This window comes from Macrotis lagotis, chromosome X (genome assembly GCF_037893015.1).
Source record: "Macrotis lagotis isolate mMagLag1 chromosome X, bilby.v1.9.chrom.fasta, whole genome shotgun sequence".
In the NCBI taxonomy this organism is placed as follows: domain Eukaryota; kingdom Metazoa; phylum Chordata; class Mammalia; order Peramelemorphia; family Peramelidae; genus Macrotis; species Macrotis lagotis.
Genome location: NC_133666.1, coordinates 440,292,904 through 440,437,082, shown reverse-complemented (window position 1 = coordinate 440,437,082; position 144,179 = coordinate 440,292,904). Strand labels below are relative to the sequence as shown.

Here is a 144,179-nt window from a genome sequence, read left to right as displayed (position 1 = left end):
GAAAAGGGAATTTGTTTTAGTATAATTTTTGAATTTGGCTAATGACATATAGATTTTTTTCCTACAAATTATTTGAGTAAAAGTCTGTGTGTCTTGACTAAAAAGTCTTGAATTAAAAAAAAGTTGAATAAAATGAATCAATGTGAGCACACAGTCTGTGGACTATGAAAGGTTCAGGAGAATAAGAATTCTTTTCTGATCCCTCATTAGCTTTAGCCCAACCATGTGCAGGTATAGAGGTACTCTGTCTGAGTTGAATATAGATAAAGCCAAAACCCAAAATTATATTTTAAAGTCTTAGAGAGATGCATTAAACCATAAATTTTAAATAGAATGCAGATGCTAAAGAAGTGATATTTTCTTTTTAAAAATAGTTACTATCTCTAAAAGTAATGATTGTCCTAAAACAATGATTAAAATGTGTTGTATATTTGCATTTGTGCAAATTTATTTATTTAGGGCAATGAGGTTAAGAGTGACTTGCCCAAGGACACACAGCTGGGCAATTATTAAGTGTTTAAAGCTGGATTTGAACTCAGGTCCTCCTGACTCCAGGGCTGGCGCTCTAGCCACTGTGCCACCTAGGTTTCATGTAGAAATATTCTTAATGGATGAGATAACATTATTGTTTTAAGTATGATAGTGTATTGCTTGTTAATGGCAATTTAATATATTGAGGCATTAGCAATTTGCTAATTTGGGATATTTTAACAACTTACTGGGTTTAATATATGATTAAACTGATTGTTGCCTGATTGATAATAATCTAAAAAATACTAAACGCACAAAGATTTGATGGATTTGATTTTGAATTGTAGCTATGGCCAGTGTTAGGGCAAACTGCTAAGGCATTTTTTTAGGTATATGGGTGTTCCATCCTGACTGACAGCTGAAATAGATATGAGATAGCAGCAGTCACATTTGGTTCCAGTCACATCCTCTTTGTGTTCTTACTCTTTCTCATAACTCAGCATGGAATCATCACTAATATTTATAATAGCAGCAATCTGTCTTCTCTCAAGGCTGGTTCAACTGCTGCTTTGTTCACTACATCCAGGATTCCTGCCCTTTTATTCAACCCAGAAGTCAGATGAAGGCTCTGGTCTCTTTGCTGTGATGAACCACCTAAATGATGAACCTCATGGCATCAAGAAGAAAGTTTCCTTTGAGAAAGGAGAGAAAGAAAGGAATTTAAAAACTAGGAGAAAGTGGAAGAAGAAAAATGGATGTGGGGAAATAATGCAAGGAAGGAGTGGAAATAGATGAATGAGTAGGACAGACTGGGTGGAGATAAAACAACCATCATTACTGTCCTGCTCCTGAAAAATTCTATGCCAATGAAGTCAATCTTATTCAAGAAATATTTATTGGTTTCCCACTATGTTTCCCACTGCACTAGGTGGTGGGAACACAAAGACAAAAACTGAACACTTTCTTCCCTTAGGGAGCTTATGATCTACTGGATGGATACATGTTCTCAAGTAGAAAAATGAGAAACATATACAAGATAGTATAAAGTCATTTTCCTTCCTCTCCACTTTTAGCCCTCTTTCCCTTTACCTGGTATCAAGAACATTTCTCTGCTTTGTTTGAAGAAGGTGGTTCAATCCCTGACATGGTTCTCATATTTAAAAACTGAATTGATGCTTGAAATAGACATCTGAAAAAGTCTTCCCAGTTCATGTGATTTTTGTCTGAAACCAACTTGGTCTTCATTTGGCATTTTGAACTTGCTTTTATTTTGTACTTGAAGCATGCTAATTGATGCCTTCAAAACAATCCCTTTATTTTTTTTGTCAAAAGAAACAAAATCCCTGAGGAAAATGTCACTGCAAACATGTTGAGCAATGGATTTTGAGACATGACTTGCTTTTATTCATAACATCTTTTTTTTTAAAAGAGATGGAAGAAGGTGGAGTCAGGTTGGCAGAGTAAAGGCAGGGATTTGCCTGAGGTCTCCCCCAAACCACTCCAAATACCTTTAAATAATGACTCTCATCAAAATCTAGAGTGACAGACCTCTCAAAAAGTTTGAGTGAAACAATTTTCCAGTCCAAGACTACTTGGAAGATCAGGCAGGAAAGGTTTGCTACACCAGTATGAAAGAGCAATGCTGGAGTGAAGTGGCCCCAGCAATACAGGTATGGAAGCTGGCTGACAGTCAGTGGCAGTGGTGGCAGCTTCCATACCTCTCAGTCCAGAGACTGCTAAGGACAACTTGGAAGGTCAGCAGGAAAAGTCTGCTCTACTGGGGTGAGAGTGGAGCACAATCCAATGAGGACTGGATGCCAGCATACCAGGAGCAGACCTTGGGAGCCTCTGAATCAACAGGAGCAGAGCTTTCAGTCCACAGTTGGTAAGAGAGTCAGAAGATTACAGGGATCTCTTTGATATTGAAGCAACCCTGCTGCTTTGCCCATATTCAGATTTGTGTCATAGTCTGGTGCCCCATTTCCAGGAAGAAGAACTGAAGCATCACAAAGCTTACTGCCTTAGCAGAGCAGGGACTTTCCTCAGTTCCAGGGTAGAAAGGAGGGTTTTTGGTCACCTACAGACGAAGTGGAGGCAAGGAAAATAGTCACAACTTCTCATAAGACTATAGAAGAACTGAAAACTTTCCCTAGAAGTATCTCTGAAAATATCTGCAGAAGTCCTCAAATGCTTAGGACAGTATGGCCTCTATCTTGGAAACAGAGCTTTACCTTAAGAAGGGGTTAAAATCAAGTCATAGACTAAGGAAATGGGCAAGCAACAGAAGTTAAAAATATCTGACTATAGACAGTTACTATGGGTATATGGAAGATCAAAATACACACTTAGAAGAAGATAACAAAGTCAAAGCTTCCAAGAAAAATATGAATTGGGCTAAAGTTATGGAAGAGCTCAAACAGAATTTTGAAACTCAAGAAGGGAGGTAGAATAAAAATTGGTAAGAGAAATGACAAAAATATGGGAAAATTGTGAAAACCAATTGAATATCTTGGTTAAGGAGATACAAAAACATACTGAAGAAAATAACTGAAAAATTATAAAAATCAGACTGGGTCAAATGGCAAAACAGATCCAAAAAGCCAATATGGAAGTTAAAAAAAAACAGAACTGGACAAATAGAAAGGTAAGTACAAAAGTTCACTGAAGGAAATGATTCCTTAAAATAGATAATGGAGCAAAGGGAAGCTGACGACTTTGCAAGAAATAAAATAAAACTAAATCAGAAGAATGAAAAGCTAGAAGAAAATGTGAAATATTTCAATGGAAAAACAAATGACTGGGAAAATAGATCCAGGAGAGAGAATTTTAAAATTATTGCATTTCCTGAAAATCATGACCAAGAAAAGAGCATAGGTTTTTTCAAGAGGTTACCAAGTAGGGCGTAGTAGATGGCATAGTGGACAAAGCACTGGCCCTGGAGTCAGGAGTACCTGGGTTCAAATCCGGTCTCAGACACTTAATAATTACCTAGCTGTGTGGCCTTTTTAACCTCATTTGCCTTGCAAAAAAAACCTTAAAAAAAGAAGTTATCAAGAAAAACTGCCTTGATAATCTAGAAGCAGAGGTTAAAATAGAAATTGAAAGAATTCATTGATTACCTTCCCAAAAAAGATCCCAAAATGAAAACTTCTGAGAATATTATAGTCAAATTTCAGAGCTCTCAAGTCAAGGAGAAGATATTTCAAGTAGCCAGAAAGGCCACAGCCAGGATAACACAAGATTTAGCTGTTTCTACAGGGATTTGCCTGTAGAAGACTCGAAGGCCTTGAAATATGATATTCCAGAAAGCAAAAGAACTTGGATTACAACCCAGCAAAACCTGAGCATACACTTTCAGGGGAAAAGATGGATATTCAGTGAAATAGGAAACTTTCAAACTTTCATGATGAAATGACCAGAGCTGAATGGAAAATTTGATCCTCAAATGCAAGACTCAAATGAAACATAAACCATAAAGGACTTAATGCTGTTGAACTGCTTATATTCCTGCATGGGAAGTTGATACTGATAACTCATATGAACTTTCTCATTTATTAGAGTAGTTAAAAGAAACCTATATAGAAAAAAGCGCAAGTGGGAGTTGAATTTTAAGGGATAGTAAAAAAATGGAGTTAATGATGAGAAAAGAATGTACTAGGAGAAAGGGAAAGAGGAAGGTAGAATAGTTAAGTTATTTCATTTAAAAGGGGTAAGAAAGAGATTTTATCCTCACGTGGGAGGAGAGGAGATGAGGGCAAATGAGAATTGGATCAGAGAAAGAATACCATACAACTCAGCTGGGTATAGAAATCTATCTCACTCTAAAGGAAAGTAGGAGAGGAAAAGGATGGAAGAAAGGGGGCAGCAGTAGGGGATAGAATGGAGGGAAGATTGTGGGAGGGGGTAGTCAGATGCAAAACACTTTTGAGGAGGGAATGGGTGAGAGGAGAGAGAATAGAATAGAATAAATGAAGTTGGGGCAATGGAATGGTGGGAAATATAGTAGTTAGCAATGGCAACTGTGGGAAAAATATAGAACCAAGTTTCTTTGGTAAAAACCTCATTTCTCAAACATAGAGAATTGAGTCAAATTTATAAAAAAAATAACCATTTCTCAATTGATAAATGAACAAAAGATATGAACAGTTTCAGATGAGGATATAAATGCTATCTATTTAAATCATTTAAAAATATGTACTAATTTATTATTGACTGAGAAATGAGGGCTGGAACAATTCTGAGGTACTATCTTATTATACCTATTGGATTGTATAATAGGACAGAAAGAGAAAATGACAAATATTGGAGGATACATAGGAAAAATTGAGACATTAATTCACTGATGAAGGAGCTGTGAAGGGATTTAACAATTCTGTATAGAAATTTGGAATTATGCCTAAAGGGCTATAAAACCATCCCTATCCTTTGACTTAGCAATGCTAATTACCAGGTGTGTGTTCCAGAAGAGATGAAAAACAGGGAGGAAAAGGATCTATATGTATAAGAATATTTATAGAAGCTATTTTTGGGTGACAAGGAACTAGAAACTGAGGGGATGCTCATCATTTGGGAAATGACTGAAGAAATAAATTGTGGTATGTGATTTAGATATGATGAAGTGAATGTTGAAACTTGTTTTTGCATGTAACTGGGGGAAAAATAAAATTAAATAAACCTCTACCCCCCCCCCCAAGAAGAAAGAAGTCATAAAACAGTCAAGAGAATAAAAAGAGATGAATTTTTTTCCTTGAGTGTAGTGTGTTATGATTACAAATCTCTTTCATGTACCTTATTTTTTGTCTTTTAAGAATCTTGTGAAATAAGTAGATTTTGTATTATTCCATTTTCTTAAATTAGGAAACCAAGGTTAAAAAATGTGAGTAACACGTTCTTGAGGTCTCACAGGAAGGAAGTAGCATAGTCTTCTTCCTTTTTTTTTTTTTTTTGGCTAGGCAATGGGGTTGTGACTTTCCCAAAGTCACACAGCTAAGCAATTATTATGTGTCTGAATTCAAATTTGAATTCAGATCCTCCTGACTCCAGGGTCAGTGCTCTATGCAACTGAACCACCTAGCTGCTCCAGTGACAAGTCTTCTGACCTTCCATTATTGTTCTTTCAACACTATATTCAGTTTGAGAATGAACTTGTTTTTATTAGTTATTGTATGAATCTTTTAAAAACCACTTTAAATGCTTTAGCTTTTACAACTTTTCCCCAACCTCACCTGAGCCTTCCCTTGGAACAGAATAGTCAAGCACAGAAAACCACACTGGCTGTTCACCTCTATCTCTTCCCTCCTTTTGAAAATGTGGAAACTAAGGTACGGTGTTTAAGTAACTTGCCCAGGATCACTAATGATCTAGTTACTAAGTGTCTAAGCACGGATAGGTCTTCTTGATTCCCAAGTCTCCCACATTTCCATTTCACTATCTGTCTTTCAGAATCATTCTTGAATACAGCATTGTTCAGACTTCTGAAGTCTAGAAAGGCAAGTTTCATAGAATCTCAAAATTGGAACTTTAAGATCAAATCTATATCTCAACTGAACTGGCTTTTGCAAGTGTACACAAAATAGTCATGAAGTCTGCACTTGAAGACCTCCAGTTATTAATTTACCACTTCCTGAGTTAATTTTGCTTTTCCCTGGCTCTAATTTTTTGAAGTCTCTTCTATTGAAATGAAAGATACCTCTCTGCAGTTTCTTCTAGTTGCTCAAATTTCTGCTTCTAGGGCTGAGCAGAACAAGACTAATTCTCATTCACTATGGTAACACTTCAAATACTTTAAAGCAATTTTTTTCTCATATCCACTCAAATTTTCTCAGAGCAATCAATTCCATTTCTTTCAGTCACTCTTTGTATAAAATCATCTGCAGGTCTTTCATTCTTGTCACTCTCCTCTGAAAGTCCTCCAGTCTGTCAGTTTTTTCCCTAAATGATCTCCAAATTAGTATTCTCTATAAAATTGGAGTTAATAGCACCTACCTCACAGGTTTGTAGTGAGACTCAAATGATATGAAATAAATAAAGCACATTGAAATACTTAATAAACTACACAGATGCATGTTATTATCATTCCTTTGAAACAACATGTTTAAAGAGCAAATGAAAATGCAATGATTATCTTTTATGTTGCCTACTTATTCTTACCTACTGGTAAATAGATTTATTTAATTTTCAAAACTGATTTTTATCTCTTCACCTCCCAAATAAAATAATTGAATATACATTTATTATTATTTCTTTTTCTACATCTTGTATTTCTCAGTGTATCATCCTCATAAGATATATCTATAAGAAAATATAAAGATGAATGGAACAGTTTAGCAGCATGAAAGAAATCATTGGAAAGTCTAATATTTTTGAGAAGCATTCCAAGCCAATAATGCCCCACCTCTATATAAAAAAAAGAGGCATGCTTTCTCATATCACTTCTTTCAGGCCAAGGTTGGTTATTACAATTTCAAAACACTCAGTTTCAAGTTCTTTTTTTTATTGATGTTTATATTTACATTGTTATGGTCATTGTGAGGATTATTTTTCTGCTTACTTTGCTTTGTCTCAATTCATGGAAATCTAATGCATCTCGTGGTTGACATTTATATTTATTGAAGCACAATGATATTCTATTATATTTCTATATTTGTTGTTGATGTTCAATCTTTTTTCCATCAAGTTTCACTCTTTGGAATTCCATTTGGATTTTCTTTTGGTAAGAAATACTGGAATGGTTTGCTATTTCCTTCTTCAGATCATTTTACAAATAAGGAACTGAGACAAATGGAGTTAAGTGACTTTCCCAGAGTGACACAGTTAGTATGTCTGAGGCCAAATTTGAATCAGGATGAAGAGGTTACCAGGCTTCAGCACTGGTCCTCTATCCATTTTGTCATTTAGCTAGTATTGTGTATTGGTGTGATGGTGTATATGTATATTGCTGTTGTTCCTGCTTCTTTGACACTACAAAAAGTGCTACTATAAATATTTTAATATATGTATGTGGGGTCTTTATTTTTACATTCATGCCATAGAGTTACATAAAGTAATAGTCTCTGGGTCCAAGGGTATGAACATTTTCATGATTGTCCTCATATCATTTTTTAAATTACTTTCCTGATTGATTGGAGCAAATCAGAGTTCTATAAATGATGCATAAATGTGACGGGTGGGTTTTTTTAAATGACAGATAATCATTCAAATAAAGTTTCTGTTCAAATTCTCAAATTTTGTGAAGGTTAGTACTCTGAGGGCAAAGAATCAATCTTAGTGAAGTTGTAAATAAATGATTTTATTCCTATATATGACAATAAGATCAAGAGAAGCATTGATAAATCTTGTATATCATTATAATATATTCTTTTTTTATTTTATTCTTCAGCCTGCCCCAGAAAACTTTGGTGAGTCATGTATTGACTTTTACTCTTTTAAGTATTTCTAATGTCCCATGATTTCATTTATGGAGGAGGGGGGTTTATTTGGATTAATGATGTGATTATAATATGATATAATATAATATAATGTATATTAATAAAATATATTATATATATATATAGTAATATAATTTCAAGTTAATACAGTTGGATTTGGAGTTAAGAAGAGCTGAACTTAAATCCTATTTCAGATATTTCCTATATGTGTGACTTGGGGCAAGGTCTTTTCCAAAATAGTATTCCATATAAAATGGGTTCAATACACCTACCTCATAGGGTTGTAGTGAGACTCAAATGATAGAAAATATATAAAGCACTTTTAAGTACTTAATGTGCTCCATAGATGTTAGTTATTATTATCATTCCTTTTAAACACATGTATAAAATACCACTCTTAGTGGGTGGCTTCATTTATGTATGTGATTCTGATGGTCCATCACATGGTGGCCAAGCTCCTGATGAGATAGCCTCTTCAAGATAAGCTAGGCTGTGCTTACAGACGTCTGTTCTTGAAAATAGAGCCTTTGAGAATCCAAGGTCACTTCCAGACTATGATGAGACTAGGAGTATGAGCTAAATTGAGGGTGTTCTGATCCCATTTTTATTAGGTGAAAATGAAAATAATTCTTTATTATAATCATCTTCCTCCTCCTGAATGTTTAAGCACTAAACCTTAAAACTGAAAGATGTCATTCTATATAACCAGTTTTTGACTTTGACAGTAATTTTAGACTGGAAACACATGATCATAATTAAATGGGACTGTGATCAAAACACTTACAATGATGATGATGATGATGATGATGATGATGATGATAATAAACAAAGTAACAACAGCACATTGAATTTATATAGGATTATAAGGTTTGCCAAGCATTTCACATGTGTAATCTCATTTAATTCTCCCAACAACCTTGTGAAGTAAGGGGAAGAGGGAGGGTATAAGTATTTATATAATACCTCATGTGTCAATGTGTTAAAAACTTTATAGATATTAACTCATTTAATAGTAGCAATAATAACAATGATATCTGCCTATTGGTAACTCTTAAGCAGACTCTATTATTAGGTCTATCTATTTGGTAGATGCTATTATCCCAATTTTACAAATGGGGAAAATAAAGCTAAGGGAAGGTAAGAAACTTGTCCAGAGACACACAATTTTTCTTAATAATCTCCTTGGATTATATACCTAGCTGTGGAATCTCTTTAACCAAGTATGCAGAGATTTTTATGACTTCCTTCACATAATTAGAAATTATTTTCCTGATAGACTATATCCAGTCATGATGCCACCAAAGGTACATTAATGGCCTCATGACTGTTTTTAAAATTATGAATGCTCCTTGAACTAAAAACTCAATTTTGAATGTTCAGTTTCATGAAGGTTAGCAGTTTAAGGCACTCAGAGTAAGTAATTATCTCAGGTTGGATTTGATGCCAAGTCTGACTCTAATCCCAGTCCTCAACTCATTATGAAATCTCCCCAATGGAAACATTCATCAGTCTTATATAGCATGATAATAGATTTTCCTGTATCATCTAAATAGTATGTGAGTTGAATAGGCTTTTATTTAAGTAAAACATCACTGTTGGAAAAAAAACCGGTGCTAGAAAGGGTCTTTGCCAAATATGATGTATCAAATATTATATTCTACCTATATTCAATTGTATTTAAATAAAGTCATAAGAACAACTAAAGGTTTTTTTTTTGTACAGGAATTTAGAATGGAATGCAGATTTAATCTGGAAAGTTTGGTCTATATGATTTACTAAAAGCTTCAGTTGAATTTAATTGATCACATATGGAAAAGTCAAGGCTGACTGCATCAGCCTGCAGTATTTGTTTCCAACTGGTTCCAATTCAGGGCACCCTGTCTATATCAATGAAACTTCTTCCAAGTTCAACTTCCATCTTGTCCAGAAGGACCCATTTGTTCTCTTCTGTATTGATTTATTCCTAAAGTCAATTAGTATCAAAGGAAATAAGTAAACAGAGTACATCATGTGACCAGAATGGGATAAACTACATTTTCATGATGAAGTAAACTTACACTGAGATAAATCACCCATGGTTAATCTTTGCTCCCCTGTATCTTTTTATTTGTCTTTTTTTTTTAGTAACAGATGTATATGGAGGCAAAGATATGGACATAATTGAGATCAATAAAGGTTTGTGAATTCCTTTCTTCTGAAAATTCTGCATGTAGGTAATGGATTTTTACTCATTTTCTCATGTTAGATTTTATCTTGCTACTTAGCTTTGGGACTGAATCTTTTTGAGGGAGATGTCAACCTTGAAACGGTAAGTTGACATGCTTCAGTGATATCAATGCTTCTGTTGATCAATACTACCTTTCTGATGTTTATCTACTGTAATGAAGGTATGTTACTCTAATCAATGGAGGTGGCACAGAATCAATGGGAATCATTTAGCAATTCATTTGCACAAGACTTCATAAATAAATACTGCCAGAAAAAAATGACTTGATTCATATTAATATCATTGTCTTCTCCTACACTGATTTATTGTTAATTGTTTCCAAAGCTTTCATCATTAATCATATATTGTCAAGCTATATTGATCTAAACTTGATAGTTTTCAACTTTTAATTGACAGTTTGTATTTTTTACTTTGATTTCATTTCTACATATATTACTTTTCCCTTTTCTTCTACAACTATCTGAAAATGTAGATTTCACCACTACCCTGAACCTTTTTATCACCTGCAGTACATTATGTTTTCAGATGAAGTGTGGTTCATGGCTAGATCTTCCATCAGCCTCAAAGCTACCACTTCCATTGGTATCAGCACAAGTCATCTTCCACCTTCTGCTGACAGCCCAATTTTCCAACTGGCTTTTGAAGAATCTCTATTGCCAAAAAGAGCAACCCTTCTTCCAACTAGAGGCCCCTTTTCCCACTCAAACCTGTTCTTTGAATCTGTAGAAACTAGAGCACCCTTTATTCAATGATGAACGCTCTCACACTTGGTAACGCCTTCACATTTCAGTGATTCTGAATCCTAAAATTATCACCTAAATCTTATTCTAAATCCCCTACCACTGGAGTCTTCATTTCTATCATCTCTGAACTCTTTCATCCCAAAGTTTCACCCAGGTTTCCATCATTCCACTGTGCTCTTTGGAATGCCTGTGCAGAAGCATGAAACTTTCTTCATCTGAATTCTATTCTTCTCCCACTCTTTCTATTTACTAGATCTCATGATTGGTTTTGCTTTGATGTCACAGTCTTTCTGGTCATTCTTTCTTGTACTTAGCTGCATCTTCTCTCATTTTTCTTGGCTTACAGACAGAGGCAAGAAGGCGGAATACCTTTCTTCACCATTACTAGTTTGATAGTTTTCCCCTTCCTCCATCACTCAATCATTTCTCTTCTTTTGAGGTTCATAATATTTTTATCTACTACCCAATAAATATCCTAGTAGCTGTTGTCTAAAGATGGTCACTTTCTTTACTCAATGAGTTTGATATCTGGCTTACAATTTTTCTCTAGTCTTCAATTCCTTTGCTCATACTAGCAGAATTTAACATGCATATTGATTCCCCCTAAAATACCCTAACTATTCATTTATTTTAACTATACACACCTCCCATGAACTACCTCTCCAGGTCAATTAAGTTACACACAAAAATGTTCAGTCCCTTGATCTTGGCATCAACCCTAAATGTATGGCATTCAAGAATTCTAAAATTTCTTTATCTAATCATAATTAATTGACTTTTCAGCTCTCTCTGTCTTCTATTTCCCTACTCTTCACTTACACCATGACCTCGTTTCTTGACCCCTCAATTCTCTCCCAGACCAGCTAGTCATCCCCTTCTATATTCCTCATCTTTATTCCTTGGAGAACCAATTTAATTCCAAATAACCTCTTCTTTGTATCTGTGGGTCCATTATTATATTGCTAGTTATGCCTAACCTTGCCTCAACCTTGGGTCCCTCATTCCATTCATTGTCTTCCTACCTATACATATGTAGCTGAGGAAAGGTGGAGAAAATCACAGAAATTTTCTGAATGGGTCCATTACAAACTTATGTTATATGACTCAACTGGGCCCTTATAACTGCTAGGTAATCCCACTGTACCTCTCATATTAATTCACTATTTGACTCTCCACACCTGTTTTAAATCTCTCTTCAAGCTTCCCATGACTTTTTCTCTCTCTACTCTCTCAGCTGAGAAATTTGTCTCATATTTTATAGAAACAATTAAGGCCATTTGCCTTTAACCCTTTCTTCTCCCCACTTCCCCATCTCCCATCACTCATGTTCCTTTGTTCAACTTTTTCTTCCTTCATCTGTTTCACATTGATGAAATGCTTTTCCCTTAGTAATCCAACTCACTACCACCTCTGTCATTTGTGCTCTTTCTTGTTTTTTAAATCTCTCTATCTCTACAGGTTGATTTCCTATTGCCTACAATCATTCCCATTCCTTGTTCATTCTGGGGGAAAAACCCTTATTTGAACCTTCCATACACATTAATTAATATACAATATCATTTCTCCTTCTTGTAGCTAAACTCCTCAAAAAGGTTGCATATAAATATTTCATTTTTTCCTCTCCTCTCACTTTCTTCTTAAACTCTTATAATCTAATTTTCCCACATTGTCATTGCATGGAAACTGCTCACTTTCCCCAATGTTACTAATTATCTCTTACTTGCTAAAACTAGTGTCCTTTTCTTAGTTCTCATTTTCTGGATCAGATCCTGAAGCCTTTGATATCATTGATCACTCTCTCCTCTTTGATACTCCCCTCTCTAGGTTTTTGAGACACAATTCTCTCCAGTTTATCATTCTAATTATCTGATTGCTCCTTCTCTGTGTCCTTTACTGTATCCTTTTCCAATTCATTCCTTTAATCATAGGTGTCTCTCAGAGTCTGACCTGAATCTTTATCTTTACTCCCTCTAAACTATATTGCATGGTGATTTCATTAGATTTAATGGATTTAATTGCTATTCCTATGCAGATGATTCTCAAACCTGCTGTAATTTTTCTGCCCACCTCCAATCTCCCATTCCCAGATATGATATCTTGAACTTGTTCAACAGACATCTGAAATGGTATCTGTCCAAAACAGAGCTTTGTTATTTGTCCCCTAAGCCCTCTTCCTTCCTACTTTCATCTTTTCCATAGAAGATAACATCTTCTTTCCAGTAGCTTAGATTTGCAACCTGGGATTCGTTCATCTTAGATTCCTGCACCATCTCTCACCCCTACCTGAGTCACCCCATGTCCAGGCTGTGGCCAAGATCTGTCAGTTTCACCTTTGCAGCATCTCTCAAATACACCCCATGTCTTTCCTTGACACTGCTGCTATGCTACCACAGGCCCATATCACCTCTTGATTTTATTATTGCCATAGCCCATGCATACTTCTGCCTTCCTTAATCTGCTCCCCATTCCAATCCATCCTCCATTTCATCATTAAATTAATTTTTCAAAAGCAGTCATGTCACCCTCTGCAGTCACTCAATAAACTCCAACAGTTTCATATTGACTCTAAGATCAAATACAAAATGTTCCTGTTGGCATTAAAAGCCCTCCATAACCTTACCCCTTCCTCCTTTTCCAGACATAGAGCTCACTTCTTGCCATGTACACTTAGATCCATTGATGCTGGTCTCCTGGGTATTCTGTGAATGAAACACCCCTTGGCTTCAGGATTTTCTTTGATTATCCTGTATGATTGAACATACCTCATCTTCTACTCCAACTACTGACCTGAGTACTTTTAAGTTCCAACTTAAAGTCTAACTTCTAAGGAAAGCATTTTTCTAATCTATTTTAAATCTAGAAATTTCCCTTATAAAAAATCATTCCCTATTCATCTTGTATATAACTTGCTTTATTCATATAAACATGTCTAGCTACCTATTTATCTATTAATCACCTCTCTCTCTCTCAATCTAGTCTATCTACTTTTATTTGCATGTTGTCTCCCCCCAGTAGGTTGTATGCTCCTTTAGAGCAGAGACAGTTTTTTGCATGTTTGAAGTTTAGTATAATAAATATTTATTTATTAATTAATTACTCTTGGTAATAAAGAATGAAAAAGAGAAGAAAAATATTCAGCTCACCCAACTAACATATCAACTGAATCTGAGAGTGTAAACCACATTCCACATCCATAGTGTCCCACTTTTGCAAGTACAGGAGATAGAGGAACATTTCTTCAAGCTTTTTCTAGGACCAAGCTTCTTGGTGATTATAATACATATAAGCTTTTTTTTTAAATGTCAGCTTGTTAACCTGGAAGGCTTGAGTTATATGATAAAACCTTACCAATTCAGATGAATTGAAGAAAGTTAAGTTCAGGTTAGTTAATTTTTAAAGTCTATCTATGAAAAATACTTTGAAACATCATATTTTATTAATTTCAGTTAATCAGCCTATCAATCAACATTTGTTAATTAAGTCCTAGTATTTCCAGGAACCAAATTAGATGGGAAAATCAATAAGAAAAAGAAAAAAATATATCCTCATGGATTTTATGATCTACAATAATATTTTCTAAGCTAATAAAATGTTACTGCCTAAAGATGCTACCAGACCCAACTGTTGAACAGATTTGAGTAAGTTATCAGTAATTGGTACACTGTTTAGCCAAAACAGGTATAACTAAACCAGAGTTTAGGAATGCTTGAAAACTGTTTATTTAATTGCTAAAAATACTTTGTGGTTGTTTCTTTTCTGTTCTGTATGTCTCTTTTTGTTGTCATATGGAGTTTTCTTTGCAAAAATACTAGAATGGTTTGCCATTTCTCTCTCCAACTAATTTTATAGATGAGGAAACTGAGACAAACAAGGTTACCTATCCAATCATACAACTATTAAGTGTCTGATACCAAATTTAAACTCAGACGAGTGTACCTGAGTCTAGGCCCAACATTCTAACCAGTATGCCACCTAGCTGTATTATTATAAATATAACTTTACCTTCTAACCACATTTTGAAACTAAACTTCATCTGCATGGTGCATTGGTAGACTTTAATCGATAACATTTTAGAATTATTATGAATTATGAAATAGAACAGCTCAAACTGATGAGCTTTTGCCAAAACTTTCTTCTTGTAGATAATGTTTTAGCTAAAGTCAGTGCAAGAACCTTCATTAAAGCTTTTCTGCCAATGTTGATTGGATTTCTCCCATAATCAATGCTTGATATATCCCCTTTGCATGCCTCTTTTCCCAAATGATCCTATCCAAAATCAGTGCTACAGATGCACTATTTGCCTCCTAATCTCTTACAGAATTTCTGAAAAAAAATACATTCATACATTCATAAATTCATAAATTATTTGTTTCTTTTACTGGTTGAGAGATTTTTAAACTGCCTTCCTTCTTGGGATAATTATGTTTCCCTAAATTGCTGCCTAATCTCAGCATAAACACATTCTTTTTATATTCTTTTTCAGGGAGACAGAAGTACCCTTATTGATGATAAATATAAATGGCCTCTTATCATCCCTTATGTCCTTGAAGATAATCTGGGTAGGTACAATCATTTAGACTACGGTTTTTGTCCCTTCACCCACTGCCCCAGAATCTGACTTTCTTCTGAACTCCAGGTGATAACAGCAATTGAGTTCAGACCACTTCTAATTGAATACAGAAAGATTTTTAATTTTTCTATTACCCCAGAATGGAGGTAGACTGGGGAAAGAAATGGAATCAGGCACAAAAAGCTGCCTGTATTATTCAATTTCATGAAAGGAAGCTATGATGGCTAAAGTCCCTCCTAGTCCTAAGAGCTCTAAATTCTATGACCTTTAGATGAGTGACCCTTGGTATTATCCTTGGCTACCAAATATTTCAGCTCAACAAAGAGATCAGTTGCCAACTGGCTTCTGTTCTTTTTAAAAAGAATCGGTGAGTAGTCCTTCCTTTTAGCTGTGACTTCTTTGCATTTCTAGTTTGATTCACAGTGATATTCATTCCTTCCAGTAGTCTTTAAACTCAATAGTCATTGAACAAAGTCTCCCATTTAGATAATTAACAGCTAAACTATATGCTAATTATCTAAAAACTGTGATTACTTTTGCTTTCTACCATCTTTGTGGGTTTTCTTTTGCCCTTTATCACTGAAAAACTAGAAGGGGTGGGACTAATAGTCATTATCTATTTTTTAAATGAAGTTCCCTGTCCAATTATCAGCTTGTGAATATGTCCCTATGGACATTAGCTAGACAGTTTCATAGACAAGACATTGTTTCCTGGAATGTATTAAAAACTCTTCCAGATTGTTAAAACAAGCCATGACTTTATTTCATTTTTCATAGTTTTCCATTGTTCCATCTTTCAAAAACTCAGGGCCACTTCCAAGTTATAGAAAGTTATTTCATTAGGCCTTTCCTGTAGGCTAGAGATGACAGTTTAACTTTGGAAGGTAGAATATTCATCAATTCTCTTTCTCAGCATTTTTGTAGTCATTCAGATCACTCATAGTGATTAGTCTTAATTTTAATAATAATGATAAGATGACTAGAATTGATAGAGTGCTTTATGGTTTGTCAAGCATTTTTCAAATAGTATTTCATTTTATTCTCATAATAAATCCTTAGAGATTGGTTCTATTGGTATTTCTATTTTTATAGATGGGAAAACTGAGGTAGATAGCTTAATAGGATTCTATGAAATAAATATAATACTCATACAGAGCAACATTCATAGCATCTTTAACACTATCTAATTCTAATGAATTGAATTATATTCTTGAGTAATTCAGATGTGAAAAAATTTTAAATAAGTGATTTATACTTTTATTATTCAAGACATTACATTGGAACAATTCAATTAAAAAAAACCTTTATTGATGCCTTTTGTTTTTATATCATTTATGCTTGTAAAATTTGACCCACAATGAAATTTACTACCTAGCGAAAACTGATAAATGAAACTAATCAATACATAAATCTTGTCTAACAATATATAAAATAGTCTGTGACTGCTATGTCCCACTCCTTTTCCAAAGAGAGGAAAAATGCATCTTGTCATCTATTTTCTAGAGCAATAATGAATAGGCCATTTCAGTCAATCAGAATTCAACACTGTTAACGTATGTTTTTATAAGAATAAGCATTGATTAAACAGTACTTATATGCCAGTCAATGAACATACATTTATTAAGCACCCACTATGTGTGTGTAGGCACTGTGATAAACATTAGTGAGACAAAGAAAGGTAAGTGGCAGTATATATGCTTAATATCTAGAATGGAAGACAACATGTAAATAAAACTGTACAATCAAACTCTATATACAATGAATTTGAAATTATCAGTAGAAGTCAGACACTGAAATTAAACACTGTTCCAGGTTCAGCATATACAAAGAAAAATATGGTGCCTGTTTCCAAGGAACTCACATTATAATGAGAGGAGGCCACAATATGAAAAATAAATTTACATACAAGATAACTACAGTATAAATGGAAGATAATCTCAGCCATGGGTGGGTCAGGGGTTTGGGGAATTGAGAAAATATCTTACAAAGGTGGGGTATGACAGCTGAATTGTTTTTTATTAATATTTTATTTGTTTTCCAATTATATATATACAATATTAGTTTATATCTATCATTTTCTGTAAGGTTTTGAATTTTTCAATTTTTCCCTCCACCCTCCTTTCCCTCTCCCATCTCCCCACAGAAGGCAGTTTAATAATCTTTACATTGTTTCCATATTATACCATGATTGAAATTGAATGTGTTGGGAGAGAAATCATATTCTTGAGGAGAAAATAAAATATTAGAGATAGCAAAATTATGTAGTACATAAGATCCTTTTTAAAAAAAAACTGAAGATAATAGACTTTGGTCTTTGTTTAAACTCCACAATTCTTTCTATGGGTACAGATGGTATTCTCCATCACAGGTGCTCTAAAACTGTCCCTGATTATTGCATTGATGGAATGAGCAAGACCATTAAGGTTGATCATCACCCCCATGTTACTGTTATAGTGTACAGTTCTTCTAGTTTTGCTCATCTTGCTCAACATCAGTTCATGCAAGTCTTTCCAGGCTTCGCTGAAATCCCATCCCTCTTGGTTTCTAATAGAATAATAGTATTCAATTACATCCATATACCACGATTTGTTCAGCCATTCTCCAATTGATGGATGTTCACTTGATTTCTAATTCTTTGCTACAACAAACTGGGCTGCTATGAATATTTTTGTACAAGTGATGCTTTTACCCTTTTGCATGATCTCTTCAGGCTACCCAGTAATGGTATTGTTGGATCAAATGGTATATACATTTTTATTGTCTTTTGGGCATAATTCCAGATTGTTCTCCAGAAAGGTTGGATGAGTTCACAGCTCCACCAACAATGTATTAATGTCCCAGATTTCCCATATCCCTTCCAACATTGAACATTGTCCTTTCTGGTAATGTTGGCTAGTCTGAGAGTTGTCAGTGGTACCTCAGAACTGCTTTAATTTGATTTAGTAATGATTTAGAACAATTTTTCATATGACTATGGATAGCTCTGATTTCCTCATCTGTAAATTGCCTTTGCATATCCTTTGACCATTTGTCATTTGGGGAATGGCTTTTTTTTTTTTTTATAAATTTGACTCAGTTCTTTATATATTTTAGAAATGAGTCCTTTGTCAGAAATACTAGTTGTAAAAGTTGTTTCCCAATTTACTACATTTCTTTTGATCTTTGTTACAGTGGTTTTGTTTGTACAAAAGCTTTTTAATTTAATGTAATCAAAATTATCTATTTGGTTTTTAATGATGTTCTCCATCTCTTCCTTGGTCATAAACTGCTTCCCTTTTCACAGATCTGACAAATGACAGCTGAGTCTTAAAGAAGCCAGGGCATCCAGAAGATTGGAAATGAAGAGACACAGTTTGAGGAAAAACATGAGGGGGAGGGGAGAGAGAGAGAGAGAGAGAGAGAGAGAGAGAGAGAGAGAGAGAGAGACTGAGACTATGAGAGTGATCAGTGTCAATGATGAGGAATAGTAAGATGGCCAATGTTTTAGAGAACGTATTGGGGAATGAACTATAAGAAGACTGGGAAGATAGGAGAAATCAGATTGTGAAGGGAATCAATGGACTTTATTGAGTAGGAAAGTGACCTAATCAGATCTGGGATTTAGAAAAATCATTTGGGCAGCTATGTGAAGGATGAATTGGACTAGGGAGAGATGAAGCAGGGAGACTAACCAATAGACTATTCAAATAATAACTCACATTTATAAAACTATTTATAGTTTAGAAGTCATTTACATGGTTTTTTTCATTTGATCTTTACAATGACCAATTAAGCTACATAGTGGAAATGTTATTATTCCCATTTTGTAGATGAAGGACCTTATACCCAGAGAGGTTAAATGAATTGCCTAGAAGTGACACAGTTGATTTAATTTGAGTCATATTCCTACTGTATCCTGGTTTAAATCTACTGAACCTCAAGGTGTTTATTATCTACTTGAGGAGCTCTTGCTCCATTAACCCAAAGCAGGGAAATAACAACTGACAGCAAAGGAAAGAAAGAGCAAGGAAACTGAGATAAGAAATACTTATCTGGAGGAAGGATGGATTAGAGAGAGCAGAGTGAAAAGTAAGTATGAGAACTGTAGGAAGGTTATTGTCTTGGTGTAGGCATAACAATCAATTTTCAAAGGGAGCCAGGTAGCTAAAGCCCATGGAGTGCTTGACTTAGAGTCAGGAAGATCTGACTTCTACTAATTGTGTGACCTTGGGCAAGGCACTTAGCTGCTTGGTTTTCTCAACAGCAAAATTAAAATAATTATAACCCCTACCTACCAGGGTTGTTGTCAGGCTCAAATGAAATATTATTTATAAAGCTCTTAGGATAGGGATCTGACACTATCAGGCACCTAATGAATACTTGTTTCTTTCCTTTCTTGGGAGGTAATAGTGGCCAAAGAGTAGAGGAAAAAATTGGAAGTGAAACTAATAGCATAATGATAGGGATAAGTACTGGACTTGCGATTTTTTTACTAAAGAGAACCCCAGATGATGAATCTCCCTCTGTCAAAGCAGGTTGACACCTTCTTTGCAATTTATTGTTTTAGATACTTGATTAAGTCATGAGGAGTTATGCGATTGTGGGAGGTGGGAGAGGTCAGTCCTCTAGATACTATTGACCATTGGTTATTGGCTTTCAGAGTTATTCAGATTGAGAGGTGGAGGAGTAGGAAGAGTCAAGGATAACCTCCAGGTTTCAAAATGAGTCAAAAGGAGTATGATAGTATCCTTGAGAGAAAGACCAAAGAAGGAGGAATAGGTTTAGAGGAAAGATGACAGGTCTATTTTTGGACAGGTTGAGTATGAGGTACAAGTGAAATGTTCAAGTTGAGAGGTTCTGTGGACAAGTTAATGAATCTAAAGCTAGGAAGACTAAAGAAGATGTTTAATACCATTAGGGGACCCAGTGAATAGACAGGTGTACCTGCAATAAGGAAGACCTAAGCCCAAATCTGACTTTTAGAAATAGTTGTATGATCTTGGGCAAGTCACTTAACACCTTTTTCTCATTTTCCTTAGTTACAATCAGGGAATCAAATGAAGTAATTGCTAAAGGATAAGATCAAGGGTAAGGAACAAGAGAAGAAGACAGAGAAGGAGAAGTTAGAGTTAGGAGGAGAACTAGAAGGACATGGGATCTCTGACACCAAGGGAAGAGAATGATGAATAAGGGGGAGTTATTTCTAGGTCAAAAGCTTCAGAAAGTCTAAGATAGATGAGACTTGACAGATGATCTTTGGATTTAACCATTGGAAGCCCTTGAGAGACAGGTTTTAACACAGGGAGGAAAGTCTGGCTCTAAATCCAGAATCCTATTGATGGTTAATGGGCATTGCTTTTGTGTCTTCCTTTTTCTTCAGACATGAATGCTAAAGGAGTTATCCTGAAGACATTTGAACGGTTCCGTTTAAAAACTTGCATTGACTTTAAGCCATGGGAAGGGGAAGATAACTATCTTGCACTGTTGAAAGGACTTGGGTAAGAGAAAGGCTTGATATTCTAAGAATTTCCTGAAAGCAGTGTCTCTAGTATGTTACAAAGCAGTATATGGCTCTGTACATGAAAAATTCAGGATTCTAAGACTATGGCATTTTCCTGATCAACTGTTCATTAAACATTTAATTTACTAAACATTTACTGAGCACTTACTATATAACAGATTTTTTACTAAGATCTGGAGATTACAATAGGAAAAAGATTGTCCCTGCCCTTAAACTGTGTATAATCTAATAGGAGAAGACAGTACATGAAAAGTTGTTAGAAAGAAGTTTTTGGGGTGGGCCCACCAGGGGCACCCTTGCACAGGGACACACTGGACCTTAGAAATAAAAGAAAATCAAAGATGGAGATGGAAAATAGAGAGTACCAGGATCAAAAGAAAATAAGGTTATTCTATAGTTATTTGTTTATAATAATCCCATATTGATCTATATTTATTATATTTTCCCTAAGTTCTCTCATCCCACACATTTAATAATTCATTCTATAACTATATCCACAGTTGATTTTTATGTTCAGCTCATTAGACTATGGTTTTAATCATCTGTCCTCTATCCCTTTGAAAATGGGAAGCTGTTGGTTTGACTGGAGTCCAGGGTCTCTCAAAGGTCTCTCCCAGCTGTTGAGCACTCACATCTGCAAAATGTTACAGCACTCTGTTATCTCACACTATAATCTTACTTATTTTGAGATTTTTGCTTCATTTACCCATTTTGTCACATTCTCTTCATTCAGAAGATTAATTTCCTTTTTAGATAAAAAGGAACAAAATAGGAAATGATCAGTTTTCTTTTGTCTCTGTCATATGCTATCATCTATTCTTTCCACTTTAACCAGAAAGCTTCTTCTCTTGTTCTTAATCCAACCTCCATATTGTCATGATTGAATTTTTTGAAAGACTCAGATTGGTTTAAACTTTAACCATGATGGTTACAGCTTTATAAGACTCTTTTAATTTTCCTAACACCCTCAGTTCTATTAAGAGCAGTTCCTCATTTCCTCTAAAATAAAAAATAAAGTTCTCTGCCATTTAAAACCATTATGATTATGATATATATATTATATCGCTCTCAATTACTTTTCCTTTCTTTCAACATTTCTTCCCTTTTTGCCTTTCTTAATTTCCCTTTCCTTCTCTTCCTTTTTTCTATTTTATTTTCCTATCATAATCATTTCATTGACCTCCCCATATTGCACTTCCCTTGTGAAAAAGAAAACCAAAGAAAACCTCCATCTGACAGTGTATACAATATCTCACTTCTCTACATTCCCATCTATCTTTTCAGACTCATTACATATTATTACAATTCAGGTATATGACATTTCTTCCTCCTATGCGGCATTCCCTATCCTGTCTCCTTTTCTTTGCATGGGTGTCCCCAATTCTTGGAATGCTTGCTCTCTAAATAGCTGCCTCTTGAAATCCCATACTTTCTTCTTCCTTCAAAGGGCAGTTCAAGCACCATACCTTTTGTGAAATAATTCCTGATACCTTAGTTACTAGTGCTACAGTCCTCCCAAATCTTTGTATAGAAATTTTATTTACTTATATGTATATCGGGGTGGCTAGGTGGTACAGTGGATAGAGCATGGCCCTGGAGTCAGGAGTACCTGAGTTCAAATCCAGCCTCAAACACTTAATAATTACCTAGCTGTGTGGCCTTGGGCAAGCCACTTAACCCCATTGCCTTGCAAAAAAAACAACAACAAACCAAATAAATAAAAATACTTTTATGTATATCTTTTATCTTAGAATATGAGTTCCTTTCAGGCAGGACTGTTTCATTTTTGATCCTTTATATCTTGTGCTACTTAGACACATATGTGCTGGCATAAAGTAAGGATTCAGGAAATTAATCAAATTTGAGAACTTGAATTGATGACTATGGCCAGTTAGCCCAGCCCATATCCAAAAGGAATTTCCATGATTACATACTTGCCACAATAGACATTTAGGCTCTTGAAGAGCTTCATATTGGAAGATTTGGCTGTTCTTTGAACTTTTGGACTAATTATGAGAAAGTTTTCTTGACATCAAACTTAAATTTCTCCTCATTGCTGCCTGTTATACACTCTGAGGTATTTTTCTTCTTCAAGACCCCCACTCCTTCAAATATGTACAGAGCTATTGTTCCCCCCGAATCTTTTCTACTTTAGACTAAATTTTCTTATTTCCTGTTATGACTTAGATTCGGTATATGTCACCATCCTTGTTACCTGTATTCTCCAAAAGCTAAGCCTCTCTGAATATAGTCCAAGATGTCATATACTTTTTTTGTCATATCATATAAATAAATTATATTGATGTTGTTGTCTACTCAAACTCTTCAATATTGTTAGATAAAATTTTATTTAAACACGTGCTCCTTTCCCTGACCCCATTTTAATATGTACAGTTGATTTCTTTTTAGACCAAATATAAAACTGTACTTGTACAACATGTCCATTGAAATTGGTGTCTCTTTCTGTTTAACTATCTACTTAGTTTAGTTTTAATTCCTGAATTGGGATTTTATGCCAGAACCATGCTCAAGCTCCTGCTCTATTTTTAATTGGAATGGTCCATCCAACTTGATCTCAGTCTAGATCACTAGATCCTGTGTTGATCTCCACCTCCATTAGTATTAGTCTACACTCATTAAACATTAAAGAAAATAGATTTTTAGGTCTTCCTTTGTCTTCGGAGCATTGGATTTTCATAGTTCTTCTTTAGCATCATGGGGTAGAGTGCTAGAAACTTTGGAATGTGGCACTTGACCTGACAGGTTTACAACTGCTTTTGGCCTTTCTCCCTTCAGGAGTCTTACAGTTATTTATCTCTTGCCTTATTCATAATCCATACATCAATTTGTATTTCAAGGTTAATTAATGGTCCTTTACCATATCAAACAACTATACCTCTTATGGTTATCACTAGAATTGAAAGAGGGTTTGAATTTGATGTTGGTCATCACATAATGCCAATCATCTTGCTACTTTATGTCTTGTTTTTAGGTGTTATTCCTCAATAGGAAATATACAGTCTGGTAGACAGATTATTTCCATAGGTGAAAAATGTGATACAATAGCATCAGTTCAACATGAACTCCTACATACCCTGGGATTCTGGCATGAGCACTCCCGTTCAGATCGAGATGATTATATTATAATAATGAAGGACAGAATTTTACCAGGTATGGTTTCCTTGATTGCTTTCCTTTTTGTACACGAGAGGCTTTAGAGGCAAGAAAGTGTGGTTTCTGTTCAGTCATTAGTAGGCCAACCACTTTTGTAATGACCACTAGCAATACAAAGAAACAAAAATGTGCTGATACCTTCCCTTATAGAATTCTCATTCTAATGGAATAGACAAAATGCAAAATTATTGACTTGCTACATATGTTAATATGCAAATGGACAGTATCTTAAAAAGAAGACACTCACAAAGGAGAAAGATCAGTTTTAGTTTATTTTATTAAATTTTATTTTATATTAATTGAATAAAACAAGCATTTCTATAACAGGTCTATAAAAAGATGACTGTACTTGAAACTGGAAATATAATATAAACAATTTGTTCTTCCTTTCAAGTATACAACAAAATTGTCATGTAAAATTTTTTCTTTTTTCTTTTCTTTTCCTTCTATTCTTCGCCTTACCCCTTATAGATACAAAAAGATTATATATATAAAATGTAAAATTATTTAAACTATACACATTCTATACATCTATCAGTTTTCTCTCTGGATGCAAATAGCATCTTTGTATGTTTTTTATAGTTAATTTGGATATTTATACCAAGCAAAATAATTTATTTGTTGAAAATTATTTTAATACAATATTGTTGTTACTATAAATAATCTTTTCTTGGTTTTGCTCATTTCACTCTTCATTATTTCATGGAAGTGGTTCCATGTTTTTCTAAATTCATTGAGCTCATCATTTCTTTTAACAGTAATATTCCATTACAATCATATACTACAAGTTTTTCAACCATCCCCAACTGATGGGTATAACTGCAAATTCCAGTTCTTTGCCACGATAAAGAGAGTTGCTATTAACATTTAGGACATATAGGTTATTTTCCTTTCCTCTTAAGTATCTTTGGAAATTAACCAAATATTTGTATTGCTGATGACTCTTTGAGAATAATTCCAGATTGTTCTCCAAAATAGTTGGATGATTTTACGATTCCTTCAATAATGAATTAGGGTCCCAATATCTTCATATGCTCTCCAGTATCTGTCACATTCCCCTTCTATCATTTCAACCAATTTGGTAGCTATAAAATGATACCTCAAGTTTGTTTTAATCTGCATTTCTCTAATCAATACTGATTGAGAGCATTTTTATGTGAATATAAATTATTTTGATTTCTTTAATGCAAAACTGCCTTTTCATATCCTTTGACCAATATGGGAATGAATCATATTCTTATAGATTTGACAAAGTTTTATATATATATATATATATATATATATATATATATATATATATATGACCTTAATCTGATAAAATTATCTACAAATTCTCCCTAATTTTCTTCTTTCCATCTAATCTTGGCTATACTGGTTTTACAAAAGCTTTTGAATTTAATTTAACTGCAGTTATTCACTTTACACTTAATTTTGCTCTCTGTCTCTTGATAATTCAAATATTTCTTACCTACCATGCTTCAGATGTTCTAAGTTCTTCTAATTTTCTTTTAAAATCTCTCCTTGTATCTAGGTTTTGCCTCTATTTTGAACCGATCTTGTTAAATGGTGTGAGATTTTAGTCCATGCCCAATCTTTGTCATTTTGCTTTCTAATTTTCCCAACAATTTTTACTAAATAATGAATTTCTATCCCCAAATCCTAAGTCTTTACATTTTTAAAATACAAGGTTTTTAGGGCTTTTTTGCAGCTATAAATTTGCATTTATAGTCTTTTTCATTGATCTACCTTTCCATTTCTTAGCCAGTACCACATAGTTTTGGTAATTACTGCCTTATAATACAGTTTAAGAGGAGAAAGTAAGTCTAATGACTTTGCAAAGTCCATCATGTAAATCCAATTCACTTGAATGCCATGCCATCACATCTCTGCTGTAATAGTCCTCTCTGAGAATGAGGGATAAACAACAATTAGTGTGAATAATAGGAGCTATTACACTACTGACCATTTGGGTACCACTCCCAGTCCCATTCCTCTTCCCTTTCAGCCCCTTCTCTTTCTTCCACTGGTACATGAAATGTGATGACCATCTCCAGTCATCCTATCCATATTGAGCTTTTGGACCCCAATGGCTCCGGAGGAGAAAGTGAGACTGGTGATTTTGCACAGCCCTTCCTCACTTAAATCCAATTCATTTGCATGTCATGTCATCACATCTTTGATGTCGTGGTCCTCTTTGAGACTGAAGGACAGAGCAACAAGATCTGTTGCTGTTGAACTTCCTTCCTGGTACTTTTTATGATTTCCTTTGATATTCCTGACTTTTTGTTTTTCCAAATGAATTTTGTTATTTTTTAATTCAGCAAAATAATATTTTGGTAAAAGTTAATTGTGATGCTGTTGAGCATATAAATTAGAGTAAAATTATCATTTTTATTATATTGGCCCTGCCTATCCAAGACACAATTACTATCTCTACAATTATTTAAATCTGAGTTTATTTGTATTAAAAGATTTTTTTTGTAATTTTGTTTATATAGTTTCTGGGTTTGCTTTGGCAGGTGTTCTCCCAGGCATTGTATATTGTCTAGAGTTATTTTAAATGGGGGTATTTTTATGTTTTTACTATTTTCTCTTGTAGAGTTTTGTTTGTGATATGGAGGAATATTGGTGATTTATGTGGTTTTATTTCATATCCTTCTACTTTGCTAAAATTATTAATTGTTTAAACTAACTTTTTAACTGAATCTTTAGAATTTTCCAAGAATATCATCATATCATCTGAAAAAAGAGACAGTTTTACCATGACATCCCCTATTCTGATTCCTTCAATTTCTTTTATTTTCTCTTATTGCTTTTATTAGAATTTCCAATTTCCAGGAAGTAACTAATAGTTAGGGAGAGATTGAAAATTATTGAAAGTGAAAGTTTCTGTTGTTTTTCCTTCATTTTCAAAAAAGTCCATGATATCAGGGAGGTGATGCCATCACAAACATATGAATTGGAATTTAGTGAGGGGTTGCTTTGCTAGGTCACCAGCTTTAATTTCTCCTCCAGAGCCATCTGGTCCAGTGGTCAGATAAGGATGAGGATGACTGGAGATGACCCTGGATTTGAGACAATTGGGGTTAAGTGAATTGCCTAAGGTCATACAGCTAGTAAGAGTCAAGTGTCAGAAGTCAAATTTGAACTCAGCTCCTCTTGACTCTAAGACTGCTCTATCCACTGCATTACCTAGGTTTCCTTCCAACTAGATAGTCAGATACAGAAACAATTTCAGAGTTAATAGATTTGTAAATGTTCCAGAGCCAGCTAGTGAATGGCAGAGTCAGAATTAGAAACTAATTATGGCACTTTCCACAAAACTACGCTACATTCCATATATAGATAGTATCTTAATATAATGTTTATTACAATATTTGTAAATATTCTTTCATTTCAATTACCACAGAATACAGCATATTGTGGGTCTAGAAGTCAGGGAGACCTGAACTCAAATTACTATGATCCATAATAGCTTTATGACAATGGACAAAGTCATCAAGACTTTCAGTGCTCCTAATTAATTCTCTCAGGTCATAAATTATAACTCAGTTACTGATTCACACTGGTGAGAGGAGTTTCTTTATTGAGAACCGTTCATACAGATGAAACCAGATTTATGCTTTAAACTGAACCATGTAAGAAAATAGTATTCATAGCTGCCTTAAGTTTGCTATAACTAAAGTTCATAAATATAAAACTTTTACATTTTAATACTATTCATATTTTTGTTTTATGACATTTATATTATTATTTTGTAAATTTTATTTTAGGCACTGAAAACAATTTTTATAAGAAAAGTGAGAAGGATTCAAATTCCCTGAACATTCCCTATGACTATACATCTTTGATGCATTACTCTAAAACTGCTTTTCAAAGAGGAACAGAACCAACAATTATAACAAAAATCCCTTCCTTCATGGATGTGATTGGACAACGAATAGATTTCAGCAATGATGATGTTGAAAAATTGAATCTCCTTTACAAATGCTGTAAGTATCCTGGCCTTTATGGAAACATGATTGTTTCTTTCTGCTCTCAGGGAATTTCAGCCTGCTAGGCTTTCTACAATTAAAAAAAATAGTCATAAAGAGAAATGGGGGAGAGCATAAAATAATAGAGGCAAGGTAACAATATAAGATTTAGCAAGGTAGTTTGGGACATTGGGCTTGATATCAGAAACCCAGAAGAAAGTCATGGTTCCACCATTTAGTAGATGTGTCATTTTGGGCATGCCATTTGACTCTCTTTCCTCTTTCCTTTACTATAAATTAGTGATTTTATGGTTGGGATAAGAGTTATTGATTTCCCTGCTAGTAAGAAAATGCTTTCAACCAACATAGCTTGATGCCTACTCTGCAATTTATAGGTCTTCTTCGATAATGAAGGACAAGAAACAACTCTGCAATTAATAAACTTAAAATGCCATGAGGTCCTGAAAAGTAGGATGATTTGCTAGGATAACTCCCATTAGATTTGAGCCTGGGGAATGTTTGGGGTTTGCTGTGTGTATATGTGTGTGTGTGTGTGTGTGTGTTTGTGTGTGTGTGTGTGTGTGTGTGTGTGTGTGTGTGTGTGTGTATGTGTGTGTATGTGTGTGTGGCTCTGGGGCATAACACAGTACTTGGTACACATGAGTTACTTAATAACAATCAGTGCTATTTGATTGACTAACACAAGTATTAACAAGTATTATGTGTCAGAAGTAGGACTTGACCAAACTAAGCCCTCAAGTCATTATACCACACAGACTTTTTTTTTAGGTTTTTGCAAGGCAATGGGGTTAAGTGGCTTTCTCAAGGCCACACAGCTAGGTAATTATTAAGTGTCTGAGGCCGGATTTGAACTCAGGTACTCCTGACTCCAGGGCTGGTGCTCTAAACATTGTGCCACCTAGTTGCCCCTGCCACACAGACTTTCTCAAACACTATGTGGTTATAATATAGACTGAATTGTATTCTAAATGAATCTTCCTTTTTTGGAAACGTATCTGATCCTTTGTGGGAAATGGATTTACTTTTGCCTTTTAAAATGTCAATTTGGCATCAGCATTTATCAACCAGATTCTAAATGACTGCAGCATGATAAAGAATAGTTGTAGCTGACGTACTGAAAACTGTTTTCAGACAGTACCTGGATGAGAATGAAATGTATAAATTCCCAAGGAGGAAAGATGTAAGAAGTTGGGCTATTGCTCAGACAGCTCAGTAATTTGAGAAAGATAGAAAGATGTAGGCATTGTCTCAACATATCTCTTAATAACATCTTCAAGTGAGGACAGTTGTACTAAGCTGCTGCTTTCCTTTCTATTTTGGCTATGTGGGTTGGCATTCATCAGAGCTCCTCAGGGCACTCACTAGCCAAGACTTGCTGACCTCCTTTTCCTCAGTGCCTTTCTTCTTCCCAACTTAGTTACTCAATGAATAAATATGGGTTGCTCCTTGACCAGAGAATCGTTCAATGATTTTTGTCTACTGTAGCTTCTTCTCTAACCTTTCTGGATTCATGTGATTTTGAACTGGAAAGCATATGTGGCATGATTCAAAACTCAGAAGATAATGGTGACTGGGAAAGGATTGCACTGGTACCTGGTGGACCTGATACTGATCAAACATACCTGGGCAAGTGCGAAGGTAACTACCAGGAATTGGCTCTTATGTACTTTTCTTTGTTTTCTTCAGCAAATGCTCATCATTTCCCTTTGCCAGTTTAGTATTTTAAAGAGAATTTACACAAGGCAAGTGCTCACATGGTCATCAAAAGTGCTATGCCAGTCTCAAGGTCTCTTTAAAGAGCTTTATTATTGATTTTGAGAAATGGGAGATGCTGGTACAGGACCACCTAACATGACCTGCCCACATCAAAGAAGATACTGTACTACAGGATAAAAACAGTATCACAATACCACAAAGGGCATGTGAGATGCACAAATTAAGAGAAATCTCCATTCCAAATCTTCCAGTGGACTAGTTGGACTCAACCTGTGGTAAAGCCTTCTGAATTTGTATTGGACTTATCAGCCAGATCAACAGTCCAATAATGCGGTGTCATCAGTCCTGCTGGAAAAAGGAAGGATGAGTAACAATAGCTTAGTCATGTCCTAAGATTATAGATTTAGAATTGCAAGTGACCTTAGAGGACCTCTTGTCCAACTCCTAATTTTACAGATGAAAAAATTGAAGTTCACTAAGGTTAAGTGGCATACCTAAGTATTCTTGGGTCCTAGATTTAGAACTTATTCTCCTGCATATGGTTGTCTAAAGGAGGAATGGGGACCTACTTCTAAGTTTTTGTCAGTATTAGACTAATTTTATAATTTTTGTTTCATATAAAAAAGCAATTTGGGCAGTTAGATGGCACAGTGGATGGTGCACCAGTCTTGAAGTCTGGAAAATTCATCTTCTTCAGTTGAAATCTAGTCTCAGACAAGTACTAGCTGTGTTACCCTAGACATGTCACTTAACCCTGTTTCTCAGTTTCCTCATCTGTAAAATGAATTGGAGAAGGAAATGGCAAACTACTGTGATATCTTTGCCAAGAAAATATCAGGGATGTCATGAAGAGTAAGATACAACTGATTGACAAAGAAGACCAGTTTGGGAATTCGACTTGTTTCTCTAGTAAATTAAAATGGTTAAGATCTTCTCCCTTACTCTCCTACAATTGCACTATTTCATGGAGGTAGGATTGTGGTGAGGTAAAAAGAATGGTGATTCTGTCACAGTATGATTCTAAGTTCAAATCCTATTTAGGATTTTATCACACATATGTCACAACCTCAGGAGTCTCAATTTTCCCATTTGTAAAATGAGGGGGTTCAACTTAATGACCTCAGAGGTCATTCTAGCTCTACATTTTTGATGTGTAGTTCAGATCCAGGATTTCCAACCTGAGGAGAGTTGTCTTCAGTAATTGTGTTTGTGTGTGTGTGTGTGTGTGTGTGTGTGTGTGTGTGTGTGTGTGTGTGTTTGCATGTGTCTGTAAGTGTATATGAGAGAAAGGGAGAGGAGGGAGAGAAAATTCGCTTTTTTTCTTTGAAAAAATCTGACCTTCTTAGGCAAAGAAAGGGAAAAACCTTGACTGTTTTCATTCGAACCATTGCATAATAACCTTTGCAGTTTGATTGGGCTAAAGTCTTAAAACATCACATTACTAGTTTCAAACTTGATGCCTCTCTTTCTGGAAACAAACATCTAAAACCAGATGCAAAAACTTAGGGTAATTAGACTATTTCAAATGATTAGCTCAGGACACTAAGAGTGATAAAATGCTAGCACTACAGGTTCATAGCTAGAAGGGGTCTCAGACCCCATCTTATTTAATTAACTCCTTTATTTTAAAATTGTATAAGCTGTGATGCAGAGAAAAAGAATGATTTACTCAAGCTCACAGGGGTAGTATCAGAGTTGGGATCTGAATTCATGTCCTCTGGTTGCTGAGGCAATGTTCTTTCCACTGTAAGTCATAAGTAATCACTATAAACTGAAAGTTATCCAAGGAGAGGGCCTTGGGAGCTCCTATTCTTAAAGATCATTCTCAGAGAATGATTTTTGGGTTGTTGGGAGAGAATATGACAAGCTAAAGGTCAAATTGCCCCTTTCTTAGTTCTTCAAATATGTAGTTTACATCAGTCAGGGGGTACAGTGGATAGAAGCCAAGAAGATCAATTGAAATCTGATCTCAGATATTTATTATCTCTGTGGCACTAGGCAAGATATTATTTGCCTTAGTTTCCTCAAATGTATAATGAGGCTAATAATAGCACCTACCTTCAGATTTTATATGAGGAACCAATAATATAACTGTTGTGTTCATAGTCAACACAAAGCACATATTGAACACAATATAGATGTTAGTTATTTTTATTTCCATCATCATGATTGACTGGAAAGGCACAAGAATTCAGTAAGAGGGCCAATCAGAGAAGATTATTTTCTTCTTATTTTCTTCCATAATCCTCAGAAGTGAAGTACCTTTACATTTCCTGAGAGGATATTCAAATCATTGGCTTGAATTAACCCTAGTATATACAATTCTAGAAACCACTTATTAACTGGTATAATGAGACCCTCTCTTCATTTAGTCACCCTTCTTCTTTCTTCATATTTAGATGGGTGTATACTTAAAGGTATATTCCCTAGAACACTTCTTTTTTTGTGTTGTGGAAGGAATGCATATTTGGAAGGAGCTCTAACCTGGAGTCAAATTTTCAGTGAGAAAATTCATGCTTCAGAAATCAACAAACACTCCAAATCAGGGCTTGTTTCATTGTTGTTCTTGTTTAATGTCTAGACTTTAAAAAAGTGATGGAGAAAATACTAATGCAAATTAAAGTTAAAAATTTGCCAAATGTGGGTCTTCTCCCAAGAAATTCAGTAGTTAAATACTTAAGAGCATATCCCTGAACTTGCCCCGTTCTATCTTGCTCTTTTTAGGATTTAAAATATACATTGGACTTTTAATATTGTTTGGGATTTACCAAAAAAAAAAAAACCCAACTTCCTGCACCTTGATTTCCCCTTTTGCCAATATACTTAGGCAGTGAAGCATGTAAAAGCAGGGTGCATTGTTGTTGAATGTGTGTGTGTTTTCAACACATAGGTGGTCAAATGACTAATATTTCATTTAGTATGAACTCAACGAACTATTTTTCCAAGGTCTTACTATACCTGATATTGTAGGATATGAAAAATAAAAACTGAGTTTATCATGACTTAATATTAAATATGCTCACCTGTGAAATTTCCTTCTGGAGTCAAAGCCTTTAAGTCTCAAGTCTCTACTTTGTTTTCTCCTAGGTTGTGGTTTCTTTATGCATTTCAGTAGCAGGTCTGTGAATATAGGGGGAAATGCAATCCTAGAAAGCCGACTATTTATTCCCAAGAGAGAGTTTCAGTGCTTGGAGTTTTATTACTACATCAGTGGAAACAAATATAACCAGCTCAAGATCTATGTCAGGAAGTACATCTCAGAACATGGTGAAAGCTCTCTTATACTGGTGGATGAAGTGAAAGGTATGAGATTTCATCCTTGGGGAACCAAACTTGATTTGGGGTTGGAAATTTCTGTAGCCATTTGTTTCCCTTCACAGAATTTGTCTGGGGCTTTCCTTCTTCTGATGGTTTTCCATTCTTCTGATAGTTTGTGATGCACAAGGGATTTTTCACCTGCAGGAGACTAGAATCCATCTGGTCCAAGGCTTTAATTTTAATTTTTAATTTTTTCTTCTCTCTTCTTTGTTTATTTTTATGATATTAAACTTCTAATTCTTTTCAGAAACTTGACCTTTAGCTCTTGCAATTAACAAAGATTAGGAACCTTTTTAGAGTTTGGAGGTCTTGAGATTAAAGTTTATACTGCTGCCACTTAAATAATTCAGACATTAGGATTACTGAAATCTGATCAACCCTAGAAACTTCTGTAACTGAGTCTAGAATGTAGTTTGGAGTGATTTTCTATATTTGAGGGGCATCTGTCTTGTTAGTCAAGTATAAGGATTGGAGTAGTGATTGGGCCCTTATGTACTGAGAACTAACTTGTGGTGGAGAGAATGAGGAAGGCTCTATGATTCCTTCAGGACACTCTCCTTCAAAGCAATCTGTGACTTGTCAAATAGATATAAGTAAAGGGCTTGAAGGCCATTGATTTGACATAATGTTGTAACTTAAAGACTGAATTAAATTCAGTCTCATCTGTTAAATGACAAGTCATTTAACATCTGTATGTCCAAGTTTTCTCATCTCTAAAATGGGAACAATAATAGCACCTTTCAAAAAAGGATCAAAAAGGATCAAATAAGCTATTTATAAAGTACTTTGGAAATCTTCAATCACTATATAGATGCAAGCTATTATTAATATTAGTTCTTACATTATTACAAATAGGATAGGTGTAAAATTTGATATCTAAATATTATTTAACCCTCTAATTCTGGAAGATGTAGACATCTTCATAGATTGCCATAAATGTGCTCAAGTATTTTATTAGGTTATGTGATCTGACATGAATATTGATAAATAAGATGTTTGAATTGGAGACCACATAAAATCATGACATAGAATATCACTGACATGTAAATTAGGTCTTGGAAGCTAGGAATGCTCCTTGTTCATTAGTAATTGACTGACTTTAAAAAGTCAACATTTCTCCTCTATTATAGATGTTCACATTGGGACCTGGCAACTCTATTATGTACCACTGGCAATTAACACCAAATTCAGAGTGGTATTTGAAGGAACTCGAGGTAGAGGTACACCAGCTGGTGGTATCTCCATTGACGACATCAATCTTTCAGAAACTTACTGTCCTCATCACATGTGGAAGATAAGCAACTTCAAGCAACTTGTTAGCTCAGGGGAAATCATTTATAGTCCTCCATTTTATTCTCCTGCAGGCTATGCCTTTCAAATTCAGTTGGATCTAAGTAATCAGACTGAAATAGATATAAGTTTCTTCCAGATCTCTGGAGCTAATGATGAAAAATTGCAGTGGCCATGTCCATGGTTACAAGCCACAATGACAATTTTGGATCAAAATCCTGATATTCGTCAGCGCATGTCCAATGAGAGGAGTGTGACTACAGATCCTTTTCAAAAAACTGGTTTGTGAATTTTTTTTCTTTGTGGTTGACACGATATATTTCATTGGAAACTGGATGGGGGAAGAGAAAAGAATGAAAATCACACTTGATTGATAATCATTTCATAGTAGTCTCCAATGAGTCTATTATAAATTTCAAGAATCTTTGTATCAAGGGAGATTGTGAGGATTATTGCAATGTTTGTGGTAAGGAAGATGACCATCAAGAATGATGGACAGGGGAAGCTAGGTGGAGCAGTGGATAGAGCACTGGCCTTGGAGTCAGGAGTACCTGAGTTCAAATCTGGCCTCAGACACTTAATAATTACCTAGCTGTGTGGCCTTGGGCAAGCTGCTTAACCCCATTGCCTTGCAAAAACTAAAAAAAAAAATAAAAAAAAAAGAATGATGGACAACAGAAAAACTTAGAATGAGAGGGTTAGAGGGCTGGTCAAATGAAAAAGATGGACTGATTCAAAAGATAACTCCAATTCGTTCTCTGTCTGATTTCTGAGCAACTCCTGTTCCTTGGTCTCTTCATTTTGTTTGGTATTAAACTTGGGTGCTCTTGGTATTGTCCAATGATCAGGTTCCACCAAGGTTGAATAAAATAGTGGTATAGTTCAATTCTTGAATAGAACACAGCTGCTTAATAAATGATTGTTGAGTGAATGAATGAAATAGTTTAACCAAGTTTAACAAGTAAACTATTGACACTGAAAGATAGGAATAATAATTACTCACTGAAAAGTTCTTAAGAATTGGTCCATGCTTTGATCATGCTGTGACCATTATGCTTGTTTTCTAGTCCTTGGAAAGAGAAAACTAATTATAAGATGGATCAATGTGGGCCTGGTTCAATTTGAAAACAATAGCAAGAATGATAACATAAGTCAATCAGTTGACTCAACTTTGAGCATTTTAGAAATTCCCTTGGTTGACTCATAAACAGGAATATAAGTAAGAAGTAGTTTCTTTTTCTTCTATCAATAAACTTCATAGGACTCACTGGGCTCTGCATTTTTAATTTTTGAATATGTCTAGGGAAAGAACTAACATAAGGTGAATCTTGAAACTAAGCAAAGTTCAATTTCTGAAGAATCTCTCCTTCTTTTTTCTCCAAGTACTCCTTAATTGCCCCTGGCTGACTTAGGTCCCCTACTTCCAGGCCTCAATGGCATGCTGTATTTCATTCCCTAACAGGTAAAAATTAACTGATCTAACTTAACTAAATACATTAAATTAATCTGTATTAATATGTTACCCCATAAAGGTACTATCTATCTATCTATCTATCTATCTATCTATCTATCTATCTATATATATATATGGATATGGATATGGATATGGTTTTCCCTCTTTGACAAGACAATGGGGTTAAGTGACTTGCCCAGGGTCACACAGCTAGGTAATTATTAAGTGCCTGAGGATGAATTTGAATTCAGGTCCTCCTAAATACAGGACCAGTGCTCTATCCATGGTGCCACCTAGCTGCCCCACAATATATTTTTAACCCCCTTTAAAATGGACATGTCTTAAAAAGTCCTTAAAAAGCAATTCCAATAGTGTTAATTATAGTAGTTCAGTGGAAAACATATTTCAGTATTTTTGGTACCTCTCCAGCTACATTACAAAGGTGATCACCCATTCAAACCACAGAGCAGGCCTCTTGTAACAAGCTCCAAAGATTTGACAGAGGAAATTTCATAGGCTAGAAGCACAATTTGGATGTTTAATCTTCTTAATTTTATGCTATAACATTGTATCAAAAACCTGATCTATTGGACATGATCCCTAAATATGAATTGTTTTTTTTCAGATATAGGTAATGAAAGCTTTTTCTGGGACAAACCCTCCAAAGTAGGAGTGAAGGCAACTTTCCCTAATGGAACATCATATATCAGAGGTCGGGGAAATAGAATAAGAGGCTACATAACCCACCAATGGATTCAAAGAAGAGATTTTATCAAAGGAGATAATGTTCATATCCTTTGGAAAGTGGATGGTATGTCAATATAAGGTGACTCTTTTTTAGAAAAAGTATTTTTAAAAATTATTATTTATTTTTACAGATCTCACAAAAGGAAAGACTCCAATATTGACAATGTTTAGAAGCTCCAAGGATAGTGTGCAGCTGTCTATATTTCTGAATGCACACAGAACCTCTGCAAGACCTGCACATTCTTAAGTGAAATACAGTTGATACTAGCAGATAAAATTAACCTGATAGACAGCTGATATCTTGACAAACCTCAGCCCTGAGCGCTGCCAGTAGGAGGTTATCAATATACTGAATTAAAGAAGAGTCTCTGAAAGTGATGGAGGTTAGATCTTGTTGTAGAAATTGAGGAAACAAAATAGGGATTTTTATATATCATTTGGGTAAATGAATCCATGTCCATTATGTGTTCTTCCAAGTAAAGGGAAATAGGTACTGAGTATCTAAGTCAATGAGAATGTTTTTAAAAAACTGAGGAAAGATCTATTACAGTAAAACAGGTAGCTTTACAGGAGTTTGAGGAAATGATGGTGGCGGGGTTGGGCACCACTGGGCACCTACATATAACATAAGTATTAATAGCATGCAAATCTTGTACAAGGTGATAAGTATGTTGTCATCTGGACCTGGCTTGAGTTTCTAACCAGGAAGGATAAGAATGTCACAAAGGGATTTACAGGGGAAAATAATACCTCAATCCCTTAGAGAGTCAATATAAAGGGAATAATAACTTTGTTGGCCCCCATGGTCAAGGATATTGAGGAATGGAGAGTGGACTTCATCTTGATGGTGGCAGGACAGCAGATTTTAACAATCCTGTATTTGAGGATGAAGTCACCCATAGAGAATCAGGGTTATCAGACAGAATCCCTAGGCTATCATCAGGGGTCTCTTGGGCATTGAATCAATATAGGGAACAAAGAGAGGGAGTCTTCAGGGAGTCATAAGAATAGAGATCAAACAGGAGAACAGCAAATTTTAGTCCTAAATTTACAGAGGAGAGCTCACCCCAACACGTTTACAGGGGATTTGGGCATGAGGAGAAAAAAGAGTTCTATAAAGAAGGGAAAAATAAATACCATGTGATGATACAATTTTAGAACATTCAGATTTTCCTGAGACCCCTTACAACATTCAGTGAGTCAAATTAAAGTTAGTTAGAGCCTGATATACCCATTAAAACCAAATCAGAAGCTCCAATATCTGGAAAACTATTCTTGATTGTATTGCTGACTTTGAGGCTGGGGTTCACCAGTTTGGGGAGAGACAGTGGACAAAGTAGTGGGATAGAGAAGAGACAAAACAGGATGGAAAGAAGAAGCCCATAGGTAGTATAAGCATATGTCATCAGAAAGGATGGCAAAACAGAACCAGAATTCCATTTGACTTGGATATTTATCTCCTATGGCTAGGCTCAGATCTTTAATTTATAATACTCAGAGATACCTAATTGAGGCCAAAATAAATTACCAGTTTAATCTGTTTTTTTGGCAAGGCAATAGGGTTAAGTGGCTTGGTCAAGACCACAGCTAGGTAATTATTAAGTGTCTGAGGCCGAATTTGGACTCAGGCACTCCTGACTCCACTGTGCCTCCTAGCTGCCCCTTAATTTCTGTTTTAAACCAAATTTCACGGAACCTAATAGCAGGCACTTTGGTTATTCCTGGCTCAACTAGAAGTTTTCCCAGTCCCATGTTATAAGAAATTTTTTCCTTACAATGTGAAGATTTACTTTAGCTCAGGAATTGAGATCAAGGGGAAGTCTGTCCTCTGGAGTAGCAATTCCTTCAGTGAGAAAATCAACTAGAATTCTCTAATGAATTTCTTGGAGTGTCCATCCTCAGATGCTGGAATTCCCTTTTTGACCTCCTTGCTGGCTTCACCCATTTTGGTGAATAATTTGTTGTGAATAATTTTATAACTGAGGAAACCCAGATTAAGCTATACAATTTATTATCAAAGCATGCAATTTCATAATAAATTGAATATAGGACCCCCCTCAGAAGGCACAGGAATCTGAAAGGGAGATTTATAAGAGACTTTATTTATTTGCAAGGCTTGCCCAAGGTCACACAACTAGGTAATAAAAGGGTCTGAGGTTGGATTTGAACTCAGGTCCTCCTAACTCCAGGGTTGGTGCTCTATCCACTATGTGACCTAGCTGCCCCTAAAAGAGAATTTAGAGTAACATTTTTTGTTCCTATTTTTAGCACTGCTATTTTTATATTTAGACACTTTTCATTAGTCAGAAAATCTTATTTGTTGCATCTTTTTGAATCCTTCAGATCAGTCAATGGCACAGTAATAAATAGGTTCCCCCAAACTATGAGAATTACAGGAAAACTAAACTTAACTAAGGAAAATGAAACTTAGCTCCAGAAGCTACATAAAATATTGGCAATGATACAAAATGAAGTCAGGTTTGGTTCTTTCAGTCATTTCTGCCAAATAGTTTAACCAGTGTGTCAAACATTGAATTCTTGTCTCCAAAGCTTGGAATTTTGGGTTTATCTGAAAGTAGATTATTATGATCCTTTATTACTGTGTATTGTGAGATGACCCATGTCTCCTGAGGGGATTCTGTATCCAATTTGTTCAGTTATTGCATGCTTTGAAAATAAATTGTATAGCTTGGACTTCCTCAGTTATAAAATTAGTCTCAATGTTTTTTCATGAAGTCAACAAAGAAGTTGAAAGGGAATTCCAGCATTTATGAATGGACTCTCTAAAGAACTCCAGAGAACTCCATGGTATGCCTACCTTAAAGATGTTTTCTGTGCTCCATGAGCAAATTTAGAGACATCTCCATTCCTAAATGTTCCATTGGACTATTTGTCCCTGACCTGTGGTAAATCCTTCCAAGGTCACACTGGTCCTAAGAGTCATAATCAGATACATAGCAATGTCATTTTGGTCCTTTAAATGCAAAAAAAACTATTGTGGGCCTAATCTGTTCCAGTGAATGACCATTCTATTTCTTAGCCAGTACCAGATTGCATTCATGAATATTGTTTTGTAATATAGTTTAAAATCTGGTACTGGTAGGCTGCCTTCCATCACATTTTTTTATTGATTTCCTTGAGTCTTGACTTTTTATTCTTCAAAATAAATTTTGCTGTTTTTTTCTAGCTCTATAAAATAATTTCTGGAAGTTTGATTGGTTTAACACTGAATAAATTTAGATAGGATTGCCATTAAATAGAATTGCTCAATGTGTCCATGAGAAATTGCTATTTGTTCAATTGTTCAGATCTGTCTTTATTTGTGTGAAAAATGTTTTGTTAGTATGTTCATGTAGGGTTTATCTTGACAGGCAGAATCCCAAATATTTTATATTGTCTGCATTTTTTCTGATATGCATTTCCATACACCATATGAAAATCTAGAAGATCTATGTAATTTGGACACAATTCTTTCATACTTCCATATACATCTCAGGAGTGTCTAGAAATGTCTCTTATTGTCCCACTCCTTCCATTATGTCCTAACAACACATCTTATTATCTATGTGGGTTTGTGCATTTCTTTGCATATATTTATAATAGTAAAAATTATCATTCACTTATTTCTTAAAATAACTGAGCTATGGCAATGCATATAATTAACTTCAAAAGGCCCATGATTTCAGCCTGATGGATACATTCTCTCCATTTACCCATCTTGCAACCCTTACATTCTTTAGGATGTAATTTCATGAGCTTGTTTACACAATAAAACCATTGTTTGGTGCTTGGTCCTCTGAGGCCGAGCTTCTCTGAGTTCAGCCAAACTGAGTTTTGGACAATGGACCCCCTGGAAGTCTTTTCAGTTGGTTAAGACTAGTGGTGTGCTGATAAATGTTTAAGAATTAGCTCTCCAGAAAAAATACACACACACACACACATATACACATTTATAAGACATGCTTTTAAGTTTAATCTGAATTATTAATAAATATCTATCACTTTTTAAAGCTTAGACACTCAATGAAATCATAGATCATGTTCTGATGTATAACCTTTGCTATTTTCAAAAGTGTAAATGCTTATCCAGAAAATTTAATAATCTGTTCTTATGAACTGGTTTGAGCTGACTCCAGCATACTCCTGGACCTGACAGAGCTTGTACTTTCACTCCCCTGGATCACCTGTGTACTAGATACCAGAGCACATTTCTTGTTTCAAATTCAGTTGTTTTCATTGTCATGCTAATTACAGCCATTATTATTTCTTTTTAAGTATACCTTGGGAGCAGCATTATTGCTTAGACCATAGAGATCTGGTGTCAGGGGTAAAGATGGTTTAATTTCAAGTTTTGCTTCATACATATACTGGCCTTGTCGTCCTTGGCAAGGTCCTTAACCTTTCAGTGGGCCAGGCATCTCTCCAAGACAATAAGAGAGTAGTTATCCATTTTATTGATAAAAAGAATTTCCTTGGTGAACTTTGTACACTAATGAAGTTATAGAGCTACACTAAATCATCCTCCTTAAGACCTCAGTTTGCTCATCTGTAAAAATAATTTTCAATCTATATTGGGAAAGGGAGTTGACTCACTATGAGCCCTGTATACCTTTGAAACTATAACAATAAATCATCCACCTACCACACAGTTTCATCATTTGTAAAATAAAGGAGATGAAACCCTCTGTAACTTTAGATACATGGCTCTAAAATTCTCTAGTTTTTGCTTTCTCTGACTTGGGAGATTAAATGTTGAGAAAAAAATATTATGATAACAAGTAACTCAGTTCAAAGTGTTGGGAAATTTGACTTTTATATATTTGACAGGAATAAAACTAGATTATATCCTTTGGCATGCATCCTTTAGCATTATCCTATTCTTACAAAGGGAGATAAATCTTTCTATATATTCTAAATGTGAGAGCTTCATCTATTCTGCCAGGTCTTATATTAATTGTACAATTACAGGTTTATCTCTGGCACATAGTAAGTTTGTAAGGTACAGGTGCTTTTTGATTGATTAATAAAAGCAAGTAAAAGATGTCAGCTCTGGGCAAACACAGATTTATCTCTACTGGTTTCCCTCACTTTGAAATCTTTCAGCATTGGAATGTCCAAATCTTCTACAATATTCCCATCAAGTGATTGATTATCCAGCCTTCTCTTGAAAATCTCCAGTGATGGTAAATTCAGCTGCTAAATGCTCCACACTTTTATCTACTCTGTTTATGTCTTCCATATACTTAGTTATTGGTATCAATCCCATTAGAATGTGCTGTTTGAAGGCAGGGACAGGCTATTTTTTTCCTTTCTTCATAGCTTTGGCATATTGCACCACAGCTGGCATAAATTAAGTATTTGTGATTAATCAATTATTATTGACTCATTCAATCTTAATTTCTACAGGACTCTAAATGCTCTGCCATACCCATAATCCTAAAACTTATAAACACCAAGCTTTATCCATATCCTCCTTTCTCCTTTAGATATATCACATCTCCGTGTCACTGAGCCATCATTTATCCCCTTGAAGGTGCCTGAAGCAAAACTCTGTTCAAATACAACCTGTGAGAATGATGGCATCTGTGTTGTCCGCAATTATAAAGCAGAATGCAGGTAAGAAGAGGATCTCTAGGCAGATTTTGATTTATATACACCTTCTTTTTGAAATGTATCCAGTTACAAAAACAGATTTTGAAATTGGTGAAAGGTGAGGTACACAGCCTCACAATGCTGCCCATAGAATATTTATAGAATCTTATGATCAGTGATTTTGAGTTGGAGAGAACTTGAGAGGTTATTGAGTTCAAATTTCTTTTATAGATGAGGAAATTAATAACCAAAGAAGTCACAAGGGTAGAAGAGGCACCCACCAGAATTCAAACCCAAATGCTTCGATTCCAAATAGAATGTTTTCTATTGCAATTGCATTACATTGTAATTTATTTTAAATTCTTTTAGGGCTAGTAATTAAAATAATAATACTACTTTTAAAATAATGGAAAACATTCCATTACATTTTAACTAAAATTTGTTAGTTTTGTTTTATGGAAAAATTGTTCTTTAGTTAAATGAATTATTGTTTTTGCCATATTCTTTTAAAATCTATTTCTTTTCCTTACAAAGCTAACATTTTTGGTACAAATATCATAGATGTTTGATCAATAGGTTCTTTTTAAAAACTTTTCTCTTTAAATAATATTAATGCAAAATTATGACTTGGTATAATCTAGCAATTTTTATGCTCCTTTACATAGCACATAAATTGGATTTTTAGTGAGGGGGAGGTTCTGTGCCAGTTCACCAGAGTCACTTTCTCTTGTAGAGCCACTGGTCAGATATGAATCAGAACGATTGAAGACACCCTGGATTTGAGGCAATCAGGGTTAAGTGACTTGCCTAAAGTCACACAGCTAGTGTCAAGTGTCTGAGGCTGGATTTGAACTCCCATCCTTCTGACTTCAAGGCCAGTGCTCTAGCCACTGTGCCACTGTGCTATCTACCTACCAACATACATACATACATACACACATATCTGTGTCTATTGGCAGTTACCTCTAGTGTGAGGTGGAGATGGAGGAAGAAAAAATAGCACACAGAGCACTAAGGAAACTCAGATGGAAACAGAGAAAAGCATGATAGCTTTGAAAAACAGCATGTAGTATTTCCTATATAGTTTCTTTTTGACAAGTAAACTGTAAAATGGAGATTCGTGATTTCATATTGAATCCTTTCTTTGTGTTGTCCTATATAAAATGAAAATTATTTTAATATTTTTGTATTTAGGTTCAAAATTAATAAAAATAACCAAAAAGTAAAATAAACTTGTGAAAATTTAGGGGCCATAGAGTAAGCAAGAGAAAAATTTCAACTGATACTGTTAAAATTAAGTTAACATTTCTCTTTTTTAATAAAAATAAAAATACACAATAAGGAATTAAAGTCTTAATGAACAGTTACCAAAAACATATCATAGATATCCAAAAATATTGGAAATTATAATCATTTATGTATATGTAAAATGAGAAATTCCTTTTTATCATAAGCATGTAAATATTTTAAATGGAGCAATTTTATCTTCAATTTTCTATAGCAAACAATATGAATCCATTATTTGAATAATGTTTGGTTGCCAAAATATATAATTGAAAGAAACAATACCTTTCCAATAAAGGTTAGTAAAAATAAAGATGCACTTTTTTTTGCCATCCAAATTTATGGATTCCCTGAAATCTAGTTTAGTTAGTTATGCTACATCATTGTCAGGTTTCAGGGAATCTGTAGCCTTATTTCAACAGATCCTATTATGTTTCAAGGAAACTTGCATTTTCAAGTCATTTTAAAAGTAAGCTCTTCTATATGAATTGTTACTGGATATATGGGATCAAAAATCTAATTAAGGCTATATCTCAACTTCCTCAAGTAGATCCATGGGTAACACTTCTCAGATACTTGACTTTGGATTGTTCTGACCAAAAACATTGGGAACTGGGGAAACAAATAAAGGTAGTACAGGTCAAGGAAGAAGGAAATAGAGAAGGAGGAGGAGGAGAAGGAGAAGAAAAAGAAGGAAGAGGAAGAGGAGGCAACAGATATGCTAGGCCTTGACCACCACAAAAAGAGATATCCTGAGTTCTGATGGCAATCCAGTTACTCTGGAAGAGCTGACCCCTAGATTCTACACTTGATCTTAGCCAAAAGGCCGAGAAGCGATTGACCCCTAGAGTCTTGAGAAAATTCATAACTGTCTGAAAGGGCTTGCATTTTACAATAGCAGTTGTTCTGCTGAACATTGCCATCCTACTCTTGATCATTTAAGAGATAATATTTCGGGGGCGGAGCCAAGATGGCGACATGAAGGGATCAAGTCTTAGGAGCTCTCTGATAAAAACTCATAAACTAAGGACTCTAAACTTTTGAGAGACAGAACCCACAAAAGTGACCCAGTGAGGCAGTTCTCCTACCCAAGGTAACCTGGAAAAAAAGCAGAGAGACTGCTCCCCGGGGCTGGAGGGGCGGTCCACCAGAGGGGTGGCCCTCCAGAGCCAAGGAACTTCAGCATCCCAGAGGCAGCCCCAGGGCGCTGGGGGCCGCAGCTTGAAGCAGCGGGGGAGTCTCCTGGGCTGCACCCCGGGGGAGCACCGGCACGGAGTGGGGGAGCAGCGGGGAACCTCTGCCAGAGTGAGCACGCGGAGCCCAGCAGCCTGGTCCTTTGGCAGCCTAGACCCGGAAACAGAAGCAGGTGGAACTGGTAAGCAGGAGCCCCCATTGAACCTGGGGAGTGAAGAGAGACTGCAGAGCTCTGTCCTCTGCCCCTGGAATAGGACTCTCAGGCTCTGACCACATTCAGATCCTGATCCCAGTCTAGGCCCCCCATAGAACAACAGGGCCCCCCCACCTCGGCCCCGTGGCAGAGGGGGGCACATATGGTCATTCACAGACCAGTAGGGAGGACAGAACCTCACAGACTGAGACCCTTGTGGGAGTGTCCCAAAAGCTCAGGAAGCACCCCCAAAAAACAGGCTTAGGCTGGGAAAATGAACAAAGAAACAAGAAGAAGACTATTGAGAAATATTTTGAAAATGAGCCCAAGAAAGATCAAAATACTCAGTCTGAAGATGAGGAAGCACAAGCTCCTGCATCTAAAGGCTCCAAGAAAAACAGAAATTGGGCTCAGGCTATGACAGAGCTCAAAAAAGACTTTGAAAATCAAATGAGGGAGTTAGAAGAAAAACTGGGAAAAGAAAGGAGAGAGATGCAGGAAAAACATGAAAATGAAGTCAGCAGCTTAGTCAAGGAAATCCAAAAAAATGTTGAAGAAAATAGCATGCTAAAAAACAGCTTAGGTCAAATGGATAAAACAGTTCAAAAAGTTATTGAGGAGAAGAATGCTTTTAAAAAGCAAAATTGGCCAGATGGAAAAAGAGATAAGAAAACTCTCTGAGGAGAATAAATCCTTCAGACAAAGAATAGAATTCAGGGAGATTGATGAATTTACCAGAAATCAGGAATCAATACTTCAAAACCAAAAAAATGAAAAATTAGAAGAAAATGTGAAATATCTCATTGAAAAACAACTGATATGGAAAACAGACTTAGGAAAGATAATTTGAAAATTATTGGAATACCTGAAAGTCATGATCAGGAAAAGAGCCTTGACATCATTTTGAAAGAATTACTACAGGAAAATTGCCCTGATATTCTAGAAGCAGAGGGCAAAATAGAAATGGAGAGAATCCACCGATTCCACCAAGAAAGAGATCCCAAAAAACCAACCCCCAGGAATATTATAGCCAAGTTCCAGAACTCCCAAGTCAAAGAGAAAATATTACAAGCAGCCAGAAGGACACCGTTCAAATATCGTGGAGCTGCAGTCAGGATCACACAGGACTTAGCAGCAGCTACATTGGAAGCTCGTAGGGCTTGGAATACAATATACCGGAAGGCAAAAGAGCTTAGGATGCAGGCAAGAATGAACTACCCAGCAAGGCTGAATGTCCTCTTCCAGGGAAAAAGATGGGCTTTCAATGAACCAGGGGAATTTCAAATGTTCCTTTTGGAATGGCCAGAGCTGAACAGAAGGTTTGATCTTCAGATACAGGATTCAGGTGAAGCATGGAGATTGGAGGAGAGGGGGGGAATATGAGGGACTTAATGAGGATGAATTGCATGTATAGAAAAATGATACTGATAATATTCATATGAACCATCTCAGTTAATAGAGCAGGTAGAGGGAGCTTTTATAGTTGAAGCAGAGGAGAAAGCTGAATTCGAAGATAAAATATGGTGTAAAAATGGAGTCAATAAGAAAAAGGGAAATGGAGTGGGAGAAAGAAAAAGGAGAGGGGGAATAGTCCAAACTATTTCACATAATAAGATTTTTTTTTTATTACAATGAGCTATTGCAATGATATGGAAGGGGGGAGGCAAGGGCGAATGAGGGAACCTTTGCTTTCATCAGAGATGGCTAGGAGAGGAAACAGCAAATATACTCAATGGGGTATAGACAACTGGAGTAAGAAGGAGGGGGGAGCAGGGGGAAGGGGTGGGGATGTGAATAAAGGAGGAGAGGATGGACCATGGGGGGGAGAGTGGTCAGATATAACACATTTTCTTTTTTTACTTCTTGCAAGGGGCTGGGATTGGATGGCCTGCCCAGGACCATAGGGCCAGGTGGATTCTGGGCCTGAGGGGTGGTATGGGGGCTCAGGGCTTCTTGGCCCTAGGACCAGGGATCTGTCTGCTGCGCCACTCAGCAACCCTACAGCAGAGTCAGAGTGAAAGGAGAGAGAAAATATAGGACATGGTAGTGGAGAAATAAGAAAGAAGGGAGTTGTGATCAGCAATGGCAACGTTGAAAAATATGGAAGTAACTTTTGTGATGGACTTATCGTAAAGAATGTGATCCACTCACGACAGAGTTGATGGTATTGGAACAAAGACTGAAATACATTTTTTATTATTATTTGGGGGAGGGTGCAGGGCAAGTGGGGCTGGGTGGCCTGCCTGGGGCCACATAGCAGGGTGATCATTGGGTGTCTGGGGCCGGATTCGGACTCAGGTGCTCCTGGCTCAAGGGCCAATGCTCTGTCTGCCACCCAGCCACCCCTACTATTACTATTTTATTTTATTTTGGGTCTTTTTTTTCCTTCTTTTTAGTTTTTACAGGGCAGTGGGGATCGGGTGGCTTGCATGTCATATGGCTGGGTGATTATTGGGTTTACAAGGCTGGATATGGACCCGGGTGCTAGTGGCTCCAGGGCTGGTGCTTCGTCCATTGCGCCACCTGGCCATAGCTACAATTATTACTATTATTTTTTTAATTTTAATTTTTTTTCTCCCCCCTTTACATTTTTGTCCAAGCAAGTCTATCTATATTCATGGGGGGGGAGGGGTATTTTGTTTACTTGTAAACAAGTATATTTTATTAATGTAAAGAAAAACATTTGTACAAAATGAGAATAAAAAATAAATTAAAAAAAAAGAGATAATATTTCTCCTTGCTAGGTTTTATAAACATTTTGCCAGTTTTCCTATGACTGTTGCTTTCTTTTGGTCACTAAAGAACAACTTCAAATCAATTCATTTTATCACCTTTTGATGACTAATTCAAAAATTCAGTAGGACGGGGGAGGAAAGGGAAGAAGGAGGTTCAATTGGCAAATAATAATAATGCTTGTTCTTCACTTTTGAAAAAAACCCATGACATTAAGGAAGTGATGTCATGAGAAGAACATGAATTGGATTTGAGTGAGGGGAGCACTGTGCTAAGCCACCAGCCTCACTTTCTCCTCCAGAGCCATCTGGCTCCAGTGGCCAGATATGAATCAGGATGACTAGAGTTGTCCCTGGATGTGAGGCAGTCAGAATTGAGTGACTTGCCCAAGGTCACACAGATAGTAAAAATCAAATGTCTGAGTCTGAATTCGAACTCCTGTCCTCCTGACTCCAAGGCCAGTGCTCTGTCCTCTGCACAACCAAGCTACCCAAGTTGGCAATTATGAGGATTTGGGATTATCTTGTGAATTTCATGTTTTATTTTGTTTGCTCTCAGCCCTATTTCCATGGAAAGTGGAGAAGTGATTTTTAGCAAAAGATAAATGAGATCAATGCCATTAAAATGATGTTCTCTATATGTAAACATTCATTCAATAAACATTATTAGGCAAAGAGAATAGTTGCTAAATTGGGTAATTCTCTAGTGAAGAAGATAAGAATATATCATAAATTCTAGTTTACATATGTGAGTTTAGTAGCAACCTTTACAAGTAATATCAAGGCATTTTAAAGTATTAGAAAATGTTGATTTGAGTCAGTAGGGTAGGATTGGAATCTTGACTCCATAATTTACTACCAGTATGTCACTTAACCTCTCTATGCTCTAGAATCTGGACAATTCTCTTAGGTACTAAGCACTAGAGCAGTTGGTGACCTTCATTAATAGAAAGATTCTTCATCTGAGTGAGACTTCCCCTTATCAATAAACTTTTCATTTTTTCACAATCCTTATCCTAAATAGCATAATGATAATTTTAGAAAGCATCCCAAAAATTGTGTATTTATATGTTAAGCATTCAATATTAACAAAAACAAAGGATAGCATCCTGAAGTAGCTATAGAGAGATAAACACTTCCTTGTTCAAAAAAAAGGAGGTTGGGAGATGTTCTGAGAGCAAGAGATCAATAAATCGATCAACAAATATTAATTAGGAACCTACTTTTCCAGGTACAATGCTAGGTATACAGGTGTAAAGAATAAAACAATCCTACTCTTAATAAGCTTATGTTCAAATGAGGGAGATAACAATTTTCTGTAAAAATATACACAGCAGAAATACACTGCAAATAAGTACGTGTGTGTGTGTGTGTGTGGCACACACAAATATACAAAAGGTATAAAACAAAGTTTTTTGAAAGGGAGGTCACTAGCAGTTAGGAATATTAGGAAAGACCATACAGAGGATAATGATTGATCTGCATTTTAAAAGAGGGAGCCTCTGTGAGGCAGAGATGAAGAGGCAGAGCAGTCCAGTTATGGAGATAATTGGTGCAAAGGGAGAAAACTAAATTGGAGTTTGTTTTGAAGACCAGGGAGGGTGCTTTGGATGTGTACTAAAGATATAGTGGTCCCATTCATGATCTAAATTTATATTAGCTTTGGAGTTTTTCTAGCACCGGCTGGAAAGAAATTTCATTGTTTCTGATTCACTGTGTCCCTATGGCTTCCATAATAGAGGCCACCCTGTGGAACTTAGGAACGTATCTTAGGTTCAGATCAATTCACCATTTTTTTGGTTACTAGTTGCTCTGTCATCCTGTAATTTGCTCCCCAAATCAGGGGAGGGATGATATAAGGGACTCTGTTACAGATGCATTTTAAGCTTTCCGTACTGTAGTTATAAATAATGCAATTCAGTATTTTTAACTCTGCATATATGTATTTTCCCAATGGTCTGATTTCTGTTTGAAATAACTAGACTGAATGTTAACTAGTTAAAATTTCAAGTATGCTTTGCTATAATATTTCATAGCTGAATTTTTATTCTGTAGGTGTCGGTCCGGGGAAAACTGGTGGAACATGGGAGAAAAATGTGAAATAGTGACTTTTGATGAGGACATCTTAATTATAAAAGTTCTATTCCCTTCAGTTCTGTTTATTATTATGCTGATAGTGACTTTTGTGAGTGTTCATTTTGTTAAGAAGAAATATAGCTGAGAACAACTTAGAACATGTAAGTATGCAATATTGTAACAGAATAAAAATGATCAAAGAAAACCATACTGAGTAATTATAATAACAAATTTTAATCTCAGATAATAAATATTAAATATGTTCCCTTCTTCTTGGCAAAGGGGTATGGCACTGCAAGGGCAGAAGAATGCATTTAGTTATTATAATACTTAATCTTTTTTGACCAATTTTCTTTGTTATAATAGAAGACTCAGAGGGACAAACATATATCAAAAATGATTAAAAAATACAAGTTACCAATGAAACTTATTTTCACAAAGAAAGAAAGAGATTATAAGTACTATGGGCAGATAAGTGGTTCAGTGAATAGAATGCTGGACCTGTAATCAGAAAGACAGCTTCCTGAGTTCAAATCTGATCTTAGACACTTATTAGCTGTATGACCCTGGGCTTTATCCTATTTGTGTCAGTTTCCTTATCTGTAAAATGAGGTGGAGAAGGAAATGACTGACCACTCCAGTATTTCTTCCAAGAAAAACCTGAATTGTCATAAAGAATTGGACATGACTGAAATGAGTAAAAAATTTAAGTATAATATAGCTAAGCATAGGGTTCCAAGCATTTCCTTCTAGTCTCTCAGACTTGTTTTTCTTCCCTATGTAAGAAATTATGACAGAGTCTATTATCACCCTCATTTTATAAAAGGAAGTTATTGAGGCAAATAAACAAATTATTAAACCCAGGATCTCACAAGTAATAAGTAACTGAAGCAGAATTTGAACTCAGATCCCTGACTCCCAGTCCAGTGCTTTGTCTTCAAGCTTCTGCTTAAGCCATAAGAACTGTTCTTATTATATAACTAGGATCAAAAGTAGGATTTGAACCCAGAGCTTCCTGATTTTATGTCTACCTACTATTTAAAATGTTTAGAAAGAACTATTGTTACTTGTCAGCCTCTATATATGACAGTGTTTTGAAAAAAGGAAATAATTTAAGTTTTGAAAGCATTTTATTTCAAATTTATATTTAAATATTGATAATTTGATTTCCTGGGAGTTCAGATCCAGTAATAAAGCCACATTTGCCATTGCTGAAGAAGATTGGTAATCCCACCAATCTTCCTACTCTTCTACTATAGTATTTTCTGCTCCCCACTAACAGTTTATTATCTTACCACACAGAATAGAGAGCATGGACTTCTTTATTTGTCTTCTCCCTGACTTCTTTGTATTTTCTCTGAGGATGGACTGAAGAATGATATTAATCAAAAGTTAGGAGGCAATAGGGTCTTGGAAAAGAATGGTTCCATTAGTTCTATTAGTCTGGTTTTTATTACCTGTGTGACCTGAACTTAATTTCCTTGAGCCTGTTGGCTTATTTCAAAAGTGAGAAGATATGACTGCATGACTTCTGAGGTACCTTGAAACTTTGGAACTTGTTCGACTGGAGAAGATTCTTAAATGTTTCATGCAGGAGTTGCAACAAGAAGATGCAAGAGTGAAGCAAAGATCTTTGAGATTTGACTTTCATAATTTACAAATTTTGAGTTACTCAGATTCTTATCATTGGAGTCCTTGGCATCCTTTATGCCTCACTTTCCCTCCCCACATACTTAGTTGACAAATATAACTGTTTTTATCTCTGCAAGATCTCTCATATTCACTTTTTTCTTTACACTTATTCAGCTGCCACTCTCCTTTAGGTTTTCATGATGCCTATTCATACTATTATAATAGCCTTCTAATAGGTCTCCTTGCCTCAAGCCTCTTTTCACATCAATGCCGACTTTCCTAAACCATGTCACCTCTTATTCAATAAAATCTAGTAAATGGGTTCCCTCTTACATTTAGCAATCCAATACAAATTTCTTTCCCTGTCATTCAAAGACTTTCATAATTTGGTTCCAATGGAGCATTTCCACCTTATTATACATTATTCTCCATCATATGCTCAATGTTTCACCATACAGGTCTATTTGCTATTATTCATACATGATTCTCCACCTCTAATGTCTTTTCCTTGCCCTAATTCTCCCCCATGCTTGGGAGTCATTACCTCCTCTGTCTTTTTGAATTCCTGGTTTCCTTTTAGAGAGAGATCAAGTTCCTCTTTCTACCCAAAGCCTTGTATCTAGAATATCTATCTTTTTATATAGAGAGATACTAATACATATATATATACACATACACTTACATATATAAATATATACATACATGCACATGCATATATGTATCTGCATCTGCATATATTATATATACATATATAAAATCACCCATGTATTGTATGTGTATTCCTCATTAAAAAATAAGTTCCTTGGGGAGAGAGACTGGGAGAATAAGGGGGAGTTGAAAGGGGAAGAGGAAGAAATAGAAACATCATATATGAATTATGTTTGAAAAAAGTTAACAGATCCTCGCTGTGTGACCTTGGGCAAGTCATTTGACCCCATTGCCTTAAATAATTTAAAAAAATTTAAAAAGTTAATGGATTAATTTGTCTGTGCTACAGATATCATACAGATATTATTCAGAAAAATGAAATGAAACTGGAGAGTTAGTAGAAGCCAGGTTGTGAAGACTTTAAATGCCCAACATTGTGAATTTTAGCCTAGAAGATTTTAATCCCTTCTTATTCAAGTCACATCTGCCCCCCCCATGTACCTGCTCTAATAATGAAAATGTTCTTAGAAGTTACAAGTATAATCTTCCATGTAGAAATGTAAATAATTTATTAAGTTCCTCATGATTTCCTTTCCTGTTTATCTTTCAAACTTCTCTTGATTTTTGGATGAGAGAGGAATGTACTGGGAGAAAGGTAAAAGCAGAGGTAGGATGGGGTAAATTGTCTCACATAAAAGAGGCAAGAAAAAACAGAGTGGAAGGGAAGAGGGAAAAGGTGAGGGGAAGTGAGTGAATCTATTCTCATCAGTTGACTCAACGAGGAATAAAATAACAAAAATAGTTGGATATAGAAATCCATCTTATCCTACAAGAAAGTAGGAGGGGAAGTGGATTAGAGAAAGGTGTGAGTGCAATATAAAGGAGGGCAGATTGGGGGAGGGGATAGTCAGAATGAAAACACTTTGAGGAGAGACAGTGTTAAAGGAGAGATAGAATAGACAATGGAGGGGCAAGAATAGGATGGAGGAAGCTACAGTTAGCAACAGTAACTAAAAATAATCTTGAAGTAAATTTTTATTATAAAGATCTCATTTTTCAAATATCTAGAGAACTTGAGTCAAATTTGTAAAAATAAAAGCTACTTCCCAATTGATAAATGATAAAAGATATGAATAATTTTCAGATAAAGTAATAAAAACTGTCTATAGCCATTTATTTTTTATTTTTTTGCTAGGCAATGGGGTTAAGTGGCTTGCCCAAGGCCACACAGCTAGGTAATTATTAAGGGTCTGAGGCCGGATTTGAACTCAGGTACTCCTGACTCCAGGGCCACTTCTCTATCCACTGTGCCACCTAGCCACCCTGATAGCCATTTTGAAAAGTTCTAACACTATGGATTGGAGAAGTAAACCAATTCTAAGGTAGTATACCTCATACCCATTAAATTGGCCAATAGGACAGAAAAGGAAAATGAAATATATTGGAGCAGGAGTGATAAAAATGAGACATTAATGCATAATTGGTGGATATGTTAATTAATAAAATCATTCTGTAGAACAATTTGGAACCATGCGCAAAGGGCTATAAAACTATTCATACCATTTGACTTAGTAATGTCACTAGGTCTATATCCTAAAAGATATTCAAATTAAAAAAAAAAGAAAAAGGAAAGGGACCTATAAGTACAAAAATATTTATAGTAACTCTTTTCTGATGACAAAGAATTAGAAATTTAGGTGATGCTTATCAATTGGGGAACAGCTAAATTGTCATATGTGATTTCAATGGAATACTATTCTGCTATAAGAAATGATGAGCAGGATGCTTTTAAAAAACTTGGAAAGACTTATATGAGTTGATTCAAAGTGAAATATTCTGTGTAGAAAGTTGCAGCTATACTGTAAGATGATCAGCTGTGAATGACTGAACTATTCTCAGCATAATGCTTGTCCTTCATTTTTGAAGAAGACCATGACATCAGGGAGGTGATGCTATGACAAGCATGTGAATTGGATTTGAGTGAGGGGTACTGTGCTAAGTCACAAGCCTCACTTTCTCCTCCAGAACCATCTGGGTCCAGTGGCCAGATATGGATCAGGACTTGGATTCAAGAGGACAGGAGTTCATATTTGGCCTTAGATATTACCACTTATTAGCGATGTGACCTTGGGCAAGTCACTTAACCCTGATTGCCCTACATCTAGGACCATTTCCAGTCATCCTGATTCTTATCTGGCTACTGAACCCAGATGGCTATGGAGGAGTAAGTGAGGTTGGTGACTTAGCACAGCCCCCCTCACTCAAAATCCATTTCACATGCTTGTCATGTCATCACCTCCTTATTCTCAGCAACACAATGACCCAAGAAAACTCTGAAGGACTTATGATAAAAAATGCTATCCATCCCTGGAGAAAGAACTGATGGTGTCTGAATACAGATTGTGGGATACTTTTTAAAATTTATTTTTCTTGCAGTTGTTTTGGGGGTGAGGTATATGTTTTCTTTCACAACATGATTATGGAAATGTTTTGTGTGAATACATATGGATAACCTTTATGGAATTGCTTGCCTTTTCAATGGGGGAGGCTAGGGAGGGAATAGGGGAGAGAATTTGGAATGCAAAGTTTTAAAAATAAATGTTAAAATTGCTTTTACATGTAATAGGAAAAATAAAGACTAAATGAAAATTTAAATATATAAAAAACCCCCAAAAAAGAAATGGCGAAATTTGGAACAGGAAAAATTTAGGAAGAAGACAACAAACTCAATAATATCCCTCAAGTAATGCCAAAGTAATATCCTTCAAGTACAGATCAGACCTTGTCATATCTCTTCTCAACAAGCTCCAGTGGCTCCCTGTTTTTTTCTAGGTTCAAACAAAGCTCTTCTGTTTGAACTTTAAAGAATTTCACAATCTTGTTCCAGTCTACTTTTCCAGACCTTACATATTTTTCCACCTTAATTTTTCTTCCCCACTTTTCCTTCTTGGAGTCCCTTGTAACCTTTAAAGCTTAGTCCTAGAACTACTTTCTATCTCAGGCCTTTTTTGATCACTAGGGCTTTCCCACTCAAAATTAACTTGTATTTGTTTTCTATTTTGTACAATTACTTGTACCTGTTTTCTGCATATTAGAATGTAAGCTCTTTGAAGGAAGGAGTTATTTTTTGTTTGTTTGCTTGTTTTTGTATCCCTGCCACTTAGCACAGTTCCTGGCTAAATAAGAGCTTAAAGATTACTGAATGTGAGATCAAAGACCTTGGTTCAAATAACATCTCTAATGTATGGTAGCAGTATGACCTTGAGGCATAAGTAACTTCCATGGACCAGTTTCCTTATCTATGAGAGGCATGAAATTCCTTCCATCTCTAGATTTATAATTTTATGATTCCATTATATATTGATATAAATGGAATTTAGAATTGATTGATTGGTCTTACTGATTTTTAGATGTCAATAGAACATTTAAGTGAACTTAGTAGTAATGTGGAATTTTATGAGTTCGGGAGAAATATTAGGAATGAATACATACCCATATACTATAGTATATAGTATAGATATCTATACATATCTCTTTATCTATATTTGGGAGGAATCATTGAAACAGAAAAGATAATTATATAAATATGAGGGTTTAAAAGTCTCCCAAGTAAAGAATTCAGAGAACAGAAGCCCAGAACAGATTTATGGAATGCTCATCCAGTGGCCACAAGGAAGATAAGTCATATTTATAGATCAGAATCTGCTTTATAACTGATTAATCAAAATAGGGCAGAAAGATATATCTAAGCTCATCTAAAAGCAAGGCTTGGCAAAACAATGTTTAGGCAACATTATTATCATTTTGTAGATAAAATGTATCTGAAAGTTTTACAGTGTTTACAAACTGTTTTACTGATGTTAAATCTGTCATGAAATTTCTCATATGCTGCTACTGAATACAATGGACAAATGTTGTGAACTTATTCCTAAAGCTAGGGTTGGAAGATTGCTAGAGATGAATGGAGTCAAGGTCAAGTCTGAGGAGTGGTTCTAAATATGAGAGGAATATGACCACAAAGGAAAGGACCAATGAAGTTATGTAGATGGGTAAAGTCCAGTTATTACCCAGTAAAGATGCAAATATTATTTAAGATATGGAAAGACTATGGTCTAGGCAATTAAATCATGTAATTGACATTATCATCATCACATGTATAAACTTAATTCATTATCTTCTCCCTAAAATCTCCCCTTTTCCTAATTTCCCTATTTCTATTCAAGGTACCACCATCCTCCCTTTCAGCTAGAATCACAACCTTTAGGGCATCCTCAGCTTCTCACTCTCTACTCATATCCCTTCAACTTCCCAGGCCTACCTTTATAACATCTCTTCTATATGCTCCCTACTCTCTTCTAATATTGCCACTATCCTGGAGCAAGACCTCTTCACCTCACACCTGGACTAATTATAATAGCCTTTTGATTAGTATTTCTGCAACAACTCTTTCCCCACTCCAACCATCTTTTAAATTGATTTCTGTAATGAACAGGTCTGATCATGTCATGACACTCTTCATTCAATAAATTCCAATGACTCCTTATTACTCCAGGATCAAACAACAAATTGTTTGTCTTTTAAATTTCTTTATAACCTGAGCCATTTATATTTTTGTCATGTTATTACATCCCACTTCTTTCTGTGTACTTTGCTTCCTTGCTCTTCCTCATAAAAGATTCCTTCCTTCATTTCCCAAATTGACACTTTTATTGGTTGACCCTCCTGAATCTCTTCCTCTTCATCTCAGTCTCTGACTTCTCTATCTTCCTTCAAATGTCAGCTCAAGTCCCACCTTTGGGTGCAGCTAGGTGGCACAGTGGATAGAGCACTGGCCCTGGAATCAGGAATACCTGAGTTCAAATCGGGCCTCAGATTCCTAATAATTACCTAACTGTGGCCTTGGGCAAGCCACTTAACCCCATTGCCTTGCAAAAACCTAAGAAAAAAAGGAACTAAAGTCCCATCTTCAAGAATAACCCTTTCTCAGTCCTCTTTAATCTTAATATCTTCCCTCAGAGACTAATGTGTTTATCCTGTGTTTGTTTTATTTGTACTTAGTTATTTGCATATTGTTTCCCCCAATTAGCCTGTGAGTTCTGTAATAACAGGACTGGTCATTTAATTATTTTTATTTTTTGGTCTTTTTTTTTCTTTGTAGGTTGTTTTATATCAGCACAAAACAAAAGGTTGTTTAATAAATGATGCTGACTTGATCTGATATAGTTCTTTAAGTAGACAAAGCATTTAACATATGTCATCTCATTTTGATCTTCATAATAATCCTTTGAAGTTGACACTATTAGTATCTTCTATTTTACAGATGAGGTTAAAGAAAAAAAGGAGAACAGCAATCACTTTTATGGAGTACTTTACAAGGATCTTTTCTCACAATAAACTTGAAAGGAAGGTAATGTAAAGTGCTAATATTGTCATTTTAATGGAGAAACTGGACCTGGAAAGAATAAAATGTGTTAATGAGGGAAACTCTGGGGGGAGGTTTCATAGGAGATGCTAAGTCAAGATCTAGAATTATCCCGCCAAATGTTGAGCATCTATTCTCAACTTAAATCTTTTCCTTCAAGTGAGAGATCATATTAAATACTACCAATCTATAAACTTTCATATCTATTTCATGGTTGAGAGGCAAGGTGAGGGGTAGGGGTAGAAATAATTAGATTAGGATTGAGAAGGATCTGCCAAAAATTGTGCCTACCCCAGTACTTCAGAATCTATGCAAAGTGAGTCCAAAAGATAAGATCAATCATTTAGGCAATCTTTCCTGCCTCCAATTTTTCTAGAGCTCTTTATAATTGTCTCTCCCTTTCCCCTTTTATCATACAGTTTCTTATACAATGTATTAGAGTATAAGTCTTTTGAAGGAAGAGCTAGGATAGTTTTTTCACCTTTGTATCCCCAGTGCCTATTATACTGCTTTGCTCATAAGATTTAAGAAATATGCCTTGAAATCCATCAATTGAATTTGATGAATCTCAGAGGCAGTAGGTTAGATATCACCATAGAATGATTCCAAAAAAAAATTGGTAAGGCATTCACTAGGATTCATTCAAATTATAGCACTCACATTTATGAATTATGTCATAATTATTCTCTCTCCTTTTAGTACAATGTATCTTTCTGAAACTAACTCTGAAGATATCAAACGGCAACAATAGACAATAAAAAAATGGAAAATGCTTTACCTCCTTACCATAGATTCATCCAGGAACAAATTTCAGCTTGAGAAATAACAGGGTTTTGGAACCTATAATTATCTTTTGATCTGCTGAAAGCATGCCATTAATCAATAATTATAAATACCGTCAGTTGGTTTTTTGGAAAAGTCTTTCAATTTCAGTGTCACTTCTAATACATTTTTCAAAAGGTAGTTCAGGAAATTCATTAGGCCACTCCTTGCCTGTCACAGGGTGCTGCAACCCTTCAGAGTGGTATTTCCAGTTCCTATCCCTTAGGGTGTAGACAATAGTACCTGTCCACAACTCTATCCTCTATGTCATTTGGAGTCATCTCCTATGTCTCCTTTGGCCACAGGTAGCCTCTGGGTGAAGATCTAGGATTGGCAGAACAATAGAACATGTGCTGGATTTGATGCCAGGGATCTGGGTTTGATTCTTGTATCTCCTATTTTATTATCTTTATAACCTTGGATAAGTGCTCTTGGGGGGAACCTCAGTTTCTTTATCTAAAGAATAAGAATGGGGTAGCTAGGTAGCACAGTGAATAGAATACAGGCTCTGAAGTCAGGAGAGCCTGAGTTCAAATCTGGATCTGAACTCAGACACTTAATTGCCTAGCTGTGTGACCTTGGGCAATTCACCTAATCTCATTGCCTTAAATAAATAATTTTTTTTTAAAAAAGAATGTGTTGTACTCTCTCCCACATTATTTCCATTCACTTAATAAGTCTGGTTGAATTCACCTCTGCAAAATCTTTCATTTCTCTCTTTCTCCATTCCCACTTCCCTGACATACTTTCAGAACCATCTGATTGTACTATGGCAATAACTGCCTTCCGGGTGCCCTCCTTTCAATTATCCTTCACAACCACTTCCAGAAGGTTTCTTTTATGTCTAGGTATTGTTATGACATTGCTCTTCTCAAAAATCTTTCTTGTCCCCTGAAAACAGTTTACACTCCTCTACTTGGCATCCGAGTCCCTCTACAAATTGGTGCCACCTCAATCTTCCCATTCTTATTTCATATTTTTCATCTTTAAGCAGTTAACATTTCAGTCAAACTTGACATCTCTCCCCTTTCTGAACATACACTGTATTTTTATGCTTTCAAGACTTTGATCAAATTTTTTCTCAAGCCTAGAATACATTTCATCTCCTATTTTCACTTACCAAAATTTCCTCTATCTCAAAGAAAAAAAGTGGCTACTAAAATTGTATATAAAGGTTCCTGTGGGTCACATGTCAACTTAAAATGCATATTAACATTATTTCTTTTATTGTATTTTTATTTATTTTGTCAAATTTTTTGAATTAAATTTTAATCTGGTCTAGGCTGCTTTTGGAAGTTTTGTGGACTGGGTCATTGACACCTGTGGTTTCATGCATATTCTCTTTCCACAACTATTGGGGTCCTTGACTCTCAGACTTTACAGAGCCCTTTGTTTATACAGCTCTCTCATGCAAATATCATATTCCTATTGGTGGTATAACCATTTAGTTGGTGGAGTGTAAACTCATGATCATGCTTTGTACTAAGTAGAGAATAATTAATGTTTGAAGATATTATTGTGTTCTAAGATACCTTTCAGGTCTAAATCCTATGATGTCATTACAATGCCATTGACTCATTGTAGTGACAAGGATGTCAATATACAGATCAGATGAAGAGAAGAACTCAAACACATCTAAAAGTAAGGCCTCACAGAAAAACACAGCTTGAGCACAAACTCAACTAAAGTTCCTGCAAGAGATGAAGGAAGAGGTTTTTTTTTTTTAAGAGTTCTAATGGAGGGGGCGGCTAGGTGGCACAGTGAATAGAGCACCGGCCTTGGAGTCAGGAGTACCTGGGTTCAAATCCAACCTCAGACACTTAATAATTACCTAGCCATGTGGCCTTGGGCAAGCCACTTAACCCCATTGCCTTGAAAAAAAAAATCTAAAAAAAAGAGTTCAAATGGAATAAGGGATAAAAGGAAAACAGATAAGAGATATGGAAGTAAGGACTGGACAGAAAATTAATAGTTTGGCACAAGAGTTATAGAAATTTTCTCAAGTCACAAAATCCCTAAAAATTAGAATGTACCAAATAGAAGTTACTGATTTCATGAGACAACAAGAAATGTTGAAACAGGATTATAAGAAGGAAAATATAAAAGAAAATGTAAAGTACATCTTACAAAAATAATTGACCCTGAAAACAGTTTGAGGAGGAAAAAATTTAGGAAATCAGCAGATTATAAGACTATCATGATCAATACAAGGACCCAGACCTCATTTTTAAAGTAATTTAAAAAAATTTCCCAGATCTGTTAGAACCAGAAAGTAGAAATAGAAAGAATCTACAAATTACCTTTTGAAAAAAAAAGTACAACATGAAAACTTCTAGCAACATCATAGCCAAAATTCGGTGCATCCTGGTCAAGGAAAAAAATACTGTAAGCAGCCAAAAAAAAGAAATTCAAATACTAAAGAACCACAATCAAGATCACATATGATCTAGCAGTTATGAACTATAATGGAGAACTTAGAAAAAATATTTCTAAAGTGTTGAGGGTCAGCTCCTGGGAGTGATTTACACATATCTTTGGTGACCTTTGCCATCAGATTAATGTTTGTATTTTTGCTCATTAAATGGATTTGTTGGCTCTCCAGTGAACCCTGACCTGGGACAATCTGTGACTCCAGTAAAAGGATTTTCTGATAAAGAAGTATACAGATTTCTAAGAATAAATATTGTAAATTTACCCAGGAAATTGTGAAACTGGGTCTCCTTTAACTGGTCATTTCTGAGCTAAGTTTCTGTTATAAAAAGTCTGAGTTTCCAAAAAATAAATCAGTAGATTTGTATCATGACCTTGAGTGTATGTTTCTATTCGACCTGAATCTCAAATAATTGTCCAGACACACACACCAGAGCTATTGCGGGCGATACTGAAGACCAAAGATTGGTTTATAACCAAGTTTAATTTACCAGTAATATTGAGTATAACATTACAGTGTTGGGGAAATGGGCTATTAAGTAATTAGAAGGCTTCTAAATATTAGTGATGAAAAGACCAGAGCAACTGGCTTTCTTGGAGAAACTTTGAAGGAAAGAAAATTACTCTATCAGATTCCTCCATTGTATTTTTTATGCTTTTATTCTGGCTTTTGTTAAGAATTGTCTATTATTATACCCTAGTTGCTTGTAAGACAAAAAAATTGTTCATGAAAAGATGCCTCCATCAGAATCTTTAGTCTTTCAAATTATATATGTCATTAATTAAGGAATGAAATAATACCAGCCTGTCAAATTTAATTTTTCCACCAACTCCATGTAGAAGGATGCTGACTTATTGACAGAAAAGATTTGGTTTAGTTGCTTTAATAATTGGCATATTCATGAATTTGTGGGACTGAGTAGCTTGTGTGTGTCCAGATACAAAAAGATGCAAACTTTAGGGGTAATGAGTCACTTAAATCTTTCTGAAGTCTTAAGTAAAGTGGATCCACCTTTAGGTTGGGTCTGAGTGGCTCTCAGGATCAAGACAAAATATGAGATCTAAGATTGACTGTTTTAACTAGGTAGCACATGTATATTTTGCTATAAGCAGGGGGAAACAATTCATCAGCAAGCCTTGATAAAGTCTACTATATGGTAAATACTGTACTAGGTACTAGTGCTACAAAGACAAAAAATAGACAGTTCTTGATCTCAAGGAGCTTATATTCTATTAAACACTACAAGGACCAGGTTCTCGATACAAGACACAAGACAAAAGACACAAGAATTTTCTTGCTCATTTGAAGTATTCTTAAATTCCAGGCTTTCTTTGATTTTAGTGGAATTTTGGCCCAGGTAACAAAATCTAGTGAGGGATACTAGACTCCAGCACCCACTATCCCCATACTTTGCATATCATAGTTACCCATAAATCTATGTAACCTGACTAGTTGTGGAAGGAAGTGAAGAAGTTGATCCAGCAGAGATTGGGGTGGGTGGGGATGAGAAAGAAACAAATTACCCCTTAGCCTGAGGTTAGAATGCTTTTCCTTCCCCATCACTTTTCTCCACATTCTCACCCCCCACCTCCGCCATGAAGCTTAATTCTAACTGAGCCAGACCAATATTTAGAATGATTCCTTGATTTGCTTAGGTAGAACTAACCACTTCATTTATCTCTGAGCCTTGGACATAGACTTGTTATCTTCTAGTATGTGACTTTTGATAAATGATAATAATGAAAATAAGAATAAAAACAAAAAAATCAAAATGACAACAATTTCCAACCTCAAAGACTAGTTTTAACTCCTTGATGCTCAGAAATTTCAAATGGGAAAATGAGATAGAGACAACCTTTGGGAATTAGATTTCAAGTTTTGAGATGTTGAGAGGAAAGAATTCCAGTTTTAAGGAAATGAATGTGTCCAATAGAACTTACATGCAAATTTTGACAATTTTTCACCAGTTCATTTTATTTTTATTTATTTTGCTTTTGAAAACAAAAATATATTTTATGTTATTTTCCCAATTGCATGTTTTGATATTCACTCATTTGTATTAATCCATCTAACATTTCATTCATTTGCATATTTATGTTAACACATTTTTACCAGTTCATTTTACATGAATACCTGGAACCAAAATTTTTGGCTAGGGTCAGAATTTAAAATTCTTAACAGTAAGCTTTCTTTTGGGGTCAATGGGGGAATGAGAATATTTATTTGTCTTAATTTAGATAAAGAATATTAATTTTAAGGCAAACAATTCTGTTTGCTATGGTGATAAGACCAGCTGAGACTGAATCTCCAACTCTAACTCAGTCCAAGCAATATAGAATGAGGAAACTAGGGATTTTAGATCTAACAAAGCTTATCTGAACCCATTCCAAATTTTAGTAAAGTTCTGTTGGATCTATAGGATTCTAGACTGCACAGATTGACCACTTGATCATCATTCACTTACAGAATTTTGTTGTTATTGCTTTTTAATCATTTTCCAGTAATGCTTGATTCTTTGTGAACACATTTGGTGTTTTCTTGGCAAAGAAATAGAATGGTTTGCCATTTCTTTCTCCAGCTCACTTTACAGATGAGGGAACTGAGACAAACTGAACTAAGTGACTTGCCCAGCGTCTTGTAATTGTCTTAGACCAAATTTAAACTCAGGTCTTCCTAACTCCATGTCAATGCTGTGTCATTTGGTTGCCTTGTTTTTCAGGAACCTACTTCCAAATTAAATTAATTTGAATTGAATTCAACAAGCATTTGTTAATTGCCTATGCAATTATAGTCTTTGATACTAGTTCTGAGGACACAATGATAAAAAAAGTCTCCCTTTTCTTCAGCAAACTTACTTTTAACACAGTGATGAGAGTTAAAAGCAAAATATATGTAAGACCTGAGAACTCCTATATGTAATATGGGAGAATAGTAATAAGGGGAAGTTCATCTGATCTCCCACACATAAATTTTACGCAGATTTATCTGCTTGGTGAGCTATATCATAATTCTTTGGGAATACTGGTAAAGGGAATAGGGGAAGTACTACTAAAAAAAGGATACATTTCATACACACACACACACACACACACACACACACACACACACACATATATATATATATATATATGTATGTATATGTAGGAGGGGAATTCAGAGATGTACCAACAAGTGATTCCAAAAAAGAACTCCTTTCTCCATGTTTATCCTGGGTAGGCTTTGAAAGAACTCTAGTCTAAGAAATATTGATTTCCTTAAGATTAGAATCTCAATTTCTCTCTCTCTCTTTTTCTCTTTCTCTCTTTCTCTTTCTTCCCCTGTCTCTCTCTCTCTCTTCTGCTCATGACCTTGAACTGATTAAGGAAGATTAGAACAAATAAATCCAAAAAGTTTAGATATTCCTGGGGAAGAAATCATTGCTTTGCTATGGAAGGGAGAAGGATGCTACCCTAGATAACAGTAACCACATGGAAAACTCCTTTGGCCATCAGAGAGAGCAAGGTTCTGGGATAACTAAGCCTTCAACAAAAACAGATTTTGTGGACATTAAGCTCTGCAACAACACATTTATTTCTTGTTTGGTTGTGACATATGTATAAAAGTTGTGACATATGTATAAAAAGAATGTGGATATCAAGATTAGGTAAACATACCTCACCTCTGAACTGCAAAAAAAAATATGAGTAATCTTATCCTATTATCAATAATAACCAAACAATCAGTACAGGGCAGTACTTAAAGTTAGATTAGAATATTCCAGTTTCTCTTGAAAAGTGAAATGAAATGTCTTAGTCTGCCTAGATAGTCAGGTCATCTGCCTTCAAATTGTTGACTTTTTTTTTTTTGCAAGGCAATGGGGCTAAGTGGCTTGCCTGAGGCCACACAGCTAGGTAATTATTAAGTGTCTGAGACTGGATTTGAACCCAGTTACTCCTGACTCCAGGGCCGGTGCTCTATCCACTGTGCCACCTAGATGCCCCTGAGTTGTTGACTTTTCACACATGTTACTTATGACTTTGATGGTCCAGATAAGAAGCTCTAAAATGTTTATTGCCCAAGTGCATTAATTCACCTTGCTTCCCTGGTATATATTGAGGCACATCATCCCTGAATTTCATGAGAGTGTTTAACATTATTTAGTGCCTTTTGGTCTTCATTACTAAACCAAATACTGCTTAGAGGTGTAAAGGATAGTGGGGTATCATAAAGACACATAGAGTAGCAAGTCTACCCTGGTTACTTTTTTTTTTGCTTTTTCTAAAAATATCGAACGATAGAATTTATGGAGTTTTGCAACGTTTGCAAAGCTCTCGTCATGTAGTAACTCACAAAATAATAGGTACTACTATTATCAGTTTTATTTTACAGATGTAGAAACTGAGGCAGGGGAAGGGTAAGTGACTTGCCTAGGGTAACATAGGGAGTGTCTAATGCAAAATGAAAATTCATGTCTTCTGGATTCTAAGTCCTATACTCTATATACTGTGCCACCTTGCAGCCTCTTTTAGGTTCACAGATTTAGAGCTAGAAAGGAACTCAGAGACTAATTTCCTCATTGTATTGAGAAAACTGGCCCAAAGAGGATTTGTCTTTGGATTTAAGTATCAGTCATGTTATTGTTCAACAAGCATTTAAATTCCAAATAAGGAGTTTTCTACTTGGTTCTGGAGGTGATGGAGGAAAAGGGGAGCATTGATATGATCAGAATGTACTTATAAGGAATCCTCTTGGTAGCTTAGGGGTGACTGATTTAGAGGAGGCAGAAATTTAAGGTGAGAGACTAGTTAGAAAGCTATTGCAGGGGCAGCTAGGTGGCGCAGTGGTTAGAGCACAGGCCCTGGAATCAGGAGGACCTGAGTTCAAATCTGACCTCAGATACTTAGTAATTGCCTAGCTGTGAGACCTTGGGCAAGTCACTTAACCCCATTGCTTTAAATAAATAAAATTTTAAAAGAAGAAAGCTGTTATAGTTGGTCAAGCAAGTGAGAATAACCTAAACTATGACTGTGGCTATATGAGTGGAGAGCAGACAGAACAAGAAGAGGGAATCGTATGCAGTGCAGAACCTAGTCATCAATGCCAGAATTCAAATCTGGCCTCAGACTCTTAGGAGCTGTGTGACCCTGGACAAGTCACTTAATCTGTGACTTAATTTCTGCATCTCTGAAACTGAATTAATTGCAGCTATTTCCTGGGGTTTTTACAAGTATCAAATGAAATAATGTTTTTAAAGTGCATTTCAAACTTTAACATTTTCTATAAATGCTAGTTTTATTATTAATGTGATAAAGAAGAACTAGGGTGGTGACTTTGCAAGTAAGAAAATAAAATCAAGAGATATCATAGAGGGGTGGCTAGGTGGTGCAGTGGATAAAGCACTAGCCCTGGAGTCAGGAGTAGCTGAGTTCAAATCTGACCTCAGATACTTTCTAATTACCTAGCTGTGTGGCCTTGGGTGAGGCACTTAACCCCACTGCCTTGCAAAAATCTAAAAAAAAAAAAAGATATTGTAGGAAAAGTTCCAATAAAATTAACAACTGATTAGATATGAGGCAATATAGAGTTTAAGAAGGTTCAAAAGTTGCAAGCCATAGTGGTGGAAAGGGGTGGTGACCTCAAAAATTATGGAAGTTTGGAACCACAGGGAGGATAAGATCAGTCCATTTTGCATGTGAAAGCAATGTTCCTCCAGTACGAATCTGACTTTGTAATAACCCTGCTCAGTACGGTCTAATGGCTCCCTGTTACTTCTAGTTTTAAATATAAACTTTTTTTTCCATTCAAAGTCCTTCACAAGCTTATTCTACTCTACCTTTCCATACTTACCTATTTCTCCCCTCCATGTACTAAATAGTTCAGCTTAATTAACCTATTAAGGGCCCTTTGCCCAAGACATTCCATCTCCCACCTCTGTGCCTTTGCATCTGTTGCCCTCTTCCCTGGAGTGTTTTTCAACTCTACTTTTGCTTCTTAGTTTCTCTCTCTAACTTCCTTGAAAGCTCAGCTTAATAGCCATTTTCTACATGAGGTTCTGCCCCCCCTCCAAACTATTAGTGCTTGCCCTTTGAGATTAATTTGAATTTATTTTATATAATTTATAGAATTATATTTACTTGCATTTTCAATGTTAGAAAGTAAGTTTCTTGAGGACAAGGACTATCTTATTTTCGTATTTGTATTCTTGCCACCTAGCACAGTGTTCAGCCAATAGGAGTTTGAAGATTATTGAATCTGGAGTCAGAGGCCCTGGCTTCAAATCACACCCCTGATGCTTTTTATAATAGAATCTTGAACAAGTCAAGTAAACTTCTAGGCCAAAGTTTCCTCATGCATAAATGAGGAGTTTGATTGATGATCTCTGAGATTCCTTCCACCTTTAGATTCATGACTCTATGATACTATGATTGTCTGATAGAAAAAAGAATTTGGGATATATTGATTAGCCTTGTTAAGGCTGAGATGTTAACAGGACCCCTGGGTGAACTTACTGGTAACATGGAACTTTAGACCCTGATTGCTTCACATCCAGGACCATCTCCAGTCATCCTGATCCATATCAGGCCACTGGACCCAGGAGGCTCTGGAGGAGAAAGTGAGGCTGGTGACTTAGCACAGCAACCCCTAACTCAAATCCAATTCACTCATTTGTCAGGGCATCACCTTCCTGATGTCATGCTCTTTGAGAACAAAGGACAAACCTCAACATCATCGTGATATATGTGTATATCCGTATAATCTATCATCTATCTATCTCTCTATCTATAGATAACCTTCCAACCTTAGCTCTATGTATATAAAATTTTATCTCTGTGTGTACATGTTTCTGGGAAGGGACATCTGAACTAAAATGATAGTAAGACATATAGCAACTGAAGAGAAAATAAAAAGAAAGAACATAGAGAGAGACAAAAAGACCCACCCTGAGATTCAGTGGATACTAATATAGTGACCAAAAAGAAAAATAATGTTTATTCATCAGACATCAGATTTATTCATTTTATAGCTGATTTGTCTAACATTAAAGTAGAAAGATATTTTGACATTTATTATAAGGCAAGACAGAGCAAAATAAAGTCTTTAATCAACAAACATCACTTGGAAGAAGAAATGTACCTTAACATTCATGTTAAAACAAGAGATATCACATATGCTAATGCTGGATGCATTGGATTAACATCTTTCTGCAACTAAAGTTGAAAGGTTGGTAGGTTTGAATGGAATCAAGGTCAAGATTTATGAATGGAGCTAAATTAGAGAAGAGAGATCTGATCAGAACAGAGAGAACCAATAAAGTTACTTGGATTGAGAAAGGCAAAACATTTCCCAGTAAAAGTAAAATATTATTTAAGACAAGGAAAGACAATGGTTTACATAGTGAAACAGATCATCATCATCATCATCATAGCCCATATAAATTTTTCATTCAAGAATTTGGAAACAGGGAACTTAGGGTCAAATTTCAGTTCTGTCATATAATGCCTTTGTAGCTTGAAGCAAAAAGTTTAAATTCTCTATACCTCAGTTTTCACATCACTAAAATGACTACACTTTTGAAGTCACCTGTCTTGTCCCTGTTCATTTTATGGAAGACATTTTAGCAGTCCTTAAATCCCTACTAGTGTTAGGATACATGTGAAGAGAACTAGAGGCTAACTTTTGAATGAAGCAGATACAATTTCTGGAGAAATGAGATTTGTGGGGGTGACTAAGTGGTGCAGTGGATAGAGCACTGGCCCTGGAGTCAGGAGTACCTAAGTTCAAATCCAGCCTCAGACACTTAATAATTACCTAGCTGTGTGGCCTTGGGCAAGCCACTTAACCCCATTGCCTTGAAAAAAAAATAAATGAGATTTGCCAAAGTACAAAATTGATTTCTTCTCTACTTTAGATGGAATAACTCTAGAAAATCCTTTGATCATGAATCTGTAAAATAAGGAGGTGGTTTGAGTTTAAGCTACAGATTATTTGACTCTTTCATTTGCCTTTTGCTAGCCATCACTTTATAATTTTCATCAATGTTTTTATTTATGAATTTGATAAAGAATAGATCTTTGGCTTACATTCTCTCCTAGGTATTTCAAAGTATATATGGCAAAAAAAAATTTCAAAGGATATTACTTTTGACCATTGGATTTTTTTATTTTTAAAAGTTATTAAGGCAATACCAAGGATGTCTTCTTTCCACCCTCCAAATAACTCTTACCACTTTTCAGTGTTAAAAATGTAATTATATTTTCTCAAATTAGAGAGAAGAGCTAGGAAAATTAAGAAGGAAATGATTGTATATGATTTAAGGCAGGAATTGTTTACCTTGAGGAACTGTTGTTGTTTTTTAGAAAATGATTGTTGTATATCCAAAATATTGATTTCCTCTGTAATTCTACACATTTTATTTCATGCAGAGAAAAAAAAAGAAAGCATTATTCTGAGAATGGAGTCATAGTCTTTACCAGATTACCAAAGTAGTTAGAACTCCTGAGTTAAAGAACTGTTAGTAATAGGCAAAAGATGAAAAAGATGAAATAAAGAATAAAGGTAAGAATGGTTTGACATTTAGAAAATTCCACAATTGTCTCTGCTTTAATGGTTTTATGCCTGCAACTCTGCTATGAGAATACTCAGAAATCAGATTGACAACCATGGGTTGCCACATATTCTCAAGCTCCAGAGACTCATTGTGAATTAGTGAATTTTATAACTTATTTAGAAGGCAATGAGTAAAACTGGAACTATTAAAGCTTCATGGAATAGGTACAAAGTTGAATACAGTGGGTGTTTATATAGAGGGCTGATCTGAGTGTTCCCAATTCAGCTACATGAGGTTATAAGAAGATGGATCTCTGTTTGGGAATTTGATTGATTAGCCCTCTGGAGGTTATGTGCATGTATTTGTGATGATTTCATTGGCATGAGTGTTATGAACTAGAGCTTATAGACATGGAAAGGAATGTGAGCTGCTGAATAAGCTTCTTTTTCCTCCTCTAGAAAGATTTAGGACAGTGAAACTTTGATTTATGGAAAGATGCCTACATAGTGAAAGAGAAGCTAATAGGTACTATGGTTAATGTGTGGGATTTACAGTCAGGAGATCTGAATTCAAATTCTACCTCAAATACTTATTAGCTGTATGATTCTGGGTAAGACACTTAACCTCTATTTGGCTTAGTTTCCTCATCTCTATAAATGAGGATAATAACAATACCAACCTCACAGGGTTGTTGCTACCAATGAGTTAATATATGCAAAGAACTTTGCAAAACTTCAAGCAATGTATAAAGGTTGACTAATCCCCATTCCCTACTTTTTTCCCCTGCCCTAGGGTTGGAAGAGTTTTGACTCAAAATAGGGAAATGAAGGACCAATTTCTAGATCTAAACATTAATGTAGGGAGTGGCAGAGATAAGTAGAAACTGCACATTTATACTGTGATGGGGAGGCTCTAGATCTGCAGGTTAAGGGACTGGTGCTCTCCAGCATCTCTCTTCCTTCTCTCTCTGGAAGGCTTGAACTCCAGATTTCTTTTCTCTCTAATTGGCTGGTCCAATCCAAGCACTTCCCCCTTGCTTAAACAGGAAGATTGTCCTAAATCTTTCTTAGAAGTTGATGTCATGGGGTGGCTAGGTGGTGCAGTGGATAAAACACCGGCCCTGGAGTCAGGAGTACCTGGGTTCAAATCCGATATCAGACAATTAATAATTACCTAGCTGTGTGGCCTTGGGCAAGCCACTTAACCCCATTTGCCTTGCAAAAAACCAAAAAAAAAAAAAAAAAAGAAGTTGTTATCATTCAGACAATCTCCACTTTTGATAAGCGGCTAGAGTTCAGTTATGCTAACCTGTTGGCCACTTGGTCTCTTTATTGTTACATGTAGTAGTTTATCACATATGCAAATGCAATATAGCTGCTACCTCTCTGTGATTGGGTTGATACATTGGACCTTCAGTGTTTGGAAATGCTCCCTCTACTTTTGTTCCCACTTGCTGCTATCTCAAATTAAAAAGAGAGTGAAAGGTTAATAATCTGCTTGCTCGTCTAGGAACCAAGTCTATCCCCAAATTTGGTCTTACTTTCCCTAGGGGGCTTCCCCCAAACAGAAGGAAAGGCTGACAATCCTTTACCATACTTTCACAGGGCCAAAGCAAAAAGATGACTCTGGTCCACCTCAACTTACATCAACTAATTCAACCTTAGGTGATGGGGGATGTCTCAGCTGGATGGACTGCTGGGGGTATACACAATCTAGCCATCTTGTCTCACTTGAAGACCTTCAATGATGAATTTAGCACTTCCTGAATTAGTTTATTTGCTTTAGGACAGCTCAGATTTTTTGGAAGTCCCCTTTTTATTGAATCAAAAGATACTATTTCCTTTGCAATTTCCTCCCATTGCTCATAATTTCTGCCTCTAGGATCAAGTAGAAAAAGCCTGATTTTTTTTCATATAATAATCTTCAAATACTTTAAGGCAACCTTATTCATTTCCATTTCTTTAAATTAATTTTCATTTAAGCAATCTCTATGCCTTTCAACATTTTGGTCACTCTCCTGTCAGTGTTCTTCCTAAAATGTGTGCCCCAAATTGAACTAAAAATGGGTTCTGAAAGTAAAATAAAATAGAACTAATCACATATCTTGTTGTTCAGTCATTCATAGCTAATAAGATTCTTTTTTAATTTGCAAAGTTGATTTTGTGTCTTCCCTTCATAAATAAAAAATCAATCAAAATACATTTAATTGACCTCTTTTTATACATCTCACATTTCTTAAAGTATTTTTCCATAAGAGATCTCACTTATAGCAAAGAATAAAGATGAGATAAGGACAAAGAAGAGTTTATCAACCCAAACAACTTTAAAAAAATTGATGTTAAATGCAGTTTCATTAAATGTTTCTTCCTTTCAACTTTTCAAACACTGTACAGATAGTATTGATATTATTATTCTTTCAGGTTCTTGCAAGGCAAATTGGGGTTAAGTGGCTTGCCCAAGGCCACACAGCTAGGTAATTATTAAGTGTCTGAGACCGGATTTGAACCCAGGTACTCCTGACTCCAGGGCTGGTGCTTTATCCACTGCACCACCTAGTAGCCCCTGTCTTCATTTTTAAATGAGGAATGAGGCAAATTGGTTAAATGATTTAACCCAGGGTTTCATAACTGGTTAGTGTCTGAGGTCAGATTGAACTCAGATCTTGCTGAATTCAGGCCCAGTACTCTATTCACTGGACCATCTAGCTGCCCCCCAAAAACTCAGTTTAGATGATCAGATGTTATGAAGATTAGTAGTCAGGCAAAGAATCAATAATTTATTACTATACAGGATAATAAGATGAAGATCAGCACCTAAAATTTTTGTAAATCAATATATTCCCTTCTCTTTTCTGTTCTTAAGCCAACCCAAGAAACTGCTTGCTTGTTGTAGTTCTATTGCACGTGTTTCTAGTACAATGTTGAATAAGATAATATTTTTAGAAGACATATATTATCTTCCAATGTAGAAGGTAAAGTGTTTAACCTCATCTGTTATGATTTCTCTTTCATGTTTACCTTTTTTTATGCTTCACTTGGTTTTATATTTCAAAGTCAATTTTTCTATTCCACTTTCATGTCTTCATCAAGAATGCTTGAAAGTCCTTTATTTCATTAAATACTGTTTCTCCCTAAAGGATTAAATTTTATTTTGTTATTCTTGGTCATAATCCCAACTGTTTTACTTTCCAGATTAACATATTCTAATCCTCTGCTCCTTTAATGGGGTAGCTGATAAATCTTCTCTGATCATCAGTGCCTATAAAGAATTGAAATGTTTTATTTTTGACAGCTTTAAGGCATTTTCTCCTTGACCTGGGAGCTCTGGAACTTGGCTATAATAATCCTGGGAGTTTTCACTTTTAGTATGTTTTATTATTTTAAAATTTTTTGTTGCATTTTGAGTTTTGTGTTGTCTCCTTTCCTCCCTCCCAACTCCACATTAGAGAAGGTCCACATTTGATACAGATATGTATGTGGAACCATACAATACATACTCCAATATGTCAGTTCTTTTTCTGGAGGTGGTTAGCATTTTCTGTCATAAGTCCTTCATAGTTGATTTGAATGGTCATATTACTCAAAATAGCTTAGTCATTTTCTCTTACTCTTTGATTGACATTGCTAGCATTGTATATGACAATCTGATAGTTCTACTTCTTTCACTCTGCAATATTTCAAGCAAGTCTTTCCATGTTTTTCTAAAACCAGGTTACTCATCATTATTTAGATCACAATGATATTCTACCACAATTGCATAACACAATTTATTCAGTCATTCCCAATTTATGGACATCATGTCAATTTCCTACTCTATTCTTCAACTAAGAGAATTGTTACAAATATTTTAAGATATGTTCTTTTTCTTTTTCTCTAATAATTTTGGGAAACAGATCTACTAATGGTATTGGGGGTAAACAGTGTAATACTGTTTTATAATTAGCTAGGTATAATTTCATATTATTCTCCAAAATGGATGAATCAATTCATAATTTCCTCTAACAATAAATTACTGTCCAAATTTTTTTCACATTCCTTCCAGCAGTTGCCATTTTCTCCTTATATCATTTTTGCCAATCATAAGTCTGACTTGATTAGTTGAATTTGAGTTATTTTAATGAGGGCAATTTTAATTTGAATTTCTCTGCTCAATAATGATTAGAACATTTGTTATTTGACTATATATAGCTGTGAGTTCTTTGGACTCCAATTGCTATTTTACCCTCTGGTTGAAGATATTAAGGTGGTTTTCTTTGATCATTTCTTGAAATATGATGTCTCTGTTTGGTCATGCCTTGCAGATAATCTAATAATTTATAAATGATCTCTTCTAGACCTATTGCCAGGTCAGTTGGTTTTCCTATGAGAAATTTCAAAATTTTTACTAGTTTTAATTCTTTTTGCTTTGTTTTGTTTTTGCAAGGCAATGGGGTTAAATGACTTGCCCAAGGTCACACAGCTAGGTAATTATTAATTGCTTGATGTTGGATTTGAACTCAGGGCCTCTTGACATCAGGGCTGGTGCTCTATCCACTATGACACCTAGTCGCCCCTTATTTTTCATTCTCTTGATTGTTGATTTCCTCTTTGATTGTTTTTCAATGTCTCATAGAGTCTTTCGATTCCACTTGCCAAAGTCTAATTTTTAAAGGATTATTTTCTTCACTGAGCTTTTGTACCTCATTTTCTATTTGACTAATTATGAGTTTTAAGGAGATATTTTTTCCAGTTAATTTTTGTCCCTCTTTTGCCATTTGGCCATTTTTAAGGTGATATTTTTTCAATATTTTTTGCACCTTTTTTTTTTACCAATCTGTTAACTGTCTTGCCATAATTTTCTTCCTTTATTTCCTTTCTGTACCTAATTTTTCTCTTCTACTTTTGATTTTGAAAACAAATTTTTAGAACTTCCAGGAATTTTTTGTTGGGCTCATAATTGAATAATATCATTTCTTTTAGATTTGGTTTATCACTGTTTTGATGTCATTGTCTTCTGAGTTAGTGTCTTGGTCTCTCCTGTCACATAAAAGATTTTAATGGTCAGTTTTTTGGTTGTTGTTCTTTGCTAATTTTCCCATATTATTTCTTGATTTTGAATTATACCTCAATGTTTGGTTTTATTCCCATTGTGGTGGGGTAGGGTAGGTAGAGGAGCACTTTCACAAATTTCTGGCTTTTTCACATTGCTGTTTTCAGGACTAGTTCTGGGGTTTTGAAGTTTTAAGTAGTTTCAGTTTTCCTTGACTTTACTCTAGTCCTTACCTAGGAATGGCCCCTGATATCTGGGGCCTACAATTAACACTCCTCCCTAGGGGGCCTTGTTACTTTGAGACCAGAAACAATATTGTTCCTTAGGGACCCTGATTCCTTGGGACCAAAAATAATCCTACCTTTCAGGGTGTTCACCCCCCCTTTTGGTTAAAAGATCTCCCCTTTGTTCTGGAACTATGATTCAGAAGTATTTATAGAATCTGGTCCTGCATCCAATCTTTATGACCAGTTTTCAGGTACCCTTAACATTTCAGGACTGAGAGCTCCTGAACCTGCTGCTGCTTTTGTCACCACTACTTAGTCCCACCACCAGTGTTTCATACACATGGGCTCCAGGTCAGCCTCCTCCCCTGTGTTACAAATCTCTTTTTCTGACCTTCTGTATTGTCTTAGATTGGAAGATTGCCTTATTCTAACCTTTTTTTACTCTATCACTCCAAAATTCAATCTGAGGCATTATTTTAAAGTTATTTGAAAGGAAACATTGTTAGAAAACAGAATACTTTCTCTATCTTGCCATGTTGACTTTGCCTGTCAAAATCCTCCAGATATCTTATAAAGTAAAACTTGCAATAAGTTTCATTTCTTATTAAATGATCTCTGATGTCCCTTCCATTTCTAGATCAATGATTCTATGATCTATGATTGACAAAAACTGACTTCAGGATTGACTGATTGATTGGTCATATTGACTTGAAATGTAAGCAGTTCATCCAAGTGAATTTTCTGTGAGACTTTAATGCGGACTTTAATTCAGGAAGTAGAATAGGGATATATACATACATACATACATAATACATACATACACAAATAGAAACATATACATCCATATATTCACAACATATATAATTCATATATATATGTATATGCACACCTACACTCAGTCCCTCCAACTATCTATCTTTCTATCATCTATTATCTATCTATCTATCTATCTATCTATCTATCTATCTATCTATCTATCTATATTTCTTTCTTTCTTTCTTTCTTTTCTTTTCTTTCTTTCTTTCTTTCTTTCTTTCTTTCTTTCTTTCTTTCTTTCTTTCTTTCTTTCTTTCTATATCTACTCACCTATCTATCTGTAAATCTCCAGCTATCATTAGATATATGGGAGCTGAAAAGGTCAACAAAGAGAAGAGTATAGAGAAAGATGAATAGCCAAGCCCTGAGTCTTAGTGGATGCTCTCATTGGAGGAAGTTAATTTATCAGATTCTAGTTTATAGATAAATAATCTAAGGCCAAGACAGAAATATATTTTAAGCTTATCATAAATCATAGCAAAATAATGAATTGAGTCAATAGAATTATCACTTAGAAGTTAAATGTACCTGAAAGTTTTACAAAGTTTGCAAATGTTTTATGGATGTTGAAATTAGAGATATGATAATGCTGGACACAATAGGTAAGTATCCTAAAAATTCTTCCTGCAGCTGATGTTGGAAGGTTAGTAAGACTGAATAACATCAAGATCAAGGTTAAGCAGTGGAACCCAAGAGGAGAGAAACCAGACCAGAGAAAATCAATAGAGTTGTGCAGATAAAGCAAGCCAAGATATTTTTAAGTAAAAGTGCAAAAATTATTTAAGACATGGAAAGGTACACAGGTTATCATCAAAATCATCACTATCATATCACACACACATACACACACACACACACACACACACACACACACACATATATATATTTGTGAAGCAATTAAAAGAATGTGGAAATAGAAAACCTGAGAACAAATTTCAGTCATTTAATGCTTGTGGGACCTTGGATGTCAGTTTACCTTTTTTAAGGCTTGGCTTTAACACACCCCAAAGACTGTGAGGTCCATTTTTTGAAGGCAATGTACTTAGGGTTGAATGAAACTTCATCCATAATATGAGCACCAGGTAGAAAAAGTAGACATGACAGGTGTCTTCAGAAGACTAGCAAGGGTCTTCAATGTATTGAGAATCCTTTCAAGTTCTGCTACGCATCAGGCAGGGTGTAAAGTGTGTAAAAGAAGATGAATACCTCCAATGTGAGGACTGCTGAGTCCTTTTCAGGATTGCTTTCCACCTTTGATGTCCACCTGAGCTACCTAACTTTCACCTGTGGCTCCAAAAAGCTGTAGCGTGTAGAGCTGTCATAATTTAGTAAACTGGTTTGGCAGATGGCAGGGTAATTGAGGGGTCTCAAAGCTATCAGTGCGTTGGGGAGTGTCTACCCCAAGTATATGAAGTCTTCTATTGGTAGAATAAACCAATGAGAACAATTAGTTCCAACAATCATGAAGTCATCTGAAGCAGGCATTGTGCTTGATAAGTTTGATAAGACATTAAAGATACCAAGGTCATCCATTGCACCACCAGTTGTCGTGACTCTGATTTGCCACCTGGACAATGATGAGACCAACAACTTCATGCAACTCTACCTATCTTAAATCTAACTTATGCAAAAGACATCGCCTATACCACTTTGCCATTCCTTTCTCAAAGTTCTGTGGTGACAGGCAAGTGATGAAGCAGCAAGCGTGGATACACTGGGAGCTGTAGTCACAACCCTGCATGTAGGTAGCCTAGGCCATAGGGTTGTTTCCCCCCTGAAGGCAGCAGTGAGCTTTGGCAGCCCCCAGGTGACTGAGCAGCCCTTTTAAGGATCACATTGTTCACTTCTTGGAATGTGCGTACATTCATAGGTAACACAAGTTCCAGTCGACTTGATAGTCGAACAGTTCTTGTTGCAAGAGAACTCAACAGGTATCATATCCAAATAATAGCCTTGAGAGAAACAAAGCTGGCAAATGAAGGCCAGAGCTGGATACACATTTTTTTCTGGAGTGACTGTAGTGAAGGTGAGTGCCAGGAAACTGGAGTAGATTTTGCAATAAAAGCTAATTTAATCAAGAAGTTTGAATGCCTACCAAAAGGAGTGAATGACAGACTTATGATAATGAGATTGCCACTTGCAGGAAAATGCCATGCCACTGTCATTAATGCCTATGATTCCTAACATGATGTCAAAGAAAAATTCTGTGAAGTCAATGAAATCAAAGAAAAATTTTGTGAAGCCTTGGAGAGCCTTATCACCAATGTACAAAAAGAGGACAAGCTTATACTTCTGAGTAACTTTTATGCTGTAGTAGGCTCCAACTATCAGACATGGCAGGGAGTCCTTGGGAGGAAGTTAGAAACAGCAATTGCAATGGTCAACTACTACTGAAGACTTGTATTTCTCATGACTTTCTCATCATAAACACTGCTTTCCATTTACCTAAATGCAATAAAACTTTATGAATGCACCCTCACAGCAATTTTGCCATACTATGTGATTGTAGGGAGAAGAGACCGACAGGATGCGAGAGTGATAAAGGCAATGTGTGGTGCAGAGTGCTGAAATGATCATAGACTCATCCTTTCCAAGCTAAATATTCACATTCAACCAAAGCAAAGGCCCTAAGGCAAAGTGACTACAAGAAGAACTAATGTCAACAGATTAGAGTGTCTCTCTGAGCAGAAATACTTTGTTGCTAAATTGGAGGGAAAATTGAGCAGCACACTGTTGCTAAAAATAGAACAGAAAAGATATAGTGTATAGCACCACATTTGCTCATCTGGGTCAGAATACTTGCAAACATAAAGACTGGGTTGATGAAAATGTTGGAAAAATACAGAACTGCTAAATAAAAAATGAGAAATCTACAGGTTTACCAGCAGGTTATACTCATTCATTTCTAAGAAGGTAACATTTAATTTCATCAAACATACAAGTGAAGTTTAGAGAAATTTAGGATTCTTGGCTCAGTTTTATGAGCCAAAATTGAATTTATGAAATTCAGTTTTATGCAAATAGTAATAAAACAAAATGCTTTTATGATGCCTTGAAAGCTATTTATGAGCCAAAGACATATTGTGTATCTCAAATGCTCAATGCTGATGGAGCCCCATTGATTAACATAGGGACATGATCCTAGAGAGATGGATTGAACATTTCCATTGTGTTCTTCACAGACCATCATAAATCAATGCAGAATCAATTGATCATTTATGTCAAGTTGAAGTCAATCAGTCCTTAGTTGAAGATCCGACTGAAGAAGAGATTTTTGAATGCCATAGGCTCCTTTAAAGTGATAAAGTATCTGGTGCTGATCCTATTCCAGCTGAGATCTACAAGGTAAGGAGTCCATTGTTCATCCAAAAGTTGAGTGAATTTTCCAGATTATCTGTCATTAAGAGGTTATCCCTCAAGAATTCAATTCATTGTCCATCTCTATAAAGGTCTTGTGACAATCACAGGAGTATTTCTCTTTTAATCATTGCTGGTAAGATTCTTCACCTGGAAGATGGTCATCTCCCTGAGAGCCATTGTGGCTTCAGAAAGGATCAAGGAACATTCAATATTTGCTGCCTAACAACTCTAGAAAAAATGTCAGGAGTAGAGCAGAGATCTGCATACAACATTTATGAATCTGACCAAGGTCTTTGATGCTGTCAGTCATGAGGCTTTATGGAAAATTATGTCAAAATTTCATTGCCTGGAGAAGTTATTGTACTTCAATCTTATGATGGCAAGCATACTTGCTTAGGTTCTGGATAGTGGACGATGTTCTCATGATTTCCTGGTCACCAATGGAGTGAATCAAGAATGTGTCCTTTTTCCCATGCTTTAAAAAGAATGAGGTTTTCAATCAAATTCCTTCCCTGAGTATGAACCCTGCATCAAGGTCCGCTACTACTCTGATGGTAGATTCTTCAACTTGAAAAGGCTACAAGCCAAGACCAAAGTGGAGAGAGTGTTGGTGCATGGAATTCTGTTGGCAGATGATTGTGCCCTCAGTGTAACCTCTGAAGCTGAGATGCAGCAAAATATGGATCAATTCTCTGCTGCTTGTGCTCATTTTGACCTAACATTTAATACCAAGAAAATACAAGTGCTCCATCAGCCAGCATCACACCATCCATCAATTACAGCAAATGGAGAAGTTTTGAGTACTGTGGACAAGTTCACTTACTTTGTCAGTGTCCCTTCCAGGGAGGTACATATTAACAACGAGGTAGACACTCGAATTGACAGAACTTGCCCAGTATTGGGGAGACTCTAAATGATAGTGAGGGAGAGAAGAGGTATTAGACTAACTACCTTCAATTAGTTCTTAAGAGAGACCTTCAGGGTGTCCTGGTATCACTTCTGATATCCTTGTGAGCACTTGTGCTGTGCAAGTTTTCCAAAGAATACTATTTTTGGCAAGTGTATGTCTGGCCTTTGAACAACATGGCCAGTCCATCATAGTTGTACTCTTTGTATTAATGTTGGAATGCTAGGCAGTTTATCTCGAGAAACGTCCTCCATTTATGGCATCTTCTCCTGCCAGGTGATCTTCAGATTCTTATTAAGTTTAAATGGAAGTGATTCAGTTTCCTGATATGGTGCAGGATTCACAGGCATATAGCAATGAGTTCAGCAAAATGACTTTAGAAATGATAGTACAGCATGGGAGACACTAGTACAAGACTGTCCAACATGGTGTGCCCTCATCAGTGAGGGTGCTGCATAAATGAGAAGGGCAGAATTGCAGTAACTCAAAGGAAATATGACACTCATAAATTTAGAGTAAGCACCCTTGTGTTCACATGGACTATTTGTGGTCAAACTGTGGTAGAGCATTCCCGAGCTTGTATTAGTCTGATTAACCACAGTTAGACACATTGTAATTTGTCTCAAACATAATGAGGTCATTTTGGTCTTCTTCAATAAAGAAGGATAAGTTTAGTCTTTGAAGGCTCTATTATTGCAATGGTAATCTGTATTGAAATCACAGGTCTAGTCCTATCCCCTTTTTTAGTTGCTTAATTGATACTTATTCACAAGTCAGACTTGATTTTTGTATAAAATATTAGTGCTTATTTAGTCAAAGAATGCAGATTGCTTTAGAAAAACTATTCTCTCTCTGGTAGCCTGGGCAATTCTGAGAACTGCTGTCCTTTAAGGATTTGAATTTGACATATTGAGAGTTTGCCACACTGTTCATATTTGTTGTCCAACTTATTGCCATGTACATTAGGATTAGAGATGGCTTTATAATTTGACATCCAGTCAAGAGAAATATTACTTGGTATCTTATTACAGACATTGTGCAAACTGACCCATAATGGTTTATAAATAAACATTTAACAGTCCTTAAATATTTGCTAATATCAGGATTTATATGGAAAGAGCAGATAGCAAGAAGCAGGTATTATTAGCTGCTGGAAGACTGAAATTGTCCACTAAATGAAAAATTATTTTCCTATCTACCCTAAATGGAATGATATAAAGGAAACCCTTCAAATAAGCATTAAATGTTGGTTTCTAGACACAGTTCATCTGACTCTTTCATTAAATTCCCTCTATATTTTTTAATTTGACAATGAATAGATTTTTGACCTACTTATTCTCTAGAATTTTGAATAGTATATAAGGTAAAAGATTTCAAAGGACTTTTTTGTCATTAGTTACTATAGTGATACAAGGCATTCCACATATCTTCTTTGAATGCTCATTTATGCTTGATACCAATTTCCCAGGTTAATAATATCATTAGATTTCCTTAACTTAGAGAGTAGAGTCAGGGAAATTAAGGCAGAATAACAGTAGATGAGTTAAAGAAAATGGGAGATCTGTTAACTTGATTTAAAAAAAAATAATAATAATAATCATGATAATAATTAAATTATAGAAGAATTTATTTCACTATAATCTTATGTATTTTAATTAATTCATTGAAGAATATTTGTCTGAGAAGGGATCCATTAACTTTACCAGGCTACCAGAGGGTTAAAACCGCCCAGTTAAAGACGTGATAGTAATAGGGAAAGAGAAAAAAAAGATGAAATAAAGATAAAGATAAGGAATGTCTCCTGCTGTACTTTGGGAATGTTCAGAAATGAGATCTACTACCTGATATTCTCAGGCTCTAGACACTCATTGTGAATGATTGAATTTTATAATTCAGTTAGTAAACAATGAGCATAATTGGAAATAGTAAAATTGCACAGTATTATGCAGGGTAGTTGGGGTATTTTTCCTCCTATAAATGGAAAGATAGGTCCTAAATTTCCTAGGAACTTGATATTTTCAAGGAGACTCCCATCCCTTTATTTAATAGCCTGGAATTCAGGATGTTAACCCTTTGGTTAATTGCTTTTCTTATCTCTTAAGAGTGGTTCAGTATATATGCAATTACAAAATAGTTCTATTGCTGCCTCTCCGTGTCTGGTACAGGACACTTGGCATCCAGTGCATGGGAACACTCGATACAAAATTTTTCCCCTGTCCCACCCCTACTGCTATGTCTTGGATTACAGGAAAAGAGAACTGAGTTTCTGATTAAACATTTGGTTTCAATTTCTCCATGTTCAATCAATAACTGAGTGTGTCAAATTCGAATCCTCAAAGTAATAATCATCCTCAGAACTGTATAGGTTACCAGGGAAAGAACAGTTGTTCTCAAGTGACCTATATTCTTTGATTCAAATAAACATTGATATTATATATAAAAATCATGTCTAACTTGCAAATAAGTTTCAGTTAAGTAACTCAAGAAAGGAATAGGGACTAGACCTATGATTTCACTACAGATTAACAGTTTAATAATGACTGATAGTTATCAATCATTGAACTGATAAAATTAAAAAATAATCAATGGATCTCTAGAACTTGAGAATGAAATGTAGCAAATGGTAACATCTTTCATTTCTGAAAATTCCCATAGAATAATTAGCAAGTGGCCTAAAACAAGTACAGAGGCCACAGGTGTTTTCTAATCACCCAATCATTCTTTAGCTTTTTTCTTCTTTTTCCATAACTACCCATCTATCCAGAGAAGAAAATTCCCTTTCAGAACTTGAATTCAGTGGATGTGGAATTGATCTTCAGATCTGTAATTTACTATTTGTGTGAATTGGGCCTAGTCACTTCATCCCTTGGGGTCTCACTTTCTGAACTTGTAAAATAAGATATTTGGATTGGCTTCTAAGTTTTGTTCCAATATAAATTTTTGATTTATGATGACTGGTTTCATTTCTCTCCATTTTTTCTCTGGATATCCTTGAAAAGGGAAAAGAAAGGTCATCCCTTCAATAAACCACATTTTTAATAAACCGAATACAAACAGGTCTAGAAAACAAATGTATGTGGTTGCAAACATAATTGGAAATAGTAAAACTGCACAGTATTATGCAGGGTAGTTGGGGCATTTTTCCTCCTATAAATGGAAAGATAGGTCCTAAATTTCCTAGGAACTTGATATTTTCAAGGAGATTCCTATCTATTTATGGACCTGGATAGCCTCCAAAGGAAGAGGTAATCAAAGACTCAAGTGGGTTCATCTCTCCTGTAATCTCAGCCACTTGATCATCAGTCTATCAGTCATTAAACATACATTGGGCACTCCATTAATTAACACTTTATAATAGATTATTGAATGGAGGAATAGATGCATGGCTTAAAATTAATTGCTTATCTTTTTAATCATGTGTGATTTACTTTCATTCACCAGGAAATAAAGATCAGCTATTTAACCTGCCAGGTTGGTTCCTTCCAGATGCTTGACTCTTAAAAATAAATGAACAAACTTCACAACCTCAGAAAGGTACTAAGGATTTTGTCTCCATGATTTGAACTGTTCCAGAAACAGACTAATCTATTAGGTGCCTCTCACAGATCAAAGGCTACAATTTATGTTGTTTGCCACTTTGTAAGTACAACACATCTGGAATTTCTTGGTTTGCAGCTCTTAGCTACGGATGCAAGATGGATTCATGGTGTTTGCCTTGGCTTCTGCTCTCTGAGGGTCTTCTTTTGGTCTTTGGAATGGTAAGGATTAAAATGCATGCTTTATAATACATATATATGGAAAATACAGTAAAACAAGTCAAATAGAAGGTACAGGTAACTGAAGGACATCCTCTGCTCAAATTTGGAGTAATAATATCATTAAAACTTGTTTAACCATAGGTTGTCTTTCATTTGAATCAAACAGAATTCGTATGAAATGAGTGTTTTTTTTCAGGGCAAGCAAAGAAAAGTTTGGTGACAGCAAGAAATACAAGAGAGAAGATTAAGGAATTAAGACTCCGGTGTAATCAGTTCTTTTTATTTCTGCTTCATTGTTTCAAAACTAGTTTTTGATAATATGGAAAAAGGGAAATTTATTTTAGTTCAACTGTTTGTATTGATTGAAGGCATATTAATATTTAAATACAACTTATTTAAATAAAAAAATCTCAATATCAGTACATGTCTATGGATTGTGAAGAGCCCAGTAGAATAAGAATTCTTTTCTGATTTCTTATGAGCTTTAACCTAACCTTGGACAGGTAGAGAGGTACTCCATAATAGCTGAATGTGGACAAAGTTAAAGTACTAGATTATATTTCAAAGACTTGCAGAGATGCATTAAGTTATTTTAAATTGTTTTGTATATTTTTATTTTATTAAGGCAATAGGATTAAGTGACTTGCTCAAGGTCACATAGCTAGGCAATTATTAAGTGTCTGAGTCGGGATTTGAACTTAGGTTCTCCTGACTCCATGGCCAATGCTCTATCCATCTAGCTGCCCCCCATGCAATAAGTTATAAATGTGAAGTGGTAGACAAATTATGAATAATACTTATAAAGTATATCCTATTTCTAAAAGTAATGAATGCCCTAAAATCAACTATTACAAATTCATTGCAAATTTGTATTTCTGCAGTTGAGTATTTCTACATACAGACATTCTTAATGGGTGAGACAAACTTTTGTTGTCAAATATAATGATGCATTATATGGAATGTACAATCATTTCATAGCACTTACCTGAATCCACTAGCTCATTTCTTTTCCTCATAATAACTATATATTTACAGTGATTCTTTATTTCATATCATGTTCAAATGATTAAAAAAATAGACAGACATAAGCAGTTTGCTAATTCGAGATATCTCAACTCCTGACTGGAAATGATACATGGTCAAGCTGATTGTTTTTTAACTTATTGCCAATGATCTAAAAAATACTCAAACACATGATGCTTTTAATTTTTAATTATAGCTGTGACTGGGGTTAGGTTACCTAGAAAGGCCTTGCTAGGAAGGTATCTGGGTGACTCTTATTGGGAAAGAGCAGCAGTCACCCTTGGTTCCTCTCATTTCTTCTTAGTGCTCCTATCCATTCTTATCCCTCACCAAAGAAATCATCACTAATGTTTGTGATGGCAGTGATCTGCCTTTATCAAGGCTGGGTCAACTACTGCCATATCCATTTAATCTAGGATTACCATCCTTTTACTCACCCCAGTTTTCAGTTGGAAGTCCTTCTGCTATGTTGGACCTTTTAGGGTTAATCTCAAAGAACTAGCAAGAAACATTTAAGAGACACTCAACTCAGGAAAGGTGAGTAAGGAAAGAATTTGAAAACAGATGAAAGTTGAGATAGGAAGGTAGAAAGTGAAGAGTAAAACAATATTAAGCTTGAAAAATAGATGAACAAGTAGGATAGACCAACTGGGGATAAAAGAACCAGTCTTACTACCCCATTCCCTAAAAACTGTGTTTATGAATACAATTTAGTTCAACAAATATTTATCAGACTCCTAGTATGTGTAAACCACTACATTAGTTAATTGGGACACAAACGGGTAAGACAACCTGAACAGTTTCTTCCCCTCAGCAAGTTCATGCACTTGGCAGGATGCATGTTCTCAAGTAGAAAAATGAGAGATCTATACAAAGTATTATAAAATAATTCTCTTTCCTATCCACTTGTATCCCTTCTTCCTATTACTTAGTTTCATGAACACTTGTCTGCCTTACTTTAGGAAAATAGTCCTATCCTGGACATGACTCTGATCTTTAAAAACTGAATGAATGGATGAAAAAAACATATGAAACATTTTCAGGTGATTTTGTTTGTTCTGAAATGAGTCTGGACTTCACTTGGTATTTTGAGCTTGTTTTCAGAAATTTCATTTTGTTCTGAAGCATACTAACTGATCTCTTCAAAATAATTAGGATTTGTTTGTCAGAGAAAACCAAAGACCCAAGGAAAATGTGACTGTAAAACATATTGAATAGTGGGTTTGAAACATTCATTACTTTTCTTTATCACATATTTTTTTAAAAGTTAATTTCTTTCTTGGAGTGTAGTGCTTTGATTATTATAAATCTTTTTCATATACCTTATTTTATTTGAGTCCTATAAAAATCTTGTTAAGGCAGGTAGATTTAGCATTTTTATTCCAGTTTCAAATATCCAGAAATTGAATTTCAGAGAAGATAAACTAGTTTGTCTCCAAGGTCTCACAGGTTGTTGGTTATCCTCCTTTTTCATTTTATAAAACTTTTTATTTATTCATTTTTCTAGTTACATGTTATGAAAGTTTTTCAACATTCACTCATGTGTATATGTATATTTTTAAGTTGCATAATTTCCTTCCACCTTCTGTTCTCACCTCCCTCCCCTCAGTGATGAACAGTCAGGTGAATATTGTACAAACACATTGTGTTGAACATGTTTACAAATTAGTCATTTTTGGTTTGAGGAATTAGGATTAAGGGAAAAGAAAGAAAACCATGTGATAGGAAAGAAATACATAAGAGAAATTTTTAAAAATGTGAATATGTGTTCATTCAGATTCTGAAGTTTTTTGTTTTTGTTTTTGTTTTGCTATGTTTTGTTCTTCTTCCTCTGGATGGGAATAGCATTGTCCATATCCAGTCTAATAGGATTGTCCTAACTGTCTGAACTGCTGAGAGCAGCTACATCCATCAATCAAGGTTAATCAACTCACAATGCTGTTGTGAATGTGTGCAATGTTCTCTTGGTTCTGATCCCTTCATTCAGCATCAGATCCTGTAATTCATTCCACACTTCTCTAGAGCCTGACCATTTATAGTTTCTTATAAACAATAGTATTCCATAACTTGTTCAGTCATTCCCCAACTGATATCAGTTTCCTGATTCTTTGCCACTACAAAAAGTTGCTATGAATATTTTGGAACATGTGGGACTTTCCCCATTTTTTAAATTATTTCTTCTGGATATAGGCCTAGTATTGGAATTGCTAGGTCAAAGGGTATGATCAGTTTTATTGCTCTTTTAGCATTGTTCCATATTACTCTCCAGAATGGTTGGATAAATTCACAACTCTATCAACAATGTGTTAATATATCAATCCTTCCACAACTTCTCCAACATTGATCATTTCCCCCCTTTTTTTTCCCATATTAGCCAATCTGATAGGTGTGAAGTAATACCTCATAGTTGTTTTAATTTGTGATTCTCTGATCTGTAATGATTTGGAGATTTTTTCATATGGTTATATATAGCTTTGATTTCTTCATTTGAAAACTGTCTGTTCATAGTGTCTGAGGCTAGATTTGAACTCAGATACTCCTGACTCCAGGGCCAGTGCTCTATCCACTGCACCAGCTAGCTGCCCCCTAGTAATTTAATTTGGATAGAATTGTCATATATACTTTAGAAATGAGGTCTTTATCAGAACCCCTGCCTTTGAAAATTGTTTTCAAGCTTTCTGTTTTCCTTCTAATTTTGGTAGCATTGGTTTAATTATTTTAAATATACTAAGTCAGAATCATCCATTTTGTAATTTAAAATGTACTCTATTTCTTGTTTGGTCATAAATTTCTCCCCTTTCTATAGATCTGACAGAGTATTTCTTGGTCTATTAATTTGTCTATGGTGTTGCACATTATGTCTAAATCCTGTACTCATTTTGATCTTATTTTGGTATAAGGTGTGAGATGTGGATTTATGCCTAGTTTTTGCCATATTATTTTCCAGTTTTCTCAACAATTTTTGCCAATAGTGAGTTCTTAGCCTAGAAGCTAATGTCTTTGGTTGGACAAACAGTAGATTACTGCAGTCATTTACTACTGTTTCTTTTGAACCCATCCTAATCTACCGATCCATTATTCTATTTCTTAACCAATCCCAGGGAGTTTTGATGACTGCTGCTTTGTAGTATAGTTTTAGATCTGGAAAAGTTAGGTCACTTTCCTTTACTTTTATTTTCATTAGTACCCTTGATATCTGATCTTTTGTTACTCTAGATGAATTTTGTTATGATTTTTTTCTAGCTCAGTAAAATAATTATTTGGTAGTTTGATTGGTATGGCACTGATAAGTAATTTAATTTGGATAGAATATTATTTTTATATTAACTCAACCTAGCCATGAACAATTGACATTTTCCCAATTGTTTAGATTTGACTTTATTTATTTATATATGTCATTGTGTTCATGCAATTTTTGGATTTCCCTTGGGAGGTGGATTCCCAAGTATTTAATATTATCTGCAGTTGCTTTAAATGGAATTTCTCTTTCTATCTCTTGCTTTTGAGTTTTGTTTATATATATATATATATGTATATATATATATATATGTATATATATATTAATGCTGATGATTTGTGTGGTTTTACTTTCTATCCTACTACATTGCTGAATTTAATTGTTTCTAGCAAGTTTTTAGATGATTTTCTTGGGTTCTCTAAGTATACCATCATATCATCTACAAAGAGTTAAAATTTTGCTGCCTCACTGTTAATTCTTATTCCTTCAATTTCTTTTTCTTCTCTTATTGCTAAGGCTTACATTTCTTATTCTATATATTTTTTAATTTATTTTTTATTCTCATTTTGTACAAATGGTTTTTTATATTAATAAAATATTCTTGTTTACAATTAAACAAAATACCCCTCCCCTATGAATATAGATAGACTTGCTTGGGTGAAAAAAGTAAAGGGGAGAGAAAAAGAATTAAAATTAAAAAAAATAATAGTAATAATTATAGGTGTAGCCAGGTGGCGCAACGGAGGAAGCATCAGCCCTGGAGCCATGAGCACCTGAGTCCATATCCAGCCTTGTAAACCCAACAATCACCCAGCCATGTGACATGCAAGCCACCCGATCCCCACTGCCCTGCAAAAACCAAAAAGAAGAAAAAAAAAGACCCAAAATAAAATAAAATAATAATAATAGTAGGGGTGGCTGGGTGGTAGACAGATCATTGGCCCTTGATCCAGGAGCACCCGGGTCCAAATCCGGCCCCAGACACCCAAAGATAACCCTGCTATGTGGCCCCAGGCAGGCCACCAAGCCCCACTTGCCCTGCACCCACCCCCAAATAATAATAATAAAATATGTGCTTCAGTCTTTGTTCCAACACCAACAACTCTATCACGGGTGGATCACGTTCTTTATGATAAGTCCATCACAAAAGTTACTTCCATATTTTTCCAACGGTGCCATTGCTGATCGCAACTCCCTCCTTTCTTATTTCTCCACTATCATGTACTATATTTTCTCTCTCCTTTCACTCTGACTCTGCTGTAGGGTCGCTGAGTGGCGCAGCAGACAGATCCCTGGTCCTGGGGCCAAGAAGCCCTGAGCACCCATACCACCCCTCAGGCCCAGAATCCACCTGGCCCTATGGTCCTGGGCAGGCCATCCAATCCCAGCCCCTTGCAAGAAGTAAAAAAAGAAAATGTGTTATATCTGACCACTCTCCCCCCCATGGTCCATCCTCTCCTCCTTTATTCACATCCCCACCCCTTCCCTCTGTCCCCCCCTTCTTACTCCAGATGTCTATACCCCATTGAGTATATTTGCTGTTTCCTCTCCTAGCCACCTCTGATGAGAGCAAAGGTTCCCTCATTCCCCCTTGCCTCCCCCCTTCCATATCATTGCAATAGCTCATTGTAATAAAAAAAATCTTATGTGAAATATCTTTGACTATTCCCCCTCTCCTTTTTCTTTCTCTCATTCCATTTCCCTTTTTTTCTATTGACTCCATTTTTCACCATATTTTATCTTTGAATTCAGCTTTCTTCTGTGCTTCAACTATAAAAGCTCCCTCTACCTGCTCTATTAACTGAGAAGGTTCATATGAATATTATCAGTATCATTTTTCAATACATGCAGTTCATCCTCATTAAGTCCCTCATATTTCCCCCCTCTCCTCCAATCTCCATGCTTCACCTGAGTCCTGTATCTGAAGATCAAACCTTCTGTTCAGCTCTGGCCATTCTGAAAGGAACATTTGAAATTCCCCTGGTTCATTGAAAGTCCATCTTTTTCCCTGGAAGAGGACATTCAGCCTTGCTGGGTAGTTCATTCTTGGCTGCATTCTAAGCTCTTTTGCCTTCCGGTATATTGTATTCCAAGCCCTATGAGCTCCCAATGTAGTTGCTGCTAAGTCCTGTGTGATCCTGACTGCAGCTCCACAATATTTGAACTGTGTCCTTCTGGCTGCTTGTAGTATTTTCTCTTTGACTTGGGAGTTCTGGAACTTGGCTATAATATTCCTAGGGGTTAGTTTTTTGGGATCTCTTTCTTGGGGAGATCGGTGGATTCTCTCCATTTCTATTTTGCCCTCTGCTTCTAGAATATCAGGGCAATTTTCCTGTAGTAATTCTTTCAAAATGATGTCAAGGTTCTTTTCCTGATCATGACTTTCAGGTATTCCAATAATTTTCAAATTATCTTTCCTAAGTCTGTTTTCCGTATCAGTTGTTTTTTTCAATGAGATATTTCACATTTTCTTCTAATTTTTCATTTTTTTGGTTTTGAAGTATTGATTCCTGATTTCTGGTAAATTCATCAATCTCCCTGAATTCTATTCTTTGTCTGAAGGATTTGTTCTCCTCACAGAGTTTTCTTATCTCTTTTTCCATCTGGTCATTTTTGCCTTTTAAAGCATTCTTCTCCTCACTAACTTTTTGAACTGTTTTATCCATTTGACCTAAGCTGGTTTTTAGCATGCTATTTTCTTCAGCATTTTTTTGGATTTCCTTGACTAAGCTGCTGACTTCATTTTCATGTTTTTCCTGAATCTCTCTCCTTTCTTTTCCCAGTTTTTCTTCCAACTCCCTCATTTGATTTTCAAAGTCTTTTTTGAGCTCTGTCATAGCCTGAGCCCAATTTCTGTTTTTCTTGGAGTCTTTAGATGCAGGAGCTTGTGCTTCCTCATCTTCAGACTGAATGTTTTGATCCTTCTTGGGCTCTTTTGCAAAATATTTCTCAATAGTCTTCCTCTTATTTCTCTGCTTGCTCATTTTCCCAGCCTGGGCCTGGTTTTTGGGGTGCTTCCTGAGCTTTTGGGACACTCCCACAAGGGTCTCAGTGTGTGAGACCCTCCTGGTCTGTGGATAAGTGGCCCCCTCTGCCATGGGGCTGAGTTGGGGGGTCCCTGTTGTTCTATGGGGGGGCCTAGACTGGGATCAGGATCTGAATGTGGTCAGAGCCCCAGAGTCCTGTTCCAGGGACAGAGGACAGAAGCACTCTGCAGTCTCTCTTCACTCCCCTCCCTTAGCTCAATGGGCTCATACCGTGGAGGCTCCTGCTTACTGGCTCTGCCTGCTTCTGTTTCCTGGATCAGGGCTGGGGAAAGACCAAGCTGCTGGCTGTGTGCCCTGAGGGCTGGGCTCCATGTGCTCGCTCTGGCAGTGGTCCCCCGCTGTTCCCCCACTTTGTGCCCGGTGCTCCCCCGGGGTGCAGCTCAGGAGACTCCCCTGCTTCTGTGAGCCAAGGCTCCCAGCACCCTGGGGCTGCCTCCGGGAGGCTGAAGTTCTTTCGCTCTGGTGGGCCACCCCTCTGGCGGGCTGCCCCTCCAATCCCAGGGAGCAGACCCTTTCTGCTCTTTTCCAGGTTACCTTGAGTAGTCGAACTGCCTTACTGGGTCCCTTTGTGGGTTCTGTCTCTCGAAAGTTTAGTTAGAGTCCTTAGCTTATGAGTTTTATCAGAGAGCTCCTAAGACTTGATCCCTTCTTGTTGCCGTCTTGGCTCCGCCCCCTCTTATTCTATATTGAATAGTAGTAGTGATAATGGGCATCCTTCTTTCACCCCTGATCTAATTGGAAATGCTTCTAGTTTATCTCAATTACATATATTTGTAGATGGTTATATATATATATATATATATATATATATGTATTGCTTATTATTTAAAGGAAAACTCCATTTATATCTATACTTTCTAGTATTTTTAGTAGTAATGGATGTATTTTTCAGAGCCTTTTTAAGTATCAATTGAACTAATTATATGATTTCTATTGGTTTTGCTAATGATGTGTTCAATTATGTTGAGTATTTTCCTCAATATTGAACAATCTCTGCCTACCTGGTATAAATCCTACATGATCATGATATATTATAATAGTAATACCTTGCTGAAATCTTGTTCAAATTTTATTTAAGATTTTTGCATCAGTATTCATTAGGGAGACTGGTCTATAATTTTCTTGGCCTGTTTTGGTTCTTCCTGGTTTAGGTATCAGCACAATATTGGTGTTATAAAAGGAATTTGGCAAAACCCCCTCTTCTATTTTTTAAAATAGTTTTTGCAGAATAGGAATTAATTATTCCTTAAATGTTTGGTAGAATTCACTTGTAAATCCATCTGGACCTGGAGACTTATTCTTAGGGAGCTTATTGATGGTTTCTTTAATTTCTTTTTCTGAAATAGGATCATTTTAAGTATTTTTATTTCCTTTTCTTTTAATCTGGGCAGTTTGTATTTTTGAAAATACTCATTCATTTCACTCAGATTTGTTGGCATACAGTTTGGCAAAATAGTTCCAAATTATCTTTTAGATTTTCTCTTTGATGGTGGTTAGTTCACCATCTTCATTTTTTATATTGATAATTTGATTATCTTCTTTCTTTTATTAAATCAGATTAACTAGAGGTTTATAAATTTTATTAGTTTTTTCATAAAACCAATTCTTGATTTTATTTATTAGTTCAATAGTTTTCTTGCTTTTTATTTTATTAATTACTCCTTTAATTTTTAGAATTTCTAATTTGATATTTAATTGTGTGTTTTTAATTTGTTATTTCTCTAATTTTTTTAGTTGCATGTTTATTTTGTTGATTTCCTTTTTCTCTAATTTATTCATGTAAGCATTTAAAGATATACTATATCTCCTGACAACTGTCTTGGCTGTATCCCATTAGTTTTGGTATGTTTTTTTTTTATTGTCATTATCTAGGATGAAGTCATTAATTCTTTCTATAAATTTGTTGTTTGATCCACCCATTCCTTAAAATGAGATTATTTAGTTTCCAATTAGTTTTAGGTCTGTCTCTCCATGGGCCATTATTGCATGTGAGTTTTATTGCATTATGCTCTGAGAAGGATGTATTCTTTATTTTTGCCTTTTTGCATTTGATTATTAGGTTTTTATGCCCTAGTATAAGGTCAATTTTTGTGTAAGTGCCATGTATTGCAGAAAAAAAAATAGTAAATTCCTTTCTATTCCCCAATTTTCTCCAAAGGTCTATCATGCCTAGGTTTTCCAACATTCTATTTACCTCCTTAATTTCCTTCTTGCTTATTTTATGATTAGATTTATTTAAATCTGAGAGTGGAACGTTGAGGTCTCCCACCAGTAGAGTTTTGCTGACTATGCCTTACTGTAATTCATTCAACTTCTCCTCTAAGAATTTGGATGCTATACCACTTGGTACATACATATCTAATATTGAAATTGCTTCATTGCCTATGGTACCTTTTTTTTTTTTTTAGTTTTTGCAAGGCAAATGGGGTTAAGTGGCTTGCCCAAGGCCACACACCTAGGTAATTATTAAGTGTCTGAGACCGGATTTGAACCCAGGTACTCCTGACTCCAGGGCCGGTGCTTTATCCACTGTGCCACCTAGCCACCCTTATGGTACCTTTTAGGAGGATATAGTTTCCATCCTTATCCCTTTTAATGAGATCTATTTTTGCAGCAGCTTTGTCTGAGATAAGGATTGCTACCCTTGTTTTTTTCACCTCAGTTGAAATAAAATATATTTTGCTCCAACCTTTTACCTTTACTCTATATGTATCTCTGCTTCAAATGAGTTTCCTTGTAAATAGCATATTGTAGGATTCTGATTTTTTTAATCCACTCTGCTATTCTCTTATGTTTTATAGGAAAGTTCATCCCATTCACATTCAAAGTTATAATTACCAACTCTTTATTGCCCTCCATGTTATCTTCCCTCTGTTTTTATTTTTACTTTTTTCACTTTATCCATATTCCCCAGTATTTTGTTTCTGAATACTACCATTTTCAGTGTGTTTCCCTTATATCCAACTCCTCTCCCCTTTCCTTCCCTTTTCCCCTCAGCCCCTTCTTCCTTCCCTTCCTTCTGTTAGTTCCTCTTTTCTCACACCCCCTTTCCCCTTTGAATACTTGAAACATAAAATTAATTTAACTGAGAGTGTGTATGTTAACTTTAAGCCAAGTCTGATGAGGGTAAGATTCAGGCAGTTCTTACTTCCTCCCTTCTTCCCCTCTGTTGCAATATGTCCTTTGTATCTCTTTATGTAATGTGATTTCCTCCATTCAGTCTCCTCCATCCTCCCATCTCTTTACTGTTCCCCCTTTTAAGGAAATATTGTTTTTAAATCATTCTATCAGTGTCACAGTTAAGTCATGAGAGTCCATCACTTCTGGCTGAGTATATTCTCTCTAATAGAGTTACAATTCTAGAGTTATGAGAATGTTTCTCCCAGTTGGGGATATAGCCAGTTTCATCTTATTGGATAGAAGTTGTTTTTTCTCTTTACCCTTTTTTAATTTTTTTCAAGGTAATGGGGTTAATCAGCTTTCCCAAGGCCACACAGCTAGGTAATTATCAAATGTCAGGCTGGATTTGAACTCAGGTCCTCCTGACTCCAGGGCTGATGCTCTATCCACTGTATCACCTAGCCACCCCTATTTACCCTTTTTAAAACCTTTTTATGTGTCTCTTGGGTTTCCTGTTTGAAGTCCAGATTTTCTATTTAGCTCTGGTCTTTTCATCCGGAAAAGTTGAAAGTCTCCTATTTCATTAAATGCCCATCTTTTCCCCTGGAAGAGAAGGCCCATTTTTGCCAGACAATGAATTTGTTACTGCATTCCAACCTCCCTTGCTCTTTGGAAAATCACATTCCAGGCCCTTCATTTCCTTAATGTTGATGCAGCCAGGTCCTATGCAGTCCTTACTGTGGCTCCTTGGTATCTAAATTGTTTCTTTCTGACTGCTTGCGGGATTTTCTCTTTTATCTGATAGTTCTGGAATTTGGCCACAATATTCCTTGGTGTTTTTATTTTGGGATACCTCTCTTGAGGGAATTGATTCATTCTTTCTTTTTTTTTAGGTTTTTGAAAGGAAATGAGGTTAAGTGACTTTCCCAAGGCCACACAACTAGGTAATTATTAAGTGTCTGAGGCCAGATTTGAACTCAGGTACTCCTGATTCCAGGACTGGTGCTCTATCCACTGCATCACATGGCCTCCCCTTGATGTATTCTTTCAATAATTATGTTTCCCTTTGGTTCCATGATATCAGGGCAATTTTCCATCACTAAATTCTGTAATATTGAATCCAGGCTTTTTTTTTTTTTTTTTTTTTTTTTTTTTTTTTTTTTTTACTCTTCACTATTTTCAGGGAGCCCAGTGATTCTTAAGTTGTCTCTTTTGGATCTATTCTTGAGGTCAGTGGCTTTGCTGATGAGGTATTTTACATTTTCTTCTATTTTTTTGGATTTTTTGGTTTTGTTTAGCAGATTCTTGTTGTCTCATGACATCATTAGTTTCCACAGACTCCATTCTCTCTCTCTATCTTTTTTTAGGACTTTGTAAGGCAAATGGGGTAAAGTGTCTTGCCCAAGGCCACACAGCTAGGTAATTATTAAGTGTCTGAGACCGGATTTGAACTCAGGTACTCCTGGCTCCAGGGCTGGTGCTTTATCCACTGCACCACCTAACTGCCCCATTTTCTTTTTTAGAGAAGAAATTTTTTCATTTACCTTTTGCAACTCCTTTTCCAATTGGCCAATTCTATTTCTTAAGGAGTTTTCCATTTGTCCAAATGAGGTTTTGAGAGGATTATTTTCTTTTTTCATTTGAACAATTGAGGTTTTGAGAGGATTATTTTCTTTTTGCATTTGTCTATTTGTAGTTTCCAAAGATTTATTTTCTTGTTGCAAGGTGCTAATTTTCTTTTGGATTTCTTTTCTTAAATTTTACAATTGATTTTCAAACTCCTTCCCGATTTCCTCAAGGAAGTCTTTCTGGACTGGAGACTAAATCATATACTCCTCATAAACCCTACATCTCTCTGAGTTAGGGTCTTTGCCCCCCAATGTAGTTTTCTCTGTACCCCATAGCTTTTCTTCATTTTCCTAAGTTCTTGTGTTGGGGGGAGGGGCTGGTTCACAGACCTTTGGTTTTGAGGTCTCTAGAGATTTTGCTCACTGGGGTTAGTAACTCCAAGTGGGTCAGCCAGTAGGGGGTGCTCGTTGCTTTCTCTGGAGTGTCTGTGACCTTGATTTGAGGCCCTCTCCCTAACCCTGGAGGAGATGGGTGGTGTGGCTGGATACTGTTATCTCCCTATTTTGCTGAGGGAGCTCTGCTTCCCATGCCTGAGCCTGAGGTAGGGGTGGGTGGGGGTAGGTGGGATGGGATGTTACTATGCTCTGGGAAGAAGACTCTGCTGAAATGAAAGCATGGAGCCCATGGTCCTTCAGACCAGCTGAGTCCAGTGGATTGATGTCTAGCCACACTCTGTAACTCTGGGAGCTCCTCAATTGCTGTTCCCACAGCCAAAACTTCTGCAGCTTAGTTAGTCCTTGGACCAGGGCTATTTGATCCCAGTCCTTCTTTAAAATTAAGTTATTTAGTTTCTAATTAATTTTTGATTTATCTTTCAATGACCCTTTATTCATATAATTTTTATGGCATCATTATCTGAAAAGTATGCATTTATTATTTCTGCCTTTCTGCATTTGATTATATGTGTTTTTTATGCCCTAGTATATGGTCAATTTTGGTATAGGTGCCATGTACTGCAGAGAAAAGGTATATTATTTTTTATCCCCTTTAAGTTTTCTCCAGAGGTCTATCATATCTAAGTTTTCTAAAATTTTATTCACCCTTTTAACTTGATTCTTGTTTATTTTTTGATTAGATTTATCTAGTTCTGAGAGAGGGAGGATGAGGTCCCCCATTATCAAAATTTTGCTATCTGTGTTTACTTGTCATTCACTCAATTTTCCCTCTAGGAGTTTGGATACTATACCACTAGGGGCATACATGCTGAATCATGATATTGCTTTATTACCTATGGTGCCTTGTAAGAAGATGCAGTTTTATTCTATCTCTTATAATGAAAGCTATTTTTGCTTTTGCTCTGAGATTGGCATTGCTCCTCCTATTTTTTTTACTTCAACTGAAGCATAATATATTTTGCTCCATCCTTTTACCTTTACCCTGTGTGTATCACTCTGCATTAAATGTGTTTCTTGTAAACAGCATATTATAAGATTCTGATTTTCAATCCATTTGGATATCCACTTCCATTTTATGGGAGATTTCATTCTATTCACATTTACAGTTAAGATTACGAATTCTGTATTTCCCTCCATGATATCTTTCCCCATTTATATTTTTCTCTTTCCTTTCCTCTTATTCCTCTTCACCAATGTTTTACTCCCTTTCCCCTTTAACTTTTCTTTTAAAATTTAACTTTCAGTTTATTTTTACTTATATCTTTGCCTTCCCTTTTTTCATTTCCTTCTTCTCTTTTCTTTCCTTTCTCCACTTTCCTATAGAATAGCATAGATTTTTTTAAACCCAAGTGGGGATGTATCTTATTCCTTCTCTGGGCCAAATCTATTGAATATAATTTACTCAGTGTTCACATCCTCCCTTCTTTCCTTCTAATATAATTATCTTTGTGCCTCTTTACTTGGTGTTAGAAGTACTATCAATCAAGCATTATCAATCAAGTACCAACAATCATAGCTGATTGATTGCTTGATTGCTTGAGAAGCTCAAAGTACTTTCAATCAAAGTATAATCACAAATGATTTATTGATTGCTTGATTGTTTGATAAGCATCTTTATCTCATAGTCAATAAGTACCCTCTCCTCTTCTGTCTCATTAAAAATACACTTCTTAAGAGTCATGAATTACATCTAATTATACTCACTTTCATACCCTACCCCCTTTTTAAGTATATACATACAAACCTCATGAGCCAAAGTATCATCCAAAGCCAAATCATTTCATGAACCATTTGTACTTCCCCCTCCAAGCATACTTTCTCTTACACTCCCCCCTTTAGCTCTCCAACCAGGGTACTTAAATCCTTGCTATCTGAAGTATGGATTAAGTTCAAACTTTCAAAGAAGGTTCTCACCCTCTGCCCCCAAATTCACTTCTGATTTAATTAAATATAAAGCCTCAAAGTGCTAAATACTGGGGCAGTCTAAGAGTCTCTTTTAAGAACTTTCAATTTGGGACACCTAGGTGGCACAGTGGATAGAGTACTGGCCCTGGAGTCAGGAGGACCTGAGTTCAATTCTGGCCTAAGACACTTAATAATTACCTAGCTGTGTGGCCTTGGTCAAGCCACCTTACCCCATTGCCTTGCAAAAGCCTAAAAAACCAAAAAAGAACTTTCAATTGATTGTAAGGTATGAGAGACACTGATTCAGGACTGCCCAACATAGGATGCCCTTGTCAGAAAAAAGTGCTAAGTTTTGTGAGCAAAGCAGAAGAACATATGTTTAGAATAATACTCTTCCTTTTCTTCTGGGTATTTTTCCCTTAAATATAGTGATGTCATCTTGGTTCTCTTCAAAGGAAAGACAAGAACCAATCATACCCATATCCTTTAAATCCAGTCTCTTCAATTATATTCAACCCTTTAACTATTCTAAGAGAAATACGATTCTCAAAAGTTGCAAGTTTTATGTCTTCCCTTATAGGTTGTATATACTTTGATAGTCTTGACTAACATTTTTTTTCTTCCCCTTTTCGTTTACCTTTTTATGCATCTCTTGAGTCATGTATTTGGAAATTGAATGCTCTGTTCAGTTCTGATCTTTTTATCAGGAAAATCTGGAAGTCCTCTGTTTCATTGATCATCTCTCTTTTCCCTGACAATATATGATGAATTTTGCAGGGTAGTGAATACTTGATTATAATCCAAGGTCCTTTGCCCTCTGATATATAGTATTCCAGGTCTTCTGGTCCTTCAATTTTGAAACTGATAACTCCTGTATAAGTCTGATTGTGTTGCCTTTGTATTTAAATTGTTTCCTTTTTTGCTGCTTGCAGTATTTTCTCCTTTATTTTAGAATTCTGGAATTTGGTTATGATAGCCCTTTGAGTTTTTATCCTGAGGGTCTCTGTCTGGAAGTGTTTGGTGTATTCTTTCAATGGCTATTTTTTTTTTCTTCTTGCTATAGCATATTTGGACAGTTTTCCCTGATAATTTCCTGCAAGATGTTTTCCAGGGTTTTTTTTTTTTTTTGATTTTGGCTTTGTGGTAACCTATCGATTCTTAAATTATCTTTCTATTTCCTAGGTCATATTTTTTTTCCTAAAAGGTATTTTACATTTTCTTTAATTTTTTCAACCTTTTTACTTTGATGGAGTCTTGTGGTCTCAGAGATTCATTGGTTTCTATTTGTCCAATTCTAATTTTTAGGGTTTTATTTTCTTTGATTAACTTTTGTCTTTCCTTTTTAGTTGATCGATTTTATTTTTTGAAGAATTACATTCTTTTCCCAGTTGGTTATTTTTTACTTTTAAAGGAGTTTATTTCTTTGGTTAATTTTTCATAATTTCCCTAAATGACTCTCATTTCTCTTTCTTCTCTTTTTTGATTTTTAAATTCTGTTTTAAGCTCTTCTATGAGCTTCTGAATTTGAGTACAATTCATAGACTCTTTTTAAAAACAATTATGTATTCATGGCAATGAGGTTGAGTGACTTGCCCAAGGTCACACAGCTAGGTATTTATTAAGTGTCTAAGGCAGGATTTGAACTCAGGTCCTTCTGACTCCAGGGACGGTGCTCTATCCATTGTGCAACCTAGCTTCCCCCTAATTCATAGGCTTTTTTGAGACTTTCCACTGTTTTCTTCTTCCAAGGTGGCATTATTATCATCTTTATCTGCATAGTAGTTTTCTATAGTGAGTACTCTTTTAGCATTTTTCTTCATCTTGAAATTTTGGAGCTCTAATTCTTGGGGTATAGAGAGTATAGACTCAAGATTTTTAGGCTGGGGTTGAGATCTGATACCTGGCTTGTCATTTGCCAATATGTTTCCTATGTAGTCCAGGCACTACCTTTGCAGAGATTTGTTTTCTCCTTTATGTCTGCCTATGCAGTAGTTTGTTCCCAACCCAGTCCTGTCTTTTGCCCCAGTGTTACCAGGGTTCAGACTTTGTTTGGGGTTGGGACCCTCTCTGCTGACTTGTTATATAGCTGTTGGGACCTATGCTGTTGTCAAACTATCAGGAGCTGGACTGCCCTGTGACTAAAAGCCTCAGACTGGCTTTCATGTTTTCCTGCCTTGCTGCACTATACTTTCCCTTTCTCCCCAAAGAGACAGACCCTCACTGAAGACCCTCCACAATGTCTACCATTGAAAACTTCTTTGGATCTTGTCTTTTTTTTAGTGGGATCCGTAGCTTTAATATCTGTGCAGAGGTTTCATTTATCTTTGGTAGGGAAAAGCTCCGGTAGCATGCTAGCTTCATGCTGCCATCTGATTCCACCTGTCCTTTATTCTTGAAGAAGACCATGACATCAGAAAGGAGATGCTATGACGTGCACATGAACTGGATTTGAGTGAGAGGGTGCCGTGACAAGTCATCAGTCTCACTTTCTCCTTTGGAACCATATGGGTCCAGTGTCCAGATATGAATCAGGATGGCTAGTGATGGCCCTGGATGTGAGGCAATCAGGGTTAGGTGACTTGCCCAAGATCACACAACTATTAAATGTTTGAAGTCCGATTTGAACTCTGGATCTCTTGACTCTCTAGCTCCCTCAGAGCTAGGTGACCCAGAGGATAGAGCACTGGCCTTGGAGTTAGGAAGATGGGAGTTGGAATCCAGCCTCAAACACTTAACACCTCCCTGATGTCATGGCAGTAATTGGGAGAATACCAAGTCTTCTCACTTTACATTAAGTGTTCATTCACTGTAATATTTCAATTTGGGGAATGAACGCAGTGTATTAACTATTTATACATGATTTTAGTTTTCAAAAGACAATTTAAAATATTTTATTTTTTACAACAATTTCTCTTCCCAAATATTCTTCCATCCCCTGCATAAGCCCTCCCTTGGAACAAATAATTGAGCATAGTAAATCAAAATGGCTGTGCCCCTCTCCCCCTTGCCTCATTTTGCAAATAAGGAACCTAAGGCACTGAGGTTAAATGAGTTACCAAGGACCACACAGCTACTAAGTGTTTATGCCTGAATTTGTACCCAGTCTTCTAGATTCCAAGTCTAGTGCCCTAGCCATTGTGCCATGCTTCTCCCATACTTCTAGTTTCTCATGTTTCTTTCGCCAGCTGTCTTCTAAGGTCATGATTGACCATGCCATTGTTCTAGTCTTAGAAAACAATTTTCAAAGAATCACAGACTCTTTAAGTTAGAACTTCAAGGTTATCTAGTCAAACTCACATCTCATCTAGAATTGTTACTATTGCTGTGCCCATTCTGGTCATTTTATCTCTGCTTGAAGATGACCAGTGACCAATTTATCACTTCTTGAGGTAGTTCATTCTGCTTTTTTTTGGCTCTGATTTTTGAAAGTGTGTTACTATTTTGGACTAAAAAGATGCCTCTTTGCAGTTTCCCCTATTTTTCATATTTCTGCTTCTAGGGTCAAGTAGAACAAATCAAATTTTTATTGAATATATTATCCCTTAAAATATTTCAAGGTAACCTTTCATGTCCCCTCAAAACTTCCTTATATTAATCACTTCTATTTTCTCTATCAATTATTGTATAAAATCATCCCCAGATCTTACTCCATTCTGATCATTCTTCTCTGGAAGATCTGTCCTTTGTTATCACTGTCCTTCCCAAAATATGTGTTGCAAACTGAATTTTAAATGATATCCAAGAAGAGACAAAAATGGAAACATTATATTTTTTATTGTTTACTTTCTTAGCTAATGGGTTTCTTTTTTAATTTACAAAATTTCTTGTTAAATAAAATAAATTATTTAAAAATAAATTATTACAATAAAATAGAATAAATTTGGGGCGGCTAGGTGGCACAGTGGATAAAGCACCGGCCCTGGAGTCAGGAGTACCTGGGTTCAAATCCCGTCTCCGAAACTTAATAAATACCTAGCTGTGTGGCCTTGGGCAAGCCACTGAACCCCGTTTGCCTTGCAAAAACCTAAAAAATTAGAATAAATTTTAAGTTATTAAAATTTGTTTATCACTTTTTAAATATTTTGTATTTCTCAATATTTCCCCCAGAGACATCATCTATAATGAATAGAGAAAAAAATTTAGTAAACAATGTATTAAGAAGTTCGGAATTATATAAAGTATTACATACAACTAATCTCCTACTTCTACAGAGAATGAAGGAGGATGAATTTTCATTAGTGTCTTTAACACCAAACATTTGTGGTTGATCTTTATATTTACATTGTTAAGGTTATTATGCCTGGTTCTGTCTACTTCACTATGTCTCAGTTCATAGAAATCTACCTAGGCATCACTATAGTCATCATATACATTATTTTTTAAAGCACAGCAATAATTTAACTTTACATTCCTCTAGTGCAACTTAGTTAACCAATTTTCAGTCTATGAGCACTGATATTGTTTCTTCTTTGATCTTATCAAAAATGCTATACATATATGCGGGCCTTTCTTTTTTCATTGATCTTCAAGACACTTAGCAATGGGATCTCTGGGTTAGTATATGGACATTTTTGTAATTTTCTTCACATTATTCTAGACTTCCTGTGACATCAAGTCACAGGATATGGCTTGTGGGATTTTTTTTATTGATAAATAATCATTTAAATAGAAGCAGTTTAGATTCTCAAATTTCATAAAAGATTAGTATTCTGAAGGCAAAGAATCAATATTAGTGAGCTAGTAAATAAATGCTTTTATTATATAACAGAGTAAGATTCAAGAAAAGCACTGATAAATCTTATCAATAATGATAATGTATTCTCTTATCTCCTCTCTTTTTTGTTCTTCAGCCAACTCCAGAAACATTTGGTGAGTCATCTTCTATTGACTTTTATTCTGCAATACTTTCAATGATCCATGAAGACTAGATGGTGCAGTTGGTAAACTAATGGATTTGAAGTCAAGAAAATCTGATTTCAATTTCTATTTCAGATACTTCCTACCTATGTGACCATGGACAAGTTACTTTACTTTTTTTCCAACTCTGTAAAACGGGCATAATACCATCTACCTCACAGGATTGTAGTGAGGCTCAAATGATATAAAATGCATAAAGCATTTTGAAATATTTAACCTACCATAAAAGTTTTAATTATTATTAGTATTATTCCTCCACAGGAGGTATATTATATATTAAATAAGATATTATATAATATATATATATTATATAATACCTCTATATTTAAGTGATGACTTCATGAGGGTATGTATCCTACACTTTATCACTTGGTGGTCCACCCCCAAGAAGAAACCTCTTCAAATTTAGCTGGTCCTTTGACCACAGACTGTTAGACCTTCAAATAGAGGCTTTGAGAAAATAGGGTCAAATCCAGATCAAGCTGAGACATCAGCATATGAATTACTGAGGGAATTCTAGTATCATTTGTGTGGGAGTGATGATCAACATTAATGGACTTGCTCATACTAACAGGGCAACAATCAGGCACAATTTTGGGGTACCTGTGATGGAGAATGCCATCTGTATCTTGAGAAAGAATTGTGGAGTTTGAACAAAGACCAAAGACTATTACCTTTAATTAAAAAAATGTTATCTTATTATGTAATTCTGCTATATCTCCTACTTAGGTTTCTTCCTTAAGGATATGATTTTTCTCATCATATTCAACTTACATCAGTGAATACCATGGAAACAACATGAAGGCTAACAGACTACCTTATGTGGGGATGGGGGAGGGAAGATTGGGAGGAAAACTGTAAAATTCAAAATAAATAGAATCATTTTAAAAAATAAATTAAAAAATAAATATCAAAAAAGAAAGAAAATGATCTCTGCATTGCAACCAATATCAACCCTTATGAATGCTTGAGTACTCAAAAGCTGAATAATACTCTATGTACCTTGGCATAACTGCAATAATCTGAGACTATGTAATTGTGATAGGTCACACTGTTTGAGTGGTGACAATAATAACAATAACAATTCATTGTATTTATATAGTATTTTGAGGTTTGTGGAGCACTTTATGCTTTATCTGATCTTCACAACAATTTAATGATGTAGGGGAAGGGGGAAGGATTAAGTATTTAGACTCCTATGTGACAGGCTCTGTGTTAAATGCATTACAAATATTTTCTCATTTAATAGCCTCTTCCTAATATGTATTTGCCAATTAGGTAGATGCTAATATCATTCCTACTTAACAGATAAGAAAACTGAGGCTAAGGGATATTAAGGAATGTTTTCAAAATCAAACAGTTGGAAAGATCTGAAATCAGATCTGCCTCACTCTAAGTGCTTTATGTCATTTTACCTACTCAAATAATAAAGAAGAATTTTCTTCATAATGATTTTTTTCATATCATCTAAATATTATGAGTTGGACAGGCTGATTTTTTTTCTGTCAAACTTCATGGCTCTACCAGAAAGAAAATTACAGCTGATAAGATAGTTCAGATTGGATTGACAAAATAATATATTCTGCTCCTATTCTGCTAAACTAATATGAAGTCATAAGACCAATCTTGATTTCTGTTCCCTATGATTTTATAATGGAATGCAGGCTTGACCTGGATGTTTTTTGTCCACATGATTTACTAAAAGCTCTAGTCTGTGTTGAAGTGACAACAGATGGGCAAATCAAGGTTGACTGCATCAGCCTGCAACATTTGTTTCCAATTTGGTTCCAATTAAGTGAATCCTCTCTCTGAGTCAATAGAACCTCTTCCAAGACTGGCTTCCATCTTACAGAAAAGGAGCCATTTGTTATTAATTGTATTTATTTAGCCTAAAGTCAGCCAATGTTCAAGTGAAATAGGAAAACAGAATATATGATGTGGCCCTAGCAGGATAGGCTATGATTTGTAATGAAGTAACCTTAAGATTTTCTCTCCTCTAAAAAAATTTTAGTCCAAGATTGACCATGACTTCTCTGTCTTTGTGTTTATAGAAATCGATATAGATGGTGGCAAGTACAATGACATATTTGAAATCAATGAAGGTTCGTGGATTTCTTTCTTTTGAAAACCCCACATTCTGGTGTAGGGTCTTACTAATTTGCTAATGTCAGATTTTGTCTTTCCACTTAGCTTTGGGACTCGACCTTTTGGAGGGAGATATCATCCTTGATAAGGTGAGTTGGCATGCTGCAGTGATATCCATGTTTCTACTGGCCAATGGGAGCTAAAATACTGTCTCTCTAGTGAGGAGGGTATGCCAACCCTAATCATCGAAGGTGGCACAGAATCAGTGGGAATCATTTAGCAATACACAAGGCATCAAAACAAATTGTGTTGGGAAAAATTGGCTTGAATCATAGTATCATCTTTCCCTATTGTGATTTACTGCAAATTAGTTAACCACATGTAGTTAGATTCTATAGTAATACAAACTTAAGACGTTTAAAAATTTTGTTGATAACTTGTATTTTTTACATAATTTTGATTTCTAAATATATACCTTTCTTCCTCTCCTGCCAATCTAACCATCACAGAATAGCATACTGAGACTTGCATCTTCTGCTCAGGACAGCATATTACCTGATGAAAAGCTATTTGGGGCTAGGGTAACCACCATCCCCAAAGCAACCACTTCCATCTGTACCAGTACAAGGCATCTTCTACTGCCTGCTGCCAGTCAACTCCCATGAGATACTTCTCGACTCCACCTTAGTTATACAAAAAAAGATAGTCATACCTTTGATCTTACCATCGTTCACAAATGAACCACTTCTTTGTTCAAGAATTTTGAAATTCCCTTATCCAATCATAATGTATTACTTTTCACCCATCTCTTTGCCTTCCCTTGCATAACTGTATTCTGCACAATTCTCAGTTCTCCCTCCCTCTAACTCATGCTTTGATCACTTTCTTTTCTTCATCTTCATTTCTTGGTGAATCAATTCAACTCTATTCTGTCCTTCTCTTGTGAATCCCTAGCCTCTTTAACATATTGCTGATTATTCCTAGTCAAATCGCAGCCTTGAACCATTTCCACCATTCGTTACTTTCACAGTTATTCATATATAGCTGGATGGAGGTGGAGAAAAATCATACAATTGCTCTTATTGGATCCTCTCCAAATTTCTGTTCTATAACCTTAATTGGACTCTTACTATTAGATAATCTCAATATGACTCCCTTATCAATTCACTATTTCACTCTCCATAGCAGCTCTTCCAAAATTTTTTATCCATTCTCTAAGTTCCCATCTTCTGCTTTTTGTAGCTAAATTCCTAAAAAAAAGTTGTTTACAGGGGCAACTAGGTGACACAATAAATAGAGCACTGGCCCTGAATTAAGATGACTTGTGTTCAAATCTGGCTTCTGACATTTACTGATTGCTTGATCCTGGGCAAGTCACCTAACCCCATTGCCACAAAAGCAATATATTAAAAAAACCAACCAGTCTACAATAGATGCTTTCTTTCTTCTTCCTCTCACTCTCCTCTTAACCCCTGGTCTTCCACATTATATCTCTTTATTCTTACTAATAATCTCTTACTTGTCAAACCTAATGACCCTCAAGATGTTCCCTCTTTTAATTATTTCCTATTTATGTTATATATAGTCTGCATATTGCCTACCCTATTAGTTTACATGTTCCTTGACAGGGCTTTTTTGATTTTTTGGGTGTCTCTAGCCCTAGAATGTAGTAGATACTTAAAAATATGTATTTATTTATTGATTAATTTTGTAACAAAGGATAAAAAGGGGGGGAAGGGAAACAATTCAGCAAAGTATCCAACACTCCAACTGAGTCTGGCAGTGGATGTCTTGTTCATACCCAAAATGTTCCACCTTGATAGGGAAGGGAAAGATGGGTACATTTTCTCATTTTTTTTCCAGGACTAAACTTCATAGACATTATACTTACATACATATATAATTGTATGTATAAGATATATATGTATATATATATATATATATATATATATATATATATATAATAAGTTTATACCAGGTTGTCAACCTACAAGCTTTTAGCTATATCATAAAACTTCATCAATTCAGATAAACTGAAAAAAGGGCAGTTAAAATTATGGGCTCTGAAATAATGCAGTCCAATTGAATGAATTTTTGCTGTAATTTTCTACTTACATAAAATTACTTCACTAAACTGGGTGCAAGAGTCTTCATTTCAACTTTTCTTCCAATGGCGATTGTGTTTCTCTTATAATCATTGTGAGATCTAAGCCTTGCATACTTCTTTTCTAAAATGTCCTACCAAAAATCACTGCTACAGATGCATTATTCTCCTGCTGATCGCTTACAGAATTGCTAAAAAGTTATCTTGACACATACAAAATGATGTTTCTCCTGATAGTTGGGAGATGCCTGAACTGCTTTCCTTCTCAGAACAAACAGCTATTCTCCAAGTTTCTAATTAATCTCAGGTTAAAGTTTTTTCTTTTTCCTTTTTTAGACAGCCAGAAATGCCATTGCAAATGATTGCTTTAAATGGCCTACTACCATCCCTTATGTCTTTGATGATACTCTGGGTAGGTATATCATTTTGGAGAGTTCTTGTTCTTTTACCCTCTATCTTAGACTGTGACTTGATTCAGACGCCAGGTTATAGGTGACAGGAGCTGTTGAGTTTGGAACCTCTTTAGTTGAAGACGAATTTTTTTTCATCTCAAGATGGAAGTGGGCTGTGGAGAGCAATGAAGGCAGATAAGAAAAAAAAACCATAGATCTATCTAAGTTGTTCGATTTCATAAAATAAAGTCATTATGACTAAGGTCTTTCCAAGTTCTAACGATTTCTAAATCTATAACCTATAGATATATGACCTTTCCCTAAAGTTAGTGAAATGTAAGACTGAGTTAGTGTACATTGGTTATAATTACTCAGTCATCCAAATACAAATATGTTAGAACCCAAACTGTTTATTGTTATATTTGGAATTTCCTAAGATTGGGGCAACTTGTAATAATTTTCCTCTCCTTCCTATGGATGTAAAGAATCAGTATGTTGTAATGGAAAGAGCACTAAATGGAATCCAAGGGCTTCAGTTCAAATCCTATGTCATTTACTACTTGGGTGTCATTGGGCAGTAATAATTGTAGTAGTCACATTTTATGATTTTCAAGATGATTTATAAATTTTTTTCATTTGATCCTCATAATAACCCTTGTAGTTGCTATTATTATCTTCATTTTACAAATGAGGAAACTGAGGCAGAGTTGATCTAAGCTATTATAGTAACCAGGGTTACATAACTAGTCAGTATGTAAGTCTGGATTTGAACTCAGGTCTATTTTATCCCCAGACCCAGCTCTCTATCCACTCCACCACTTGGCAGTCAAAGAAATCATCACTGACATTATCTTTCTGGTCTTCAGTTCCTCATCTGTCAAACAGGAGAATTGGAGTATATGATCACTCAGATCCCTTTTAGTTCATATGAAATAAGTATAAGATGGATGTTAACAGAGATCTTTCTTTGTACCCACTTACGTTCTTTTAAATTACTTCATGTTTGCCCTTGCAGGAAAGCATTCCTCTGATTCCTCCTTATGGTAGTATTCTCAAGGTTTATATTAATGCCACAGAAGTAATAACTGATTTTATCACAGTGGAAATCTTTCTCATTTGAGAATTATAACAGTCTCTCTGTCATGTAAAGACCAGTTTGGCTAAGGTCAGAAAGGTTCTTTATCAGGTTATCTGCAAAGTGATGAACTCAGCAGTGACAGAAGACCACTAACTAAGCTATGAAGGAGTTATGACTTACGGAGGGCATGATCTTATGGTCAAAATAACAGACTTGGAAGTATTCAAAGGTTTGAAGTAAAATTATAGCTCAAAGCCCTCTATAGGGCTGCAAGCTTCATAAGGGCAAAGACTATGGCTTATGCAAATTTTATATCTCTTAGAGTCTGAAGATTATGCTTCAAATTGTGGGTGCTTAATAAATTATAATTGCTAATAATAAATGTATCCCAAGTAAATTAAGATATCAGATTTTTAATGATAGGATGCTCTATCTTTTTTATTTATTTTTATTTTTTAAATATTTATTTATTCTCATTTTGTACAAATAATGTTTTTTATAAGTAATAAAATATTCTTAAGAGTAAAAAAATACCCCCCCCAAAATATAGACTCATTTGAGCGATAAAGTAAAGGGGAGAGAAAAAATTAAAATTAAAAAAAAATAACAGTAATAATTGTAGGTATGGCCAGGTGGTGCAATGGATGGAGCACCAGCCCTGGAGCCAGGAGTACCCGAGCCCATATCGGGCCCCAAACACCCAACAATCACCCAGCCATGTGACATGCAAGCCACCCCAACCCCACTGCCCTGCAAAAACCAAAAAAAAGAAAAAAAAAGACCCAAAATAATAGTAGGGGTGGCTGGGTGGTGGACAGAGCATTGGCCCTTGAGCTAGGATCACCTGGGTCCAAATCTGGCCTCAGACACCCAACGATCACCCTACTATGCAGCCCCAGGCAGGCCACCCAGCCCCATTTGCCCTTCACCCCCCCCCCCCCAAATAATAATAAAAAAATGTGCTTCAGTCTTTGTTCCAACACCAACAACTCTGTTGTGGATGTATTACATTCTTTATGATAAGTCCATCACAAATGTTACTTCCATATTTTTCCACCATTGCCATTGCTGATTGCAACTCCCTCCTTTCATATTTCTCCACTACCATGTACTATATTTTCTCTCTCCTTTCACTCTGACTCTGTTGTAGGGTAGCTGACTGGCTCAGCAGACAGATCCCTGGCTCTGGGGCCAAGAGGCCCCGAGCCCCGCTACCATCCCTTAGGCCCAGTATCTACCTGGCCCTATGGTCTTGGACAGGCTGGATGCTCTATTTTTAAAAATATTTGTCTTTGAATATATATGTATATTTATGTACATGAAAGTGAAAATTGAAGAAATTAGAAGATTTTGAGGAATTTATGTTGAGGTTTGATAATCCAAGAATGGTACTCTTATACTGTTATTGATGGAGATGTTCCAGTTTGGATCCCATGAACTCAATGATGAGAGTTCTAAGCTATGTGCACCCTCCCATCCTGTGGGGAATTACCTTCTGGAGAATAGATCTCTAGATCTCTTGGCATTGTATAAATACAAATATGATCCTTGGGTTTTTGATCTATTCTCTCTTCTTTTTGATACCTGATCAACCCCTCCCCCCTTTTTCCTTCTGGATAATATATATTAAAAGGAAATCTCATCCATAAGTCATTTCTTGGTAAAATGTATAGCCCATATACTCATATTTCTTATCTCTCCACTGAAGTTTGTATCACTCACAGTATTGATTCGTTGAAGATCGTGATATTCCATGATCAGTTGCAATTAGCATCCTTTGGGTGATGCAAAAAATGTGTTGATGAAATGTTCATTTTGGGGTCAAGGAGAAGCTTAGGATATTTGAAAGTGCTACCAAATACAACCTAAAATGGTAGAAATGATCTACCAAATGCAACTTAGTCTGTTTTCTTTCTCCTCTTTAGTTCTATACTCATTTTATTGTCACTATTTTTTAATGCACTGTCTATCCATCTCCATGTGATATTATAAATATTATACAGGCTTTTTTCAATTGGACTTTCTAGTGTAAATTTAGCAACTGATCTTTTTTTTATTTTTATTTTTTAGATTTTTTTCAAGGCAAACGGGGTTAAGTGGCTTGCCCTAGGCCACACAGCTAGGTAATTATTAAGTGTCTTAGACCAGATTTGAACCCAGGTCCTCCTGACTCCAGGGCCGGTGCTTTATCCACTACGCCACCTAGCCGCCCCACTGATCTTTTTTTGGAATTACTGTGGATCTCATAGCAGCCAATGGAGAATTTTATGTCATCTTAATATATTTTATTAAAAACCATTACTTAAGTTATGATTTGAATTAACAAATGTTGGTAGGACAATTTTTTTGCACTAATAAATGAAGCAAGCTTTTGTAATCTCTATACCCTTCCAACTATTTTAAGACTTTGTGGTAGGTATATACAATAGGAAAAATATTTGTTAAAAACTGCCTCTTCCGGGAGACTAGGTGGCACAGTGGATAGAGCATGGGCCCTGGAGTCAGGAGGACCTGAGTTCAAGTCCAGCCTCGGATACTTAATAATTACCTAGCTGTGTGACCTTGGGCAAGTCACTTAACCCCATTGCCTTGCAAAACAAAAAAACTAAAACAAAAGACTGCCTCTTCCCGTTTCCTATTTTCAACAATGATATCAAAGAGGAAAGGAAGATTGCATATTTTCATAAAAATTTTACAGAAATAAGGAAGCAAATGTGGATCAGTAGTTCTTAATATTTTCTTAGTTGTCTTTTGAGGTAGGAATTATATTGTCACTTTTTTTCTTTTATATTCTCTCTCATCCGAGATATATTGAAAATCAAACCCTCAATGCTTACAGAATAGTATTGTCTTCAGCATGAATATCTTATATATATATATATATATATATATATATATATATATATGTATGTACATATATATATATATATATTTTTTTTTTGGTCTGGTCCAGTAACTCTTAATGGTTTCATTTTCTTTAGTATCATTTTTCACATGCTTCAGTGGGTACTAAAATTTTAGGATCCAAATGTGGTAGTTCTGCACTGATGATAACAATAAAATACTATAGAAATACTGTCAAATTTGTACATTGTCACGTCTATTTATTATCTTTTTCCCAGTAAATCTTTACATTTAGTTGATTCTCATGACAAACTTTCTTTGGGTTTGCTTTCCCTTCCACTGTGTTTCACTGTGCTTTTAATTTTACGCTATTTGGATCCATAAGGATCTATAAATAAATTTATATTCTATTACTCCCTAGTTATGAGGTCTTTCAAGATCATTGTTGCTAACTAGTTTCTGGACTCTTTACAGGGAATCTGTGTCTTTCCATTTAGCTGTGCCTTCTTTATATCTTCTAGTTTAATTCACAGATATATTCAGATCCTCTAATAGTCTATCTTCATTAGTTATTAGACAAAACCTCCCATTTATACTGTCAACAGATAAACATATAAAAGCTGTGATTATTTTCACCCTTTGCCTTCTTTGTCCTTGTATCATCTTCAATAGAGAAAAATGCTGGCATAACATGCAGAAGCATTTAAACTTTTTATTTTTTTTCTAATGAGGGACCATGTCCAGTTACCAGCTTGTTGGATGAATCCCTTTAGCATCTAGTTCATACATAGACAGAAACACATTTTGCTTCCAAATCTTTATTAAAAACATCTTCATCTTTCTGGAACATACTAAGACTTGAATTTCTTTCTTCAATGTGTTTCCTTGTTTCATCTTTTTAAAACTCAGGGTCACTTTCAGTCCAAGAAGAGACATTTGACTGGGGCTTTTCTTAGGTGGGAAATGAGAATATAACTTTGGGAGCCTATAATATTCAACTTTTCTCTTTCTCAGCATTCAGATCAGTTACCTTGATTTTTCTTCATTTTAGAATGTGCCTTAGGGTTTTCCAAGCATTTTATAAGTAGCATTATCATTTCATTCTCATAATAATTCATTTCCATTTTTATAGATAAGGAAACTGAGGCAAATTGAGCTTAATAAGATTATATAAAATATAATATGAAATCAGAGCAATACTCACAAAAATATTTAACCATAAGCAATCCTAATGTTAATGAAATTCCTTTAACTAGTCAATATGTAGACCTTGTGTAATGGCACATGCAATATTGCACATATGCCATACCTCATCCCCTCTGCAAAGAAGAGGTAAATAAATTTTATTGCCCATTCTCTAGGGTTTTAATAGGTCATTGCAGTCACTCAGAATTCAGTACTTTTTAAAGTGTTTTTAATTGTTAAAAATATTTATATCTCATATATTTTGTACAATGAGACAATTGAGAAGAATTTAATAATTTTCAGTAAGCATTGATAGTACTATGTTCTAGTTAGTCAATAAATATTTATTAAGGCCTGCTAATTTATTAGCATGCCTTTATTAAGGACTGTGCTAAGCACTGGGAATACAAAGAAAGGTATATAGCAGTCCATGGTCTCTGGAAGCTTTAAATCTAAAAAGGGAGATAGCTTGCCAGCAGCTATACGCAATCAAGATATATAGAAAATCAGTAGAGAATAGGCCCCTGAATTAAAGAGATAGGTACAACTAAACTCTGAGGATACAAAGAAAGACAAAAACATGCTCCCAAACCCTAAGGAACCCACATTTTGATGGGGGGAGGGGAATCAACAAAATTTCCAAAATAAATTAACATACAAGATATGTGTAGTATAAATAGAAAGTAATCTGAGAGGGAAGGGGCACTTAGTCATGGGTGAGTTAGGAGTGTGGCAAGTAGGGAAAGACCTCTTGTAAAGGTAGGATTTAATAAATGAGACTTCAAGGAAGTCTGGGAAGTCAGGAGATGGAGATGAACAAGGGGAGCCTTCTAGACACAATTTGGGGAGGGGGTGGAGAAAGAAAGAAGAGGAGTAAAGTGTTAATTATGTGGACTAACAAAATGGTCAATGTTACTAGGTTTTAGAGAATGAAGAGGAAAATTAAGTATAAGAAGACTAGAAAGATAGGAGAAAACAAACTGTGCAGGGAGCCAATGAAGTTTATTGAGTAGGGTTCAGATCTGAGCAGTGGTTAGTAGTCTTTTTAGAAAAGTAATCATGACAAAAAAAGTAGAGGAAATATTTCAGTTTTATTTGGGAAGGAGAATGGACAGAAAAGGAATAGAAATAAGAATTGGAGCTATGATTGCATTAGTTTTGAGAACTTCCAGAAGATGAAACTATCAAAATAAATTGACATTTTTCTATACATTTTATAACCTTAGAGAGTTGATTTGAACACTAAGAGGTTATGTGATTTACTTAGGGTCTCTCAGCTAGTCCATGTCAGAGATGATAATTGAACTCCAAAATTCCAGACTCTGAGGTCAGCTCTCTAGAAACTATTGACCATTGGCTTTTAGATTCATTTGGGTTGAGACATAGAGGAGTAGGAAGAGTCAGGAATAACTTCCAGACTATAAAATGGGTAAGAACTTCAGAAAGTTCAAGATAGATGAGACTTGATAAACACCATTTGTATTTGATCAAAAGGGGTCTTTGAGAGTCAGGTTTTAGTACAGCAGAGAAAGTCTAAATCCAGGATTCTACTGCTGGTTAACAGGCATTGTTTTTGTCTTTTATTTTTCAGACATAAATGCTAAAGGAATTATACTGAAAGCTTTCGAAAGGTACCATTTAAAAACCTGCATTGACTTTAAACCATGGGAAGGTGAAGAAAACTATATTTTGCTGTATAAAGGACATGGGTAAGAGAAAAATCTGTCATTACAAGAATTTCCTAAAAACAGAGGTCCTCTAGCATGTTATAAATCAAAATAGTTAATACCAGATCTTGATCTTTGTATGGCTCTGATGTCTGAAAAGTAGCACATGGACAGCTATTATTTGAAAAATAAACAAAAAATACCATCTGAAAATTATTATGACCTTATCTTTAATACTTACAGCTCTAATACTCTAATTGTTAACAAGGAAAATAAGAGAAGAGTTTCCTCTTCTCTCTCTTTACTATACATCTTGGCTGCCATTTTATGTTCATAGCATGGTACTTGACATAGTGAAGATACAAAGATGAGAAAGATAGAAACCATCCTCTCATGAACCCTGACATCATTCCATTAACCAACATTCATTGGTCTTGTCATTCAATCAATTCCAAAACAATATAACTGTAATCTGTCCACAATTTAATTCTATAATTACTTGTTGAATAAATTAATTCTTTGCCTGCAAGAGTCATTGTGATATACTATCTACCGAACTGTCCTTAAGACCAGGAAGACCTGAGTTCAATTCTTGTATCTGGTTGTGTGACCCTGGGCAAGTCACTTAATTTCTAAATGTTCTTCTTCTTTTGCTTCATTTCTTCTAGATATTCATGTACTTAATGCATTTTTTCTTTAAGTCGCTACTTGCCATTTTTATGGTTCTACTCTCTCCTTAGATTGTAAACTTGGAAGTAGTTCTGGATAAATAATACTTTGATAGTAGTCTTTTTTTGTCTACTCTTTTCTCTACCCTCAGTTCCTAGAGATTTGTGCCAAGGTAATGTTCCATCTCTTCTCTCTTTTTGGTTGAGTCAGGCAATCCTACTAGTCTTAATTTGGGACTCATGGGTTCCTATAATGACCTCTCCCTCCAGGGAGTGTGACACTATCAAGAGGAAATTTTAAGTGCTTTATCTAGGAGGATCAGAGTCCTAGATCTTCACAGCCTTTTTTGCATTACAGGACAGAGTGCCAGGAACTTCAGAATCTGGCAACCTGACCTGACCCAGTATGAATACTATGGAACCCATATTTATCACAGTCATTTACTTCCAAGGTCAGCACTATAGGTTTCTAGTGACTCTTGGACTTTCCTCTTTCTTCCTTTAGATAGAACAGGGGTGGAGAACCTTTTTTCTACCAAGGATCATTTGGATATTTATAACCTCATTTACAGGCTATATTTTTAAAATCCATCCCTAAAAAGCTCCTAGATTTATTGAATTTCAAAACCTGCCTATGTTGCCTTGGCAATGCCACACCAAAACAACCTGAGGGTGAGAGTTCCCTGCTCCTGAGATAGAGCCTTATAGGGTATCATTATCTCTGACCCATCTCTGGTCATTTTGCTGATCTCAAATACATTTGAGTGCTAATTGTTAGTGCTTTATTCATTCCAAATTATAAGCTCCTTTCTGTATTTTCCAAAGTCATGTGGTCTTTGAATTTAGTCACACAATCAGTCATTTACCTCTTTGTGCTTTGTTTTTAGATTCTATTATGCTTCAGTAGGAAAAAGACATATTAGCAAACATACACTTTCTATAAGAATCAATTGTGACTGAATGGCAACAGTTCAACATGAGTTCCTCCAAGCCCTGGGAGTCTAGCATGAGCAATCTCATTCAGAACAGCTGTGTTTCACTAATTGAATTTCCTCTTTGTTCCTTCTTCTTCAATTTTCATTTATGCTGATGTTAACAATTCAATTTGTGGATTGATTACCAGACCTCTTCATTGCTTCTGTTTCTCTTTTTTTGCCCCATCTTCCTTTCACCCACTTCATCACTTGTCAATAACTTCACTAAAATATGTCCAGGAGCAGGAAGAGGAGGTGAAGCTGCAATCAATTAGTTATGCTATTTTGTTAGGCTTGGGGTGGGGAGTAATTGAAAAGTAATAATTAAAATCACGTTTAGATATATGGGTAGCAAATCTGGGACCACATTGTGTCAATCATCTTATCAACATGTGTCTTATTTTCAGGTGCAATTCTGCCATAGGAAAAAGGGGTGGAGTACAGAAAATTTCCATAGGACAAGACTGTGACAAAGTAGGAGTAGTTCAACATGAGCTCTTCCATGCTCTGGGATTTTGGCATGAGCAGGCCCGTCCAGATCGAAATGACTATGTTGTAATAATGAAGGACAGAATTGCATATGGTATGGTTTCCTTGCCTTATTTCCATTTTTTATAAGTCTTAAAATTGTATGGAGGGCAATGGGTGGAGAGTTTAGCTAGAAAACTTCCTTTACCCTGTCATTTTGGCTAGACAGTTCTTGATTAGGATGGTGGCATTGTCACTATGAAACATCTATACTAAGTGTTACCAGAGGGTTATCCAATGAGAGATAAATTTTTCCAACCACAACCACTCACGAAAAATATTCATTCAGATAGTTACTTAAATAAGGAACTAGAGGGAGAATAGAAACCAATGAAATTTCACTGAAGCATTGAACTAATGCTTTTTAGCTCATAGTTCACAAACTGTCATTTCATTGTAAAATTCTCCTTTCTGATATACTCTTCTCTCTTAATCCTTTCTGTGTTATATGTTCTGTCAGCATTTCCTCATACTCAACCATTCTCATTTAACTTTTCCAATATGATTTTCCAGGATATTCTCCTTTCTAATTTTCAATAGTTTCCTTACCACCTTTTACTATTGTATTCCAAGGACTTCACATCTATTACCAACTCTTATTGATTTCTCTCCCAGACCTTCGTTTCACTGATATGTGCTAGTTGGGAAAGAGAGGTCAGAGATGAAACTCCTATGGAGTTTGGGGTTAATGTATGGACCTTAGTATAACTACTTCTAGGGCTGGTTCACCTTCATTCGTAAGTGTCTTAGGGCTTAATGTAGTTTTTCTGTCAGTCAGTGAGTTGTGGTAGATAATGACCAAATGTAACTCTTTGGAAGGCAAAAATTTATGTTTAAGACTTGAAGTATGATGGAAGTCAACATCAACTCACAATATCACAATCCTAGGTTTTCCATTAAATGTTAATTTTTTGTGGGTAGATCACAGGGCAGATCAGCTACTAGTCTACAACTTCTGTTTTAGAAAGTTGCCAGGGGATATTGAAAATTCAAGTGATTTGTTCATTTTTACATAATTAGCTCAGTTAGAGGTAGGACTTGAACCCAAGTCTTTCTAATCTCTACTCCAGGGCTCTATTCATTTTGGAAACATGGGAGGAAATATATAGCTATGATAGATTTTTAAGACTTTAGAACTAGATAGGACATTAAAGCTATAAAGAAAAAATAGAAAGATCATTGGTTTGGAAGTTAAAAGACTCAGTTTTAATTCCAACTTTACCACTTATTGACGAAATGGTGCTTAATAGGTTGACCTAGACTGTTTCTGAGATCCTTTCCAACCCTCCAGTTCTGTGATCTCTGGAAGTTGTTTAATTTCTCTTTGCTTTCATCTTTATTTATTTATTTGCTTGCTTGCTTGTTTATTTATTTTCTAATTAAAAATATAGTCTTCAGCATTCATTTTTGTCAAATTTCCTCCCTCCTTCCCACCCTTTCCTCCTCCCTTCCTATGATAGCAAGTAATTTGAAATAGGTTATACATGCATAATCATATTATACAAATTTCTATATTAGCCATATTTTGAAAGAAGAATCTAAGAGAAAAAACAGAAAATTTTTAAAAAGTGAAAGTAGTTGCTTTGATCTATATTCAGATTCCATGATTCTTTCTCTGGATGCGAATGGAATTTTCCATCAGAAATCTTTTTAGAATTCCTTGATTACTGTATTTCTATTAACAGCTAATTCTACTGTAGTTGATACATCACACAATGTTGCTGTTACGATGTTGAATGTTCTTTGCTCACTTCACTCAGCATCAGATCATGTAACTCATTCCAGGTTATATTCCATTACATTCATGTGCCATAACTTGTTTAGCCATTCCCCAATTAATGGGCAGCCCCTCAATTTCCAGTTCTTTGCCATCATAAATTGAACTATTAAGAATATTTTCCCTTTTATATGATCTCTTTTGGATATAGACCTAGTAGTGATATTGCTGGATCAAAGAGTTTTGTAGACCTTCAGACATAGTTCCAAATTTTTCTCTAGTGTGCTTGGGTCAGTTTATAACTCCACCAACAGTGCATTAGTGACCCAGTTTTCTCACATTCCATTCAACATTTATTATTTCCCTTTTCTGTCATAATATTTTTCAGTTTTCTCAGTAGTTTTCCTCAAATATTAAGTTCTTATCCCAGAAGTTGGAGTGGCTTTATGAAATAATAGATTACTAGTTATTTACTACTGCATCTTGTTAACCTAACCTATCCCACTGATCCACTAATCCATTTTTTTAGCCAGTATCAAATCATTTATATAACTGTCACTTTTTAAATATAGTTTTAGAAGTGGTACCACTAGAATTTTTTCATTCATTCAATTGATATTCTTGATCTTTTGTTCTTATATATAAATTAGTAAGAATGGATGCTATATTTTGTCCAAAGCTTTTTCAGCATCTATTGAGATAATCATGCTTTCTGTTTGTTTTGTTACTGATATAATTAAATATGCTAATTGTTTTCCTAATATTGAACTAACCCTATATCTGATAGGTATAAATCCCTGTATGATCCTGGTGATAAATTGTTATAATATTTTTGCTAATACTTTATTTTAATTTTTCCATCAATATTCATTAGGGAAATTGATCTATAATTTTCTTTCTCAGTTTTGAATCTTCCTGATTTAGATATTTTTATCCATGAATATGACCATACTTATATCATAAAAAATTTCATAGGACTACATTATTTTTCCACATAGTTTATAAAGAATTAGAATTAATTATTCTTTAAATGTTTGGTAGAATTTTTTCTTAGGGAGTTCATTGATGGCTTAGTCAATTTCTTTTTCTGTAATGGGGTTTTAAGTATTTTATTTCTTCTTCTGTTAATCTGGGCAGTTTATATTTTTGTAAATAAGCATCCATTCACATAGATTGTCAACTTTATTTAGCATACAGTTATACAAAATAGCTCCTAATTATTTCCTTAATTTTCTCTTAACTGGTAATTAATTAAGTCTTTGCATTTTTTGATACTGGTAATTTGGTTTTCTATTTTCTTTTTTTAAAATCAAATTCACCAAAAGTTGGTCTATTTTGTTTTGTTCTTCTCCATAAAATCAACTCTTAGTTTTATTTATTAGTTCAATAATTTTCTTACTTTCAATTTATTAATCTCTCCTTTCATTTTTAGGATTTCTAATTTGGCATTTAATTGGATATTTTCAATTTGTTCTTTTTTTAAAAAAACTCTTTTAGTTGCATGGAAAATCCATTGATTTCTGATTTCTCTATTTTTTCATGCAAGCATTTAGAGTTATAGAAGTTCTCCTAAGATCTGCTTTTACTGAGTCCCATAAGTTTTGATATGTTGTCTCATTATTGTTATTCTCTTGAATGAAACTGATTGTTTCTGTGATTTGTTGTTTCACCCCACTCACCTTTTAGAATTAGGTTATTTAATTTCTAATTAATTTTAGTCTATCTTTCCATGGCTCTTTATTATATGTAATTTTTATTACATAATGATCTAAGAGGGAGACATTTAATATTTCTGTCTTTCTGTTTTTGATTGTGAGAATTCCCAATACATGGTCAATTTTTGTGTAGGAGCTATTACATCTGAGAAAAAAAAAGGTATATTACTTTCTATCCCCCTTCAGTTTTCTCTAGAGATCTATCCTATCTATTTTTTTTTCAATAAGGCAATTAAGTGATTTCTCCAAGGTCACACAGCTAGTAATTAACAAGTGTCTGAGGTTGGATTTGAACTCAGGTCCTCCTGATTCCAGTGCCAGAGTTCTATCCATTGCACCACCTAGCTGCCATCCCCATCTAATTTTTGTAACATATTATTCACTTCCTTAACATCCTATTTATTTTATGATGAGATTTATTTAATTTTGAAAAAGGGAGGATAAGCTCCCCTACTAGTATAACTTTGGTGTTTGTGTCTTCCTGTAATTCACTTAACTTCACCTCTAAGAATCTGGAGGTCATACCACTTGGTAAATAAATGTTTAGTTTTGATATTACTTCATTGTTTTAGATATCCTTTAGAAAGATGAAGTTTTCTTCTTTATATCTTTAAATTAGGTGCTTTTTTTGCTTTTTTCTTTGTCTGAGATCAGGCTTCTTATCCTTATTTTTTATTTTTTTTCAACTGCTTCTGAAGCATAATATATTCTGCTCCAGTCTTTTACCTTTATTCTGTGTGTATATCTCTGCTTCAAATGTACTTCTTGTATACCACATATTGTAGGATTTTGACTTTTATTCCCTCTGCTATCTGCTTCCATTTTATGGGAAAGTTCATCCCATTTATATTTTTAGGTATGATTACTCTGTATTTTCCTCCATCCTATTCCTACCCTTTTATACTTTTCTCTCTCCTTTCAAACTGTCTGGGAGTAAAAATACATTTAAAAAAAATTATAGCGACCCCTTTGAGCAAAAAAAGAAAGTTTATTTTGGCTTTTCTCAAGAAAAGGGCACACTCTAAGGTAGTGAAGATCAAGGAGCTGCCCTGAATTGACAGTCAGGCATGATTATATGGGCTAACTCAATCCCCTCCTCCTTCCTATTGTCCCTCTCTGTTGACTCATTGGTTAGTCTTCAGAGTTACATTCTACTTGTGAAAATCTACCCCAGCAACAAAGAAAAGAATGAAAGGTTTTCAGAAAATATTACCTCACCATCCAGATGGTGAGAATAACCTTCAGGATTATAGCTTTCTTACTGAAGTAACAGTCTACTTATCATCAAACAAGAGGAGTCTTATGAACTTCGTTGGAATGCAAGATTTTTCTCATGGGAACAGTCTACTGTTTTCCCAGTTAAGATAATTTTATCATCAAATAGGTGACTAACTAAAAATGTAAGTCTCTCTGGAAATAGTTCACTATTCCCCTCCCCCCCCCCCAACAGAATTGAGAGGATGCCTGGCTTGGAATGCAAGGTCTCTCTCCCTCTTTCTTCTAAGAATAGTCTAAGAGTAATAGTCTGTCTTTGTTTTAATGATTTTTAACCCTGACTAGGAATATTAACTCTTAAGAGGGAATATCCCACTCAAACCTATCCCTCCTAACATTGTTTTACTTTTTAACCACTATCTCCCTCAATCTGGCCTCCTTTCTGTCAATTTCCTTCATTTTCTTTCTCCTTTCCCATCCTCCTTCCTGTTTCCAAACCCTCTGGGAATGTACGTTATTCCTTCTTTGAGTCAAAGGCTAGGAGAGTAAGATCCAATCGATACCCTCTCTCCTTTCCCTCTACTATAAGAGGGTTTTTGTATCTTTTCATGTGATGTAATTTGCCCTATTCTGCCTCTCCTTTTTTTCTTCTCCCAATACAATCCTTTTTATGCCTTGAATTTTTTAACATCATCACATCAAAATCAACTTATACCCGCATTCTGTTTAATTTTCTCCTTCTAACTGTCCTAATAGAAATACAGTTCTCATAAACAACGTATTGTTGTATTCTGGTTTTAATTCATTTTGCTATATACCTTTTCATTTTATGAAAGAGTTCATTCCATTCACATTAACAATAATACCTTTAAAAGTAGAATTGGACAAATGGAAAAGGAGATACAAAAGCTCCTAGTGAGATCAGCAACTTAGATTTAACTTTTGACCTTAGAAAATTACCTGGAAGCACTGAAAGGCTCAATGACTTGCTCTTGGTCATAAAACTAGTATATGCTCACTGGGAGCACTTCACATGGATTAAATCAGATACATGAACATGGTAAATATGATTAAATACAAAGAACCTTATTAGAATACATTATACATAGTGCCTTTTATTTTCTGTTAGACAATCTAAGATTCATAAACATTGTTTCTTAAATTTAATATTATTCATATTTTATTTTATATCATTTACAATATTTTTAATTTTTATTTTAGGAAAAATTTTCAATTTTAGGTCTTCAAATGATAACGAATCAATCTTCCTTAATGTTCCCTATGACTACTTATCTGTGATGCATTATTCAAAAAATTCATTCCGAAGAGGAATAAAACCAACAATTATTACAAAAATTCCCGCCTTTATGAATTTGATTGGACAACGAATAGATTTCAGCAATTACGACATTCAAAAATTGAATCAACTCTACAACTGCAGTAAGTATTCTAGCCTTTAGGCAACTATGACTGTTTTTTCCTCCTTTGTATGTGTGTGGGTATATAGGAATTGGGGCTTGTTACACATCCTGTAATTAAGAAAAAAATTAGTCATAAAGTTAAATGGGGAAGGACATTTTGAATTAAATCTGCATTGTAACAAAACAAGATATCATGGAGGCAGTTTGGTACAGCAGGCTTGATGTCAGAAAACCAAGAACCAAGTCATGACTCTGCCATTTATTAGCTATGCCACTTTGGACAAGCCATTTGCCTCAGTTTCCTCTCTCATAAACTAGAGACAACATTTGCAACATCATCCTCACAGATTTATTGTGAGGAAGACGTATAAACACTAAATCATCATATTATTTTGAATTATTGTTGGACTCTGATTATTGGAAGGAGATTTTCTTGTCTTCCTCCCAGTAAGAAAATTCTTTCTACTTAAAGAGCTCACTGCTTACTTAAAAACTTAAAATTTTAGAGTGCTTCCTTATGGTTGTTGTCATTGTTGGTCAGTCATTTCATTTGTATCCAACTCTTGGTGATGGCAGCTGGGCCTTCACAAAGGTACTGGAATGGTTTGCCATTTCCTTCTCCAACTCATTTTGGAGAAAGGAAATAAGACAAGCAAGGATGCCCAGGATGACATGGCTAATAAGTGTCTGAGGCTGGATTTGAACTCAGGAAGAGGAATTTTCCTGACTTCAGCTTCAGTTCTCTCTATATACTATCTAGCTTCCTGCCTTGTATCATTCCTATGAGACCTGAGATCAGGAAATGTTTGGACTTTTTTTTTTTGCATTGTGTATGTGTGTGTGTGTGTGTGTGTGTACAATGTTCTTAATAGCAATCAATGCTAGTTGATTTTCTGACTGATTAACTTGTCTTATGTATTAGAAGCAGAACTTGACCATAAATACTTCTAATTCCAAATTGAACACTTTAACCATTATACCACACTGAATTTCTTTTTTTTTAAGTTTTTTTTTGCAAGGCAAATAGGGTTAAGTGGCTTGCCCAAGGCCACACAGCTAGGTGATTATTAAGTGTCTGAGACCGGATTTGAACCCAGGTACTCCTGACTCCAGGGCCGGTGCTTTATCCACTGTGCCACCTAGCCGCCCCCACACTGAATTTCTTAAACACTATGTGGCTATAATGCAAAGTGAATAGTATTCTTCTAAATGGATCTTCTTCCTAATCTGGAAACATAGCTTGTCCTATTTGGCATATGCATTTATACTTTGCCCGTGTAAATGTGTATTTGCTATCAAGATTTATCTGTCAGAGAAGTTTCTGAAAGACTGTTATATGACCAGGATTGGTATATTTGACATTTCAAAAACTTTTCCAGCAGTATCTGGATAACAATGAAACATACAAATTCCTAAGGAAGTAGAAGAAACTCAGCTCAGTAATTTAAGGCAGTATAAAGAATTAGGTATTGACTCAACATACCCCTTAATAACATCTCCAAGTTAGGGCAGCTGTAGTAAGCTGCTGGGCTCTTTTATAATTTGGCTATATGGGCTGGCATTAATCAGAGTTCCTCAGGGCACTCAGTACCCAATATGCTGGCCTCTTTCTCCACCCCCCCAATACCTTCCCTCTTCCTCAAATCAATTATTCAATGAAACATAACTTAAGAACTCCCTGATAAGAGAATCATTCAATGCTTTTTTGCCTTCTGTAGCTTCTTCCAGAACCTTTCTGGATTCATGTGATTTTACACAGGAAAATATCTGTGGCATGATTCAAAACTCAGAAGATAATGGTGACTGGCAGAGGGTTTCACATGTACCTGGTGGGCCCAACACTGATCAATCAAATCTGAGCAAGTGCAAAGGTAATTACCAGAATTGGCTCTTACATACCTTTCTTTGCTTTCTTCAGCAGGCTTCTTAGGTTTTGCCTTTAAGAACTTGGTTATGTTTTAGGATTATAGATTTGGAGCTGCAAGGGACATCACAGGGCATTTAATCCAACCTCATTTTACAGATGAGAAAATTTGCAGAGGAAATGTTCACAAAGTTTAAGTAACTTGCCAACAGGTAACAAGTGCCAGAGACCTGATGGGAACTTCTTGATAGTCTAGGAAGTTTATCTCCTTTACCAGGCTGGTGCTCCAATAGAAGAAACCAAATGCTGGCTAAAGACAAAATAGGGTCTTATGTATAAAATTTATTAGATTTTAGATAGATTTAATAAATAGATTTAAAATCTATTGGAGTTATTAGCTTTATTATCTAGTTTTAAATTCATACTAAGAGCATTTGGAGAATTTGACTTGTTGCTGTAGCAATTTAAAATACTCAAGGTTTTTTCCCTTACCTTCCTGCTGCTGCATCATCTCACTGAGTTTGGATAGTGGTAAGGTGGAAAGAACAATGATACTGTCATAGTAGGGCTCTGAGTTTGAATTCCATTTGTTATTTTGCTATCTATAATTCACTTAATCTACATTCCTCATTTGTAAAACCAAGAGCTTAGTGGCCTCAGAGGTCCCTACCAATGTCAGATCTTTGGTCTGTAGTTCAGATTCTGATTTTCCAAATTGAGGAGAGATTTTCAACAGTTGTGCTCCTGTGTGTACATACATGTGTATATGGGGGAGGTAATGAAGAAGATGGGTTGCTTAAGATTCTGCTTATTTCCCAGGCATTCTACTAGTGATGAATAATGGGAAAGGAGAGAATATAAACAGGACAGGGGAATTGAAGAAACCAAAGTCTCAAGTCCTCTTCCCATTCTGGACAAATCAGGGCTTGCAGTTAGTTACCTGCCTGTTTGTCCATTTAGGTTGAGCAATTCTGTTTTCATCAAACAATAGGCCCAGTTTGAAGTGAGTATCTGAGAAAGGATGAAATAGATTTTACAGATGAGTCAACTGTGGTACAGGGAAAGTAACTCATTTGCTCAAATTCACAAGGATCAGAGGTGGGATATGAATCTGTGCCTTCTGACTGCTCTTGTTTGGGTGGGTGGGGAAAATAGAAAGGTTAAAGAAGAGGATGAGCAGGCTAAATCAAGTCAATTATCTGAACTTTGGTCTTTTTTTCCTTTTTCTTGAGCTTGAAATTTGTTATTGCTTTCAATCAGAGAATTTATTAGGATTTTTCTACAAATATATTGTCTCTCCCATTTTTCCCTTTTTCTTGAGCTTGAAATTTGTTATTGCTTTCAATCAGAGAATTTATCAGGATTTTCCTACAAATATATTGTCTCTCCTATGAATTCCTAGAGGGTACAGATGTTATTCTGCATGTCTCAGTATTCAGTTTGAAATAGAGGTTCCTAAACAAAAACTATGAATGAAACCCATAAGTAGCTAGTTAAGGAGTAGATAACCCACTCTGACTAGCCCCATGATCTTTCTGAGGCAAATTTTACTCAGAAAGTTGAATGATTGGAATAAAAGTGATAGAATATTAGAGTAGTAGGAACTTTGAGAACATCTAGTCCAATTTTATAAATCTAAGAATTTTTATAAATGAGAAAACTAAGGATGAGAAGAGTGAAACAATTCATGAAATTTGAACTGTCTAAATGAGATTGTTCACTAGGGACACTGAGGCAGGGATTTCCTTGGGCATGGGGTAATACTTCATAAAGACCCCAAATCCTCCATCGATTACATTTCCCCATTGGCATCTGAAGGTAGAACTGAAGGGAGAAAGCATGGTGCAGGGGGAAAGCCTACTTGAAGTCAGAGGACCCATGCTCTACTTCTACCTGTATCTTTGAAAATTCACTTAACCCTATTGTGTCTCATTTTTCTCATATGTAAACTGAAGGGGCTGCACTAGACAGTATGTGAGGTACCTTGCAGTTCTAAGATCTCTTAAGTCCTTTTGGTGTCTTCCCTTCTTATTCATTTAAATAGTCAGGGAGACTAGTTCAAACATGGCCTTAGATGCTTACTAGCTTTGTGACCCCAACTAAAACATTTAATCTCTGTTTACCTTAATTTCTTCATTGTAAAATAGAGATAATAACATCTCCCTCCCAGGGCTACTGTGAGGACCTAATGAAATAGCTATAAAGTTTTTAGGTCTATGCATAGTACATAATAAGCATGATATGAATGTTAGTTATTATCTTCATGACTGGTTAGAATGGCATAAGAATTCTGAAAGATTGCCAATCAGGGCAGACTATCAAAAGTACTTATTTCTTCATCATCACTGTTTCTATAATCCTTAAAATTTAGGTGGATTTATATTTCTTGAGAGGATCTTCACATCTTTGACTTGAATTAATCCTAGTATATATAACTGTGAAAACTACTTGTTAACTGATATAATGAGCTACTCTTATTTATCTTCTTTCTTTCTCATATTCCTAATGGGTATGCCCCAAAGGGACTTTCTCCAAGGCACCTCTTTTCTTGATGTAGAAGAAATGAGGGTGAAGATTTGAAAGGAGCTCCAACTAGGAGCCAACTTTTGTTTGTTAATAGTATACTTTAGAAATCAACAAATTCCAAATGAGGTTTTGATTTTTCATTTTATTTTATTTTGTCTAGATTTAAGAACATGATAGAGAAAACGTTAATGTAGTTTGAACTTCAAGATTTCACACATAAAATGCTTTCCCCCAGAAACATTTACCAGAATACTCTTTAACCTGTTCCACTCTGCCTATTTGCCTTGGCAAGATCTGAAAAGACTTATTGGTCTTGTAATAGTGTTTGGCACTTGCAATCTTCATGTGCATCAGTTGCCACTCTTGCCAAATGTGGTTAGGCATAGCGTTGTGTAAAAATAGAATTTTTTTTCTATCAAAAATATTGCTTTCATGTGCCCAAATGACTGATATTTCATTTAGAAATAACTCCATGAGGTAATTTTCCAAGTTCTGACTGTAGCTCCTAATATATAGAAAAAAGACTGCATTTTGTAATGACTTCATGTAGTAATATTAATTACATCTACCTGTGAAATTTCCTTTCTGGAACAAGGTTTTCAGATCTCATGTCTCTTCTTTGCCCTCCTCAGGCTGTGGTTTCTTTATGTACTTCAACAGCAGCTCTCTGAATGTAGGGGAAAAGGCAATCCTGGAAAGCCGAATATTTTACCCCAAGAGAGGTTTTCAATGCCTGCAGTTTTATTATTACAACAGTGGTAATGAAGATGACCAGCTCAAGATCTACGTCAGAGTGTATGTCAATGTTAATGGTGATGAAAAAGTCCTTTTGAATCTGGTGAATGACATGAAAGGTATGAGATTTTACCTTCAAAGAACTGTTTGAGTTTGGGTCAATACCTTTTGTAACTTCTTGACCTCCATACAAAATGAATTGAGCTTTCCTCCTTTACAGCTCTATGCTTTTGGTCTTCTGATGGTTTGAGATGCATATTGGAGTCTTAGCTGGAGAGCCTAGCAATCCTGAATGGAGCTTTCCAACTTGAAACCCCCCCAAAGAGGGGACTTTCTTAAGGAAGGACCTTCATCTTCACTGATTAGGGGAGAATACCTCCTCAATGGATATTGGGTCATGGATTACAGAAGCATCTTAATAAGTGCCAATTAGACCCATTTCTTTTATTTTGGTCTAGAACTGTATTTTCCTGTTTGCAGGGGATTTCTGATGAGGAAACCTATGACCCCCCCCCCCACACACGCTCACCCCAATTCTGATCAACCATTGCACAAAACTTTTTATCTTAGAGAATATCCTCAGGACACCGAAAAGTTTAAAGATTTTTATACAAGGATGTATTGGTGTGTCAGGGCATGAAAGCAATTCTTCCTGACTCTAAGGAAAATTCCATGGCTAAAATTCCTATTTATTTATAGTGTTCATTTCTTTTTATTTCTGGTCATTTCACTTAAATTATGCAGTTAAGTTTTTGTCTACCTAGGAACTTGATCTTTTTATACATCCTTCCTTTCCTTCTTTTGGGGGATGTGGTGAGAGGAAATGAGATAAAGATGGAATAATATATGGTGATATCCAAGGGAGATGGGCATAATACACTACCATGGAAGGTTTTATGAAGAGTCAAAGGAAAACTTTTTTTTTAAGAATTAGGAAAATTATTGACTCCATTTTTACAACATATTTTTCTTTAAATTCAGCTTTCTCCTGTGCTTCATCTATAAAAGCTCCTTCTATCTGCTCTGTTAATGGAAAATTTAAAAAGATATTGGACTGCCTTGGGGAGAAGGTACAAAAGCTAAATGCCTATAAGTGAAGTTCTCAAAGCAGATGTTAATTCACCACTTTGGGGGATGTTTGCAGCTAGAATTAATTATTTGGACAATGATTGGTTTAGAAGATTTTCTTCTCTTTCTGGATTCTATAAAGAGATAGCCCCCCCCCCCTCTCTATATATAAAGTTGGAATGATAAGTAGGGTAGGTAGTATAGATAAGCCATCTGAGGTTAGACTCAAGAAGACTTTAGTTAAAATCCAATCTCAAATATTTATTCTGTGGCCATGGTCAAATCTCTCTATCTGTGTCATTTTTTTCAGTTATTGTATGGGGAGAATAATAATTTCTATATCCCAGGATACAAAACAAATTCTTTAAAAAATTCTTGTTCTCCCCCTTTCCCTATGCCAATATTTCCAAAAAGAAGAGCTTCTAGGATATAAGATTTCAGGAAGTCATCCATTTAAGGATTGATAGTATTCTTTATATTATCACCATAGAGATGGTAGTAAACTTGCTGATATGTTTCCAAGGAGTTCATATATGTGTAAGACTTTCAAGTGAATAGGATCTTAGAGTTCTTGGATAGGTCTAAAATATAACAAGCTCATGGAATGTACAGCCTAGTTTGTACATGATAAAACTTGAAAGGGAGCCAGAAATATTCTTCTTCTAACACCAGGCAATAGTATAGTGGAAAATGGGATAGATTAGGGATTCAGAAGATCTGAATTCAAATCAATTCTCTACTGCTTACTTCCTGAGAGATCATGAGCAAGTCATTTAACCTTAGCTTTCTCATCTATAAAATGATCCCTTGCAGCACTAAATACAAGAGCCAATCAGGACACTCTTTAAAAAAATCTTTGATATGACTTTCAAAAAGAGGTAAGTAAAAAGCTCAAAGAATCATTGATCTGATTGAATGTGGTAGCTCCAAGACCTGAGTTCAAATCTAGTCTCTGATATTTGCTAGCTGGATAAGTCTCAATGTCTACTTCAGTTTCCTCTTTTGTCCAAGAAGAATAAAAATAGCATCTGCTTGATAGAGTTGTCATGAGGATCAAATTTGTTACGTGATTTGGAGACCATAAAGCACCAGATAAATTCCAGCTATTATTAATTTTGGTCCTAACATTCTTGTGAACAGTTCAAAGGTAAAACTGATAGATGAATTCAGTCTTGTAACCCTTGAAAAGTATGGTTTACTTCTCAGGGAAGGAAGTATACTAGAAATGTTCCCAAGCATTCTTTAAGATCATATGATCTGACATGACTATTGGGAAGTAAAATATCTGAATTGAAATGTGGATGGAGCCATGACACAGAACACTATTGACTTGTTTAGTCTGGAGGCTATGAGCTATTCATTTGTAATTAACTTGGTAACAACCGACTTTAAAAGTTAACATTTATTTTCTATTACAGATCAACCCATTGGAAGCTGGCAACTCCATTATGTACCATTGACAGTTACCAACAAATTCAGGGTGGTATTTGAAGGAACTCGAGGTACTGGTACATTATCTGGTGGTCTCTCCATTGATGACATCAATCTCTCAGAAACACACTGTCCCCATCATATTTGGAAGTTAAGCAACTTCACACAGCTCAATAGTTCAAGAGGAGTCATCTTTAGCTCTCCATTTTATTCTCCAATAGGCTATGCCTATCAGGTTCAAATGAATTTCACTCATCACAAGTATATAGGGATATATTTTTCCCTGATTTCTGGAGCCAATGATGAAAAATTACTGTGGCCATGTCCATGGCAACAAGTCACATTGACAATTTTGGATCAAAATCCTGATATTCGTCAGCGCATGGACAATGAGAGGAGTGTAACTACAAATCCATTCAAGAAATTTGGTTTGTGTTTTATTTTTTTATTTATGACACAATATATTCTTTTCACTAGAAAACTGGAGAGAGAGAGGGGGCAAAAAAGAGAAGGGGGCAAAATGGGCACTAGATATTTGATCACTTAATAGGTAATACCTGGTACAAAATTCTAGAGTCTTTAAAGCAGAAGTGTTTGTGAGGATGTCTTGTAATTGTTGTGGGGAAATGAGTTTCAAGAATGTTGAGCAGTATAAATGCTAATAGAGAAACATGGAATGAGAAGGATGGTCAAATAAGAAGTATATGTTGATTCAAAGGGTAGCCTCTTCCCTCACAATAAATTTTCAACCTATAATTTATTTTCCACTCCTTTTCCCTGATGAGTTCACTTTCCTGGATATCCTTGGTTTTTGAGAGCTGCTTGGGTGAGTTTGGGTGAAAAGCCAGTTTATGACCAAAAGCCCAGGCTTAGGTGACCCTCGAGCTGAAGGCTTTCCACAGAGCTTTGCTGTGATAAAACAACTGTGTCACCTGTGACCTCACTTGGAGGTAGCCCTGTACCTAAACTTCTTAACCTGGGTTACATCCTGCTAGGTTACATCATGCACAGTTTGAGATAGTCATTGTTTTATCTTGTATGCTAATTTTTTTTTTTTGCTATAAGAACTATCTGATACTGTGAATAAATGGCTCTGCTAGTTGTCCTGATAGCACCCCCACTTGTGTGTGCACATTTCATTTGTCTCTTGAGCCAAACTAATCCCCCTGCTGGTAGGGGGCCCCTATTATTTGGCACCCAAGGTGGGGCTCAAAGCCATGGCCCTGTGATTAAGGGTCTCATGCTCTACTGACTGAGCTAGCTGGGCAACTAGCAGAGTCATTTATTCACAGTATCAGACAAGTGGCATTGGAAGAAAGTAACTCATTATAAATTACTCATTGAAAATTTCCCAAGTTTTAGTCTGTGCTATGACCATCATAACTTTTTTCCTTTTTGCAAGGCAATTGGGTTAAGTGACTAGGTAATTATTAAGTGTCTGAGACTGGATTTGAACTCAGGTCCTCCTGACTATGGGGCCAGTATTCAATCTACTGTGCCACCTAGTTACCCCATCAGGACATTTTTTTGTAGTTCTTGAAAAGGAACAATATTTAGAGGATGAACTTGTGACTTCATTTTTTTTTTTACTGTACCTTGTGGGAGAAAGGAGGAATATATCCCAATTAATTATTGTTAGTCTGAAGTTTTAACTTTATTTTGAAAAGGATGAACTACCATGCAAGAGAAGGTAAAAAACTTAGCAATCTTAGCAGGAGAAGACAAATTCACAGAACCATAGATAGATAGATAGATGGATGTTTGGATGGAAGGAAAGTCAGCCAGTGAGAGATAGAGATAGAGAGAGAGAGAGAGAGAGAGAGAGAGAGAGAGAGAGAGAGAGAGACCAAGTTCATAAAAATTTATTGTGTCATCATGCTAAGAATTGTAGATATAAGTAAAAATAAAAATGCAAGTCTTTACCACTAAGAGCTTCCAGTCCAATTGGGGCTGACAACACTGAATGGGAAGAGAGTAAGGACCCAGTGAAGGAAGTATACTAGGTAGACAAGATGACTGGGGAGGAGGTAGAAAAGTTTAGAGAGATAATTGAGATAGGACTGTGTGAAGTGAGCATTGCTCAGGCCCATCCTAAAATTTTTGTTCTGAAATAATTGTTTTGGGAAGTTATTCTTTCCCAAATTCTATGGAATGATGGTCACATTCTACTAGAGAATAGTGCCTCCCCGACTCTCCTTCCCTGATCCAATGGTACTGAACCCTGGGCTCTGAGTTCAACATTAGATGACAAGGTGAATTGAGTTCAAGGTTGGATGACAGTCTAAGCAGAATGTGTCATCTTTAGAATCACAGAAATAGGAATGAACACATATTAAATAGATTCAGTATTGATTTCTCTGCAATTTCCTCAACCAGTTTTGAGGGGTGCAATGTAACTAAAACAAATTATATTAGGATCAGAATACAACATAATGGAAATAATGTTGCTCATATGATCTTGGGAAATTACCTCCCCAGACCTCTTTTACCCATTCTTAGAATGAAACAGTTGGAATAGAGCTTCTGTTTAGGAGCCCCTGATTCAATACTGAGTAACAGCACAATCATTCCATACTATAGGAATCAAGATGACACTGGTGCAGGCTGAAGAAAGATCCAGTCAGAACAAAAACCTAAGGCAAATTAACTCCCATTTGAGCATTAGAATGTTTAGAAATTTCCTCAGATGATGGTAAATAGAGTCACAATAAGGAAATAGCTTTATTTTCTTCTCTTTAGTAGACTTCATAGGACTCATTGGGTTCCATGTTTTTCATTTTTGAATGTATCTTGGGGAAAAGAGGACTCAGAACCAGCACAATAAGAATTTTGAACTTAAGCAAAGTTCATTTTCTGAATAATTTCTCCCCCAGTGCTCTATAATGGTCCCTTAGTTAATTTGGGTCCCCTACTTCCAGACCTCATTAGCATGCTCTACTTTTTTCTTGGTATCAGATCCTTTCACTATTTGTTCTCCAACAATTAATTTAATTAAATAATTTCAACTAATTTGCCTGAGTAAATTAATCTGTATTATTCTGTTGTCCTATCCATACCATATGTTTTTAATCCATGTAAAATGAGCATATCTCCAGAAAACCCATAAAAAGGTGATTCCAGTGGTGGCAATTATAGCAGTGGAACAAATATTTTGGTTGTTAACATCAAGTATGTGATAACAAGCTTCACAAATCCAGCTGAGAAAGTATCCCAGGCCTTAAACATCACTTGTTTTCTTGATTCAGGTTAACTTCATTCTTAAAATATTGTACCATCATTTGTTTTTTACAACTTCACAAAATATGAATTACTCTTTCAGGTAAGATAAAAGAAATGTTTCAATGGGACAAACCCTCCAAGGTAGGAATGAAGGCAACATTCCCTAATGGAACATCATATAGAAGAGGTATAGGATATGGAAGTAGTGTCTATATAACCCATGAATGGATGCAAAGAAGAGATTTTATCAAAGGGGATACTGTTTACATCCTTATAAGTATGGAAGGTATGTCAGTACGAAGTAGCTCTCTTGTAGAGAATGTTTTTCTTTATGTGGAAATAGGTGACTTTCTGTGTAGTTTCTCTGTTCTATTTTCTGTGTTCTTAGTAGAAAAGAAGATTGGCAATAGATAGTTCCAGACCCTTCCAAGAGAGTTATAGTATGGCTCAAAATTCCTAGAGTAAGGAAGAATCATATACAGTTAATACAAATCTCTACTTAGTCAACTAGGAGTCAGGATTACATGTTAGAAAGACCTCTAGTCTGAAAGTCAGTGTTTATGGGTTCTAGTTTCAGTACTTCTACTAATTCTCTATGTAACTTAGTAGTAAAATTCTCTAGGACTCAGCCTCAGTTTCACCCATCTATAATATGAATAAATTGAATTGAATGAACTCTAAGGTTCCTTTCACTACCACAGATCTAAGAAATCTACTTCAGTAGCTAATTAAACTGTGACTATTGATTATTCCATTGCAGAGAACACATTTCTGAGATTGTCTTAACTTTGCTGTAGAAAGATTCAGAAGAAAAGCAGACAAAATATGTTATACATATTTTCTTATATATTTTCTGTCTTTAAAAAATGAAAACCTAAAATATAAAGAGCCTGAATTAGAAGCTGTGACTTTTCTTTACATTTTAATAACTGTACTTAAATGTATTTTTATTTGTAATCCTATGTATTTTATTTTATGCATTTAAAGTCATCTGAGAAATAGTCTATAGGCTTCAATGAATTTTCAAAAGGATATGAGATTGCAAAAACGATTAAAAACCACTGATCTATTAAAGTTACTCATAGACCAAATAATTCAACTTTTAAGTGTTTCATTGACACTATTTTTACAGCATTGCTGTAAAGTTGTATGTTTGTGTATGTGTGTATTTCTAGTAGTAAGAATAATCATCCATCTTTTCAAACACATGATAAAACAGATGTGGCAGGTGATAAATGCATATTAATACTAAAAAAGGTCCATGATTTCAACCTGTTGGGTGTACTCTTTTCACTGATCCAAGTTGCAATCTTTACATACTCTAATATATGATTTCATGAGCTTCTCTGATCAATAAAATCATCATTTGGTTCTTGGGCTCCTTAAACTGGCTAAGTTTGGCTAAGTTGGATTTTGGATAAACTTGAACATTTTTTTCATCTGGGTTTAGGTCAGTGGTGTGCTGGTAAATGTTTAATAGCTGACTCTCCAAAAAAAAATAAATATGCATAAGATATGATTTTAAGTTTAATCTGAATTTTTAACATTTTTCTATTACTTTCTTATACTTTTACAATCAGTAAAACAATAATTCAAGTCCTGATTTATAGCATTTGTTGTTTTTCCAAAGAATAAATCTCAAATGAAAATTTATCAATAAGTTTTTGTAATCTGGTTAGAGCTGGCTCAATATACTCCTAGACCTGCCAGAGCCTGTACTCTTCTGATGTTCCCTTTGACTACCCTGGATCACCTCTACACCATGACAAGAAAATGGAATATAGTTCATATTTAATTTTAATATTTCTCATGTTTTGTTAAATAAAGTCATAATTTATTTTTGAGACAAGCAGTTTGGCATAGAGAATAGAGAACTAGTATCTGAGTCAGGATGACCTGACTCTTGCTTCCTACATATACTGACTGAGTGACCATAGGCCCACAATCTTTCAGTTCTCTAGGAATCTTTCCAAGAAAATTAGAGAATAGTTGTGAATCTTAATTGGTAGATGGAGTTTCCACACTGTGAGCTCTGTACACCATGAAATTATGGATCTCTACCAAATCACTCATCACACCTTGTACTCCTTCTGGGCTTCAGTTTTCTCATTTGTAAAATGATAGAATAATCTATAACTTAAGTTCCTTAGTTTTTAATATACTATAATCTTTATTCACCATGATGTTGGAGTTTAAGTGTTGATAAGTAGAAGACTTATGTAACAAGTGGTCTAGTTCAAAGTGTTGGGAAATTTTGACTTTCATATATTTGATAGAAGAATTGCATCCATTGACATGCCTTAGTATTATTTTATTCCTCTGGAGAGAGATAAATATTTCTGTAGGCAATAAAAGCAATGGTCTCATCAATTCTCTAAGATCCCGTTTTAATTGAACATTTATAATTTTATCTTTCTGTTCCCAGTGCACATATCAGATGCTTTAGAAACAGGTATTTTCTGGTTGACTAACAAAAGCAGATAAAATGTATTTGCTCTGAGCAAACATTTATCTCTGCCTGTTCCCCTCACTCTGAAAGGTCCTGAAATACAGCATAGGCTGTCCTTCTACCTCGAAATGTTCATGTCTACAATATCCCCATCAAGTAACCATCCAACCACCCTCTTCTTGAAGATGTCCAGAGATGGGAACTTAGCTTCTAATGCCTCACCCTTCAAATTATTTTCCATCTACTCTGTTTATATCTTTAATATAATTAGTTACTTATATGCTGTCTATTCAATTAGAATGTATGCTCCTTGAGGGGAGAGACAGGGTTTTTTCCCTTCATATCCTTATTAGCATTTAGCATTGTGGTTGGCACATATTAAGTGATTTACAGTAATAAATGATTGTTGACTGACTGGTCCCCCAATTTCTGCAAAAAATAAGTGTTCTTCTATACTCACAATTCTAGAATTTAAGACTCAATGGTGATTGAAACTAAATCTAATCTCTGTCCATGAACCTTTTCTCTTTCAGATATATCACACCTCATTAACACATCATCATTTATTCCTATGAATGTGACAGTCACTTCATCAAAATCTCACATAAATCTTTGCACAAATTTAACCTGTCAAAATGATGGCATCTGTGTTTCCCACAATGACAAAGAACAATGCAGGTAAGAAGATAACTTAGTATATTCGTTGATTTATTTATCATCTTTGAAATATCTCTAGTAATCAAAAAAAGAGGTTTGGAAGTTGGTGGAAAGCATCTTCCCCTTGCTTATGGACCTCACAATGCTGCTCATAGAATATTTATATGATCTTATGATTATAGATTTACGATTGGAAAGGACCTGAATGGTCATTGAATCCAACTTTCTGATTTTATAGATGATGAAACTAAGACCCAGTGAGCTCCCACCCTTAGAAGGGGCAGAGTCAAGATTTGAACTTCAATGCCTTGATTCCAAATATAGTGTGTTTTCTGTTGCAGACAACATTGCATTGTAATTCATTTTATGTCCTCCCAAGGGTGGGAATAATGTCATTGCTTATAAAAATGGAAAATGATCCTCTAAATTTTAATTCAAATAGGTTCTTATTTTTTGCTTCATGAAAAAATTATTCTTTATATGTTGTCATATTCTTTAAAAATATTTCCATTGAAATGTTTTGCTCTTTACAAGGATTATAGCAGCATGATTCTCAGGTCATTTTGAAAAACATCATCTTCAAATAAAATTAATATAAAATCATGACAGTGTAGTAAAGGAATTATTACTCCCTTTTACCTCTTCTCTGTGAGGTTTCATGACTTCATTCTCTAAGTACCTATTTATTTGCACAGTGTTCTTACATTATACCAAAGATTTTATAGATGTAATTTAATGTTTGGTTGAAATACACACATAGTACAATTAGCCAAGGCAGCAACGAAACATTCACAGGGTCATAGCACAGTTTGACCCCAAATAAATTACTACTACTACTAATAAAGTTTAAATTCAATCATATCACGAAAATCAATACAATTCATTGCTCTAAAATGTGATTAAGAAATACTGACCTACAGATGTCTATTAGTATTACCATGCAATCTACAAACAATAAGGGACTGTTAAAACAAAAATCAAATGTACAAAAATATCAAATGTAAAAAATTGAAATTGTCAGGAAAAAATTGTAGTTAAACAGAACATGGGGAGAAGAAATGCATGTTTCCCATAAAAAACATTTTAAATAAAGGCTCAGATTTTGTAAAAAGTTTTTTTAAAGTTTTCATCATGCATATTTTTAACTTTTTACACATATGCAAATGATATAATACAGTAGTTAAGTAATGGCCTCTTCTCTACCTTCCAGAACTCTTTACAGACTTTGAGACTTTATACTCCCTCTTTTCTAGATTTTCATGACATTGCTTTTTACTGCTTCTCCTCCCATCTCTCTGATTCTCCTTCTCAGTTCCCTTTGCTAGATCTTCCAAGTCTGTCCTACTAACTGTAGGTGACCATAATTGTGGGTATTTCCACTCCCCCACAAGATTCTGTCCTGGGCCTTCTTCTCTTCTCCCTTTATACTGTCTCTAGTGGTGATCTCATCAGATCCCAGGTTTTCAATTAAATCTTTCTACATATGATTCTTAGATCTACTTATCCTATCATATTCTCTAGTCTCATATTACTGACATCTAAGTATCCAATAGACACATAAAGCTTAACATATCAAAAAACAGGGTTCATTATCTTTTCCCAAAACCCCTTCCTCATCCTATCTTTTATATTATAGTCAAGGACATCATTATCCTTCCAGTCTCCCAGATTCTGATCATGTGGTATCCTCTCCTCTTAATTTGTACTCACCTTCCATATCCAATCTGTTGCTGTCTTGTTTCTAGTTATACAACATCTCTCATATATATCCTCTTTTCTTTACTCACAAGGCTTGCTGCCCTTTTGCAGACCCTCATTTCTTTTCTTGTGAGCTTTTGCAATACTCTTTATAATCCAGTATATACTTTAGTCTGTTGCCAAAATGATCCTCCTCAAGTACAGGTTTGATGACCTCACTTCTGTACTCATGAACCCCCCCCATCTATATGGAAAATCATTTTCTGTTTCAATTATGTATTGCAGACAATAATGTCAAGAAAAATTGAAGTAAAACATTTTCGTTTGAGCCTATTATGATCCAGCCTAGACTTAGATGTATTATCTTCTCTCTTGAATAGAAATGAGTCTGGTTTTCAAATCAAAGAAAGAGACATACCAAAATATCATATACCTACACATAAATGTAAATTATCTATCTGTCTATTTTCTATTTATCTGTGGCATCAAACAATGTGATTCCACAAAGAACGCATTTATTCAGTCCACAGAAACTTTCTCCCATGCTATAAAAATGTTACTTGCACTGAATAAGTAAAATAATTTTAGGATTTGTTTTACAAAACTAGAAACTGACCTTGAACCCCAGAGATCAAATTGAATTAACGGAAGAAGACAATGATTGCAAAAACCTTTGTCTTAACTAGGCAAGGAATATTGAGCATAAAGGCTATGGTATTCTGATGGTAAGGTACAATGGGATGAACATGTTTAGAGCAATGAAAATTTTCCCCAATCTCGAATAAGCTTTTGTGATTGTAAAATAAAAAATGAGAAAAAAATATGGCCTGATAAATGAAGAACTTTCCTTAAGGCAAGAAAGTCTTGGTTTTAAGTCCTTTTCCTGACATATACTGTCTATATGACCCTTGGTGTGTAACTTAAGCTCTCATCAGTCTAGGATGTAGTAGTCTAAGACTCCAAATTCTAGAAAAAGTACTGACCTACATCAATGAGGACATTCTTCTGACTGAGGCCTCCTAACATCAATAAAATTCCAGGGTTAATCACTATCCCTATCCTGAAATAAACAGAATGATAGTTTTAGAAATGATCAATAAAAGTTCCTATATTATAAAATGTTAACAATCCAATGCATTGTGAACAAAGTTACAGCAACCATAGAAAGATGAATACTGCCTTGTCAAAAAGGAAGGTTGATAGATGTTTTCAGAGTATAGGAATAATAGTAAATCAATCAACAAGTATTGATCAAACTCCTACTCTGTGTGTCATAGGTGTACAAGTGCAAAGAATAAAACAATCCCTTTTATCAAGGACCTTCCATTCTAATGGAGAAGATAACAGTTATATAAAAATATATACAGCAGAAATATACAGTGAATAAGGACAAATATATACAAAGGTACTAAAATGCAAGTTAATTTGAAAGGGAGATCACTAACAGTTGGGCAGATCAGGAAAGACTTCCTGAAGATAGGACCTTAGCTGCATCTTAGAAGAAGAGGGGAACTTTGTGAGCTGGAGATGGGAAATGAAGCATAGTATGAAACCTGGCTCCTACACTGCAGGAGTAGAACCTAATGAAGTTGGAAAGAAAAGTTGTGACCACATTGTGATCCTCTTATAGAACAGTAGAGTTTACAGTGGAATAGGAAGCCATTGCATAATATGGGAGTCACATAATCTATACTTAAGGAAATTTACTTTGACCACAGAGTGTAATATGTTATGCATTGGTGACATGAGACAGGGAGACCAATTAGGAGACTTTTAAATATCAAGTGATGATTCTGGCATTTATTGACTGTGATCTTGGGCAGGTCACTTCAACCCCTGGATCTCAATTTCCTCCTCTATGAAATAAAGGGGTTTGACAAGATTATCTCAAAATTCTCTTCTAGCTCTAATTTGATTCTACTCGCCCAATGAGTTCTTACAGATTCCCAGGATCAAGCTGTGATTTCTTTAAAGGAAAAGGTCAAAAATTTATAGCATACATACAGCCTGATGGGTGCATGTTTTGGAGGCAGGGAGAGGATGTTTATAGTATGTGTTATAAATAACACTACTATTCATAGCCTAATTCTATGTGAGTCTTGGAAATTTTTTAGTATCATATGGAGAGTAATTTCATGCTCCCTAACTCACTGCATTCTTATTTTTTCCTATAGTTTCCATAAAAAGATTGACTATGGAAATCTATGGATATGCCCTAGGTTCAGATCTCTTTATCACTTTCCTCTTTACTGTCTGCTGTGGCATCATCCAGTAACTTGCTGCATCTTTCCCAAAGTGAGGGGTAGGATATTAAGTGACTCCTTCTCTCTTGGGATGCGTCTTAGGCTCCTAATATAATAGACAAAAATTATACCATTCAGAATTTTTGACTCAGTGAATATATATTTTTCCAGTGATCTTTCCTCCTGTGGAGTGGCTTGCATCATATGGAACATGACTAGACAGAATGTTGACAAGATAGCTTTTTTCTTTCTTTTTTAGCATGTCTTTTTTTAAGAGTGCAAGTTCCTAGTCTATAGATGTAGATCTGAGAAAAAAATTGTTCTAGTGTGACTGATTCCAGTTTGAAAATAATTAGACTGAATGTTAACCAGATAAATTTTTAAACACGTTTTTCTATAATATTTCATAGTTGAATTTTTATTCTGTAGGTGTCAATTTGGGGGAAAATGGTGCTACATGGGAGAAAAATGTGAATTAATGGCTTCTACCTGGAAGGTTATAAAAGTTATATTGCCTGCAGCTGTATTTGTTGCTATACTGATAGTAATTCCTGTGAGTTTCTACTGTGCTAAGAAGAAATACAAGAATAAAGAACAAAACTAATAGTTCAATTATGACCTAGAAACATGTAAGTATGAAATAATTTGACTAAACAAAAATACTAAAAGGATGTCATACTCAGAGTCATTATATTAACAAGCTTTGGTCCTAGAAAATAATGAAATATGCCTCCTCCCTTGGCACAGCAGTGTGGGACTGCAGAGAGAAAAAGTTGCATGTGGTCATGATAGTATTTGCTTTTGTTGATTTATTTTCTTTGTGATAAGAGAGGATTCAGTTCTGGAAGTACAGAGATATATATCTAAAATGATGTAAAAACAAAAGTCATTAGAAGAATGCATTTTTATAAGGAAGACAGAAGCTATAAGTACTATACATAATAGAGAGTAAGGACAGAGTTGTAAGAATTTGTTATAGCCTTTAGGAAGTTTTTCCACTTTTATGAATAAGAAATTATGACAGGTGCTAGTATTGTCTTCATTTTATAAAAGAAGAAACTAAGGTAGAAAGAGGCTAAATGTCTTGGCCAGGGTCAAACAGCACATAAGTTTCTGAAGCAAGCTTTGAACTCAGGGCTTTCTGATTCCAGGACCCGAGCTCTATTTTCTGCACTGCCAAACTGCCTCTTTAGGTCATAAACCCTCCTCACATTATGTAACTGGGTTCAAAGATAGATAGGATTCAAACCCAGGTCTTCCTGACTCCAAATCCATCACACTTTCTATTACTGAAAATGTTCAGAATTGACAATTCTTAGATGTCAGCCCTCATAGTTTACACAGTACTTAAAGAGTTAATATTTGACTTTGGAATGCCCCCCCATCTATTTATTTATTTATTTATTTATTTATTTATTTATTTATTTATTCATTCATTCATTTATTTATTTATTTATTTTCCCAATTATTTATAGAGATAATTTTCAACATTCATTTTTGCAAAGTTTTCTCCCTCCTACCCTTCCCTCTCCCCACCCTAGGATAGCAAGTAATTTGATATAGGTTATACATGTACAGTCATATTACATATATTTCTATATTGTTCACACTCTGAAAGAAGAATTGAACCATAAAGGGAAAAATCACAAAAAGGGAAAATCAAAAACAAAGATAAAGTTTTGATCTGTATTCAGATTTCATATTTCTTTTTCTGGATGTAGATGGCATCTTCTATTGTTGGTCTTTTAGAATTGTCTTGGATCGCTATATTACTGAGAAGAGTTCATCATTACACAATGTTGCTGTTAAGTTATACAATACTCTTGATTTTGTGCATTTCACTTAGCATCAGTTCAAGCAAATTTATCCAGATTTTTTCTGAAATCTGCCTGTTCATTGTTTTTTAAAGTACGATAATATTCTATTAGCTTCATATTCCACAACTTGTCCAGTCATTCCCCATTGAAGACCACCCCTCAATTTCCAATTCTTTGGAACTGCTTTGAATGTTTTCAAACACATGGGTCTTTTCCTCTTTTTTTGTGATCTCTTTGGGATACAGACCTAGTAGTGGTATTGCTAAATCAAAGGATATGCACATTATATATATAGTTTTGGGATATTTTTCATTTCAAATTTGATTTTAAATATGAATGTATCTCATGTTCTAGCTGTTCAGACCTAATAATGAAGCCACTGTAGGAGAATGGGTCATTTCCACTGATTTTGCTCTTCTTTTATAATACTTACTGCTTTCCATTCAGTTTAGGGAAGGGATGGAGAAGGAATGGATAGAATCATGTCAACTGAAGGGAATAGAGAGGATGAACTTTTATAGCTGTCTTCTCCTTGAACTCTGTGTACTGACTAATACTTTCTCTGAGGATGGACTGAGAATTGAGAAGGAGGATTAAATATTGAGAGAGATAAAGGGATACTGAGGAAAGAGCACTGACATGAGAGGACCTGGTTCTATTTATCTTCTATCTCTGATTCTTAACACCTGTGTGGCCTTGGATGCTTTGCTTAATCTCCTCGGACTTGGTTCATGATACTAGATGGTTTCTGAGATGCCTTCCAGCTTTAGATAGCTAATTCTACTTATAAATTTTTTCTCATTGGGCAACTAAGGTTGAGAGAGGGAGACTTTGGAGCTTGTTCTCCTTGAGAAGATTCCTAAATACATCCTGAAGGGTTAATAGCAAAAAGGTGCAAGAGTCAAGAAGTATTCATGATTGCCTTTACATAATTCACAAATTTCAAGTCACCCAGATTCTCATCATTGGGGTCCTACCTGATGTTTCCCACCCTCTGTTCCAAAGACATGCTATTTCCATCTTTATAAGATATCTCATATTCACCCCTTTCTTTGTGTTTATAAAGCCATTACCTTAGTTCAGGTCTTCATCATTTCTCCCTTGACTACTATAATAACCTAATTGGTTTTCTTGCCTCAAGTCACTCTTCATTTGCAATCCATTCTCCACACAGTTGCCAAGGTGATTTTCCTAAGTCACTCCAGTATTCATTAACCTCCATTGGACTTCCTTTTACCTCTAGGACCAAATACTGATTTCTTTCCTTGACATTTAAAACTTTTCCAACTTGATTCCAATGGAGTACCCAATCTTATTATATATTATTCCATTTTATGAGCTCAATGTTCCAACACAAAAGTTTACTTGCTGTTACTCACACATGACCCTGAACTTTCGTCTCCTATTTCTGGGAGGCATTCCTTCCGTTTCTTTGACTCTTTGAAACCCTGGTTCCCCCTGGTTTCCTTTAAAACCCAGATTAAATTCCTCTTTCCATCTGAAGGTGGATCTGCACAAACTCACACAGAAAAAGACCAGAAAGAGACAGAGACAGGGGCAGCTAGGTGGTGCAGTGGATAGAGCACAAGCCCTGGAATCAGGAGAACCTGAGTTCAAATTTGGTCTCAGACACCTAATAATTATCTGGTCTCAGACACTTAATAATTACCTAGCTGTGTGATGTTGAATAAGTCACTTAACCCCATTGCCTTATCAAAAAAAAGTGTGTGTGTGTGTGTGTGTGTGTGTGTGTGTGTGTGTGTGAGAGAGACAGAGAGAGAGAGAGAGAGAGAGAGAGACAGAGAGAGAGACAGAGAGACAGAGAGACAGAAAGAGAGAGAGAAGTAATAACTAAGGGAATCAATATAGACCCCCTGCTGCAGATGGCACATGAGTTATCTTTTACACTAAATAGGGAATTCTATTAGGCAGACTGTATAAGGAATGTATTAAGACAGAACTATTTGAATATCATGTATGACTTGTGTATGTAAAAGAGTCAACAGACCAGTTTGACTTTAATTTCAGATTTCAATAAAGGGAATGATCTGAAATGAGATTGGAAAGGTAGGTAGGAGTCAGATTATGAAGGACTTTAAATGCTCAGAATTTTGAATTTAATCCCAGAGGCGACTGGGATCCACTGTAAACTTTTGAGTGAAGAGAGGAATTATGACATGTTCAATCTCTGTGCTAACAATATTAATTGAAAGCTGTGTGGAGGATGAATTGAAGAGGGAAGAAAATGAAGGCAAGAAGATAGAATGCCTTTCCCTCCAGGTTGAGGGTGGTCAAGTGTTATGGGGATAGAAGCCTGGAGCTAGA

The 144,179-nt window shown here is 35.4% G+C and overlaps 2 protein-coding genes across 2 annotated transcripts in view; both read left to right on the top strand.

The window, feature by feature from the left end:
- LOC141499237 (meprin A subunit beta-like) overlaps positions 1-49,847 on the top strand; it is a 54,022-nt gene extending 4,175 nt beyond the window's left edge. The window contains exons 3-17 of the mRNA XM_074202068.1: positions 5,671-5,792; positions 7,850-7,868; positions 8,624-8,728; positions 10,023-10,073; positions 10,163-10,206; positions 15,352-15,427; positions 20,798-20,915; positions 23,931-24,109; positions 27,886-28,104; positions 29,593-29,745; positions 32,911-33,126; positions 34,272-34,712; positions 36,516-36,695; positions 42,118-42,247; positions 49,682-49,847. Of these exons, the coding sequence (XP_074058169.1) occupies positions 5,671-5,792; positions 7,850-7,868; positions 8,624-8,728; positions 10,023-10,073; positions 10,163-10,206; positions 15,352-15,427; positions 20,798-20,915; positions 23,931-24,109; positions 27,886-28,104; positions 29,593-29,745; positions 32,911-33,126; positions 34,272-34,712; positions 36,516-36,695; positions 42,118-42,247; positions 49,682-49,847 (2,219 nt within the window). The remainder of the gene's footprint in view (positions 1-5,670; positions 5,793-7,849; positions 7,869-8,623; positions 8,729-10,022; positions 10,074-10,162; positions 10,207-15,351; positions 15,428-20,797; positions 20,916-23,930; positions 24,110-27,885; positions 28,105-29,592; positions 29,746-32,910; positions 33,127-34,271; positions 34,713-36,515; positions 36,696-42,117; positions 42,248-49,681) is intronic.
- Positions 49,848-75,835: 25,988 nt separating this feature from the next.
- Positions 75,836-140,641, top strand: LOC141499236 (meprin A subunit beta-like). The gene is given in 15 exon segments (XM_074202067.1): positions 75,836-75,857; positions 77,126-77,186; positions 102,488-102,506; positions 104,566-104,656; positions 104,745-104,788; positions 107,080-107,155; positions 113,834-113,951; positions 115,959-116,134; positions 121,948-122,166; positions 123,866-124,018; positions 127,170-127,391; positions 129,759-130,205; positions 133,103-133,276; positions 135,973-136,117; positions 140,467-140,641. Coding segments are annotated over 15 exon segments (2,142 nt in total).
- Positions 140,642-144,179: the final 3,538 nt, after the last annotated feature.